This window comes from Juglans microcarpa x Juglans regia, chromosome 5D, assembly GCF_004785595.1.
Source record: "Juglans microcarpa x Juglans regia isolate MS1-56 chromosome 5D, Jm3101_v1.0, whole genome shotgun sequence".
In the NCBI taxonomy this organism is placed as follows: Eukaryota; Viridiplantae; Streptophyta; class Magnoliopsida; order Fagales; family Juglandaceae; genus Juglans; species Juglans microcarpa x Juglans regia.
In genome coordinates, this window is record NC_054602.1 from 33,359,853 (window position 1) to 33,504,031 (window position 144,179).

At 35.2% G+C, this 144,179-nt stretch overlaps 11 protein-coding genes, 3 long non-coding RNA genes and 1 pseudogene across 29 annotated transcripts in view; 4 read left to right on the forward strand and 11 right to left on the reverse strand.

Moving 5' to 3' along the window:
* The window catches only part of LOC121264027 (putative serine/threonine-protein kinase), a 5,500-nt gene extending 1,304 nt beyond the window's left edge, over positions 1-4,196 (reverse strand). The window contains exons 1-6 of one of the 5 annotated variants that reach the window (XM_041167059.1): positions 3,675-4,149; positions 3,403-3,549; positions 1,998-2,110; positions 1,707-1,917; positions 1,067-1,304; positions 74-224 (exon numbers count right to left, since the gene is read on the reverse strand). In XM_041167059.1, the coding sequence (XP_041022993.1) occupies positions 74-224; positions 1,067-1,304; positions 1,707-1,917; positions 1,998-2,110; positions 3,403-3,487 (798 nt within the window). In that variant the 5' untranslated portion in view covers positions 3,488-3,549; positions 3,675-4,149. Of the gene's footprint in view, positions 1-73; positions 225-1,066; positions 1,305-1,706; positions 1,918-1,997; positions 2,111-3,402; positions 3,560-3,661 lie in introns of all 5 variants that reach the window. The other 4 variants (XM_041167057.1, XM_041167056.1, XM_041167060.1 and 1 more) reach the window with 4 other exon arrangements.
* Positions 4,197-9,214: 5,018 nt separating this feature from the next.
* LOC121265922 lies at positions 9,215-10,311 on the reverse strand. Its single transcript, XM_041169583.1, has 3 exons — positions 10,298-10,311; positions 9,605-10,244; positions 9,215-9,460 (listed from the first exon to the last, which is right to left on the reverse strand). The coding sequence occupies exons 1-3, from the start codon at positions 10,309-10,311 to the stop codon at positions 9,215-9,217; spliced, it is 900 nt and encodes a 299-aa protein (XP_041025517.1).
* Positions 10,299-12,348, reverse strand: LOC121264029. The gene is made up of 4 exons (XM_041167063.1): positions 11,966-12,348; positions 11,787-11,862; positions 10,774-10,885; positions 10,299-10,542 (listed from the first exon to the last, which is right to left on the reverse strand). Exons 1-4 carry the CDS (start codon positions 12,051-12,053, stop codon positions 10,420-10,422), a joined length of 399 nt encoding a protein of 132 aa, XP_041022997.1. The 5' UTR covers positions 12,054-12,348; the 3' UTR covers positions 10,299-10,419.
* Positions 12,349-19,137: 6,789 nt separating this feature from the next.
* Positions 19,138-26,644, reverse strand: LOC121264031. The gene is made up of 3 exons (XR_005940442.1): positions 26,585-26,644; positions 25,540-25,656; positions 19,138-19,191 (listed from the first exon to the last, which is right to left on the reverse strand). It is a non-coding gene; the product is annotated as an uncharacterized LOC121264031 (long non-coding RNA).
* Positions 26,645-27,718: 1,074 nt separating this feature from the next.
* Positions 27,719-30,587, reverse strand: LOC121264030 (mitochondrial inner membrane protease subunit 2). Its single transcript, XM_041167064.1, has 5 exons — positions 30,172-30,587; positions 30,029-30,101; positions 28,441-28,609; positions 27,941-28,108; positions 27,719-27,748 (listed from the first exon to the last, which is right to left on the reverse strand). Exons 1-4 carry the CDS (start codon positions 30,323-30,325, stop codon positions 28,001-28,003), a joined length of 504 nt encoding a protein of 167 aa, XP_041022998.1. The 5' UTR covers positions 30,326-30,587; the 3' UTR covers positions 27,719-27,748; positions 27,941-28,000.
* A 6,426-nt stretch (positions 30,588-37,013) lies between these two features.
* LOC121264032 (methyltransferase-like protein 2) lies at positions 37,014-52,046 on the reverse strand. 9 transcript variants are annotated; one of them, XM_041167070.1, is made up of 15 exons: positions 51,866-52,046; positions 51,653-51,755; positions 51,478-51,531; positions 51,288-51,445; positions 42,952-43,010; positions 41,977-42,038; positions 40,920-41,241; positions 40,393-40,624; positions 39,789-39,928; positions 39,400-39,433; positions 38,844-38,919; positions 38,135-38,312; positions 37,953-38,042; positions 37,719-37,818; positions 37,014-37,436 (listed from the first exon to the last, which is right to left on the reverse strand). In XM_041167070.1, exons 7-15 carry the CDS (start codon positions 41,202-41,204, stop codon positions 37,294-37,296), a joined length of 1,278 nt encoding a protein of 425 aa, XP_041023004.1. In that variant the 5' UTR covers positions 41,205-41,241; positions 41,977-42,038; positions 42,952-43,010; positions 51,288-51,445; positions 51,478-51,531; positions 51,653-51,755; positions 51,866-52,046; the 3' UTR covers positions 37,014-37,293. The 9 variants fall into 9 exon arrangements, with proteins under 9 accessions (XP_041023004.1, XP_041023001.1, XP_041023002.1 ...); XM_041167067.1 differs by lacking the exon at positions 41,977-42,038 and having other exon boundaries at positions 51,288-51,422; XM_041167068.1 differs by lacking the exon at positions 41,977-42,038 and having other exon boundaries at positions 51,288-51,441.
* Positions 46,721-47,618, forward strand: LOC121264034. The gene is made up of 2 exons (XR_005940443.1): positions 46,721-47,028; positions 47,113-47,618. It is a non-coding gene; the product is annotated as an uncharacterized LOC121264034 (long non-coding RNA).
* A 16,865-nt stretch (positions 52,047-68,911) lies between the features above and the next one.
* Positions 68,912-70,197, reverse strand: LOC121264035 (chlorophyll a-b binding protein CP29.1, chloroplastic-like). The gene is made up of 2 exons (XM_041167075.1): positions 69,537-70,197; positions 68,912-69,391 (listed from the first exon to the last, which is right to left on the reverse strand). The coding sequence occupies exons 1-2, from the start codon at positions 70,029-70,031 to the stop codon at positions 69,032-69,034; spliced, it is 855 nt and encodes a 284-aa protein (XP_041023009.1). The 5' UTR covers positions 70,032-70,197; the 3' UTR covers positions 68,912-69,031.
* Positions 70,198-73,819: 3,622 nt separating this feature from the next.
* On the forward strand, positions 73,820-75,509 carry LOC121265923 (annotated as a pseudogene).
* A 2,256-nt stretch (positions 75,510-77,765) lies between these two features.
* On the reverse strand, positions 77,766-81,941 carry LOC121264036 (E3 ubiquitin-protein ligase AIRP2-like). The gene is made up of 5 exons (XM_041167076.1): positions 81,511-81,941; positions 80,328-80,478; positions 80,109-80,175; positions 79,767-80,001; positions 77,766-78,239 (listed from the first exon to the last, which is right to left on the reverse strand). Exons 1-5 carry the CDS (start codon positions 81,573-81,575, stop codon positions 78,029-78,031), a joined length of 729 nt encoding a protein of 242 aa, XP_041023010.1. The 5' UTR covers positions 81,576-81,941; the 3' UTR covers positions 77,766-78,028.
* Positions 81,942-84,531: 2,590 nt separating this feature from the next.
* Positions 84,532-91,663, reverse strand: LOC121264037 (protein root UVB sensitive 5). Of its 3 annotated transcripts, none has more exons than XM_041167078.1 (15): positions 91,312-91,663; positions 91,102-91,161; positions 90,558-90,709; positions 90,247-90,347; positions 89,335-89,393; positions 89,050-89,096; positions 88,890-88,968; positions 88,722-88,794; positions 88,362-88,451; positions 87,517-87,576; positions 87,287-87,400; positions 85,654-85,714; positions 85,444-85,562; positions 85,269-85,343; positions 84,532-85,181 (listed from the first exon to the last, which is right to left on the reverse strand). In XM_041167078.1, exons 1-15 carry the CDS (start codon positions 91,470-91,472, stop codon positions 84,951-84,953), a joined length of 1,482 nt encoding a protein of 493 aa, XP_041023012.1. In that variant the 5' UTR covers positions 91,473-91,663; the 3' UTR covers positions 84,532-84,950. The 3 variants fall into 3 exon arrangements, with proteins under 3 accessions (XP_041023012.1, XP_041023011.1, XP_041023013.1); XM_041167077.1 differs by having other exon boundaries at positions 85,251-85,343; positions 91,312-91,662; XM_041167079.1 differs by lacking the exon at positions 87,517-87,576 and having other exon boundaries at positions 85,251-85,343.
* A 1,067-nt stretch (positions 91,664-92,730) lies between these two features.
* Positions 92,731-97,496, reverse strand: LOC121266298 (vacuolar cation/proton exchanger 3). The gene is made up of 11 exons (XM_041170079.1): positions 97,107-97,496; positions 96,517-96,584; positions 96,330-96,358; positions 95,803-95,999; positions 95,461-95,676; positions 94,594-94,722; positions 94,272-94,388; positions 94,099-94,152; positions 93,892-94,008; positions 93,290-93,380; positions 92,731-93,193 (listed from the first exon to the last, which is right to left on the reverse strand). Exons 1-11 carry the CDS (start codon positions 97,377-97,379, stop codon positions 93,132-93,134), a joined length of 1,353 nt encoding a protein of 450 aa, XP_041026013.1. The 5' UTR covers positions 97,380-97,496; the 3' UTR covers positions 92,731-93,131.
* A 2,278-nt stretch (positions 97,497-99,774) lies between these two features.
* LOC121264106 lies at positions 99,775-100,641 on the forward strand. Of its 2 annotated transcripts, none has more exons than XR_005940456.1 (2): positions 99,775-99,990; positions 100,341-100,641. It is a non-coding gene; the product is annotated as an uncharacterized LOC121264106 (long non-coding RNA). The 2 variants fall into 2 exon arrangements; XR_005940455.1 differs by having other exon boundaries at positions 99,775-99,972.
* A 24,306-nt stretch (positions 100,642-124,947) lies between these two features.
* LOC121266438 (GDSL esterase/lipase CPRD49-like) lies at positions 124,948-127,575 on the forward strand. Its single transcript, XM_041170252.1, has 6 exons — positions 124,948-125,301; positions 125,492-125,569; positions 126,215-126,355; positions 126,646-126,722; positions 126,849-126,995; positions 127,135-127,575. The coding sequence occupies exons 1-6, from the start codon at positions 125,191-125,193 to the stop codon at positions 127,352-127,354; spliced, it is 774 nt and encodes a 257-aa protein (XP_041026186.1). The 5' UTR covers positions 124,948-125,190; the 3' UTR covers positions 127,355-127,575.
* Positions 127,576-139,442: 11,867 nt separating this feature from the next.
* LOC121265313 (LIMR family protein At5g01460) overlaps positions 139,443-144,179 on the reverse strand; it is an 8,779-nt gene continuing 4,042 nt past the window's right edge. Inside the window, exons 3-14 of the mRNA XM_041168893.1 lie at positions 143,215-143,327; positions 142,939-143,049; positions 142,347-142,445; positions 142,093-142,215; positions 141,749-141,811; positions 141,606-141,670; positions 140,931-141,040; positions 140,741-140,855; positions 140,570-140,635; positions 140,125-140,235; positions 139,970-140,036; positions 139,443-139,865 (exon numbers count right to left, since the gene is read on the reverse strand). Coding sequence (XP_041024827.1) covers positions 139,818-139,865; positions 139,970-140,036; positions 140,125-140,235; positions 140,570-140,635; positions 140,741-140,855; positions 140,931-141,040; positions 141,606-141,670; positions 141,749-141,811; positions 142,093-142,215; positions 142,347-142,445; positions 142,939-143,049; positions 143,215-143,327 — 1,091 coding nt within the window. The 3' untranslated portion in view covers positions 139,443-139,817. The remainder of the gene's footprint in view (positions 139,866-139,969; positions 140,037-140,124; positions 140,236-140,569; positions 140,636-140,740; positions 140,856-140,930; positions 141,041-141,605; positions 141,671-141,748; positions 141,812-142,092; positions 142,216-142,346; positions 142,446-142,938; positions 143,050-143,214; positions 143,328-144,179) is intronic.

A 144,179-nucleotide genomic window follows, 5' to 3' on the forward strand; every position in this document is an offset into this window, starting at 1 on the left:
CATTGGGTACGAAAGTCACTCATCCAAAAGAAATGAAAACAAAAAAACTGGTAATATAAGTTTAGAAAGATACCCATTCCACCAGAACCAGTAACTCCTCCCCAAATGCTGCCTTATTGCTGCTTCTACCACTAACTATTTCCAGCAAAAGCACCCCGAGACTGTATACATCAGCCTTCCTTGTGAGTTGCCCTAAAAGTGCATACTCTGGGGCCAGATATCCGCTACATATGCATAGGATTGTTAGTGAGATGCAAAGAGGGAGCAATAATGAACTACAACACATTACAGTTGGCATATCACACGGGCAACTCTCCTGTTCTCCCACTACCTTAAAACAACTTCATGTCCAATGGAACCCTCTCAATCTATGACTACTATACGATTTGGATCCATTCCTGTTATTAAATTAGTATCTCTGACTCCCCATCTCTTTTCATTCACCGGTTAATTACATTCTTGCCAGTAGAGTTTTCTTTGTAGTAAATTCAGGCAGTCTTTTAAATTTAATTTTATGAGTTCTGTTATTATCTTGCCGGAAAAGGTGGTGTACCCCCCATGTTGACCACAATACAAATTGGAAAAGCACCAGTATTCAAAGATATGATGTATACAACAACAGATTAAACAGCGCAAGTAATGAACTATCTCTTTTGAATAAGACCAATCATGAGCATGGTTGTCAAATTCAGTGTTGCATGTGCATGGAACAATTTCTTGAGAATCCCATCAAACTCATGAATTTGAGAATTTGAAGTGAAACAAATGACTAAAAATGCTTTCTCCTAATACGTGGAAATTTATGAATGATTTCTGCTAAAAGCACATAAATGGGACTGTACCTATAACCTTTGCCTTCCAACTTTGTTTACAATGGAGGATTCATTTGCCCCAGACGCAAGTTAAAGCAGCTGATTTATGAAGCTTTACAACAAAATCGAATGCGATGTTTGGACATACTTAACTATCTGAGTACTTCACTAAAATCCAGAGTCTAACAGGTTCCTAAATAAATAACCATGCAACTCACACAGTAAAATAAAATTCAGCACAAAGTAATGCTTACATGGTTCCTGCCACTCGAGTACTAAGATGAGTGACATTGTCTGGAAAAAGCTTTGCCAGCCCAAAATCTCCTATTTTCGGATTAAAGTTTCCATCAAGAAGTATATTGCTAGCTTTAATATCTCTGTGGACAATATGTGGTTCAGTTTCCTCATGCAGAAATGCAAGACCAGAAGCTGTACCCCGGCATATAGCAGCTCTTGTTCGCCAATCCAAAGCAATATGTTTACTTTTTGAACCTGAAATAATTTTTTCTGGACATTAGCAAAACCCTGAAGAGAGACTAAACCTTACCCCCAATACATCTGAGGAGTTAATTCATCATCTGAAGAAATCCAATAGGTTGATCCAGTTCTTTTACAGATAAACGGGTAAAAAATTCCATCTAGAGTAATACATATAATCAGTCTGGTGCTTCAAATCCAATTGTTTAATTCAATTAATTCAGTATTACCTTCCATAGCATTCCCACCCATGCACTCAAAAATGCATCTAGCAATCAAATGAGATGGGCAAACTTTCATAAGTGGTACGAGTTGATAAAGATCAGGCTAACAAGTCATCAAACATCTAATTGTACATAATTTCAAAAATGTTTAAATTCATCCAATAAACATGAACTCTGAAGATCTGATAGTTACCTAGCAAAGCACTTGCAAGGCTGTTATTTTCCAGATACTCATATACCAATATCCGATGATTGTCCTCAACACAGCACCCAATGAGTTCAACAAGGTGTGGATGTCGTATATTTGATATCATATTAATCTCCGTCAAAAATTCATGAGTTCCTTGTTTAGATTCCGTCGAGAGAGATTTAATTGCAACTTGAGTACCATCTCTTAAAACCCCCTGCAATTAAATAAAAGGAAAGTTGTGTAAGAATCCACCAAATAGAGAGGGGAGGGAAAGGAAGAGTTAGTTAATCTCACTCTATAGACAACTCCATAACCTCCTCCACCAATTTTGCTTGAAGGATGGAAATTTGCAGTTGCTGATCTCAACGAGTTATAAGAAAAGCACTTTACATCGCTGGTAAGAATTCCTAACCATGCACAAAAACAGCAAGCAAAAGACACGTTAAACCATGTGGGGTGAATTTCTTATGTGTCCATATATTAAATGGAAAAGTGAGGAAAACCATTAAACAGCATCCAGTTTATAACATGTTTCTTTCCCCAAATATAAGTAGGGTAAAAAGGAAGACAGAATGTCTGTAAAGGTGCATTTTTGGCTAGCCTGATACATATTCACATAATTTTCAAACTTTCTTAACTGGTTTAGATGGTATCTTGAGTGAATAGTGTATAATATGCTCAAAAGTGTCTAATTCCAGATGCGCTTATCATTCTGCAAGCAATTTATTAATTCACGTCACGACCTTCTGGTTTGGTTATCAAAATTCAGGACTAAGAAAAGTTTCATTCCACAATATTGGCGCTGGAAGTGATCCAAGATATCAGGAGATTTGTGATTTAGGCTAATTCTGGCTTGACTCAAATCTGAAAGAGAACCAGTTATCCAAATCCATAAACACGTTCAAACAATTTGGGCTCAAACATATTAAAAAGCGTTGATTTGAAGATAGAAGAAATCATTTATATACATCTTGAAATAAGCCCTTTTTTGAATCAAAGCAATCAAAAGTTGAAATAACTTCCCAAAGGAGTTCAAGAAATAGCGGAAGGGGACAGGGCCATCTGGGATGTGTTAGAGAGGTATAAGGACACTGCCGAATCAGCATTTGAATCAACTTTAGATGGAAAATTTTAGCTTCACAGAACTTTATTCTAGCGTTTGATATATACAATGAGATGCAGCATCAAAACTTTCCTGAGGTTGGTTTGGATGGGCAGATGAGATAGTTTTGTACGGATGAGAGGGTTATGGACATCCAAACAGTTAGATTTCATCTCTATTTCATCTATAAATTTTTAAACTCATCTCAAACATTTCTGACATGAACAGTAAAACTATTTATCAAATCCCAAAAAGACAAAACTATCTCATCTCATTTCACTATCCAAACATATATTTTTTTACAAACTATCTCATCTCATCTAAACTCAAAAATCTTACTACTATTTAACTCAAAAAATCTTACTATTATTCAAAATATCTTATCACATCTCATCTTTAACTGTCTATCCAAACATGTCTGACAGAACCTTTATGCATCAGCTTGATAAGAGAACCGGAGTCCAAACTGGAAATATGATCATGGATTCTTGATGGATAGCGACCATTAAATTAAAACGGTCTATGCCGCAGAATCAGAAAACTTCTAATAGGGGATACAGAACCGAGATGTAATCAATGAAATGAATTCAATCGTACCTAGTTTCGTACCTTCTACCTGTGTCTGGTTTCCACCATGCTTTCCTTTACAGCCGCAGAAGGCACCAAACCATCCACAACTCATTGCTAAACACTTGGGGGAGTTCTTACACACCTAAATTCTTCATCATATCTCCTTTTCAATTCCTAATTCATCCTAAAGTAGATTCAGAAAGCTAATTAATCAAAATGTAACGAAGTAAATCCTCAACCCCACCCCCACCCGAAAAGAAAATAGACATGAAAATCAAAGAATTACATAAAAATCTAACATGCACATAGGAGTGTTACCAATTCCAAAATGCCCTAGCCAAAAAGGAACTGTATGGTCTTATTCTTGTGGGTTTGTAGGAGCAGCAAACGCCAAAACCCAGGTAAATTATCAAGGAAGGTGGGTTGGATCGAAATGAGTGGGGAGGAAGGATGAAATACATTATCAAAATGTTTTGAAATATGAATACCACATTTCAAAGCCTTGATAATTAGAGAAAGGTCAAAGGTTAGAGTTATCTACCTCAAAGGTGATGGTGACCTTTTTGTGCATTATTTTTCCTTGTCGTGCACTTCGGCTTTAGCCTTTTCCATGTGAGGAGATAGACATCAACCCCTTGTTCACATGTACAAGAAGTTGGGTGACTTTCAGCGTTTATATTAGCCCAAAAAACAAAAGAAAAAGAATCTATGGTTAATATATTTCTTAAGAAAACGGCTTCTGGGTCTGCAATCACTCAGTTCGTCGGCTATTTGCCCAAAAAACAAAAGAAAAAGACTTTATGTTTCTTAAGAAAACGGCTATTGCGTCTGCAATCACTCATTCCGTCGGCGAAGAGAGTTGAAATATTGGATTGCGTGGACTTCTGTTCATGGTCGGCATTTTACTGTATTTTGAATTTTCTTTCTTTGTAAATCGTTAAGCGAATTTTGTTTTGACTTTCCGTGTTTCAGTCCGTAATTCGCTCCGTCCCAATCACTCTGAGCTTCCGACAATTGTAGTTGCAGTTGACGTTTAGACCTGTACTTGTAATGTTGTATACACGTCCGATGTTTTAACGTGTGGTACGAGGTGGCAATAGAAAATTACATGGACAAATTTTTTTCTCAATCACATTCACAATTTCTATATAATTTTAAATATAATAAATTCTTTTATTATTTTTAAATCCATCAAATCAAAAGTAAAAATTAAATTAAAATTTAAAATAATAATATTTTATTATATAATTGTAAACAAATTATTATAGAGTAACAATTCCATCATTTCTCCTTTTTAAATAGGATTTGGCTTACCTCCATTACATTTTTAATAGAATATCCTGTTAAAATTTTGAAAAATAATAGTTACAATTGTAAATATACAAGCGACATGTAATCATTTTAAAAAAATTGAATAAATACGAGATTTACATGAAAAAAATTAATTTTTTAATAATAAATTTTTAAAAGTAAACTCTAATTTTTTTTAAAATAACTATACAATAATTATACATTTCATGACTGTATATAATATTATTCTAAAATTTAATAACAAGTGATAGATATAATTTAAACTTCTCTATAATAGTAATAATTGTAAAAGAATTTTAACTTTTGTGTAATAGCAACAGCTGTAATGGCAATAACAGATTGTTTTTTCTCCCAAATTTCTGACTCTCACGTCCATCTCTCCCAAATTTTTTTTCATGATGCGTTTGTAATATAATTTTTTTTTTTTATGAAATAGCCATATAAAAAAAATGATATTTATAATCATGCAGTAAAAATAATATTTGTAGTCATGCCATACAATTATTTTTAAAAAATTAATAAATATGAGATTTGTATGAAAAAAAATTAATTTTTTAATAATAAATCTTACTCTTTTTTAAAGTAACTGCGTGACGCTTGCACACTCTACAAATATATGTAATATTATTCATAAAAAAAAAAGAGAGAAATTTTTTCTTGTTGGGACTTTTTGCAACGTATAAGAAAAAGAGTTTAGTAGCCGGCATTCAATGACCACCGTATATGATTTTTTGCACTCTCATGCCGAAAGCACTACACACGTCGCTTTGATAAAAATCTTGTGATCGCTTGGCCATTGAATTTTAACAAGAGATGTTCTGTTTCTTCTAGAAAAGGAGGCAAGCCAGACCCCTTTAAATACTCATATTTAAAATTAAGGATGTTTTTATTAAATAACTTATCAAAATAAAATTATTTTATAAAAATATCTTCATTTTAAAATATGACGGTGTAAAGAGTTGTATATGTATTATTAATTTTACGAAATAGTTTTTTCTTTTGACTTTTGAATTTGTAAAACTTAAATAGTAATATTATCTCTAACATTATTCAAATTTTTTTTTTTTATATCTAATCATTTGAAGCTGTGTTGAGTCCTGTTTTAATTTGTATTTTAGGAGTGATTTAGATTCAGAGATAAGTTGAGATGGTTTGTGAATAGTAGAATAAAAGTTGAATTATTTATTATATTTTATGTGAAAATTTAGAAAAGTTATTTTGAGATTTGAAAAAGTTGAATTGTTTATTATATTTTATGTGAGAATTTGAAAAAGTTGTAATGATGAGATAATATGAGTTGAGGTAGATTTTGAATGCAAACGAGTTAATAAACACCAAATAAAGCAAAAGTAGTTTAAGAAATGAAACGCCCCATTTTCCTTCATATAAATATATATATATATATATATATATATATATATATATATTTCTATAGAGTATCCTTTATAAAGCCAGTCTGAGCTTGAAAATTTCTTCCAAAAAGGTGGATTTGCAATTTTCTAGAATTTTTATCTATAGAATTCAAAGAGAGATCATAGAAACAATATTATATATATATATATATATATATATCAAGCCCTAGAATGTTTATTAATATTATAAGTATCAATCTCGTTGACTAATTAGTCTCTATTATTTAAACATAGAATTTTAAGAATAATATTGATTCAAGAAAATTATAATAGAATTTTTATTTAAAGAAATTATGTTGCATATGATATAATATATTAGGGAAAGTCACTTTCATACAACCACAGAAAGCAGCCATCCAACTTGGACAGCCAAAAACAGTTTCGAGGAAAAGAAAGAAAATGGGGTAAGGTTTGGTAGTTAGGATGAGATCAATCTTCGTCACCTTATGAGATTTAACAATTGATTCATGTTGTTTTATTCAGGTGAAGACATAAGCTGTTTCATAACGATTTCGTTTGTTTTTAAGAAACTTTTCAACTCATCTCATTTAATTATTATAATTTTTTTAAATTCTCATATAAAATAAAATAAATAATTTAATATTTTTAAATTTTAAAATAAAAATAATATTTAAAAATATATTCTAACAATATTTTATTTAACTTTTTAATTTTAATCTCATCTAATCTTATATGCGAAAACAAATAAATGAAAATCGAGATGAAGAATATAAGTAGAAGACTTTAAAAGAGAGAAATTTTGAAGGCTACATCTTGATTATTTACAATAAATTGAATATAAAACATAAGTCTTTATTTATAGAGGAAGTACACAAAAACAGAATAAGATATATAATTATAAAATCCCTTCATATTATAAAAATCATATATTTGATTTGATTATGACCCAACAAGTGAAGATATGTATTTGATAATTTCATTTTCATTTTGGAAAATAATATTCAGTCTTTTCACCTGACATGAAATTGTTAGTGAATAAACTTATGATAATCAAAATAATAATGATAAATAACATTACTCCCATATTTTAACAACATTCTAGTATGATATTATGAAATGTTTGATCAATGTGGATTTTGATTCTGATGTAAATATATCATGAAAAAACAGAGCTCCAGACCATCCCAACTCATTTTCTTTTTTATTTTAGTTAGGACAAGATCGTGGCGTAATAAGGTCCTCATCATTGATTTTAGAAAAATTTAAAAAAATGTCATTATCATATCTTGAGAGAACGTGAATATATATAATGAATTTCTGATGTCCGATCCCACGGCTTTCTTTAATGCTATTTTGCCTGTTGTTATCATAACAGGCTGAGCCTCAGGCTCGGGTAAAAGAACGTTTAGTTAAAATAGGACGCCACACAACATCTTTATACTTTGAAAAAAAACTATTTTGACCTCCCAATTGTACCGCTTCATTTAATAATTTGGTAATTTTATTTATTTATTTTTATTTAATAATTAAAAAAATAATTTTAAGTGTATTAAGATTTTTTTTTAATTTTTTTAAAAATATTTAAATATATAAAAAAAATATGAAAAGAAAAATGAAAAAATAAACCAAAAACCAAAAGTGGTAAACTTGAGCAGACTACAGAGCCCGACTCTTATAATTTTTAATCATCTAATTCTTTTAGAATTATTACAAGATGCAAAAAAGATATTTTTTTATACATATATTTAAAATATATTTTTAAACTAATGTGTAGAGTACATAATCCACATTACTTAAATAGTAAATCTGATTTATAAGACTCAAATTTTAAAATTTATCTTTCAAATTAAATTATGTCATGTAAACACTTTAGTAGGTATGCTCTACACACCAACTTGAGAACTAAAATCTTTTCTATATTTAAAAGCTTTCCTACTTGATTTAAACATCGGCTGAGTAAATGAAAATTCGACTCTGTCCAACAAAATGGAGTCGGAGTTGAATTTTTTTTTTCAACTTTTCAGTAAGAGTCAGAAGTGTCGCTGGACCTCTAACTCAAACTCAAATCCAACTTCGACTTTAGGCTCCGACAGCGACTCCGATATTGTACATATATTATAAAATATATATTTATTTATATAGTTATATAACTATAACTTATATAATTAAATTCAATAATAAACTAGTTTGAGCTTATTATTATAAAATAATATACTTATACTATGATATAAATAGACTCATGATAGTTTAGTATATGTAAACATCATAGTATTACTACCGTACATAGTCAAGTATAAAAATAAGTTAGACACTAGTATTTAAGTAAGTCTAGTATAATTAGTTAATAACACATACACTAATTTACTAAAGTGTAATTAAACACTATAGTATAAGTCTTGTGTAGAAATAAATTAAGCACTAATATAGAAATAACTAATAAGTCTAGCGTAGAAATAAGTTATAAATAAGTTAGCCACTAGTATAATATAATAACATGTAATACTAAGTATAATAACATATAATCAGACACTAAAAATAATATGTAATACTATAGTATGGTAATATGTAATTAGACACTATAGTATAAGTTTCGTATAAAAATAAGCTAGATATTAATATAGAAGTAAATTAGTGAATGATTTAGTTTTAATTTTTAACTTTTTGAAAGCCCACAACAAATTCTTTTTTAAGATGAACTAAATATGAAGCTAAAAAAAGATTCAAAGAAAGCCTAAATCTGACTCCACTCCGACAAGTTGGAGTCGGATCGGAGCCTACACAAGTCAGAGTCGGATTCGGATTTAGGAGAATCTAACTCCGACTAAGTTGGTTCTCCCCTCTATTTAAAAGTATAAATACATATATGTTCAATGTCTTCAGGGTTTTGTGGCATACCTGCAAAGAGCAGAAACTAAATCTTGGGTCAACTTGGTAGATAAATGGGAAGGAGCTCTTCACTTACCAGTTTTTCAAATTCCGGATACAAGTAATCCTCTCGAATAATAGTTTAGACGAGAACATGACTCAAATATCTCTGCAACTGTTCATAACGGGTTGTTGCTAAGATATGTTGATAGTTAGCCTACCATGTACAAATAAAACATCTCCAAGCAATGACTAGCATGCACTGTCTTTTGGATTGATGATATTTTGGGTCACTTACCATGAGAGGAATTTCCTCTCTTGCTTGGCTCATGATCGTCTTCAATTTCACTCTCATCTAAACAAAATGATCGATTTTTGGCACTTGGCTCCGAACTAGCATTGCTGCTGGTAGCAAGAGGAGAGTCAACAGCACTAACTGTCATTTTTGCGGGTCTTGATCTCAGACTGTAGATAGACGAAGCAGGAATGTTTGTCGCAACTGGGCATAGGTCTAATTGGATGCTTCGTCCTATATCCTGCAAAACAACATTCCCAAAGCAAACCAGGAATTGCACTTAAAAATTAAAATCCTCCATTTGAAATCATTGAACATACGCCAATACACCTAGCTAACACGTAAGAGGTGGTATGCAATTACAAGGAGGATAGAGGTGCCATACCATATGCCTCAAAGCCATATCCAGAGACTTCTTTGAAAGTGTTCTTCCAAAGCCCGAACTGTCACTGAACAAGGACTTACTACCTTGATTATTATGTGTAAAGCGACCATCATCTTGCTTTGGTGGTGCAAGTTTCCTCATGTTTACTAATCTTTCAACCATCTTTGTTCCAATAAGCACAGGGCTATCTATCTCGCTGTCATTTCCCCTTGATCTACTATTCTCTTGAGTGGTGATTCCATTACTATAGGCACTGCCATGAGAAGCTCGCCCTCTAGAAGAAGAGCATGATTGTTTTCTCGTCTTCCCACTTGAAACAGAGTTGATAGAAGATGACCTAGCACTTGGAGCTTCCGGCTTATCCTTGGAGGCTGAAGCTGGCCTCTCTGGAAATGATGTCCTTAAGTGTGGTAGAGCCTCAGCGGAGAAACCAGCCTTCTCAGAGGGTTTCCAAGACCTAGATTTAGTTTTTAAAGAACTTCCACATGATAACAGATTTCTCGAATTTGTGGGTGCTGACTTTGGTGCTGAAGTAGATCGACCAGGAGGAGCAGATAAACTAGGTGCAATTGATGGGGTCAATGGTCCACGGTTTGGTGTGGCTGATCTTGATGTTGACTTCGAAGCTGGTAAGGAAGGTCTGGAAGTTGGTGTTAAAGACCGAGAAGTGGATCTAGAAGTTGTATTTCTCACCTTCGGAGCCACATTCTTAGTGGAACCAAAGGTGACTCGTGAAGTAGGTGTGGAGGATCTTGAGGGTTTTGTTGCAGAGGGTAATGTGGGCCGTCCCGTTGGTGTTGCGGGTCTAGGAGCAGTCAAGCACTGGATAATGAAGGCTTTTCATTATCATTGTCTAAAGAATTTTGTCCAGATGGTAAATTTGGCTGCTTTGGCGGCATAATGCTCCTTGAAGCAGCTTCTGCTGGGATCTTAGTCAGCTGCATGCCCATGAAATAAAACACAAGGAAACACAAATTTGCAGATTATAATAGAAGATGCGAAGCTATAAAAATACAAAACATTAGAGGGGACTGGGAAGATATACGCTCAAAAAATATGAAGAGCAAAGTAATGGTCTATGAGTCAAGTGTTAAAGCTGCACATTCACGGTCCTGTCAAGCCAGTTGACAAGGCCCTTAAGCATCCAGAACTAGAATCAAACCTCTTACCCTAGATTTCTGAGCAGTGGGAAGAGTATTAGGAATCTCAATCTGACTCAATACAGTTTTCTTTGAATCCTTCTCCAAAGAAGGAAAAAGTGAGGTTTCCAGCGGTATAAGCCTGAATTCAGAAGAGGGTTGTCATCAATACCACGCAAAAACAGATAATTCTCCCATAAAACGACAACATGTAACAATAAGGAATATGTCACACTCATCCCTCTCTCTCTCTCTCTCTCCCACTCAGGCGTGTGCGTGTGCACACATACATAGGAGTGCATGTGTGAGAATATACCTATGTATGCATGCAAAATCTATAATGTATCTGTTCTAATTTTCCGTCCTAGATGATCATCAACAGCAATAGCATAGGTTGAGAAGGTTATTCATTTCCACTGGGGAAAAATTAAGCATTCCACAATCCAAACCAGATGACAATAAAAGGAACTACTCAAAAACCCCGCATACGTGCAGACAGAAATGTGCATGAATAAAGCTTAAAAATAAGTAACTTAGTATCTTCTTTATGATATCATTAGCTTTAGTGGAACTTTAATCATAAAAGACTTTCAACGAGTGAGAGAAGAAAAGTAAGAAAATGCTTGAGCAACAAAGTGACCCCATACACAACAGGAATTATTATGACCAAGACTTTCCAGTGCAATCAAGAACCGCTAAAAGTTCGATTGAAATTTTGAGCATAAGATGTACACTGTATAGCATTGGCAATTCCGGTGGCCAGTGGGGTCCATCAAAAAACATCATTCCTAAAATGGAAATAGGATGCTCCAAGTTTTTTGGCTACTCAGCGAGTTCTTGAAATCAATTATTAACACATAAGTGCGTTTCTTTTAAACAGCGTGGTCTAGAATTTAGCGACATTTTGCTCACAATTTTTTTTAATCAATTTGAGAAGATATTGTAAACGGAGTCCCAATTGATGTTTAAGTCTTTGATCACGTTAAAAAAATTGCTAAACAAATATTGAAAAGAAATGTAGAGGTTTTAAGTTTAAACATCACCCGTCATGATCAGATTTGTCATTTTCCAAGTTCCAGAATTCATCGGCACGGACCTTGCGGGGCGGTGGAATTGACTCTGCAAAATGCAACATCGTCATCAACAAAAACAAAACAAAACTCCGACGTATAACTCACAAGAAGAATGCTAAAATCGATCCAGAGAGACTCAAAAAAGGGACCTAAAGAGTTGTGAGGGAGGAGTAGATTATTCTTCCGGTCCATGTCAACGAACAGTGCGAGCTCTTCTTCTTTCTCCTTCGTCATCATATGTATCCGGAAAAAGCTTCTCTCTCTCGCTCACCCTCTGTTTCCCGGTCTCTCTGGACACTTTCAAAGTACTCTCTAGAAATGAAGGCCACGAGTAGTACTAAAGCTCAGCTATATGTTTCAAAACGAACTAAGCAATCTCAAAAACGAAGACGGATCTGAAGAAAAAGCTTCAGATGCAGCAGCTGAAGGAACCCTCGCCAACACAGAGTGATTGTTGACGAAAACGGAGCAGTTGGGAGTTGAGAGTTAAGCCTTCGGGTTTTTCCACAAATGGAGAATTTGAATTGCAAGTTAACCAAAAGGAAACGGCTACAGATTTGAGGAGAGTTACGAAATTGCCATTTCAACGCAATTAAAAGAGACAGCACACTGCCCAATGAAACATCAAACTTCAAAGTACACGTCGGGATTTTCCGGGTACATTCATTCAAAATTATTATTGGATCTCTTTTTTTTTTTTTAAATAGAATTTTTAAAATGAAAAATACAACTTTTCTCTTTCATTAACGCTTTCATTTTGACAATAATGTATTTTAATTTTTTTATACATTTTTTTTACTTAATAATTAAAAAAGTAATTATTAGTATATTGATATTTTTTTTATCTTTTTTAAAAATATTTTTAAATAATAAAAAAATATGAATAAAAAATTAAAAAAAGATAAAAAGAAAATTTTAACCTAACGATCACTTAGAGCAACTACTCTACACCCAGAGTAACACCGCTATTTAAAAAATAACAATCATTATGCAACGTCAGATAAAATTAAATAAGATAAACATATATTCAGCAATAAAATAAAATAAACATATAAATACAAGTATATTCTTAAAACTGTAATCTAGAAAATATTAATAAAGTTAAAATAAGAAAAATAAATAAACTTAAAAAGTATAATAAAATAATTATAATAAACTAAATCTAAAATTAGCTAAAAACAGAAAAATCAGTTAATTTTCTTTTTTATAAAAGACTAATCTAAAATCAGAAAAATCTAAAATAATTTTCTCTTTTTCTTTTCCCAAATGGTGATTGGAGCTCTCACATAAAACCCACTCCTTCCATATCTCTTGGGCACAATATCAAGCGATCCCATCAAATTCCAAATAAAAAGGGACTACACTTGGGGAAGTCCAAGTCCAACCCAAGTTTGATGGCTAAAATAAGTACTCTTTTTGGGGCCACGATACATCTCAGCCCAAAAAGGAACAAGTTAAACGCTTGGCTGTACTTACATGTTACATGCATCTTTCTTCGGTGGGCCAGACAGGCTATACATCCATAATCCAACTCACTTGTTTCACCCATCAATCACCTTACCTTAGATGAAAAATAAAAAATAAAATAAAATAAAATATTATTAGAATATTATTTTTAATATTATTATTATCTTGAGATTTGAAAAAGTTGAATTGTTTATTATATTTTGTGTTAAGATTTGAAAAAATTGTAATTATGAGTTGAGGTGAGTTTCGAATCTAAAGTCAAAATGTTACTTGAAGTACTCTATATGTAAGATTACAAAATGACATGATAGCAATGGCACTGCGGTGATAAGACTGGTAGCACTGGGAAAGCAAAATGCATATCTAGGATACAAGTGATGATGAGATTTACCATCAACTAGCCCGACCATGGACTGTAAAGGGAAGACAATGATAAATGGTAACGCAGTTACACACGGCATTATTTAGAGGGAAGACAATGGTAAAAGGGAATGTAGCACTGTTACAAAGGTATTGTTTCTCATTCCCACATGCAAGCTTTTATCAACTCATTGGTGGGAATCAAGTCCTTTTGGCTGGTTCATAGCAGGCTGGTATTGCAGCATTCTTTTTCCCTATCAACTCATTAGGAGTGTATCTATTTTTTTATAGCAAAACCAATTGGTCATTCAAGCAACCTCTAATACCAATGTGACCAGATTTTCAGTTGGACCTATACAACATTGAGGAGTGGTTTAACTTGCCAATATTCAGACACTGATATTCAATAATAGATGAATTATTGCCCATAACATATGCTACTTCCTTCACATGTGCTTCTTTCTAACTGTTGTAATTCTGACTTGCTTGTAGATCCAAGATCAGAATCTTAGATGCCAAGATTTGTCACACAGATTTGATTAATGTTTGTAAACAGAATGCAGTAAACAAGTAATGCAGTAAACAAGTAACACAAGAATTACGTGGTTCGATCCTAGTGATCTACATCCACGGCAGCAACAGTCAAGATCTTTATTGTTGATCAAAATACAATCTTGAGATTACAAGAACACTCTCTCATTTACACCTCACAAGTTCTTGGAGCCTTTTTCACAGATTGTTCTCTCTATTTCTCTCTTGTATTTCTCAGCACACGAAAAACTTAAAACTCAAGTACAAACTGAAGCCTCTATTTATAGCATAAAGTAGTAACAAAGAAATAAGTTTCTGCTTCCTATAAACAGGTCAGTACTCAAGTCTTCCCTCATGTGCAGTCATGTGCACATGTGCTTTCCTTTTAAAATGATTGACACCTATCATAACAATTCTCCACCTTGGAAATCATTTAGAACTTCCAAGCTGCCTTTTCCCTCTTTGACTGTTGCTGCAGGTCCCCTCTAAGTGGCTTGGCAATTTTCCATATTGATCAAGTTCAGACAATGTTTGAACTTGACTGTTGGCAGGGACTTAGTCATTATGTCAGATGGATTTTCTTCTGTTGGGATCTTTTCTACTTCAATCTCTCCAGCTGAAATGATGTCCCTCACAAAGTGTAGCCTAATGTCTATATGTTTTGATCTTTCATGGTATACTTGATTTTTGGCAAGGTGAATTGTGCTCTGGTTATCACAGTGAACTGTGATATTCCCCTCATACATGCCTAATTCGTGAGATATACCCTTCAACCATATAGCTTCCTTTATTGCTTCAGTCATTGCAATATACTCTGCCTCAGTTGTTGACAAGGCAACTACTGGCTGAAGATTTGCCTTCCAGCTGATGGCACCTCCAAAGGCAGTGAACACAAAACCAGTCAAGGACTTTCTTGTGTCAATATTACCTGCGTAATCTGAATCAACAAAACCTTCTAGCTCACTTCCTCTTTTCACATTTTCACCAAATTTCAGTCCCAGACTCCTTGAACCAGAAAGGTATTGAAATACCCATTTGATAGCATGCCAGTGTGGTTTTCCTGGATTGCTCATAAACCTACTAACTAAGCTGACAGCATAGGTCAGATCTGGTCTAGAGCAAATCATGGCATACATGATGCTTCCTACCATGCTAGCATATGGTATTTTCTGCATAAATTCCTTATCTTCTTCAGTTTCTGGAGCTTGAGTGACTGAAAGTTTTGAGTGCTGCCCTATTGGGGTACTAACTGTTTTTAGCTGATCCATACCAAATCTAGTTAAAATTTTGGAAATATATGCCTTTTGAGATAGGTAGAGAAGCCTTTTACTTCTTTCCCTTACTATCTCCATTCCCAAAATTATTTTAGCAGGGCCTAGTTCTTTCATTTCAAATTCTGATTTTAGTATGCATTTTACTAAATCTATCTGAATTTTATCCTTACAAGCAATTAACATATCATCTACATAAAGCAGTAGATAAATTGGAGTTTCTTCAATTTGCTTGTAATATACACAGCTATCATAATTGCTTCTATTGAAACCAATATTAATCATATGGGAGTCAAACCTTTTATACCATTGTCTAGGAGACTGTTTAAGTCCATACAATGATTTTTTTAGTAAACACACTTGACTCTTAGTGGTTTCAGTTGTGAAGCCTTCGGGTGGTTGCATGTATATGACTTCTTCAAGTTCTCCATGCAAGAAAGCTGTCTTCACATCTAGTTGTTCTAAATGCATGTCTTGATGAGCAACAAAAGAAAGTAACAGTCTTATTGAACTGTGTTTAACCACAGGAGAAAAAATCTCATTATAATCCACACCCTCTCTCTGTGTAAACCCCTTTGCTACCAACCTAGCCTTGTACCTAGGTAGTTCAACCCCTGGTATGCCTTCTTTCCTTTTAAAGATCCATTTGGATCCAATAAGTTTCTGTTTTTCTGGTTTTGGAACCATTTCCCATGTTTGATTTTTGTTTAAAGAATCCATTTCTTCTTGCATTGCAAGCTTCCATTTTTCAGCCTCTTTACTAGCCATGGCCTCTTTAAAAGACCTTGGTTCTAACTCAATTATATCATCAGCAACAGTTAATGCAAAAGCTGTAAGTTCAGCTTGCCCATACCTTTGAGGTGGTCTTATAACTCTTCTTTCTCTGTCTCTTGCCAGATTGTAAGAGTTCTCCCCACCTTGAGTTTTATGCTCTGTGCTTATACTCTCAGCTTTTATTTTATTATCTTGATGACATGGAGATTCTATTGAGTTCTCCACCTCAAGTTGTATATGAGTATTGGTAGGTTGCTGTCCTAAATTTTCTGGTTCAGTTTTATGTCTAGCCATTTGCCCCTCGTTGAAGGTCACATCTCTACTAATGATACATTTCTGTACCCAGGTTCATCTATCCATAGCTTATAGCCTTTAATACCATCTGGGTATCCCACAAAAATGCACTTAAGTGCTCTAGGTTCTAACTTGTCAGTTTTAGTATGTGCATAGGCTACACATCCAAAAACTCTTAGATGGTCATACCTAGATGGTTTTCCAGACCACATCTCTTGTGGAGTTTTAAAGTTTAAAGCTGAGGAGGGACATCTATTTATCAAGTGAACTGCTGTGGTGGCAGCCTCAGCCCAAAATGATTTTGGTAATCTTGAGGTTGACAACATACACCTCACTTTCTCCAAAATGGTTCGGTTCATTCTTTCAGCCAAACCATTTTGTTGAGGTGTTTCCCTCACAGTTTTATGCCTAGCTATGCCCTCCCTTTTACAGAAATTATTAAAATCATTGGATAGATATTCTAGGCCATTATCTGTCCTTAACCTTTTAATTTTCCTGCCAACCTGATTTTCAACTAGAGTTTTCCATTCTTTGAACTTGGCAAAAGTATCACTTTTATTTTTCAGAACATATAACCATACCTTCCTTGAGTAATCATCAATAATGGATAAGAAATACCTTGCCCCACCATGTGAGTTGACCCTTGCTGGCCCCCAGAGATCTGAGTGAATGTAATCCAAGGTTTGCTTGGTTTGGTGTACTGCTGGTTTGAAACTAACTCTTGTTGCCTTTCCAAAAATACAATCCTCACAGAAAGGTAGTTCTCCCAACCTTTCTTCCTCGGGTAGGCCTTGTTTTTGTAGTTCTTGAAGACCCCTTTGACTAATGTGTCCCAGTCTCAAGTGCCATAGTCTAACCTTGTCTTCTTTTCTGTTTTGCACAGGTGAGGCCTCACCAATGACAGTCTTGCCTATCAGCATGTACAACCCATTTCTTATAATTCCCTTCATTACAATCAAAGCACCCTTGGAAACTCTCAGTGTTCCAGATTCTGACTTGAAAATATAGCCAGATTTGTCAAGCATTCCCAGAGAAATCAGATTTCTCTTCAGTTCAGGTATGTATCTTACTTCTTGTAGTAATCTTTCCATACCATCAAACATTTTTAGCCTAACAGTCCTAATTCCCAGAATCTTACATGTTTTATTGTTACCAAGAATTACATGTCCTTCATTCAATTCTGTGAATGTTTCAAACCATGATCTAGAGGGGCACATGTGGAATGAACATCCTGAGTCTAGGATCCATTCCTTTCCTGAGTCAACTTCTGAAACATTCAAGACCTCTGCACTATCATACCCATCCAATACCACTGCTGCATTTCCATCTTCCTTAGACTTATTTCCCACATTTTGTTGTCTTTCAGGGCAATCCCTCTTGAAGTGTCCTTCTTTATGGCATGTGAAGCATTTTAATTTCTTCCCTTTTGATTGTGATCTTTCCTTTGATCTTTCCTTTTTATTCTTCCATTTATGGTTTTGCTTTTCTGGTCTGCCCCTAACTATCAAACTTTCTCCAGTTTCAGTTTTGATCTCTGCCTCTTTGTGTAGTTCCCTCGAGTGCAATACAGATTTAACCTCTTCTAAAGACAAACTCTCTCTACCATACATCATGGTTTCTTTAAGGTTTGCATAAGAAGAATCTAAAGAACTTAAAAGTAGAATAGCTTGATCCTCATCCTCAATTTTTATGTCTATGTTTGCAAGATCCAATATGATCTTGTTAAACTCATCAAGATGTTCTTCCATAGACTTACCTGGAGTCATTTTGAAAGTATAGAGCTTGGTCTTCTTGTGGAGTCGATTTGCCAAAGATTTAGTCATGTATAAGCTTTCTAGTTTTAGCCAAACACCTGCTGCTGTGTCTTCTTTGGCAACTTCCCTCAAGACTTTGTCACCAAGGGACAAGATGATGGTGCTGTGAGCCTTCTGCAAGAGTTGCAGTTTCTCTTTTTCAGATAAAGAACTTAAGTTCTTTTCACCAAGAAGTGCATCTTGGAGGCCCTGTTGAACCAGCAGTGCTTTCATCTTTATTCTCCACAGACCAAAATCATTCTTTCCATTAAACTTTTCTACATCGAACTTGGCAGTCCCCATTGGAACCTGGGCTCTTGATACCACTTGTTGTAATTCTGACTTGCTTGTAGATCCAAGATCAGAATCTTAGATGCCAAGATTTGTCACACAGATTTGATTAATGTTTGTAAACAGAATGCAGTAAACAAGTAATGCAGTAAACAAGTAACACAAGAATTACGTGGTTCGATCCTAGTGATCTACATCCACGGCAGCAACAGTCAAGATCTTTATTGTTGATCAAAATACAATCTTGAGATTACAAGAACACTCTCTCATTTACACCTCACAAGTTCTTGGAGCCTTTTTCACAGATTGTTCTCTCTATTTCTCTCTTGTATTTCTCAGCACACGAAAAACTTAAAACTCAAGTACAAACTGAAGCCTCTATTTATAGCATAAAGTAGTAACAAAGAAATAAGTTTCTGCTTCCTATAAACAGGTCAGTACTCAAGTCTTCCCTCATGTGCAGTCATGTGCACATGTGCTTTCCTTTTAAAATGATTGACACCTATCATAACACTAACTAGTAACGATGCCAAAGTTGAAGAATGCTTACACTTTATCAAAGAGATAAGTCTTTCCATGCCTGCAGTGAAAAGACTGATACAGAAAGCAAAGGGTTAGAGCAAAACAATGAAGGGAATACACGCCAAGTTCAAACAAAGACAAGAGTCACAAGACACAAACAGCACATCGTCTCTGACAAGGGTCATTTTAATATTGTCACTACCTTAATTTGATTAATTATTTACTTAGGAGGAAAACATTAGACCCGCTATTTCAATCATATGAGTAATACTAGATACAGTCTTAGAGTGTGCAAACCACGCACACTTCCTTTGAAAAGAAGTGAGGTCCAGCATTTAAAAAAATGATTTTTTCATGTGAATTCCAGATTTAACCACTTTTTATAAAGGAAGTGTGCGAGGCTTGCACATGTTAGGATTGGAAATATCATTTCTCGAAACTAAAATCACTCCACATGTTTCTGCGTTAGCATGTTTAAAGCATGATAGTAGTCACACTGGCTTAACCCAACAAACTTCTAAACCAGGTTTGAACATTGAGTACACCATTGCAAACCTTCAGCAATCCAATCTCAAAGGTTTGAAGTTGAACACAGCAAACTATGGCATGGAATGCTAAATAAGGTAACTGGGTATCTTGCAATTCTTCATATATGAAAAAAAACAACGAAAAAAGGAAAAAAGAGTGACACTTAAGCAATATCGACACAATATTTCCAAATTAATAAACAAGTTAAACAAAATCATATTAAGGCTTCCCTCTTTCTTTCTTTAGTTTTTTTATTTTTTTTTTTTGTGTGTGTGTTTCTTAACCTCTTTTCGTTCTTGTAAGAACAATACAACCAGTCCCTCTTATCAAAGGTGACTCTACACCACGAAATCTAACTCAAGAATCACAAATATTGAAGATAAAATCTCGGGATTAACAAGAACAAACAGAAATCAACAAGAAATAATAAAAGAATAAGAGAATAAGAAATACAAACAGAGATTACGTGGTTCAGCCCTAATGGCCTACATCCACGGCAGGAATAGCCTCAGAGATCATTCTTTATTGAGCAATCTTCAAAAGCCAATGTATCTTACACAAGATCAAGCTAATACTGAGCCAAACACAAGCCACAATACAGCTTTCATTTATCCCTCAGAAACCCTAGCTTTCTCTCTATTCTGTACAAGGCTCTTGAAACGGCAGAAACCCAAAATGTCCAAAATGTTAAATCTCTCCCTTAACCCTAACACGGCACAAAGAAGCATATATACACGCATAAAAAGATTGCAACATGTGTTTTTGATCCAGCGGCTATTATTCAAGCCAAAAAGTTGCTCACATGTGAAGCACACGTTCTTTCCACTGCCTATCAATAAGTGCCGCTGCTAATCACCAAGTGTCACATCCTTTAATATACTGCATATACAATTGTTAGAGTAACATAGAGAGATGGTAAAATAATGACACAATATTCACAATTCTCCACCTTGACAATATTATACCCATCACTTCTATCCTAGTCTCATCTTGGTTGTTCCTGCAGTGTCCCTCTATTAGGGATCTTTAACAGATTTCATGTTAATCAAGTTCAGACAGTGTCTGAACTTTGTTAACGGCAGGGATTTAGTCATCATGTCTGAGGGATTTTCCTCAATTGGATTTTTTTCCACTCTAACTTCTCTAGACTCCATTACATCCCTTACAAAATGAAGCCTAACATCTATATGCTTAGTCCTTTCATGATATACTTGGTTTTTAGCCAAGTATATAGAACTTTGGTTATCACAATGTACAACAATATTTCGTTTAAAAATACCTAATTCATGTGATATACCATTTAGCCATATGGCCTCCTTTATAGCCTCTGTCAAAGTTATATACTCAGCCTCTGTTGTTGACAAAGTCACAACAGATTGCAAGTTTGACTTCCAACTAATAGCCCCCTCATATGCAGTGAAAACATATCCTGTTAAAGATTTCCTGGTATCCACATTACCAGCATAATAAGCATCAACAAAACCCTCTAATTCACAACCTTCCTTAACATTTGATCCATATTTTAGGCTCAAATTCATAGTTCTAGAAATATACCTTAATAACATTTAATGGCTTGCCAGTATGCCTTACCAGAGTTACACATAAACCTACTAACAACACTGACAGCAAAAGTAAGATCTGGTTTTGTACAGACCATGGCATACATCACACTTCCCACCATGCTAGCATAGGGAATTTGTTGCATAAATTCTATTTCTGATTCTATTTCTGGGGCCTGACTAGAGGACAACTTGAAATGTTGGCCCAAAGGTGTGCTTACAGGTTTAACATGGTCCATACCAAACCTTTTTAGAATTTTAGAGAAATAGTTTTTCTGAGATAGATACAAACATTTCCCTGACCTATCTTTTACATTATCCATTCCTAAAATTCTACTAGCTGGTCCTAGATCTTTCATGTCAAACTCAGATTTCAACATACACTTAGCTTGTTTGATTAAATCAGGGTCTTTACAAGCCACTAACATATCATCTATATATAGTAAAAGATATATTAATATTCCATTAACATCTTTATAGCAAACACAACTGTCATAACAACTTCTTTTAAAATCATTTTCAAGCATGTAATTATCAAATCTCTTATACCATTGCCTAGGATATTGTTTTAGACCATATAAAGATTTCTTAAGTAAACAAACTTGATTAGAGTTAATGTCTTTTATAAACCCCTCAGGAGGTTGCATGTAAATTACCTCTTCTAATTCTCCATGTAGCAGTTTTTACATCCAACTGTTCTAAGTGCAGATCATGATATGCAATGTAAGATAGAAGCAATCTAATGGAACTATGCTTAACCACAGGAGAGAATATCTCATTAAAATCTATTCCCTCTCTTTGAGTGAAACATTTAGCCACTAGTCTAGCATTGAACCTAGTACCTTCTACCCCTGGTATACCTTCTTTTCTTTTAAAGATCTACTTGGATCCCACTAGCCTGGCCCCATTAGGTTTGGTAACTAGTTCCCAAGTTTTGTTTTTGTTAAGAGACTCCATTTCATCATGCATAGCAAGTATCTACTTAGTGGCATCCTTGCTAGCAATAGCCTCTTTATAAGTTTTTGGTTCTTGATAAATAACCTCATCTGCAATGGTCAAAGCAAAAGCTGTAAGTTCAACTTGACCATACCTTAGAGGTAGTTTTATAACACTTTTCTTTCTGTCTCTTACTAACATGTAAGAGTCAGAACCTGATTCATCTAAGTCTTCTGAAATTGGGTCCTCAGAGTTACTGATTTGCCCAATATTAGGATCTGTTGAGGTGTTTACTCTCTCCACCTCAACATGTACATTTCCCTCAGTGTTACTAGGTCTTTGTTCCACCTCTGTCTTATGAACCCGAGCCATTTGGGATTCATTAAAGACCACATCCCTGCTTATAAAACATTTGTGTCTGCCAGGTTCATCTAACCATAGTTTATACCCTTTAACACCCTCAGGGTATCTCACAAAAATACACTTAAGTGCCCCAGGATCTAACTTTTCAGTTTTTGAGTGTGCATGAGCTGTACACCCAAAAATTCTAAGATAATCATAATTTGGTGGTTTTCCAGTCCACATTTCTTGTGGTGTTTTAAAACCTATAGCAGAAGATGGACACCTCTTAATTAAGTGAACTGCTGTGACAACAGCTTCAGCCCAGAAATTTTTAGGTAACCCAGCATTAGATAACATACATCTCACTCTCTCTAGAATGGTCCTATTCATCCTTTCTGCCAGACCATTCTGTTGAGGAGTTTCCCTCACAGTTTTGTGTCTTAGAATCCCCTCCTTTTGACAGAAAATATTAAACTCTGTTGATAGAAACTCTAGTCCATTATCAGTTCTTAGGATTTTTAGTTTTCTGTCTAACTGATTCTCTACTAAGGATTTCTATTTCTTAAAAGTTTCAAAAGTGTCACTCTTGTGTTTGATAATGTAAATCTATATCTTCCTAGAGTAGTCGTCAACGATGGAGAGGAAATAATTCCCTCCACCATGGAAAGCTACTCTAGAAGGTCTCCAAAGGTCAGAATGTACATAATCAATGGTCTGAGTAGTCATATTAGTTGCCCTTTTAAAACTAACCCTTTTAGCCTTTCCATAGACACAGTCTTCACAGAAAGGTAAATTTTCCAGGCCAGCATCAGTCAACAAGCCTTGTTTGTGTAATTCTAAAAGTCCTCTTTGACTAACATGCCCTAATCTCCTGTGCCAAAGCATAGATTTATTCTCAATGACATTCTGTACAGGGGATGCTTCCCCACAATGGTTTTTCCAACTAGAGTATAAAGGCCATTTTTAATTACCCATTTCATAATTGTGAGTGAACTTTTAGTAACTTTAAAGACCCCTGCTTCAGACTTAAAGGAATAACCTGAATTATCAAGTGTGCCAAGAGAAATCAAATTTCTCTTTAAGTCAGGTATAAATCTGACTTCCTTCAAAAGTCTCTCCATTCCATCATGTAATTTTAGTCTTATACACCCAATTCCCATGATTTTACAGGATTTATTATTCCCTAAAATTACATGTCCACCATCTAATACAGAAAAGGTTTCAAACCAGTTCCTATTGGGACACATGTGAAAAGAGCAGCCAGAATCTAGAATCCACTCCTTTTCAGACCCTACCTCAGATACATTCAGTACCTCAGCACTTTCATACCCCAGCACTTTCATACCCCTCTATCACAACTGCCACATCCTCATCCTCTTTGTTTTTATTTCTCATCTGAGTTTTTCTATCAGGACAGTCTCTTTCGAAATGTCATTCTTTGTGACATAGAAAACACTTTAATTATTTTTCTTTAGACTTAGACCTTCCTTTCTTAAATCTAATTTATTTTTCTTGCCTCTGTTTTCTTGTCCTCCCCTAACAGACAAGCCCTCACCATGTTCTCGTTTGGTATCTTCTTGATTTTGTAATTCCCTAGCATGAAGCATAGACTGCACTTCATCTAGAGATAAGGTGTCTCTACCATACATCATGGTTTCCTTAAGGTTCTGGTATGATGAGTCCAAAGAACTCAGCAAGAGGATTGCTTGATCCTCATCCTTCACCTTAATATCTATATTAGCTAGGTCTATTATAATTTTATTAAAAGTATCCAGATGTTCCCCTATTGGGATTCCAGGAGTCATTTTAAGAGTATATAACCTAGTTTTCTTGCAAAGTTTGTTAGCCAGTGATTTTTTCATATATAGGTGTTCTAGTTTTAACCAAATACCAGTAGCAGATTCCTCACTTGCTACTTCCCTCAACACTTTATCTCCTAAAGACAAAATAAGTACATTGTGGGCCTTTTGAAGAATGTCCTTCTAGACTTCTCCATTTCCTTCCTCTTTCGAGGAAGAGCCCATTTTTTCAAAGGTGAGAGCATTCTGTAAGCCCTGTTGGATTAACAGAGCTCTCATATTTAATCTCCATAATCCGAAGTCATTTAACCCTATAAATTTCTCAACATCAAATTTCGTGATCCCCATTGAACCAAGCTCTTGATACCAATTGTAAGAACAATACAACCAGAGTCCTTTTTATCAAAGGTGACTCTATACCACGAAATCCATCTCAAGAATCACAAATATTGAAGATAAAATATCAAGATTAACAAGAACAAAACAAAAATCAACAAGAAATAATAAAAGAATAAGAGAATAAGAAATACAAATAGAGATTACGTGGTTCGACCTTAATGGCCTACATCCACGGCAGGAACAGCCTCAAAGATCATTCTTTATTGAGCAATCTTCAAAAGCCAATGTATCTTACACAAGATCAAGCTAATACTGAGCCAAACACAAGCCACAATACAGCTTTCATTTATCCCTCAGAAACCCTAGCTTTCTCTCTATTCTGTACAAGGCTCTCGAAACAGCAGAAACCCAAAATGTCCAAAATGTAAAATCTCTCCCTTAACCCTAACACGGCATAAAGAAGTATATATACACGCATAAAAAGATTGTAGCACGTGTCTTTGATCCAGCAGCTATTATTCAAGCCAAAAAGTTGCTCATGTGTGAAGCACACGTTCTCTCCACTGCCTATCAATAAGTGCCGCTGCTTATCACCAAGTGTCCTATCCTTTAATATACTGCATATACAATTGTTAGAGTAATATAGAGAGATGGTAAAATAATGACACAATATTTACAGTTCCCCTAACAGATTTATAAATGAAGGGTCTTCCTTGTACCCGATATCTAATTCCCTATTGGAAAGTTAGCATGAACTCTCGATACAATAATAATAATAACAATAGTAACAACAATAATAATATGTCACACATTAACAAAACATGACGTTGCATCATTCAACATTACGCTATGATTATTCGAAAAAGAGCAAATTGATCAACACTAGGTTTGAGACATAGCAGGTAGCGAAACAAAACCTTCAAAACAGTATCATCAGAAAGGGCAATGTGTGTTTTGCAGTGCTTGCAGCTATAGAGGCTTCCTTCAAGAGTGATCACAAATAGCCTGTCACACATACAATCAATTCTTATTTTCTATTGTGAGGGGAAAAAATACACTAGCCCATAAATTGGGTCCAACCTATCAAGATATCACTAGGGACAAAAGAGGGGGATAAAAAAGATATAAGGGTTTTAAATTTCAAGAGGGAAAGGTGGGACAAAGGGATATAAGGGTTGTGAATGTCAGAGGGGGAGAAGGAGGGATCAATGAGAGCAAGTCAGACACGCCAAGAGGAGCAGTCGTATCATGGCAAAGAGCTTCAGAGCATGCCAGAAAGAAAGTAGCCCAAGGAAGGAAGCTGACACACGCAACAAATGAGTATATATATAAAGCATATAGCCAGATGAAAAGACATAGACTAATGAACGTCTTCTACTTTTCAGAGGGACCGAGCTCTCACTTAATAAGATCTTCTTCTTCAAGTAACCCCTCGAGGAAGACATCGCCCTCAACAAGAAGAGTTTCAACCTTCTCTATACAACGAGATATGATGACCCATTAGTGATTGTAAACTGATATATTATATTGAAGATTTCCTTTCCAAAACCCCCGTGGACGTAGGCATATTGCCGAATCACGTAAATCTTGATGTCATCTATTTTTACTTTCACAAGTATTTATTTTCTATTCGCCTCCATGGACGTACGAAATGCCACCGTAAAGCCGCACCGAAACACTACTGGGGGCTCCAAATAATTCACATCGTGGCACGGGGGTGTGGATTTGCCAGGCCCGCGAAACACGACATCAACATCTATTTTCCGGCAAAGCCATCCAAAGACGATCTCCGTGTTAGACAAAAGCATTAAACCAGCAAAACCCACAAGATAAAATCAAATAAAGTTCATGAAAATGAATGTAATACTACAGCACAAAAAGAAAATCAAGTAGATGGGTTATCACAATGCAGACTTTTATTTCACGTAGAGGGAAATGGCTACGAAAGAGATTACAACTTACAGAGGGAAGCACAGAAGCAATCGAACCGTATGATCGAATGGAGGACGTGTCCCCCTCCATCTCTACATGTGTACCATTTTTTATACTGTAGCATCCAAGCGAGTGAAATTGGGTTCCTCCATTCAAAAGAGGCCTTACGAATCACAACACTTGTTAATCATTTCTTCCAGTATCTTTAGCCGATTGGGCAGCACTCTATTGGAATTCTTAACGTTTTTAATGTTTGATTTTACTTGTATAATTCAGATATTACTTAATGTTGGAAACACTACATCACGTATGATGTTGTGTCTGTCGCATGATACTTTCAGAGCGGCCTAAAAGTTTAGAACTATTGTTTATTAAAAAAGAAAAAGGTTCAGAACTATCGGGGTCGGTAAGAATATAAAAAATTATTACCCAGTTGTTTTTGATTCGTTGTTTTTGCCACCGATTGATTCACATGCATTCGCTTATATATATATATATATATATATGATAGCACAGACTGATGTCAATGCTGTAGGCTCTTGTAATGCAGTGTCTGTTCCTGACCTTAACAATGTAATGGCCGAAGGCCATAGTGATGTTTTATTGAACGAAATTCGAAGTTTCAAAAAAAAAAAAAAAATTAACATCTCAAAAAATGAGTGCTATCATCACAAAGAAATGTCATAGAAATAAACTTATAAATTAATATAATTTCATATAATACGTTAGATCAAATTTATAATAAAATAGATTTACAACCTAATGTATCACATTAAGATATGTCAGTTTATGAATTTACTTTTGTGAAGTCTTTTTATGGCTAAATCCATTAGATCATCTATTAAAAAATCATCTAATAATAATAAATATGTCACATCTTACATAATAGAATAAAATTAAAATAATATGGTATATAAAATTTTTCTATATAGATATATCTCGTCAGTTTTGGCACCTATTGGTTGGGTTATGCAAAACAAACAAAAACAAAAGTAAACCCCGGACCATAGATCTTAATCATCTTGGGCCCCAGATCTGATGTGCTTCTTGCATTTGAGAATTCTCGTGAATGTTTAGGCAACGTCAACGATACAGAAATTAAAAGAGTCCAAAATTGCAAGGCGCATATACCAATAATCATTTAGAAAACAATAAACCATTTATAAAAAAAAAATGCTGCCTCGGCAAATGCCCGGGCTGAGTTTAGTATCAAAATCATCTCAATTTATATCATCTCATCAATACAATTTTTATAAATTCTCACATAAAATATAATAAAATTCAATTTTTTCAAATTTCAAAACAATAATAATATTAAAAAAATATTCTAATACTATTTTATTTAACTTTTAACTTTTAACTTTCATCTAAAATCATCTCACTATCCAAACCCCACCTAAAAAAAATGTCTCTCACACAAGATGAGACTCGGAGCTGAATAACCATTTAGAAAGAAGAAACTCTTTCTTTAGGATATCTTCTCTCAACTACACCCAATCTCTCAGGAGGCCACACGATGTGGGTCACCCTTCCTTGAACTAAAGCCAGAGGAATCTGCCAATTTAAACAAGTGCAAGTTAGCAATGCATTATGAAGGTGAAGGGAGAAGGGAGAAGGATTATGTTCGCTACATGCAGATTACAACATACAATCTAAAGCAACTAGTACAAATCATGAATTAGGAATGTACAAATTATACACTGAATTCGCATGAATGGAGTTTGGTGAAAAATGAATGTTATGTGACGAATCATCACAAGGTTCCTATTTTCATATGTGAAATCTCCACCACAAATTCAGAGTAACTCCCTGAGAAAACACGGAAACTAATATCCCAGAAAGTGAATAGATTCATGCAAACTAACAAATCGGAAAGGACAACTTACCGGGCCAAAAGATCTGGAGTCCATGCTAGAAGCTGAATTATCACCCTCTACCCAGCAATGTCCTTCTGGAATCTTCAGCACATCATAGGAATTATGAGTAGTTCCGATCCAGTCACCTGGTAAGGCAATTATTCTCTTTATGTGTTTCTCCTTGTAATTACTCGGGGAGCTGAAGAAGGTTGCAATTATAACAATATCATGATTCAGCTTTGAAATGTTGGCATCAAAAGAACTCTTAAAAAGCAATAGGACTTTTCTTTTTTTTATATAAGAAGTAAGTTTCATTGATATGAATGAAAATAAGCATAGCCCATGTACACAGGGAGTATACAGAAGAAAAAAGCAATAGGACTTGAATCATCATAATTTACATTGTTGATTGTGATCACATATTGTCAATAAAAACGTGGGAAGGAAAGCAAAATATCATATAAAGATGATGTCATGCCTAATATTGGTTTGAGCCCGACGTTAGAGTCAAACAAAAGGGAATGCAAGTTAGATGGACAAGAACTATCTAGGATGCACAAAAAAGTACAATGCAACTCATCTCCACTAGTGAATAGGCTGCTTGTCAGTGATAAATCGATCCAAGTTAAAACTTTGATCTAATGCTTGAAGCATGAGGAAACAAAATATCAGAGTTCAGAAAGGCTCATGAAAACGGGAGAAGACCCAGTAGCATTTTAGCCAATATTTAAAAATAACCAATTACCTTGATTTATTGCCGAGTCCAATTAGTGAAAACAATAAAGCCTATGCCATGGCCTGGGTTTGAATGTGGTTGGAAGCAGTCAATGAACCAGGTCATGGCAATTGAACTTGGATAGTAATTTTCAGCCACACTTGGCACAAACTCAAATTTGCATGAAATATGAGCACACTTCTAGCTGAGAAGACAAACAACCAGAAACCCAAAAATTGCTTGGTCAAACTTACTCCCCAAGCCTACCCAAAAGAAAAACTCAACCTACGCACATTTTCTCCGAACGCTCCAAATGCAAGAAATTAAAGTGTACAAAACCCAAGTTCAAATAAGTAACACAAAATTTTCCAGAGAGGAATAAAGATGTCTGCTTTTTTTGGATAAGTTGAACAAAGATAAAGATGTCTGCTTTTTTTGGATAAGTAGAACAAAGATAAAGATGTCTGCTAACTGGCATTTGGGTTTGAAAGCCATTATAATATTTGGTTAGTACGACTTTAGAAAGTAAGTTTTCACAATTTCGGGGTTTAGGGTTTTAGGGTTTAGGGTTTAGGGTTGGTCATGTAAGAATGATATCATCACATTTGCAAGGGGTGAGTGTGTGATGCAATCTGTTACAGCTTCATTTCAAAGGACCCAAATCAACAGCTATATTTTGAACTAGACCAGCCAAATCCACTTTGCTTAATCCCAAGTAAATTGCAATCTCACAGGTATACCAACTCTACTCATTCCCACGATTTAATGTCTCACTCAAATCCTTCCATCTTTTGAAAATGTCCAAAAACAAGTTCAATATTGTGCACAGTGCACATGCTTCATGTGTGCTTGGATCTAGCAGAGCAAAAGAGATATTGCAGCACCAAAGGAAAATAAAAGTACCGAAAAACTACAACATCGCCATGTGAAAACTTGTACTTTTCGAGGCAAAACTTCTCCACCAAAACATAGTCATCTGCAGCCAAAACCCATGATTAGAAACTTATGCCGGGCACCTTGTCTAATCTTTCTTTTAAGAAATGTACCTGAAAAGGTGCTGGGTTGAGGATTAAATGCAGGAGACATAGAGCCACCCCGCACAGGAACGATACTTGCATATCGATCGGAAATAGTGAGGCCCACAAGCCCAAAGGTGAAGTATTTGTTTGCAACATTCCACAAAATATTTCGAGTTCCCATATCCAAGGTACCTCAGATAAATACACATCAGGTGCAAAACCGAACCATCTGTACTAATGATCAAAATTCAAATAGTTACAAAAATTCTCTATATTGGTTCTGTCACAATGATTCAAAGCCAAAAGTGCCAAAAAGAGCTATGCAAGAAACAGAGGTCTAAAAAGACATAGATTCATACTAACAGAAGCAAAGCTACGTGTCCTAGGTTTTGCCTGTCTACTCTCACATAGTGATTGGAGAATGCTGTTCCAGGAAACTAAAACAAATTCCGTGTAAACAAAATTAAAAGAATAAAAAGAAGAAAATGCACAAGAGAATTATTGGTAAACTTACCTAGAAGAGACAATTGGAGATGTATGGACAGGAGAGAGATGCTAAGGTTTTACTGTTTGTGATTGTAGAAACACCCACAAAAGGGAGTAAAACCCCAGTATTCTTCCTCGACACTAAGGAGTACATCCTACTAGGAGTAAAACCCTAGTATTCTTTCGTTTCACTACTCGGTGAAACAGAAAAAACAAAGATCTAGTTTGACTAATTCAACGTGGGCCAAATGTGAATGATATTAGCTAAATTTGAAAATGAAAAGCCATTTGGCTAAGCCAATGCCAATGCTCCTAAAAAAATCCTTGTGCAAACATCACCCAGACCAGCAAACTAAAAACTTGATAAAAAAATCCTTCTCATCTTGATATTCTTCATCATCACAGACCAACAAACACGATCTCATCAATGGGCAAAAAAATTGCAGACCAAAGAAATACCCTAACTGTTCACAAATGTTAAAGAGAAAATGAGATGAGAGAAAGGAGAAAAGGGATGGGAGAAATGGGAAAAACAAGTGAACCTTAATGCCTGGGCTTTGTTGTGTGACCTGAGCTACGTAATTGTTCCGTTATGGGTGAGCCTCTGGAGGAAGGAGATGGAGAAAGGGGATAGTTCTTCAGCCGTGGGTGAGCAGGCAAGTGAGAACGGAAGTCTGTGATTTAAACAAGGGTAAAATAGACCTTTCACAAAGGCTGATGTGGAGGGTCTGCGGGGTGTGCTTTATAAGAGCACTCTCATTGGAATAGCCAAAGCCAAACCCAAGTTTTAGCTAATATGAGATGAATTTGACTTTGGCTATTCCATTCACATCAAATTCTCACATTAGATTATCCATTTATTTATTATATAATGATCAAATAATATGAGATGAATTTTACTTTAGTTATTCCATTCACATCAAATCTCCACATTGGATTATCCATTGTTAATTTAATTTTTTTAATTATTAATTTATTTAATTTTACCATATTTTACTATTGTACCTATTATATGTTAATTAGTAATCATATTCTAATTAATTAGTAATCATATCCAGAATTTGCATGTTTGGAGCTTTACCAACACATTGCAAAGTTCACAGATTCAAGTTGCACTGGCGCCAAGCAATTGCCCAGGCTTTGTATTTCCACAAAATACATCACATAGTGGCTGCCCAGCCACATGTATTTCCAGCATATGTGGCTAGGAAGACACTAAAATCAGAATTTTAGAGTCTACCATATAACTACATTAATGTGCATTTACAACAAATAAAAGAGGAGTACCAAACAGTTATTTCCTTTCAAAAGGTGTGGATAGAGATGTAGATGTGGATGTTGATCTATTCTTCTTTTCCTTGTAAACTTCCTTTTGAAGAGTTTGAAAATAGTTTTGCTGCATTGCATTCATGCTAGCAAGATATAATTTCATGATGTCTATATCAATCCTCTTCTTCTTAAGTGCAATTCATGACATTCGATCACTCTCAGCCTTGGTGACCGCTTCTCTCCTCTCCACCATGCACACGGTTCTATCATCGGTCATGCGACTTAAGACTTTATTAAACTCAACATCTTCACCTTCTCTAGACTTCCTCTTTCTCTCCCTCTCTTTCTCGCTCTTCTTGCCTAGAGGTCTCTCACCGATGATCTCGACAAAAGGCATTGTAATATTCTTATTTTCTATGGGACACGTTAACCATCTATGATAACAATGGGGGTTTGTCAATGTAATGGCCATTCGATTCTACCAAAGGCTAACAATTTGATCAAGGCTTACTCATTCAAGAACCATATGTCATCGGCCACTGAATATATGAATCTTATGATTTTGCCTGTTTACCAAGACTAATTAGCTCGGAGGAACCAATCTAGTCTCTGAGGGACTCTCGCCCATCATTATATTTTCCATGTTGGAATGACTCAGTTTATTTAAAAAAATGTGGCAATAGTAGGGTCTGTATACTCAATATTCAACACATGGAGATGAAATTTGTTGAGTCTGCTGATAATTGTTATTATAGTTTCCTGCAATTCTTTCACCACTTATAATGCAATAGTTCTTTCATATGGGTTGGCTGGCACTATGACTACTTGTAGGACATACTTCATGTGCTCTTCACAGGGGTTGGTTCTGGAAGTCCTACTAGGGCAACAAAAAGGTGGGTGAGTTAGGTTGAGGACATACTATAAATGTCAACGTTTCTCTCCTCAAACAATGATGATCCTTGTCTATATCCTCTGATTCTCATGTTTCTTAGAGTTGGAAGTTTGACTGTTCTTTTTTGAAATAAACGAGTATCTTTTACTTTGTTGAGAGAATCAGAGTACTTACTGATACAGATTAGCTTTTCTTTTCCAGATAAGTAGTTAACTGAACAAAATTTGTTCCAAGGATATTCTAAATTGGTTTTCTTAGAATTATTAGTCAGCAAAAAGATGAGGCTAAACTGACTGTAATTATAAGAGCAAGTTACAGCTACGCGCGCTACTGAAATAAGACATAAAGTTACATTACAATGGACATAAACAAGAGTGTAAGATAATAAAACAAACACCATAAATGCTCTGCTATCATATCGAGAAATTTATCAAAGACACATAAAATTAGAATTTTCAATTCCATCTTCTTTTCAATCCAACTAACCCTAAAACAAATATTCATCTAGGATGAACTGGTTTAAGTTTATTAGAAAGCATGGACTAAATCTTATCTATTTCTGTTCCTATGTTCTTCTATGATTGATTTATTTTTCCATTCCTTTGTATCCAATAATATTTGAGTTATGACTAACAAACAAATAGAAGACGATATCCATGCACTGCTTAGTTTCACAGTCAAGCAATGAAATCTTGCTCCAAATGAAAGTGCAACAGAAATGCTGATGTTCAATTCAGTTGTTCAATGGAGTGTAACACAAATGTCCTAGTTCAGTTGTAGTAACATTTAACTCCCATAAACGAAAGCACCGTCTAACTTGGTTTCTGATGTCATATTTTAACAGCAACACAAAAGACACAGTTTACACAGAATATACATACCATAATGATGGAATAAAATAGCATCCTACTATCTTTATAAAAGATCCACTCAAGATATCGAGAATGGTAATTCTATCATCATACTGTGTCTATTTCTACTATATTTTCTCAACTGATCTTTTTTTTTTTTTTTTTTTTTGGTTAGGCATTAGCTTTTCTGGGCTTATCTAGAAAACATTTCTAAACTGGATGATGCAAGTGAATTGAATTGAATTTACTTCAGAATTAAATAACAATATATTCATATTCTATACATAGTGATTGGAGAATGCTGTTCCAGGAAACTAAAACAAATTCTGTATAAACAAAATTAAAAGAAAAAAAAAGAATAAAATGTACAAGAGAATTATTGGTAAACTTACCTAGAAGAGACAATTGGAGATGTATGGACAGGAGAGAGATGCTAGGGTTTTACTGTTTGTGATTGTAGAAACACCCACAAAAGGGAGTAAAACCCCAGTATTCTTCCTCAACACTCGAGTAAGGAGTACATCCTAATAGGTGTAAAACCCTAGTATTCTTTCGTTTCGCTACTCGGTGAAACGGAAGAAACAAAGATCTATTTTGTAAAAAAGAAGAAAGAAAATTACCATCACCATTAAAGTTTAAGCTAGCGTGAAGTTATAATCAATTGAGACAATTATTTATTAGGTCCTAAGTTTTGAGCATAGCTTTTCTTTTCTTTTTTCTTTAATTGAATTCGGTTAAAAACTCAATGCAATTCACGTCACCTATGTCTTATTTGGCACATCATCATTCCTCTTATTTAGAAAAATAAAATCATAAAAATTTCAAAAAACTTACCACTCCTTTCTTCATTGCAATTCTTTTTTTATCGGTAAACAAGATTTTATTGACCATAAGAATAGGCAAGAGCCCAAGTATATGGGACATATACAAGAGCTACTTCATCGAGAAGTAACTGTCAAAAACAAGAAAAATATATCATCTCTAATTTTCTGAAACAAGAAACAACACACTTCACCAAGCGACTGACCAATACAACACAAAACTGAAACAAGCAAGAGCTCATTGAAAATATGCTGGACACAACACATAACAAAAGGAGAGACAGGACACATTTAATACACACCAGAGATTAACAAACAAACAAAAACTGCCCACAAAAACTAAAGAAGTCGATGATACAAATTTTCTTTTATAGATTTTATGTTTATATATACAAGCAAAAGCTATGTTTATACATATTTATCTTTTTCTGGGCTGATTATATTTTAAAAGAGTTCGATTAGAAATTAGAATGAACTTCGAAAGGTGTCTTTATGCAACCACCAAATCAGATACTATTTTTTATAATATATAGGCATGGAAAGCATAGTAAAGAAATGCTTTCAACACCCAGAGACATTAGAACTTATAAAAATCATGACAGAGAACATAATGACCAAGTTTTTCCAGAACTTGTCAAAACGTAGTATCGAGAATGGTAATTCTATCATCATACTGAACTGTCTATTTCTACTATATTTTCTCAACTGATCTTTTTTTTTATTTTTTTGTCCATAACAAGTGAATCATTAGTCTTAACTTGTGCAGTGTCAATTTCTAGGAAAGAAAACCAACACTAAAAAAACAAGCAAATCAAAAAACCTGCAATGTATGGTTTGTTTGTAGTGAATTTGCAAATGTATTAAACAGAGAGTGTGGAATAAGATGTAGGAATGAGTGTAATTTATGGTTTGTTTAGGTGTTTCAAAGAAATCAGCTTCCACCCACCACCATTGTGACATTTAATCAAACACATACCTGAGTGTTAGCCATGAAATCTGTGTGAGTAATTGGTTGCGTCGGCGTCGGACTTTCTGAGCTGCGTCGGCGTCGGATTGAGATTGCAGCGGTGCAAAGAGAGGCAGCGACGAAGAGAGGGGCACAGAGGGGCGGTGCAAATGAGAAGGAAGAGAGGGGCAGCAAGGAAAATATGGCGGTGCGATTTACAGAGGGGCACTTGCTCGGCTTCTGCGTCGGCGTCGGACTGAGGCGGTGCAACGAGAGGCAGCGAGGAAGAGAGGGGCAGAGAGGGTCGGTCTCGAAGGGAAAGGGCTGAGAGGGCATACGACTCTTTGATTCTCTGTGGGTAAGCGTATTCAAATTACCGTGTATTTTCCTATCTGGCTTCAGTTGAATAGAGGGCTGATTTAGTGAGATTCTCAGCCCGACCGCTGGGAAGCGGTTCTCTGCAGTAAAAGGTTTTTTGAGAGGGAAATAAACGGGAAAAGAGAGATGTTCTAAAAGTGATAATAAAAAAAATAATTTTAAATATAATTATAAAATGTAAAAATACCGCCTAAACGTTTTAAAAAATAATAAGATTATTATTAAAAAATATTTGATTTATTTTTGTTTTAAATATACTATAGCAAAAATTAACTTTCAAATTGCTTTGCCTAATCTAATAACTCTCAAATTTTTTTTTTTTTTTTTTTTTTTTTTTTTTTTTTTTTTTTTTTTTTTTTTTTTTTTTTTACATTTGGCTAATCTATTGAGACTGTTCTTTTCTTATGAACACAATTCTTTTAATGATTTCCCCATTTGGTACGTCTCCAATTTCAAAAAAATAAAAACATTTACTTTTTATGTAAAATTATTATCGTTTGGCAGATAATAATTTTTGTATGAAATGTCTAGACTTCTACGTAAATTGATTTAATCTAAACTATATTTTTAAAAAATTAAAGAATCGGAAATGAATGAATTAAGGTTGCGTTTAAATGTTAAACTGAGTTAAGTTGAAATGATAAAATATTATTAGAATATTATTTTTTAAATATTATTATTATTTTAAAATTTAAAAAAGTTGAATTGTTTATTATATTTTGTATTGAAATTTAAAAAAAATTGTAATGATGAGTTGAGATAAATTAAAGTGAATTGAGTAACCAAACGAAACCTCATCTTAAAATAAAAGCTCTCCTTGCTATCAACCATTTTTGTCATCAACTTATCATCACTACTGTAGAGAAATTATGGGATCCATAAAATTTTAGCTTTTTTGAGATATTTATTAGACAAAATTGATGTTTCATGAGTGTCCATTTTAACAGATCCAATTGGTTTTCAGATTTTCCTGAGGATTTATATTGCAAAGATAAGGAGGGTTTTAATATTTTGCTTTATATTTAGAAAAATGATACTGTATCACCTAAATTTCCCCTTCGATTTAACCGCTCATACATTTTATTTTATTTTTTTTAATTTTTTTTAATGGTTAAAAAAATGACTATTAGTGTATTAATATTTTTATTTTTTAAAAATGTTTAAAAAATATTTAAAAGAAAGGCAAAAAAAAAAAATATACAATTTGCATTAGAAGGCATACCAAGTGGACAAACTTGAATGGCAGTGTAGCACTACCCTTAGATTTATGTTGCAAAGGCGGCTAAGCAACAAAACAGCCACTATGCTCTCAACCTTCTCTTATGCCTGACCTAAATTTGAGGCTTCCCATAAACCAAATAATAACAAATCAAAAAAAGATAAATATCACAAAACATGCTAAAATTTTATGGATCCTACTTTTATTAACCATTCTAAAAGAACAATGCCAGTTTGAGGCCCCTATAAGTTGTTTCCACCAAAGAAGCCTCTATCCAGATGTGCTGATCATCCATTCCTATTAAAATATTTCAAGTCTTGAAAGTGAAGTGGTTCATTCCCCCAAGAAGTCCATCCAGAAGTCATTTCTCTAGCAAATAGTTCTATACATCGAGTAGGCTTGAACCCTGGAAAATACTCTGGAAGCAGCCCTAAACAGAATACAATTGAATTTACTTCAGAATTAAATAACAATATATTCATATTCTCGGTAAGCAATGGAAGAGTAATGTTATATACCGCACTTTCATGACACTAACATCCCATCATGTAAACATAATGTGCCACTTTTATCACATCATCTTTTATTTTTATTTTTTAAGAAAAACTCAAAAGTTGATTGGCAATGCCAGCTCATCAGTGACATAGAAGTGCGATATGTAGAATTTTTCCTGATTTGAATATTAATAATTCATATTCAAGAAGACAAGTACCTCCAATCGGAGGCTTCCTTGAGTAAGCTCCGGGGATGCTAATAATTATCTGATTATGTTGTACAGGTTTAAATTTAGACAGGCACTCAGAATCCATGGCCTGCAAGGATCAACAGCAAAAGTGACAGACATGAATTTTTTTTAATAAGCATATAAATATATCAAAACTAAACAACCCAGACCCAAAAGGCAACACAAAGGAATGGCAGGATCAACTGCACTATGTGGGCTCACCTCCCTATGACAGTGGCCCAATAGAAGACATTCATATGGCCTATGATGAAAGAGGTCTAAATCATTAATCAACGAGCCATCTGCTTTCACCTACAAGACTCGAGCAAAGCCATAATATTGGCATAATAATTCACATATTCACTCAAGTTATATTCCCAGGGGTGGAGACAGACAAAGATCACCTTCAACCAATAAAAAGTGGCCACATGCGTAACTCCCCAGGCAGGAAATAGCTCTTTCTCAACAAAACCACGCAGTTTCTCCCTATTGGTCACCCACAAAGCCACAAGTGCTCCATCTGCATGCGTAAGTTGCTTGATAGGAAGAGACAGAAAATAACGGTTCGGCAAAGTTGGGTACCTATAATGGCAAGGAAACCACAAAATGGATATAGCGATTATGCACATTCCTTAGAACCCTGTTTAACTCAGAATTTATAAAACTTGATAGAGAAAAATAGCAGCTCTAGGCTTTGCATCTCATACCATATTAACACATACCTATAATCACTATCAACTTTTATAACTGAATCCCATCCAAGCCTCAACGTGTGAGGATTAGAAAGCCAAAAAATTTCCATCAGCCATCTATACTCCATTTTGATTGCATAGATGGATCTAACAAAAGTTAAAGATGAGAGTTTTTTCTCCACTTAGATCTGTTGATCAAACAATTCCTTGCATTCTCATAGTTTTCCCTTCAAAATAATGCAATTGGCAATGCTAAGTATCTCTACATAAATTATCTCTATGCTACGTTAAGAGAAGTGCTGTTTTTGAAGAGTCTTAATCCAATGAGTGCATTTACAGGATACTCATAGATGAATTTCCAGAAACTTGCCGATTTTGTAAAGCTAGGGAGCATGTATACAAGCTCAAAGATCTGAAATACCTTGATTTCTGACGGGCACTTCCATTTTCCCATGGTGGATCGACCACTATAAGATTGAAGCCACAACAAGACTCAGCTGCATAAAAGATTAAACATCCTCTAAAATTTAGTAAGTATAATTGGCAAGACTTTACTGATTTAATTACCAAAAGACTGATAAAATCTATTGGAAAGACCAAACTTAGATTATAATGTATAGTGATAAGATGCTAATAACTAAGCTAAACAGGTGGTAATGGTAGCTAAGAGGTCCAAAAGGACACGATAACATGCTGAGGATGTTCCCACCAACCAACAAATTCCACACATGACTTTCAACTCAAGTAACCATTGAACTTTTGCAATTTATCAATTGGGCAAAAAGAATAGAATTAGAAAAATAGGAAGACGTGTTTCCAGAACAAAGAAGATACGGGTTGAGAAGGGGAAGTTAGCAGGAGAGATAAATAGATGGCAATACAAACAATTATCTTGGAGCTGTTAGCCACAGTTCTAAGCCGCTTACACGTTTAAAACATACTTGACAAAATAATTAACTACTTATCGCAATCATTACCAGGAATCAGGCTGTGAATCTGCTCGAGATCAGACTTCCACATGACAGAAAACAAAACATATAAAGACATGTAAGACACTTGAAATGAATCTAAGCACTTAGCAACTAGTAGGAAAGAAACTAAGAGCAAGTTTGCTCGTTGAAACAACACTATATTCATTGTAAGTGAAGATGAGAAACTGTTTAAAGTGCATCTTTGGCTGAAAATGAAAAAGAATTTCATGAAACTAGGTGAAAAAAGGTCAACACTACAAAAGAGATACTTTTTCATCTTTCCTCAGGGAATAAAAGCTGCAAATGCAAACATAGACATTCCAAAGGCCAACAGAACATAAAATAATTTAGGGAGTATTCCATGTGATAAAAAAAAGAGTAATAAGTTAAAATACCATGTAGAAGCAACTCTTTCGAGGTATTACAAATCGACTGCTCAGAAATTCTGCCTCCACATCATGACCCGTCTCATTCAGAACTAAGTTATTAAAGAGAGGGTGCACTTTTTGTTCACTATATTGCATTATCATTGACCCTGAAAATTAAGAATAGAGCATGAGTTGGCAGAGATTCGGTAAAGAGCTTCACGAGTGCAACGGAGCAGAAGATTAAAAATCTAGCCTGTCAATTTCAAAGAGAGGCAGTGCCATAAATTTATGGCCCTTAAGCACTAATGTTCTAGTTCACATTCTTCGTAACAAAACCACAACTTAACAAAATAAAGGCAATTGAATAAATTCTAATAGTTACGCCTACCAGTTAATACCTATCTGGAAGTTACATAACCAGAAATGGGCTATCTTATAATCAACTGTAAAAAAATTTGTACCCTAATCACTTATCGCTCTTATTATTAGATTGCTAAGAAAATCAAGACAAATAAAAAGAAATATATATCTTATTGTCCTGTTTTCTATTATACAGAAGCAAAATCTATATTAGAGAGGAGGAAATGGAGTTAAGTACAAATAATACAACATTTCATGATTAAGAAACCACCTTTGTCAACATTCAGCTTCTCATACTGATGGAAATCAAGAATAATCTCATAGAAAGGAGCATGCCAGTCCTGTCCCAGTTTAACAAAAGATTGTTGTGGAACACTGGGCGATACCAAGTCCCCACATTCTTGCAAAGACTCGGAATCACTCCGCATATTGCTCATTAGCTCCAAAAGAGCGGTAGCTCTCAGCAAGCATTTGTGTGCCTTCAGTAAGAAAGGCCTTGCTTCCTGCAACCACATGCACAGCCAAAGTCACAACCCACAATCACCACCACAACCCTCTAGAAGCACTAACCTACTACTACTTCATCAACTACTCAAGCATGTGTATCTATACGTATACAAAATACGGCATACAATTTCGCATCTTCAACATGCTCATGGTCTCCAAACTCAAAAAGCTAGTCTCAACTAAATCACTATTCATAAAAAAAAAAACTAAACCACATTCATAATAGCAATTGCAATAAAATTTCCCTACTAACACTTCCACCAGAACCAAACAACAAGAGTCAATACTTACCTGGTGTCGTTGTTCGGCAGCCTTTTCTCTATCATTGAGAGAGTGTGGTTTCTTCCCCTTCCGCTTTCGCTTTCTAGAACTAGAAGATGAAACCCGAGATTCTTGAGCCAAGGGCTTGGATTCAAAGAAACGAGGATAGTATGCAGAAGGGGAAACCTGGAAGTGGGTGTAGGAGCAGTTCATGACACGAACCGGGTCAATGAAAACTGCGTTTGAGTTTTCGAACTGGTAGATACCAGAATTCAAAAACGGAGAAAGCCCGTCACCCATTTTCGGGTGCTCCATTGATTCGCTGGTCTCTATAAACAGGTAGAATTTTCTTCTGTCTGATAAAAAACAGAACAATATAAGATATATATTTCCTTTTATTTGTCTCAACTTTCTTAGCAATCTAATGATAAGAGGGATAAATGATTAGGGTACAAATTTTTTTACAGTCAATTATAAGATGCCCATTTCTGGTTATGTAACTTACAGATAGGTGTTATCTGATAGGCATAACTATTATAACTTATTCAATTGCCTTTATTTTTTTAAGTTGTGGTTTTGTTACGAAGAATGTGAACTAGCACATTAGTGCTTAAAGGCCATAAATTTATGGCACTGCCTCTGTTTGAAATTTACTCCTATAAGGTGGGGTTAACATAAAAACACAAACCTTTCATATAGTTACTGCAGAACAGGGCAGGCCTTGGGAGGACTTCAACTTAGACTTTCCTTCACTTTCTATTTTATTTTCAAAGGTTTTCTTTCTTTGTAAAAAAATTTTCTTTCTTTTATTTTGAAAAGTTTATAGAATCTTTCATAACTTGGATTTTGCTTTGATACCACCCTGTAACGCCCATCCTTGTGATGAGACTTTTAGAAATAGTTTTAGAAAATAAGACGGGAATTACTAAACTTTTTAAAATTTTCCATTTCCTCCCTAGGATATAAAAGATTCCATAATTAAAAGATAAACATGCTTTGTAAATTTAAATAAGAGTTTATAGCAGAATTCTTTAAATTAAAATAGTCATTTTACAAAACATGATTTTGTACATTTATTAAAACTTGCCTAGGTTTCTGTCACATTTTCCTTGGGCAATGTCCGTCCTAATGCTTCGTCCTCATTTCGTTCTTAGGTGGGGCACGCATAAAAACAAAATGAGTCGAATACTCAGTAAGCATTACTTCATACTGTAAAAATATACTAACATAGATTTTCATTCATGTATTTATCATTCCTCTACATATTTTATATTAAACATTTCTTTACTTTGAAAATATTACAAGGTGGATTTTCATTACTCAAAAACATTTCTCACCTTGTACATTCTTTCCTAAAGCAACTAAATCATTTCATACATTCAATTAATTGTTATCACTTTCCTTTAGCCAGTACACACTATTACGCCCCGTGTGTTGGGCTTAGCAGTCTTTTGGACCCTATTCCACTCATGGCCGCGGGTTGGGAATCCCTCAACCAAGAGAGTAGCACTGGGTGCACTACCAGTACTACTTACCCGGCATTGCAATATGCCCTCATTTAGTACCATAATTCATTCAGACATGGTTGTTACGTAACTTCATACATTAAAACATCAATTCATTTCTTGTCCTTTCATTCATTCCTTCCAGTACTTTTCTTTTCATTCTTTTCATTAATCAGTCCGTTTCATTTTATAAAACAATATCATTTCATAACATAAAGCATAAAACCTCATCATTTCATTTCATGGAACATAAATACAATAAGTATTATATATAAAATCTATTTCACATGCATACAACTATTTTTGGGATGCATAAAAAGGGGGCTTCCAAAGAAGGTCATTACATACATATACTTTAAAACATTAATACCTTAGCATACTTTCGCAAAACATCATTTCATTTCATAGAAAACATTTATGTTTCTTTCATTGCATAAAAAGAAACAATTTTCTTATAAAAGCATTTCATTTCATTTGCATAAAGAGAAACAATTCATTTTCATTTTCATAACATTTAGAAAACTCTAGAAGAGTATGATTATGAACATAATACTTACCTGGACTTCATGCCATTTTCATTTCATGCAGTCCATTCATGTGCATGTCAGATGAGAACCTACATGCATTCATAACTTTACATCATTTCCTTTTCATTTACATTTTTTTTTTACAAGTATTTCCTTTGGCAACCTACATGCATTCATAACTTTTTTTTTATAAGTAAACAAGTATTATTAATTAAAAATGGGCACCAACTGCCAGTTACAGAAATTATGCCCTATCTACATAGGCGCATTAGAGGCTAAAAAATCATGAAGATTCATGCCATTGAAGTCCACAGCAATTACCCAAGTACAAAGAGTCCTAAAAAAGAAAATTTTAAGCTCTGCCATAGATCTCTCTGTCTTCAAATGTCCGCTCATTGCGCTCCTGCCACAAGCATCACATGATACAAATCGGAATCATTTTCCAAACCGCTTTGATCTGTTGTACCCCTCGAATGGAGATCCAGCACGCCAACATCTCCACCACAAATTCTGGCATCACCCAGGCTAGATCCATTCTTTGAAATACCTCATGCCAAAGAGACCTAGCAACCTCACAATGTAAAAGTAGATGATTCACAGACTCTCCCCCACGTTTACACATGCAACACCAATCTTGTAGATTTGTATAGTCTATTGTATTCATGGCGTCCGAATATTCAGCATGAAGATGGTTTGTGGTGGACTCCTGCAGGGAGAGAGGTTGTATAGTTTGTTGTATACAACAGACTATACAACAGACTTTACATCATTTCCTTTTCATTTACATTTTTTTTTACAAATATTTCCTTTTCATGTACATAAGAACATTAAACTTAGAACTTGCATAATAAAACTACTCTTAACTCTTAGTGTCTTTCCTTCCACGTGATCTAATCCTTGAATTCATTCTTTACAATTTCCTTCACTTAGACTAGTCATCGTCCAAGTAATCACCATCAACTATTTACTTGCATACTTCTTCATGGCCTTCTAATTGTACAAACTTACACCTCTAGGTATTCATAATATCCATTTCATTTCACTTATACAAGCCACCATTCAGTCCTTGAACTATAATCATTTTCATAAATCCTAAGCCTAAACTATGAACTTAAAAGCCTAACTTCATTTCTAACTAATAAAGTGAGCTCTCATGCTTTACTTTAACCTCCAAACCAACACTCAACAAGCCTTACAAATTAGTCTCACTTCATCATTAGATCCAAACTACAAATACAATATCATTCCTCATACAATACCCTTCCTCCATACATACACAACCCAATCCAACATCAACTCAAGTTCTCTTTCACTTCCTCACATACAAACATATAACACAATCCAAAACAAGTGTACATATACAATCCACCAAACATACACATGTACCATAACCCCTCTATCACCTAAGATCAACATACAATCCATTTAAGTATCCACTTGTTCTTACAAACTCCATCCATACATAATACATTCAAAGTACACAAATTTGTCTAACACATTTAACTAATCAATTTACACAAGTACCCTACCCTTTTTATCACCTAAGATCAACATACAATTCATTTAAAGCATTCATTTGGTTTTACAAGATTCATCCTTACACAATACGTTCAGAGTACACAAATCTGTCCATACTAGAATCATCAACATATATACAGGATTTCCAAGCTTCACTAGTCAATTCAATACATGACATACTTCAATACTTGGCACCAATTCACAGCATTCCACTTCAAACTTCCATACACATAATCTAATTTATAAAGTTACTAACATGCTTTGTTGCTCAACAATACACTAGGATTATTAGTGGCCTACAAAGTACAAGTTGGGACTACCCAAGTTGACCACGGGATTAAAGAAAAGGAAAGACTTAAGAGCTGACTTACTATAACTATAAAAAAAAAAAAAAGGAGCTGACTTACTGAGCAAAATCCCCAAAAACAAAATTAGGAAAGAGGAATCATATTCTCATTTGAACAGCCCCAAACTTAAGCGATTATCCTTGATTCATGTCTCCATCTTAATCAACTTCTTTCACATAAACAGCCACTTGACCTCAAGACCAATATAATCATATACCAAGTCCACATAACAAAATCTGGAAACTAACAGAGGTGTTGAGGGAAGCTGGAAGAGAAAAGCTCACAGCAAAGGACGATGGTACCTCAACAGCACCACCAGCCTCGGTCGTATAGGGAGGCACTCCAACAACCCAGTCGTGAAGGTGTCAGAGGGAGAGGTAGCTCTGATGTATTGGCCTGCCCGAGAGTTGTAGGTCTGCAAAAGTCATGTAGTGGTGTTGTTTCTGTATATGCTCAGAGTATGGTGGAAGATGGCAGGACGATGTCGGTCTGACTAAGGAAAAGGAATAGTCTGTTTTGTATGAGATGAAGAGACAAACGAATGGGAGGTTTTTTTCAAGGAAGGCCAATGGGCTTCAGCGGAAAGTAAATGGACTTCAGTAGAATTCTAAAGGGAAGGAAATAATGGGTCTGGGCCTAGGCGTCGGGACCCAGCCCATGGCCCAACAAGGCCCTAACCCACATGCAGGCCCCGTGTGGAGGAGACGGAAGGGGAGTGATGCAGCAGGCCCATTGGCGCACGGGGATCAGCCACCATCGCCGACGACGAGCCAAGGGTCTTTCTAGAAGGTGGTGGAGCCACCGACGGGCGTTTCTTTGCCGCCAGCGAGCACCCAAGGTGTTTTCTCAGGATAGAAGGGTGCGTCTAGCACCAGTATCGTCCCGCTTGTCGCCGAGGTGCCGGGACCAGTACAAACAGGGTCGACGGAGGCAACTGGTGCCTCAACTGTTGCTACCTCGCCGTTAATAGTGCCAGTGGCAATTTCTATAGACAAGGGGGTGGCGAGCTTCAATGAGGCCATGGGTGAAGTGACTATCGCAAGGGGGTATCCACAGACTGAGTTGCCTGAGGCTTTTGCCTCTTTGATTGGTAGTCTTGTGTCAGACAACTTACCATCCCAAGGGGGTATCCATAGATTGAATCGACAAAGGCTTCAACCTCTTTTATGGGTATTCTTGCATCAGAAAATTTATCGGATAGTGGAGGAGAGGGCCATCAGGGTAGCTACATGGAGATGGGCAACAATCTTGGTCTGATCCTGGCACCCAGTCATGGCCCAAATTTCTCTGCCAACCCGAGAATGGAGGAGGTAGCTGGAGGGGTGTTGTATGACTCGAACCTGCAATTGATACCCTATGATGGAGTGTGCAATGACAGGGGAACTGATGAACCAACCCCACTATGCACAATATCTCACAGTCTAAACTTAGAGAGGTGTATATCAGAGTGGGTGTTTAAGAAAGTTGAGGAGTTACAAACTATTCTTGGGATTTCTTGTGTTGCCTTCGAAGAGCAGTTTAGAGCCCTCCTTATAGCTATTGAAGATACTCGTTTGAAGTCAGCCACAAAGAGAGATAGTGAACTCAAAAAGCTCAAATGTACCATTAATTATGCAGCAAATGGGAGGAGTGGTGGAAAGGATAGATTGCAAGGGAGGGGTGCTCTTTTTGTTAATGAAACCTAAGATCCTTTCTTGGAATGTGTGGGGGCTTAATGAACGCAACAAGCGCCTTCGCATAAAATATTTGTTGCGGTCGTAGAAGGTTGATGTTTTGTGTTTCCAAGAAACCAAGTTGCATGTTATTGATAGAAAAATCATTCGTCATTTGTGGGGGTGCCCTTTTATGGGCTGGTCTTATTTGGCTTCTAGGGGAGCTTCAGGTGGCGTTCTTCTGATGTGGGACGAGAGTGGTGGAGGCAGTTGATGTATTGGAAATTTCTCGATCACTAGCTTATTTAAAAATGTTGAAGATGGGTGGGAGTGGGCTTTTGTAGGCACCTAAGGGCCAAACATGGATGGAGATAGGAGAAGACTTTGGGAGGAGTTGGCGGGCCTATACTATTTATGGGATGTGCTGTGGCGCATGGATGGGGATTTCAATATTACCCACTTTCCCAGTGAGCGATCGGGTCGCTATCGGAACTCCTCAGCCATGGAGGAGTTCTCTGAGTTCATATTTGATTTGAACCTCATGGACCTTCCCCTTGTTGGGGGTGAGTTCACATGGTCAAATAGCCGGGGTTGGTCCAGATTAGACAGATTTCTTGTCTCCCCTTCGTGGGAGGCTCACTTTCCGGAGTTTGGTAAAAAATGATTACCCCGAGTATGCTCAAACCATTTTCCTATCTTGTTAGATTGTGAAGGTGTTCATGGGAGATGCCAGTATTTCAAGTTTGAAAATATGTGACTAACAGCTAAGGGTTTCTCAGAGAAGGTCCATTCTTGGTGATCTTCTTATCAGTTCACAGGTACTCCCAGTTTCATTCTTGCAGGTAAGCTAAAGGCTCTGAAGCAAGACCTAAAAAAGTGGAACTTGGAAGTCTTTGGCAGCATTGATGACCAGAAGACTACCCTCATGGAGGAGCTACAGGAGTTAGAAGGGAGGGAAGTATCAGGAGATACCTCGGAGGAAGCATTATTGAGGAAGAGTTCAGTTGTGACAGAACTGGAAAGGGTGTTGTTGAAGGAGGAGACCTCGTGGCGCCAAAAATCCAGGGCACTTTGGTTAAGGGAAGGTGATAAATGTACAAATTTTTTCCACAAAATGGCTAATTCACATAGGCGTAGCAATGTTATTGAGACGCTCCACTCAAGTGCTCTCCCCCCCCCCCCCCCCCCCCCCCCCCCCCCCCCCCCCCCCCCCCCCCCCCCCCCCCCCGGCGAGAAATAGAAGACCATATTGTACCTTATTATGAGAACCTCCTCATGGAATTGGCTTGCTGGAGGCCAAAGCTTGATGGTTTGTTGTTTGAGTCTATTGACCCGCGGAGTGCGAGTTGGTTGGAAAGACCTTTTGATGAAACTAAAATTCATAAGGTCATTTGCGGCATGGCGAAGGATAAAGCACCGGGTCGGATGGCTTTTCAATGGGATTCTTTCAAAATTGTTGGGATATTGTGAAATGTGATGTTATGCAGGTTTTCTTTGAATTCCACTCTTTCAAGAAATTTGAGAAATGTCTCAATGCGACGTTCATTGCCCTCATACCAAAGAAACAGGGGGCTACAGCAGTTGAGGATTTCCACCCCATAAGTCTTGTGAGTGGTGTGTACAAGATCATTTCGAAAGTTCTCGCAAATAAACTAAGCCAGCCTAAAAATGCATTTGTTTGGGGAAGACAAATTCTTGATTCGGTCCTTATTGCCAATAAGTGCTTGGATCATAGGCTACGAGAGGGAGTTCCGGGTATTCTATGCAAGCTTGACATGAAAAAGGCTTATGACCATGTGAATTGGGATTTTCTTTTATATTTGCTTGGGAGGTGTGGCTTTGGTGATAGGTGGACTTCATTGATTCGACATTGTATCTTTACTGCTCGATTCTCGGTATCAATTAATGGCACCTCTACTGGTTTTTTTAACAGTTCTTGTGGTTTGAGGCAAGGGGACCCATTGTCTCCTCTACTTTTTGTTATCGTCATGGAGGCACGTGGTCGGATGGTGAAGGCTGCTATGGGTGGTGGTTTGTTATCTGGATTTTCGGTGGGTAAGGGTACTAATGGCTTTATCTTAATCTCACATCTCCTATTTGCAGATAATACTCTCCTTTTTTGTGAAGCGGACCACGGCCAGATTCAAAACTTATGAGCACTTTTGTTATGCTTTGAAGCCGTTTCGGGGCTTAAAGTAAACCTTGGTAAGTCCGAGATGGTTGCAGTGGATGTGGTGCCTGGTCTCAATAGCCTAGTGAGCCTATTGGATTGTAAAGTGTCATCCTTGTCTATTAAATATTTGGGCCTACCCTTGGGAGAAACCTTTAAGGCTAGTGAGATTTGGGATAGGGTTGTGGAGAAAGAAGAGAAAAGGTTGGCTAGTTGGAAACGGTTATATTTATCGTAAGAGGGTCGACTCACCTTAATTAAGAGCACGTTATCTAACCTCCACACCTATTTTTCATCTCTATTTCCTTTGCCTGCAGGGGTGGCAAATAGGATTGAGAAATTATTTCAGGCATTTTGGTAGGGGGAATGGGGGAGGAACCGAAAAGCCATCTTGTTAAGTGGAAGAAAGTTTGTTCCCCAATTTCGAATGGTGGCTTAGGAGTGTGCAACTTGAAGATTTTCAATAAAGCTTTTATTGGAGAAATGGTTATGAAGGTACCACGTGGAGGGGGATTCACTGTGGAAGGAAATCATAGATGCTAGACACAGAAGTACTTGGGGGGGTTGGTGCTCCAACGAAGTGAGGAGGAGTATGGCGTGGGCTTATGGAAATTTATTAGGAGGGGATGGCAGAGTTTAGAAAACCGCACCCATTTTGTGGCTGGACAGGGCACCAGAACAAGTTTTGGCAAGATATTTGGTGTGGAGATTGCGCTCTTGATAGGGCGTTTCCAGATCTCTTTCGTTTTGCAACTAACAGGGATGCCTCCGTGAAGGATCTGAGGGTCGGTCTCTTCTCATGGTTCCCACCAGTGGAATGTCCTATTTAATAGGGATATTCATGATTGGGAACTGCACACTGTTTCAGAATTTTTTAGGTTGATATACTCCACGGGAAACAATACGGCACAGGGGGATAGGATGCAATGAAGGTCCAAATGCAGCAGGAAGTTTACAGTCCGGGATTATGACAAAATTTTGGTATCACAACGTAATGTTCCATTCCCTTGGAAGAATATTTGGAGATCTCGTGTGCCTTCTAAAGTAGCTTTCTTCGTTTGAACTGCTGCTTTTGAGAAGATTTTGACCACAGACAACTTGAGAAAGAGGGGATTCATTGTGATAGATTGGTACTACTTGTGTAAAAAAAAGGAGAATCTGTGGATCACTTATTATTGCATTATGAGGTAACAAGGGTATTGCGGGATGAGATCTTCATAAGAGTTGACGTCGCTTGGGTAATGCCTCTAAGGGTGGTTGATTTACTGGCTGGTTGGACGGAGATTCAAGGCTGTCATCAAGTGGCAACAGTTTGGAAGATGATTCCACTGTGTTATGTGGTGAATTTGGGTGAAACGGAATGAGCGTTGCTTTGAAGATAGGGAGCGCACGATGGCGGAGCTTCAGAATTTTTTTATACACACTATTGCTTTGGTTTTCTGCTATTGTACTTAATGGGAACAATGCTCATGATTTTTTGTCCTTAATTTATCATTCCTAGAATGTATTTAGGTGTTCTTTTGTATACTTCCTGTGTACACGGGTTATGCCTATTTCATTCGTATCAATGAAATTTACCTCTTACTTATCAAAAAACAAAACATACGACAAACCAACACAATCACAAAGCTTTACAAGCTCCATTCATAACTTCATAAGATCCCAACCTTCACAGATACTTTACTCAATCAATAAGCCTCTTAGAAATACATACATATTTCCAAATTACCATCCAACACAAGCACACATACTCCATAACAAGTTCCTAATCAATACATCACTTCCTCATAGTTTATCACAACCAACATATTTAATACACCAGAGTGTCCTTATACAATTTTTATGCTACTTAATAGCATTCATAAATCTCCAAAATGTTACCATCTTGCAACTATACATCATATATCTCACACAACATAAAATGCAAGAAAACCAGTTTGAACACAATCTGTCCAGCCACTTGAACCAACATACAATTGGTCTTTCCAGCTTCATACACACACCAAAAATAATCCTAATCAACATATCACTTCAACATGTAGTATCAATTTACATTATTCCACTCCACCCTTCCATATACACAACTCAATTTATAAAACATGCTAGCATACTTGCTGCCCATGTACATTAATCCAACACAATTACAATTCACAAAGATTTATAAGCTTCATTCATGGCTCCAAACAATCCTAACCTTCACAATTACTATGTTCAATCAATAAGCTTCTTAACAATACATACAACACACATACTCAATCCAAGTTCCAATTAAACTCCACATAGAACAAACCAACACAACCCCATACTTCACAATCTCCATGCTTCACTAACAACTCCATTTCAATCCCAACCACACCTCACTTCTTCTCAGTCTATCACAACCAAAACCAAACATCAATCAACCAAAACCAAGCATAAATATGCAATTACAACTAGTTTTAAATACTTAAACACCACTTATAAGCATTACATGGAAACAATCTCAATTGAAGCTAAAATCTGTCCATACGGTTTCTACATCAACACAAACACTACTGCAATGGTTTATAAACTCCACCGATGGCTCCATACAACCCCAATAAAATATATGTAATTTTCCTCTGCCCACGCATTAAAATACAACACCAACTCGACTACATAAACATAGTAATCCATGAGATAACGGAATAAATATTGTACCGGATTAAGGGCTGAGGCAGGCGTGCACTAGTGTTTCACGGCTGCGAAGAGAGGGAAACGTGCAGCTTGGCAGTGGCTCGAGGTGTTGCTGAGGTGGTGCTTCACGGTTTCTGCCGTCATTCTTGTGGTACACGGCTGGAAGAGGTGTGGCGGCCTCCCTTGGCCATGTAGGACGGAAAGAAGCACTTACCGACGGCAGAGGAGCTCGACGACGGCCTGGTGGCACACAGCGGCGCAGAGATGGCTACCGAGAGAGAGAGAGAGAGAGAGAGAGAGAACAGAGGGAGTGAGATGCGGAGGGGGGAAAAGGCTGTCGGAGGGAGAGATGGAGAGAGAGAAGCTGAGATGGGGAGGGAGGAACTCACGGTGGTGGCCGCTGGGCACGGAGGAGCTAGGAGCTTCTCCGGCGGCGTTAAAGAGAGCTCATCCACGGTACTGTCGCTCGGATTTCGTTCTCGGCGCCTGATGCTACAGTTCACGGCGGCTGAGACGTGGGCTGTGCTGCGGCGGAGGAGAACGGAAGTCGAGAGAGAGAGAGGCGGAGAGAGAGAGAGAGAGAGGCGGAGGAGAGGACTTACCGGTGGCTCGCGGAGGTTGAACTACGGCGGCTGTTTCCCACGGTGGCTGAGCTGGGCTTTTCGTGTGGTGGCTTGCAGCGGTTCACGGGGAAGGGGGAGAAGCCGAGAGAGTGTGTTTTTGTTTGGAACGAGGAGAGAAAGAGACAGATCAGAGCATTGGCAATATTACCAATTCCAAATTTTAACTGTTTTGCCCAAAATTTTTAAAGATACCTGGCTTGCTTTTAATATTAAAATTCAAAATTTTGAAAATTTTAAAAATCTTTTATCTTATAATTATAATTTTTTAAAATTTTATATAAAATAAAATAAATAATTTAATTTTTAAAAATTTTAAAATAAAAATAAATTAAAAAATATATTCTAACAATATTTTATTCAATTTTTTAACTTTAATCTTAACTCATCTTATTTCATCTCATCTATGAAAACAAATGAGACCAATTTATAGTCATTTTAAAGTTAAAATATTAATATAATATTATATATTTTAATAATATTTAAAAAAAATTAATATTTTAAGAGATTAATCTAATTTTGACTAGCCATCCTAAAGTCAAAATAGTAATATAATATTATATATTTTAATAATATTTAAAAAAATTCTTATATTGTAAATACACTTGTATTGATATTAACATTTAATATTTTGTAAATAAACTTGCATTTAATATTTAATATTTTGTATTAATATTAAGATTTAATAATAAAAGAGAGATGTAGTTGGATAGAAAAATCATAAAATATTAATTTGGTCCTTCTAGAGTGACTCTCCAAATATAACTAAGGACTCTAAATTACTGTAGCTCAAAGTTTCACAAATATCCTTTTAGCTAGAGCAATGCAGGAGTTTTAACTCAAAAAAGCTAAAATTTGGATTTAAACTCGGCAATGGCTAGTGCTCTCAGGAAAGAGGGAGAGAGTGGAACCGACAATGAGAGGGAAAGAGAATGGGGGATTATGGTTTTGTAAAAACTCAATCCTACTCGTTCTTAACTTTGATTCGAGGGTAAAAATTAGGGCAGGTTTGGAGCCTTAAATGAGATATAAAATTTTCATATGATCTCATTTCATTTCATCACATCTTATTCTTAGAATACTCCACTATTATTCATTATTTTATTATTACTTTTTATTATTTTTCACTATTATTCACTACTATTTAATATTCTATCATTATTTTTTATTACATTTTTTAGTATAATTTATAGACTATCTGAGATCACCTCACTACCCAAACACAACCTAAATATAGAGAAAATGAAAATAAATTAAATAAAAGAAGTAAAAAAATGAAAATAAAATAGAATGTGACTATATTTAAAATTTAACTTTATTTTATTGATTTAAAAATAATATTTTTCATCATAAAATAAAATGATGAATTCTAATAAATATATTTTAGGAGAAATAAAATCATTTAAATAAGTAGAATTTTAACATAAAATCAAATGATGATGATAAAAAATCTTGTGATACAGAATTAGAAGATAATGAAAAATCAGTTCATGTATGTTATTACTTAAATAAAGATAATTGTATATGTAACAAAATTATTAATGTTCTTTTAAAATATCAAGATATTATCTTAGAATTAATAGGCAAGATTAGTGATCCACAAAAAATAAAAGATTATTTGATAAAATCAAAACACACTTTTGATACAAAAAATTATATAGACAACTTCGGGGTCTCAACCACCCTACAATTTTTTAGAAATAGTTAATAGATTTAAGACATAAAAACAAAAGATTACGTTACAAGATTTACAGCAAGAAATTAATGAAATAAAATAATAAGTTAAGGATTTGAAAACATCTAATTTCAAATTAAAAGTCTCAAATGAACAAATATTATAAGAAATTATATTATTAAAAATAGCTAAAAATAATAATACCATAATCTAGAAAAATAAGAAAATTCATGGACAATAATCGTCGACGAAGAAACAAATAATTTTATTAACACTCTTGATAGGATAAATTTTTAAAAATGATATACTGAAATAACGATCTTCATTAATCAAAACTTTTCTTTCACAACAGTTGTATTATTAGATATTGAAGCATATTTGAACTTCATCCAATAATGATTAATAACTTCCAAATACTTTGAAAAAAACAAACGAAACCTTATTCTAAGCTAACGATACAAAATTAAGTATAAATTATAAATTATTAAACGAACATATTTATAATAATAGAATTTGTTTTAAAACTACATTTATTCTGGTAAAAAATATTTACACTAAGGTAATATTAGGAAATTCATTATTTACTTTATTATATCATTTTTCTGTAACATATGAATGAATTTTCACTAATATATTAGGATAAGAAAATTCAATTTAACTTCCTAATTCTACCTTTTTCAAAAGAAATAAATTCCTTGAAAAATACCTCATTAATCAAAAAAATTAATTTTTTGACATAACACAAAGTTAGTATGAAAGAAAAACAAATAAATTTTCTTAAACAATAATTCAAATATAAAAGAATTGAAGAAGAATTGGCAGACCCATTATTGGTTCAAAAAATTCATAATTTTAAGACAATAATAGATAAAGAAATATGCTCTAATGTGCCCAATACTTTTCGGAATAGAAAAAAATATATAGTTAAATTACATATGACAGAGAGTTTATGGAGAAAAATATCCCTATTAAAGCCAAGCCAATACAAATAAATAATAAATTTTTAGAACGTTGTAAAAATAAAATTAGTGATTTATTAATAAAAAGATTAATAAGAAGAAGAAATCACTATAGAGTTATGTTGTTTTTTATATTTAAAAGCAGGTAGAATTAGAGCAGAGAGTTCCTAGAATAGTCATTAATTATAAACTATTAAATAAATTATTACAATGGATTCGTTATATGATTCATAATAAAATATATATATATATATATTATTTTCTCTTTATAATGCCATAGCATTTTCAAAAATTGATATAAAAAGTGATTTTTGATAAATTCAAATTGTTAAAAAAGATCGTTACAAAACTTTTTTTACAGTCATATTCGAACATGAATTCTTCGACGGATCAGCTACTGTTCACGACTGAGCCGTAGCACACCTTAGTTGTCCTTTTTTATTTATTTATTTAATCTAACGCTCGTTCTACCCAAATACTTAATGCATTTCGAATTCTAGGCTCATCCCGCGTCTGCACACCTGCGTCGCCCAGCACCACCCCGCGACGGCCATCACTGGGTCCAGCGCCACCTTGCGCCGCCCATCCCTCTGTCCTGCGCCGCCCCTCATTCCTCCTCCGTCGCCCCTCGAATTTACACATCCTGCGTCGCCCTAGCACCCGCGTCGCGTCGCCTGCCCAGCACCATCCCGCAATGGCCATCCCCGCAACGGCTGATATATACCAAGAATTTTTCTATTCCTAAACTATAGGTACTGGAGCTTTTGATTATTATTATTTTTCCTTTATTTTGGATGCTAAAATCTTTTGGCCGTTCGATATTAAATATTTGTTCGATTACTGTTAGTTTTGTGAAAGGGTCTCTATTTTTCCTTTTTTATTGATTTTTTTTTTATTGTTCTTAAGTTTAGTAATTTTGTTTAGTTTTTGAAAACAGTCTGAGTAATGATTTTGACCTTTTTTCTTTGAAACTGCATTCACTGATGGTTCTTAACTCACGGAGCTTTATGTACCCGAAATTGTTGATAATCTCAGATATACCTTATTAAGAGTTTTCAGACATTTGAGTTGCTGGGGATGACATAGGCGAAGCAATTAGGAATGGCTCAATAACTCTATGGTGTTTTCAGGCCTAACTCCTACTTATTTTTTTTTTTAAAAAAATTAACAGTTAGATTTGAATTGAGGGTATAGAGTGAAAGATACCAGTAGTTTTGGGTCCAAAATTGGAACTTATGTAGTAAGGTGTAAAATGAAAAGGAGCGGTAATTTGTGGTGGGTAGAAGGCATATTTTTCCGAAAAATATCTATATATATAAACCTATATCATTCGGCATTTGCCATTTTCAAATTTGTATGCAAAATATAATATGTGTAGTTGAATGAATGGATTTTTTTCAATAGCGTGGCCATACTTCATACTTGCCTCTAGGGAACATTTTTTGTATTTTTGTTCAAGTATAAGCTTTGATTGGGGCCTTATCTAGACTTGTGTCTAGTTACTTGCCAATAATACACTCATCATCTCTGTTGCTCACTTGTGAAAGGTTTAGTTATATTAGACGTGTGACATCTTGATGCTATGGTGTAGTTTGTGGATATGCTATGTTTTAAGGATTTTTGTACCTTTCCGAGAGGTTGTGGTGTAGTTTATGGAGAAAGAATGTTTTAAGAATTTTTGAACCTTCTAGTTTCTTTTCTTCCTTAAGATGTTAAAGTTTACTGTATTTTAGTTTTTTTCTTGGACTACTTTGTAATATTTAGTTATGGGATTTGTTTCTAGAGCAATTATGTCTACTTGTTATGCGCAGATTGGTGTAATGGAGTATTTTGACTATTAAAGTTTCATCATTACAATGTTTGTGTTCCTTTTCTGATGATGTTATGATGGTATTCTTCCAACTCCTAGCTATTTTTGCTGCTTTATCTTTAGCCAAATTTTTCTCATTATGGCTTTCAATATATTTACTCTACCATTTTTCAGATTTGGTTTCAACCCAGTATTTTGAGTGGCTAATATTTCGGATGGAGGATTTCGACAAGATTGGAAGCGAAGACAAGTGGACAGTTTGTAAGGATGTTGCAATGAAGCTGGTGGTATATCTTGTGTTACTATAATTTGTCAAGATTACTTTCACTAGTTGGCTGTGTTTACTAGTTTGTCAAGATTACTAGTTTGTCAGTTTGATGTGGAGCATAAGCAAAGAACATAGTTGCTATGTTTATCCGATCAGATCTTGGTCGTAATTGTGGACAACTATTTTAGAGTGTAATTTTGGTATGCTCGGCTATAATTGTGGACAGATCTTTGTTGTAGTTGTAGACAAATATTGTCAAGTGTAATGTTGTGGATTGTAATTCTAGAAATATTTTGGTGGTTAGTTTATTTTTTGTGGTTAGTGTCTTTTTTGGTAGAGTTTGGTTCTAATTTTGGACAAATTACCCTATGATTTTGGACATATTACCATATAATTTTGGACAGATATTGTTATCATTACAATCACAATCAACAGAGTGCAATGTAAACAATTACATTATGAACATGTTTTTGTAAGTAACATTCAAAGTTACATTCCAAAATGTCTTACAAATATTGCAACATTACAACATTTCAAAAAGACATTAACTGGATGAACATTACAAATGACCTAATATCTATATCTTAGCACTGACCGACATACATTATTGTTTTTTGAATATAAAATAATTACAGCACAAATCACAACAAAATAATATCAGGTTCATCTTGACTTTCTTTGCCTTTCATATTGCTTGATTCTTATGCAACTTTCCAATCATGCAAAGGATATACAGCCAGAATATCTTGAGTCCTAAGAAATTCGTAATTTTTTGGCTGTTGCTCTCGTAACTCTGTAAAAAGAAACAAAAAATTAATTAATTTTTCTTGTTGGAGCTACTCATGTCAGTCATGTAAAAAACATGAATTTGTACCTATAGAAACAGCTGATTATCTGACATGCCATAACATGACATTTTTGTCATATTTGGTCAATCATTCAGATATTGTTGTAACCAAGATAGAATGAGGTCAACAAGGTTCCAAAGTGATAATTGATGATGCAATGCATACTCAATTGGGGCTATGAGCAAAGACGTGCTTTATTAAAAAAAAAAAAAAAAAAACTGGCATACATGCTTCATTTGCAAAGCTATTGCTTATAGGTAAGTTTCATGGCAAAGCACAAATTAATAGGCTGCAAGTAAAAGATAGAAGCAATCAAAATATGATCATATAAATCTAAGAACGGCTTTTGTAAAATAAAGACCAATGACTGCACCAATGGATGAATCTTTTCATTGTCAGGTACTATTTAAGATCTTAGGTTTTTTAATGGAAGTTCCATCCTCACAACCTTAGCTCATCATAAAATTTCTTCTGCACTCCTTGGATTATCAATAGCAGCATAAGGTTGTTGGTGAGAGAACTAATGGTCAAGCTGGTAGATTTAAACAGATATATATATATATATATATATATAAATATATATAAATATAAATATATCTCCCATAATAGTTAAAAAAAAAAATGTTCCTACTCTTCTTTAAGCATGTTAACTTTAGTTGTCTTTATTTTATTATTGTTAACTAACAGTCAAGCTCCATTCAAACTTTTATTCACTAGCATCATTCCCCAAGCTTCCTACTTAAGAAACAGCATCAATCTTATTTCTCTTGTTGACTTTAAATGTCATGATATATTTATCATGCAGGATCTTATTGTCAAAGAAATAGGCAATTGAAAGAACCCTCGATAAAATGTCAAACATGTATAAATGCGGCAAAAAGAAAAAATTAAATGTTGGTGAAATACACAATAATATAATAAAAATTATAATTAAAATAAAATTAAAACGAAGCTAGTTTGGACTGAAGTACGGAAATATCGCTCTCTTTAAGAAGATTCAAGCTCTCTGCAGTATACAAAGTCTCAAATTAACCGGTGCAGCAGAACTCCTCTTGACTTGACTCCTCTAAAATACAACAGCCCAACTGATCATCGTATGACTCAAGCCTACTCTGCACAAGTGGTTGAGCCCAAAGCTCTACTCAAAAGAACACCTTTTATTTTATCTAGAAATACTCTCAAAAATATATATTCACTAAACTTATTTTTATCTCTCTTTCTCTAAAGTATATCACTAAAACCAAACTAATAGCAAGACTACACAAATATATAAACTGGACAAAAAACGACTCCAGACATCGTAGACATAACGGGAAAAAACAATCAAAGCCAACTTAAAATATGCTCTTAAAAGACCCTACGGCCTTCAAAGCCAACGTTCTTCCCAGAGAAAATAAACAGCAACTGAACAATAAAGAGAAATAAAAGCTTTAGAATGTTAAAGAAATTAATCTTCCAACGTCTAAGGCATAAAACCACTTGAAATAAAAAAAACGGTTTGAAGTTTGAACACTTAAAAAGACCAAAACTCTTCCCAAACGGCAATTTAATGACCAGCCCCATTAAACACAACGTAAAAGACCAAAAAGCAAAGGCGAGCAATCAGTAAGAAATAAATATTATTTATTAAAAATACTAACACTAAATGTGAGGGAGAGCAATAAAAGACCTGTGCATGAGCCATATAGAACTTCAACCGATTCATCTCACTGGCAATTCTCTCCAAAAGCATGCTCTGAGTCTCTCTGAGGTTTGTCCCATTCTCAACATGTTGTGTGGAAATCCCATTACTTGCAGAATTCTTCTCTGCCAAATCTGCATCTCCATTTGACCAATCAGCAGGCATACTCGGTAGTTCTTTTATTAGTTTTTCGACCTGCACATTAGACCATTGTATTGTACAAAAATAAACAGGGATCCAGATCTGCAATACGCCAAGAATCAGATCCAAGGCTTCTAAAGGCAATTGAACCAAAATTGTAAATTGAACCTTAAAAACACACAGTTACACTTCATAAAATTGTTTAGCTCACTGAAACCAATAAAAGACTGCAAAGATTTCCGCTCTATTTGAATTCTACACGGTGTGTCATTGAGTTTGCAAGAACCAAAACTGTGCAGAAATTCCAATTATGTCAAACTCAATCATAGTGCCTTCATTATCCAAATGTTTTATTGTGTGATCTATGTAATTTTAAATCTAATTCCACATACATTAGTAAATTAAGCAACCATAGAATGAACTCCAAACTAAAGCAGCCACTTAATAAGTCACAAATGTTATCCCTAAATCAGGCATTGCTAACCTGTTACAAATACGAAAATCAAATCTTATGCTGATCTGTTCTAAATCCGACTAAGCTCAAATAAGATCCACATACAAACACGCAGTCGTACCTTCGACACCACTTTAAATGTGTCAAGCAAAAGCTCCAGGGTCTCTCTTGCAGATGCGGCCTCCGACCTCTAATTCAACCCATTTCTGAGAGCCACGAGCGAGCGATCCATGGAACCCCTGTACTGCTCAATCTTTTCTCAAAGCTCGACCAGTGGGGCCCATATTTGCACCACCAAAGCATCAACATCCACGAGTTTGGTACTGAGGTTAACGAAGTCGGCGTAGTCGCGGTTAATCAGGTCGATGAGCTCGTGGTTGAGGGAGGCGAGATGGGCATCGAGTTCGGATTGGAGCGTATCAAAGGGAACGAAGGTTCGGAGCTCGGAGATGTAGGATTCGGAGTCGAAGTTCGCGGAGAGGAAGAGAGAGGGCTTGAACCAAAGTGGGTGAGAATCGAGAGGGTCGGAGAAAAAGTCCGTGGCGGATCTCGGCGGTGTTGCTGCCGGGATCGGATCCGCCATTCTGAAATCGACCTTCCTTGTTGTGTTTGGCTCGCGTCGTGGTGGGGAGGGCTCTGATCGGTGGTTTGTTACTTGGCTTGATTGCGCTGAAATCGAAGACGACGGAGGAGGTGCGAAATGAGAAGATCCTCGAACAAGAATTAGGGCTAAGAGGAGAGACGATTTCATCTACGTGTGAGGGATGAGAGCCTGCAAGTGTGCGTGTAAGTCAACCTGGTCCAGTGCGTTTAGTGAATCCGGTCCACATCTCAGGTGTGTTGCGGTTACTGTCAATAGTAGGCTGATATAAAGATTTTTCCTTCGGACATTATGAATGAAATGTTATGTCGTTAGGATTAAAAAATAGTCTCAATGAATTTTAAAATATTATGAATGACATATTTACTCCATTCACTCACTTCTCCATAGTTTACATAAATGACGTATTAATCTTCTCTTAATCTATTGAACAACATTAGAAACATTTGAATACTTTGTTCAAATTATTAAACAAAATGAATTAGTTGTTTCATCACCTAAAATAAATTTATTCCAAAATAAAATTAGATTTATTGGACGTGATATCTATCAAGGAACAATTACACCTATTAGCAGAGCAATAGAATTTATTAATAAATTTATTGATAAAATTATAGATAAACAACAATTACAAAGGTTTCTTAGAAGCCTTAATTATGTTGCAGACTTTTGTCAATCTCTCGGTCTATTATGTAAACTTTTATTTAAAATATTAAAAAAGAATACACCTCCATGAACAGATGAACATACAAGTACTATAAAATAAATTAAATCTCATGTTAAACAACTCCCATGCCTAGAACTTCCTTCTCCTTATGCCTTCAAAGTTGTTGTAACGGATATATAACCCCCTGTTCTCCAATAAAGTCAGTTTTAGAATTTTCGGGAATTGATACGCTACTAAACTTTGATTTAAAAATTTTTTATTTTTAAAAAAGCACTATATATGAAAAATCTCATAAATAAATAAATTCAATCTTTATTAAATAATTAAAATCCAAAAGAGAGTCTGTAGAAACCCTTATGTAAAATCAATAAAGTCTCATGTGCTTATCAAAATAACTTATTAAACTAAAAATCATAAAGTTGAGCATAAGATAAACTATCTAGGCTTCTGCCTCGCCTCCCTAGGTCAAGTCCTGTCCTACAGCTCCATCCTCATAAAAATTATCACTGGGGGAGGTTAAAACATAAAAACATAAAAAAAAAAAAGTTGAATACTCAATAAACAACACATCATATAGTAAACATAATTAATATAAGAGTTTTTGAAAAATATGCATGCTCATAAATACATACATAAATAACATGAACCTGCTCTATATATGAAATACATTAACTTGTCTTTCACTCGCCGTAGGCCGATACCCACTGTTGACCCTCGTAAGTTAGGATTAGCAAATCCAAGTAGATTTCGACTTGGCCCGTGATCGCGGATTGTAAAATCCATGCATAAGGAAGACACACTGGCTGCGCTATCAACATATACAACCTACAATAAAATATGCCCATAACATATAGTATCGTCTTCATATCATAACATAGGCCATTATGTATCTTATCATTCATACTTCATTATAATCATACTTGCATACTTGTTGCATCATATATTTCAAATGAAATCACATTTTTTCATAAAATGTCATGATACATGTTTCCTCATATAAAATCATGATTTTTATAAATATTTTAATACATAAATCTTTACATAAAATCATGTATGGCTTTTCATATATCATGCATAAATCTTCACATCATGTATTATGCAACTAACATGAAACTTATGCATAAATCATGTCTTGGGTACATAAAAAGTAACTTCTAATGGATGGCGTACATGCATGATACTTTTATAAAGATATGTCTTTTATCGTTCATACGTGCAACGGTATGATCATGCTACAGGGACGAAGCTGATTATCTATAAAATTCATGTAAAATTTTAATTTATCACGTACTTTAGAATTAAAAGCCCGACACTCTAAAATAATCTCAACTTTCCTAAAATCTAAGATTCTCCAAATCCTAAAATGTCGTCACCCCGAATACTTTGATCTCCACATAATTATTTCTTTAAAAATTTACGATCAATCCTAAGATCACATAAACTCTATAAATCTACGTACATGTATTATAACTCCAAACTTGATGAATAATTTGCATAATAGGCCTGTATAACAGGGACCCATAGCACGTACCCTTTCATATAACATCCTCAGTCTGTAACGTACATAAACCTCTAATATAATTCAGACCAAATAAAACATAAATCTATACTGAGCAAGAGACAGATAGAGCGAGAAGGAGAGAAAGGAAAACTAATGTAGATTAAGAGAGCTTTTACGTAGGGAGAGAAACCGAAGGCTAATTTCTTAGCAATAGTGGCTATGAAGCATCGTTCTATCTAGTCTACGAAGAGAGGGCCATACGACGGTGATGGGTGGCTTGAAGTAGGGCCTCACGAGGTCTGTTCTGGCGATTGCCGATCTTGTGTGTGTGGTGTAACACAAGAGACGGTGGCAGTGATCGACTCAACGTGGAGGTTGGCAGGTTCTCGATGAGGTGGTCACCTGTGTTGTCTCTGGAGTGGGTGGCAGCTTCTGTTGTTGGTAGTAGAGGCGCAATGGCTGGTTTTAGATACTCTGTTTTTGTGTTATAAAATAGGGGCTTGCGTTGGTTGTGTGTGGAGGAAGGGGCTCATGGTTCTTTATGGTGCACATGGGTTGGGTCATAGCTAGGCTTCGTCTTGGTGGTTCTCGGTGCAGCTGCGTGGTAGTGGTGTGGAGGAGGTGGCTAATACAGAGGCTCTCGGTGGTGGTGATGTGGGTGCAGGAAGGTTAGGTTGGGTGCATGGCTCTAGTTTGAGGGGAGGAGGTGGTAGCAATTGAGTGGAAGCCGTGAGGGTTGCTAGTAGGCTAGATGTGATCTGCATGATTTTGGGGACACTACAATGAGGCTTGAAGAAGAATGAGATTTACATATAAATTGCATGGGCTGAGCATATATATATATATATCTATATATATATATAGTCGGTTTAAGAGTTTTAATGTGAAGATGATTTGTAGAATCGTAAGAGAGTTTTATTTGGGCATGAATTCTAGTAGAAGGTGGATACTTACATGACTTAGAGTTTGAGAAGACAGTCGATTAAAGAGTTTTAACGTGAAGATTACTTATAGAGTTGTATTCCTATTAGAAAATAATTTCATTGGGCCTAACCGGTTTGGGTTGATTTCATAAGCTAAAAATTCAATAATTTCAATTGGGTTGCTAAAATATCGGCCCATTATTTTTTTCTAAAATTTTCAACTAATTTTAACGACCTTAAAAATAATTTTTGGCCTTTGTGCCTAACTAAATCCCAAGAAATAATAATTCCCAGTTTAGAGCATCCACATTGACTTGTCCAAATGGGAAAGTTAGCTAAAATTTACATAATTGATGTAAAAAAAAACCTCACATTGGATTGACCAAATCTAAAATAAGATAGACTTCTGCTATAGTGGTTGGTTAAAGATGGAGAGTTACAATTGATTCACCAAATATTAAAATATTAATTTCTCACTTTAAGTAAATATTAAAATATTAGTTTCTCACTCCAAGTAAACATTAAAATATTAGTTTCTCACTCCAAGCAAAAATATTGTTTGGTTTGTAATTAAGAAATTTAAATAGAATTTTAGATGAGTTTAATCAAATATTTTTTGTTATTAGCATTAAATGACTTTTGAAAATATCATTTTTTTAATATTATTTTCATTAGAATATAATAATAATAATTATTATTATTAAATTGATAGAATTATAAAATGTGATACAAATAAATTAAATAAAAAATTATTAATTTAATAATATTTTATTATTATATAAAGAGTGAATGACTAATCCAATGTGGGAATTGAATTTAAATAGAATAGGCAAATGCAAAAAAGTGTGATATTGACTAAATTTTAAAGATGCATTTGGCTAAGCCAATGATAATGCTCTTATCCAATATGGTCCATAAAAATTCAATAACTTCAAAAATCTTAATAGCTCGTAGGCTATTCCAATACGGCCCATTAAACCTATTTTAGGCCCATTAAATTTTTTCCTATTTCATCCCTAATAATATTGGGTTGGGTCGTTACGGGATGCCTCTGACTGTTCGTTTAGATTAAGAGAATGTTTTATCTCATATCATCTCATCATTATAACTTTCTCAAATTTATCCACAAAATATAATAAACAATTCAACATTTTCAAATCTCCAAATAATAATAATATTAAAAAAATAATATTCTAACAATATTTTATTCAACGTTCAAGTTTCATTTAAAACCATCTCATCTCATCTCATTATCCAAACCAGCCGAAAATTGAGAAATCCTAAAACAAAGATTATCTTATAATCCTAAAAAAAAACTACTCGTTTTCACTCAGGATGTTGGAATCATGCTCAGAAGAATTGTAGTACTATTAAGAATGAAATTTTAGCTATTGTATTATGTATTTCAAAATTTCAAGATGATCTGTTAAATCAAAAGTTTTTACTTAGAATTGATTGCAAGTCAGCCAAAGAAGTTTTGATTAAAGATTTGAAAAACTTGGTTTCTAAACAAATATTTGCTCGATGACAATCTATATTAAGTATTTTTTATTTTGATATTGAACATATTAAATGAGAGTATAATTATTTTCCTGGTTTTCTTTCCCATGGGGTTTAAAGAAGCGAGTATAGTCTCCTAGCTACTCGACCTCTCTCAAGGAGGAGTGTGGGTCTAGCTCTTAGCTGCCCAACCACTTACCTTTCCGTGATGAGTAAACAGGCGGGTTCAGCCTCAGACTACCTAACCTCTCTCACGACGAAACACGGGTCTAACCCCATGGTTGCCAGACATCTTACCTTCCCCTGGAGAGTCAACAGGCGGGCCTAGCCTCAGGCTACCTAACCTCCCTCATGCGAAGTGCAGGTCTAGCCCCCTGGTTGCTCGACATATTACCTCTCTATGGGGCTCAAAGGGGCGAATCTAGTCTCTAGGCTGATCAACCACTCTCACGGAGGAGCGCAAGTCCAGTCATTGGCTGCTCGACTACTTATCTTCCTGTGATGAGTCAACAGGCGGGTCCAACCTCAGATTGCCCAACCTCCCTCTCGGCAAAGCGCGGGTCCAGACCCTGGCTGCCCGACATCTTATCTCCCCTTGGGGCTTAAAGATGTGAGTCTAGTCTCCAAGATGCTCGACCTCTCTCACATAGGAGCGAGCGCAAGTCCAGCCATTGGCTGCCCAACTACTTACCTTCTCGTGATGAGTCAACAGGCGGGTCTAGCCTCAGATTGTCTGACCTCCCTCACGGCGAAGCAAGGGTCTAGCCCTCTGGCTGCCTAACATCTTACCTCCCCGTGAGGCTTAAAGAGGCGAGTCTAGTCTCTAGGCTACTTGACCTCTCAAATAGAGGAGTGCGGGTCCAGTATTTGGTTGCCTGACCAAAGTTTTAAATTTCATACCGTACCAGCCGGTACGGCCGAAATTTTTCGTTTCGGCCGTCCGGCCGGTATAGGTACTATACCTGTTCCGTACCGGCCAAAATACCGGCCGTACCGGCCGGTACCGGTCATACCGGCCTCAATTTCGGCCTGTACCGGCCTATATTTCGGCCTGTGTTTTTTTTTTTTTTTTCATTTTTTCAAACTACAAACTTATTTTTTAACCCTCAATTCAGACTAGACTATTTATAATTTATATATATATGTATTTGTATATAATTTATTTATATATAGACTATTATTTTAGAATATAATTTTTATATATATTTATATATATAATTTATTTATAGATCGACTATCCCGAAACGCTATCCCGAAACGGTATCGGTACCGAAATATTTCGTTCCAGTGCCTTGACCGGTACGATGTCCGGTACGGTATTCAAAACATTGTGCCTGACTACTTACCTTCCCGTGATGAGTCAACATGCGGGTCCAACCTTAAATTGCTACCTCTCTCATGACAAAGCACACATCCAGCCCTCTGGTTGCCTGACATCTTACCTTCCCATGGAGAGTCAACGGGCGGGTCCAACATCAGGCTGCCCGACCTTCCTCACAGTGAAGCGCAAGTTCGGCCCTCTGGCTACCCGACATCTTACCTCCCCATGGGGCTTAAAAAGGCGAGTCTAGTTTCCAGGCTACTCGACCTCTCTCACGAAAGAGCGCGGGCCTAGCCCTTAGCTGCCCGACTACTTACCTTTTCGTAGATAGTAAACAGGCGGGTTCAGTCTTAGACTGCTCGACCTCCCTCACAGCAAGGTGTGGTTTGATCATTTCATATACCAAACTGCGCGACCTCCCTCACGGCGGGTCCACCTAGGTTTGGTTATTTCACATTTGAAGTTTGCATTGTTTATGTTAACTGACTCAGTATATTTTAGAATGGTTATGCACCCCATCCTCGAAAGAAAGACGAGTCGCGACCTCTCTCATGGCGGAGCGCGGGTCTAGTCTTTCAATTACCTGACATTACTCTTGGAATAACATCTCCACCAGCAAATGTCGAGTGTTTACACTCTTGCCATAGCCGCTACCAGCGAGTTACCTTTGGGAACGAGTCGACGGGCTCAACAACTACCTAAGGTGGACTTAGGGATCGATGGACTCCCTGGCCACCTAGTGCAGATTACTACAAACAAACTCTAGCATTAATAATAATTCACATTGGAAGGAAAAAATCCACTAACACCATCAAACAAAAACGCCGGAAGAATAAATGTTGTTCGATAACGATAAATATTCATACAAAACGAACAAGCCTACTTACCTTCCCCATGAGCGTCAATAGGAGGGAAAGGTCATGGACTAACCGACCTCCCTCACGGCAAAGCGCGGGTCCAGCCTCTCGGCTGACAGACTACTTACCCTCCCTATTAGAGTCAACAGGCGGGTCCAGCCTTTTGATTGCTCGACATCCCTCAAGGCGAGGCGCGAGTCCAGTCTCTAGGTTGCATGACTACTCTACATTCCCGTTGGGGGTCAACATACGAGTTTATTCTTAAGGGCAACCCCGACCTACCTCACCACAAAGAGCAAGTCTAGCCTTTCGATTGCCTGACTTACCATCATCTTCATAATGAGTTGACAAGTGGGAAAGATTAGGGACCGCCCGGCCTCCTAGGCGCTTGAATTGGCGGGCAAGTCACTTGACTGCCCAACCTTTCTCATGCGCATAAAAGAAGAGTTCTGCGCCCGCACCTAATGCAGTCGAGCCAGTCTCCCACTTATCTTGTCAAGAAGAGCTTTGCGCTTGCACCTAACACCGTTGAGCCCATCTCTCGTCTAGTCTCGTGCTCGAAAATCTTCATCGCTTAACGCAAGTGAAATGGATAACTAGGGACCCATTCTCGTAATTTATTTCTCTACGGACTTTAGCGGATTATGTTGATTGCATATTTTATCTTTAAAGATTCTCAAGATCTTTCTTTGGAGCACATTACCCTTAAGAATTGCGGGCAACTAGAAGAGATAAAATATCATAGGCCAAAAGTAGTTTTCCAAGCCCAGCCCAAGGTGGGGGGTCTCATCAGGAAGGAAGAAATAGAGAAGGAAGGAGGGGACAAGCTGATGAATGAAAATGGTGTTTGGAGGAAAAGAAGAGATGTGACATAAAGGAAGAAAGGGCAGAGGATAAAAGGGAAAGGACCAGATGACTTCAAGGGGGCTTCTCCCAGACTGCTATTTCGACTTCTCCTTTAGCTTCTTCAACCTCACGATCAGGGCACCAACAATAGAGATCTCACTAGACAATAGATTTTTGATCTCTATTGTACAACGAGAATGAGAGGTTGTAAAACAATCATATTATAGTGGATTCTTCTCTTCCCAAACCCTCGTGGATATATGCATTATGCCGAACAACATAAATTTGTGTGTTCGTCTCTTTTATTTTCTCTATATTTATTTCTTGTTCATTGCCATGAATGTATGCACGAACACCGTACAGCTACACCAAACCATCATCGGGGGCTTCACACTATACAAATCAACGCTTGAACTATCACTAATGGGCCGAAAATGACTCTTTCTCCCATTCTGACCTATTGTTTGATTTTTAGACATTAATAGTATATACAAATTTAATCTGACTACCACCATATAATGTCTATTGACATTTTAGTCATTATTTATTCATGAATTGAAATTCCTTTAGATTCTTAAAATGTTTTATCCAAATTTAATTTTGATAAGATGAATTCTTAAATAAGAAGTGATACAACTACAAATAAATTCTCTAAAAACAAATCTATAAATTGACATTAATTCATATAATACGTTAGATTTATTTTATAATAAAAATAATTTTATAATCTAATATACATATCAAATCATATTAATTTATAGATATATTTTTATAAAATCTCTTAATAGCAAAAGCATTTCTATTTTCTCGAACTCGAGGTAACCAAACGGTCGAAAGGTGTAGTCTCCCTTAAGATGTACCTGTTAATATCATGTCCATGTTTATGGACTATGATATTGAGATCCACCTGTTTATATTATTTTTAATAGGGGCGCGCGCGCACAACACTTGCACATCTTGATAATAAAAGGCACTCAACAGGCTGCTTAGCCTAGTAATTGTCATACATATTTTTACAAGGAAAGTACAGACTATAACTCAGCCAAGTAAAATGCTGGTGATAAACCAAAGGAATTACAGAGAGAAAGGTGCTTGATTAAGAGGTGAAGTTGTCAATAATGGTGGTGTGGAGAGGGTCACTCAAATGGGTTGCCCAGTTGTTGAGAGGGCCTTTTCCGGTGACGGCAGCTTGGACGGCAAAGCCAAGGAAGCCAACCATGGCGAGGCGGGCGTGCTTGATTTCTGCCAATTGGAGGGTGGCCTTCTTCTCTGGGTCGGAGGCCAAGCCTAGAGGGTCAAAGAACTTCCCGCCGGGGTAAAGCCTCTTCTCCGGGTCCAGCTCTGCGTTCCTTTGGAACTCGATGTATCCAATTACCAGAACCTCAATCCATATCAACGTGGTGATGGAGAATGGAAGGGGTTGGCCAAGGTAAGAAGAACCTTCGATCAGCTCCACCTGAATTAGTACAAGCACCGATTTATACATTATTTTAGATCAATGTGATTGAGTTTCAAGCCATGCATTGCGCGCAACTGAAACAGAAAAAAACTTTTCTATGAAGATTGGGAGAGTTCCACATTAAGATTGGATTTGAACGTACCTTTCCGGCGTCTTGCCAGGTAACGCCGGTGAGCGACTCAACAGCGAGTGCACCGAGTGTGGCCAACATGGCCCACCTTCCATGGATGAGCTCGCACTCACGGAACCTCTGCAAGCCGAACACTTCGCTGTAGGGCTGGAACGGGGTCGACTTCACGTCCGCGGCCTCGAATCGGGTGCCGATCACGTCGCCGGCCAGATTCTTAGCCAGGTTCTGGTCCAACGAGTCCAAGTCGAACTGCAAGTACTCGGCGGGCTTGCCCAGTCCGAACGGGTCGAAACCGTAATCACCAACCAAGCTCCCGTCCAGCCATTCCGGAGCTTTGGCTCCCGGATACCAGAGAGGACGATCGGTAGTGGGCTTTACCGATTTCTTGGGCGGGCTTTTCTTACCTCCGAATCCAAATCGGGCTTGGAATCTGCCGGAGTTGGAGTAAACTTCTGGCAGACGTGTTCCAATGAAGGAGGAAGTAGCAGCAGCAGTGGTTGCAGCCATGGCGGTGGGGCTGAAGAGTGGCAGGAAGTTCGAGAATGGGTGATTTTAATTGTTGAAACCAATGGATTATATTTGGTGAAGGAGACGAATGGATTATCTGAGGTCTTGTGGATAACCAGAGCTGAGGATTTTGGGTCATTGGATGGAGAAGCGTATCCATCTGACGGGCGTGAGGCTATAGGCCTTATCTCTGCCTTATCTCTGCCTTATCTCGGAGTGGTCTAGTGGGGTCCGGCCACTGACCCCTTTGCTCGTCCACGAAATTGGACGTCCTCTGAGTTCTCTTTTGTGGTTGAGGTTGCGAGAAAATCCCGAAAGAGATTTTTTTTTTTTTTTTATTCATCATAAAAAAACAACTTGAAATATTATCGACCCTACTGATTTAAAAAATATTAGTAAACGAGTAATTTTACATGTAATCATAAAATATATAAATATTATATAATTATTTAAAAAAAAAAATTTATTATAAAAAAATTAATTTATTTCATATAAATCTTATATTTATTTATTTTTTTAAATTAATTATATGATACTTACACACTTATAATTATAACTATCATTTTTTTTGATAAATATATATAAAAACGAATTTGGCTATTTTCTAAATCTGTGTTTAGCTGTGCAATGAAGCCAAATTTCCGATCCGACCCGACAAATTTTTTTTTTTTTTTTTTGGGGAATATTTTCAAAGTTATGGGCTGACGTCATACCCGATTATTTATTTGCATTATCAAAATTATATGTTAAATGATGTCGTTAAATTTTGATTAAAATAAAAAATAAATATAAAAATAAAATTGGAAGCGGGTGGGGTCGAAAATATAGATTTTTTTGGCCTGACCATTTCGGCTCGGAAATATTTCTTCCTGACTCAAAATAATTTCAGGTTGGTCAGAAGTAAGACTTTTCAACGGTTAGGATCGGGTGAAAAATAGTTACAAATCTCTAGTAAAAGTAATCATATTTAAAAAATATGTGCATCTTACTGCTTACATACAAAAAATAGAAGCAACTAAACTTTACTTTGTTTATCAACTTCTTTTGGTGACACCAAAATAGTTAGTAGATGCGAACTTTGGATTAGTGGAGAAATGGATTCAGTTTGGTATGCATGATTCATGTCGTTTCATGCAGCTCTCTAGATAAACTGATGATCCATGCAGTAGTTTAGAATAGATCAATGTCTCTTGTTGCATTTGTTTTCCGTGGTAGCAATTGGAATTGTGCCAATTTCCCTTTGCACATATAAACTCAATTCATGGCTTGATTTGATCAATACATTTATTTCACTGCCCCTTGATATACATCTAGCTCATGACTTGATAAAATGATTATGATTATGGTTAGCATAGTTCGGGTGGTGAGAATATTTTAATACTATTTATTATTTTATTATTACTATTCATTATTATTTAATATTTTATTATTATTATTTTTTTTCACCTACTATTCACAGAATATCTGAGAATACCTTACTATCCAAACGCATAATTTTCAGTAATCCAGTGAAAAAAAATCACACATACAATGACAAGGGGATGTACTTAAGCGAAAGATATAGGACTTGGGAGTCTATATTTTACATTCAGTAGATATTATATATTTTAAATGAAATTGCAAGGATTATTGTTTTCTAAAACACTACTAATATTTATGTTTTTTCATAAATATTTATGCATTTTTAATTTTACCCTTTTAATTCATAATACTTACGGTTACAGCATTCTTTTCATATTCCATCAAATAAATGAGAATTTTGCAATATAATTTTAAGAATTTTGCTACTTGCAAGTTTAATATGTTAGAGCACTATTTTTGTTATAATTGTAATTCTAGGGCAATAATATATTAAATAAAGAAGTACCAAGTCTATACTAAAATTTTATACAAAAGTAATTTATGAATTAATATAGTTTCATACAAAATATTTGATTTATTTTATAATAATAAAAGTATACAATTTGCTCACATTAAAATATGATAATTTATAATCTTCAAATTTTTTTGTAGATTCAAGAATTTTAATAAAGAAATGAATTTTACAGTCTTAAGATATGCAAGTCTCGAATATTCTTTTTAAAAAAATTGGATAAATGTAAAATTTTCATATAAAAATTATTTTCTTAATTATAAATCTCATTTTTTTTTAAAATATACATTATTTAGATATTCGAATCTAGCATTACTATTCTTATAAAAAACTCTTGCGTTTCAGGTCGGTGCGGTGACGTTAAGGTCGAAGTGTCAATGCCCGAGCAGTTCAACGTCACAGGGTCCCCCAAATAGCCACGTGTCAGATTTCTGGAGCTTAAATAAATATCTCCATTGTCACATTCCAAACACACAAATTTCGCGCCTCTTTGATGGAAACCGGCTGCAGTGCGGTTGACCATCCTAGGAAAAGTTTACTGGCTGTTCCGGTTGCTTTACTGAGTGAGTGGGTTGATTTTGAGTTGAAATAAATTGAGATAATTTGTGAATTATAAAATAAAAATTGAATTATTTATTATATTTTATATAAAATTTTATAAAAATTATTTTGATATTTAAAAAATTTGAATTATTTATTATATTTTATATAAAATTTTAAAAAAATTATAATAATAAAATGAAATGATTTGAAGTAGTTTTGAATTAAACGAGGATTTAATTTCTCTCGTTCGTACATCCCGTGCTTACTGCTTTCTTTCTTTCCCGGTGTTTCCTTCGCTTCTTAGTTCTCGCTCTGATTCTCTGTTTCATTTCGTATTTTTCTCGTTGCTCGTGGAAGAGTCTCCGCCTCTTAGCTCCTTTCCTCAAAGGTACCTCTGTCTTTGCAGATCCTTTCCGCCGTTTTTTTCCGTCCTGAGTGGCTAAGTCTCCGTTTGGTTGCTGAGAAGATTTTATATATCAACGGCGTGTGTATTTTATTTTTTACTAAACCTTCAAAACAAAGCACAGCATAAATCTTCGGGCTTAAAAAGAAACCAAAAAGAAAGATAGGTATTGACAGATTGTTAATAGAATATTTATACTCATGCCCATTTTTCCTTTTTTTGGTAGAATCTTATGATCGAGACTCTCTCTTTATATGCTTGCGTTTTTGTAACTTGATTTTCTTCTGTGTGCGTGCCGTCTGTTTTGGATGACTATTTGTCAGGATCATGCAGAGCTTCTTGTAACGAGTTGATTGATTTTTCCCCTTTGGAGTTTTGTTTGATTCGAAGTTGGTGCAATATTCACATCGGAGAGAAAAAAAAGATAGCAAAGGATTTAAGTTTGTTTTGTTAAGGAAGTGTACTTACCTACAACATTTGTTAAGTGTAAGTTTAAACCAAACTTTTCTCAAAAAAAAAAAAAAAAAAAAAAAAAAAAAAAAAAAAAAAAAAAAAAAAAGGGGTTCGAACCAAATTGCTTCAAGTCATTAAAAGTAGGGTATGTGGACTAATCTGTCCAAAGGCAAACCACATTATTTTATTGTTTCACTTTTTTTAAGCACTAACATTGGTGTAGGCAAATGTAAATGCAAACCAAGATTTAGCTAACAACCCCACTAAATTGTTTACATTGGAAGAGGCAAATGCATTTTTTTTGCTTACGCTCTACAGTAAATCTACATATTTGGAAGGTTACTGTTCTCCATCTATTTGAATGGAATAGGCAGAAGGCAAAACATGTGATTTTAGCCAAATTTTTCCTTTGTCTTTGTCTATACCAATGCTAATGCTCTTTAGAGGTTAAATATATGTGTCTAGGTATGGTGCATTGACTTGTATTGTTGGAACACTGTTACACTGGCATGGCTGCTTCAACCAAGCTTTTGCTTCTTCTCTCATTGTTGTTCAGCCATTGCCTTCACCCTTTTGTAACATTTGAAGGCGGTGTCACAGTTAACTATGTATTGAATTACTCCATTACGATGCTATTATTTATACAGGAGATTGAAACGATGAAGAGTAAGGGGGTTGCTAATTACTCAAATGAAGCTTTGAAGCCTGTGGAGGAAAGGTTAGTTCTTCCATGCATTGTTTTAGGCTTTAGGCTTAAGATATGCTCTTAAGTAAATTTATTTTAGGATACTGGTTTCACAACCAATCTGCTATGTTATCAGGTTTATCGATTTCTGATGTCACATACTTAATGGTGCATACAGCGTATACAGGAATATTGTAGTGATGTATCATGTATATTCAATTTTTCAGGAAGGTTGGGAAGCGAAAATCCATGACAAAGGCTGACAAGAGTGTCAAACAGAAGAAGCAGAGAAATGCTAAGAAAGACCCAAATAAACCTAAATGACCTGCCAGTGCTTTCTTTGTGTTCCTGTTTGTATCTCTCCTCTGTTGCTTTCTCTAGAAAATTTTCTTGATTTTTGGGAGAGGTGAGTTTGAAAATCAATCTGATACATATCATGTCAATATAATAGTGAGGAGTTTAGGAAGGACTTCAAGAAAGAGCACCCTGATGTTAAAGCTGTGTCCGCTGTAAGATTTTATTTTATATTTGACATTATAAGATTTGCCTTGCTTCTGTATGATAATGCAATTCTTTTCCCCTAAAAGCCAACTGATTCATTCCTTGTTTGCTTTAATTAAAGGTTGGGAGAGCTGGAGGACAGAAGTGGAAATCCATGTCTGATGCTGTAAGAACTCTTATTATTATTTTTTTTATCTATTTGGTAGTAATGACAAAATACCAATATTTTGGGGATTTTCCGTCCTTTGAAGCTGTTTTCCTCTACTTAATAGCCGAACTGTCTGAAAAGCTCTTGCAAGATATAAACCATGTATGAAAACATTTGATTTACTTCTTGATACGAAACCTCTTTGAAAGTCATTGTTAATTGCCTGAAGCATTATTGACTTGACATATTCCAAACGATCCATGGTGGTTTTAGCCCTTCAATCCATTGAGGGAGAGATGGGTGTTCTAGTGAGGTTGATAATGGAATATGGATTTAGTTAAGGTCATTCGGCTATAAGCACATGGTCTTCTGGTGAAAGGACAGTTTTTAGATTAGAGCATTTAGTGGTGGAGAGATGGTCCTTTTGTTGAAAAAAACTTTGTGATGTTGTTTTTGGATTCGACCGTGTGTTTTTTTACTTGAGCTTTATTGCCTGGTTTGGAAGGAAAAAGCTCAATATGAAGCCAAGGCTGCAAAGAGGAAGTCCGAGTACGAGAAGCTTATGAAAGCAGCATACAACAAGAAGCAGGTGAATACATTATTATATCTTATTCTTATTTTAGTTTTCTAATCTTGGTAATTTGGAAGGTTTGTTTACTACTGCATCTTTCATGTTTATGTTGATATATAAGGAGAGCACGACAGATGATGGTGATGTGGAGCCAGACTGGTCAGAATCTGAAGTGAATGATGAAGAGGATGGAGCTAGTGCAGAATTTCTTAATATGCTTTTAGTTCTGTGTTGTCTTGCCTGTAATTCTTTGTGTTGCCTGCCATGTGATTGGGAACCCTCGGGAAGTGAACTGAAGTGAGGAAGAAGACTCAGTTAAGACTTATTATAATATGTTGGATGTTGGTGGGCCATATGTTTACATGGGCCGGTAGGTTTAATTCAGACAGTGTGGGTTATTATAATATGGGCTTGTCCTTAGTTCAGTTAAATTGTTATTAGCTGTAATAGTGGGGCCCATTATCGTATCCAAGGGCACCGTTGTCATTTACTTGCATTTCAGTTATGCTTTTTTGTTTTGTTATTAGTACCGATGGAATGTTCTTATCATGTTTGTTGTGTCTAATGCTTCTTGATTTATTGTAGTCAAAACTCGATTGACAGCATCGTCCTTGTTTTCTTTAACCTGTTACGATCGGTAACTCTTTCGTTGAACATAAGCTGGATTCCTGCGAAATTATTCAGAACGGTTAAAGTTAAAAGTGCATTGGGTTCGAATTGGCTGGAGAGATATGACCTGATTGTGAAGGGAAATTGCAAGTAGCATGGAGAAAAGAAAAAAATGTGGACCTAGTCACCTACTAGATAATAAGGACTACAATGGGAACTTTAGCTTAAACTAGTTAGGTGACTCATGCATAAAATAAAGTAGACATATAAATTTTTACATGGAAGGCATATATGTGGTTTAGGCTTTGTTTGGATGTTAAGAATATTTTAGATTATCTGTAAATAATAGTGAATAGTTTGTGAATAATAATAAACTATTTGTGAATAGTAATAAAGTAGTCTAAAAACAATTGTGTTCCCTAACACCCTTAGACTCCAGTTTAAGTTTCATAGTGGTTTTGTTTATCTTTTGACAAGTTTGGTTATGGTTGCAATATGCTCTTACATGTCTAAGGTTCAAACTTAACCTCTAAGCTAAGATATTTTTTCTTTAAATTACTCAAAATGTAGTTACGAAAACTCTTTGTTGAAACCTTATGCACTCCCAGAATTAGTCGTGATGTTGTTCCGGACACCCGGTATCAATAATTTTTTTTTATAGATCTAGCAAAAACATAGGCCTCGTTTGTTTTCACAAAATTTCTCAACTCATTTCATCTAATCATTATAATTTTTTTAAAATTTCATATAAAATAAAATAAACAATTCAACCTTTTCAAATTTCAAAATAAAAATAATATTAAAAAAATATTCTAATAATATTTTATTTAAATTTTAATTTTCATCTCAATTCATCTTATGAAAACAAACGAGGCCTTACCAACATATTGTGCATCAACGCTCAGGAGGCTGTGCTGTTGTGCCACGTTTGCTTTTGAATTTTCTGAATTTCCCAGTTTGACCAATAAGAGCATCTTCAATGGATTACTCAAAGTTAAATGATATTTTTCTATGAATGTAAGATAAATTTTTTATTATTCCATTTACATAAATTTTTACATTGGAATATCTATTTTTTTATTATATAACAATAAAATAATATAAGATAAATTTAATTTTGATTATTCACATCAATTTCCACATTACATTATCTATTTATTCATTATATAATAATTAGTAACTAATAATTTCAAAATTATAGAAAAATTTTAATTATTAATTTATTTAATTTTATCATATTTTACTATTCTACCTATTATATAATAATTAATAATCATATTCCAATTAAATTAATATATCACTAACTCAAAGTAATATATCAATTGTGATAAAATATGTGATAGAAAAAAAGGAAGAGAAATAATTGATAAAATATATATTTGATATCATGTACAGTAACCTTCAAATTTGAAAAAACTTTTGAAAGTCACTATAGCTAAATTCCATTTAGCTAATCCATTGTGAACATATTTTGGTCTATAATAGTTAAATACTCAATTAATTTAATTTTTAACTAATCCGTGCTATTAGTAAGAGTAATTTGTAGAAATACGGTTGTATATGCTTGACGTTGTACTTTCTTATAAAGTATTAATAAAAGAACAAGAAAAGAAAGAAAAGAAAAAGGAGGGGGAGTGGTACTTTAAGCAGTTTTTGGTCTTTGGGTGGGTGTCCTATTTCTGCCACATCACAGCGTGCACATGTTTCCGAGGTTCCCCGCCAGATCGAGTGACCACCAGCCGTGGAATGTGCCCTTCGAAATGGCAGTGTGGAACTCAACACATTTGGAAGACATGGATATAATAAGCCATATACAAAACCGGAGCGGCGGTTTGGCAGAACCTTCTTTTAGGCTTACAGGCACAAGCAGAACACTTTCAAAGGGAGAGCAAAATCACTAATAAACTCTTTCTAAAAATATTAAAAAAAAAAAAATGATCTCCATATCTTAAGTGCACAGCCAGAGTATTATAATCACTCAAAATTATAATATACTGCACAAAGTTTGAGCCATGTCAACCTTTCTATGATGTACTGCAAACTATAAAATATAATGCATATCAACAAAAGTAAAAAAATCAAATAATTTACTTTTGAGGTATGCTGAAAGCAATTTACCTTATCAGCCATCTTGCAGGAGACATGAATTATGTACAATTCACAAAATGTTATGTACAAGTTTTTTCACCAGCCCGGCCAGCATCTAGTCTGTTAACGGCGATAAGGGTCGTATGAATCAAATCTGGGCTCCAGAACAATGACAGGCAACTTATCGATGTACATAAAAAGTCTCTTCACGTTCTCCCTGGAGATAGTGAACAAATCGACGATTTCATTGTTACTGATGTAGATCCAAAGGTCATCTGTGTCGACCCTTTTGAGACTATCCCGGCAAAAGGGGCATGACTGAGATCGTATACGCCTAAGCAACCACGAAGCAACAAAACATGATGAACAACTTAAAAAGTGTAGTTACTACCAGTAGAGATAAAATCTTGACCACACATTTTATATGGGTGGGGGATGCAGTGAAGTCTTTCTAGTTGTGCACTTATACAGGTAAGAAATGACCAAACATGAAGATACAATTCACTCCAGGCCCTAAATCTAGTGGCACTATCACGTTTGAAAGCAATCAACACAAGCGGCAGATTCAGTGTATGGGCACAGACAATATCACAACCAGCAATGAATACATCAATATCGCTAAAGAAAGAATAGTTTCAAGTTTTGCTGATTTAGATGAAACCTAAAGTTGGATCCTTGACATAGAGAGAATCTATCTCCTGTTCTTTTCCAGTTGATATTTTGATGATTAGATTGTCCATCACTTTGGCTAGAATGCAAAAGATAAGACCTATATATGCATCTCTAAAAACAGTGCACTACCGCAACAAAATAAAAAAACCTATCTAAAAATCTCACAGAAATATGTTTTCTAATACAGGAAAGACAATATATGCATAACTTTGTGATCTGTTATTTAACAGAAATAGACTTTTTGACTTGTTAATGAAATGAGGTTCGGGTTTTTATTGTATGAATCTAACATAAAGCAAACACTTAGCTTTTGATAAGTTCTAACATAGCATAAATGAATAAATTTAGCACTTGGAAGTTTGTGTAAAAGATCAGGCCAAGATTACAGTCTACTGATACTGTCTTTGGTTGGCAGTGTATTCCAGAATGAGCAGGCTTTTCTGAACGCCTGCCTAGGTTCTAAGGATCTTAATTATGAGAAAATGTGTTCCTCAAGCTGATAGCATAATGTCTTTCAGGGAAAGAAGTATTTAACAGCTCCTACAAATGCGATCTACCATGATTTCTGAGATGAGTCCTGGAAGGGGCTAAAATCCTCCCATAAATGCATTCTGAACAAGTTCAATCATTAAACAGGACAAAATATGGTGCATCTGATTAACGAGTTTGATAAAAAGAACCTGGCAAACCGTTAAGGATAAAGTACATTCTGCAACACAAAGACCTTAACAATGATGGCAAAGAACATGGTAAATCTACAGGGGAAAGTTGCAATTGAATGAGATAGTGAGTTTTGTGGTAAACAAATCTGGAATTCACAAGCTCTGACATGTGTGTGTGTGTGTGAGCATGTGAATCAGTGAGAGACCGAGAGAAGCCTCTCTCTTAAAAATCGTTTGTCCCTCAAGAAAATCCTCTATGATAAAGACCATGGATATGCGCACTCCCTCCACAAAATGTGTCACAGTTAGTATGCAACAACAAAAGGCCACGAGCCTTAGGTACTCAATTGCATCAATTGAAAGATATTCACCCCCCCCCCCCCCCCCCGGCTCGCCCCGCCCGCCCGATCCCATCTAATAAACAAGTACACGATCTTTATTACTTTCATTGGACAACCAAGTGCAGATGATAGATTGCAGACACATATGATAAAAATAGCCAGAAAATTGTGTAACAGTTAGCATACCAATTTTGGTAGCACTTTATACACATTGAATGGTTGCAAATAGGCAATACAACCTTGCCGTTCATCTCCATGCAAATTCCACATTCTTCTTCTCTCTCTAAATCAATTTCAGAGAGCTTTCCTTTGTCCGTCTCATATTTTCTCTTGTATTTGGCAGCACAAATTTCTCTCTGCTTCCTGTCTTCCACATCAGTGATTCCTCTTTGAAGTTGCATTAAAGAGGGAAATATTACACCTGTTCTTGAAGAAAAAAATGCTAAGAATTTGGATTCCTACACGGTTGGAATTAAAAAAAAAAAAAAATCCAGGAAGCTGACAGAAGATTTCTTTGGAACCTATTACCATAGAACTCTTTTAGAGTGGCTTTCCTCTCATGAATATACATGGTGGTCTTCCCATCTTCATATACCTGTGGCAAACCCAAACTATAACAACCTTCACAAAATAAAGGAGCCTACTGCTCAATTAGATTTTAAATAGAAATTACGGCAATCAAAGAAAGAGACTGAAAACCAAAATACCAATTAATAGATCTGAAAGAACGATACAAAATAAATTTACCTTGTATATGAGAACTCTAAGCAATCCCAAGGCACCAGCAAGGTGACAATCAGTCCACTGAACAAGAAAGAGGAAGAAATGAGCAGCAGGACAGTAGGATAATCTCATCTGAAGACATGCACCATCGTATTCCATTGGATAATCAGAAGCCCTGCATCAACATGACATACTTTAACTATTAAAAACCATCATTTCTAACAAAACCTGCCGAATATACCCGATGGATTGAGTTATTTCTTTCTGTTCAGGAAAAAAAAGGACTAATGAGAATATATCAAAAGCAGAAGATTTATGAAATGCAATCAAAGCAATGCAAGAGCCTAACAAAATAGAAATTATGCAATGGGTTCAGAGATGTTCAAATATTGGTTTCAATGAGAATATAGCACTTAGTCTGCAGTCAACCACTTTCTTAAAAAATATAAAAGGCTTAAAATCTCAGCTTTACAGTGAGAATTGAAAATGGAGCTACACAAGCTTTGATTGTTTGTGTCTGACAGTGCACACAGTTACAGATCTAAAAAAGGATAGTCACTTCCGGTCACTCCTCAGGTTTTTGCATTGCCTTCAAACCCACCGCTCCAATCGAACACATTTAAATATATACGTGTACATGTTCCGGGGGAATCACGGTTTCACACGGTCAAACACAACAAAATACCACACGCACAAAAAATAAAATAAAAAAACTGTAAAACCGGTGGCAAAAGTCACCTTTGAAATTCAGCAAGGAAAAGAAAAGGCTAAATTCCAAACATAAGTGCCGGAACTCGATAACAGTAATCCAAGATAACCACTTAGAGCCCATCGAAAAGAGAATCAATAACGGTAGTTAGAATGAACCACAATTTTCTCCAAATTGGTCATAAACATATTGCACATACAACCGTCATAATTCAATTCTAAAAGCCATTCCTTCATGGGTTTTTTCATAACATTCTTTTCTTAAAAATATATTCCAATTAAGCTGCGAAAAAAATGAAAAAGAGAGTGACCCAAAAACACAGAGGAAGTGAATAAACAGCAGAAACTTGTTTCGCAGCTAAATCATGGAGAGAGAAAATTTTCAACAATAAAATTCTCATAATCACAGAGAGAATCCCGAAAATTCGTTTCATAAACTAAAACCCACCAACAAAAGAAAAAAGTGAAAGTGAAATAAAAAGGCAAAAGAGAGATTTACAGGGTATTGGCAAACTGAATATCAGCTTCGAGGGCCTTAAGGGAATCCTTGAAAGACTTGCGCATTTTTCTCCGATTAAACTCATCCACCGACGGCTCACCCAATAATCCTAACACACTCCACCACCCATTCACTCCCACCTCAACGGCTGTAAACCACCAATACCCACAAAACCAAAATACACTCAAATCAACCTACTCGCAATACTTAAATCAACGGCCCAATAGCTTCTGTTTTTCTTTTTTTTTTTTTTTAACCCTTTTCTCTCAGATAACAATATTTCGGGCTTAACAGCCTCGCGTCGTCCCAGAAATTCTTGCACTTTCGAGTGGTTTCGGAGGCAGGGAGAGAGAGGGATGTGGCTTTGGCTTTGGCTTTGGCTTGGAACACACGTAATAGTAATATAATATATTTATCTCTAAATGTATATACACATCTCTACTATTTATTAATGTGAGGCAGCCGGTGGCTTCCTTAAATGACCAAATTGCTCATCATCAAACCTCGAATTCCTAACATTATCACTTCCAAGGAAGGATATATCCACTCTCCCATACATAATTGGACACTTCTGGGTTGCGCTGAGGTGTCGTTTCGTGGTGAATGTTTCATGGGTGTGCGTGCCTCAGCGGGTGATGAGAGTGGGGGATAGAAAATCTGGTTTTGTATGAACAGAAACAAATAACGGGAGAAGGTGGCGGCATCATCTACTGACACGAGTAGAGCATGCATAAGTTAGTCTAACCGTTACCGGTGGATCCCACAGTTGGTGGTTAGGTCCTTGAAGGTTCTAGCATAGATTGGTCTCCGACAGGAAACCCAGCTGTACTGTCTAACCAATTGGAAATTGTATGGTACAAACAAGAAGTAGATCTGTAGATGTATTACATCATATGTTTCCATTTTAATAATTTTTTTTAAGGTTGGTTACCTTGAAATTATGTTGCCCAATTGGTTAGATTAGTAAAGGTTGAATTTGTCAATTATTATTGGGCCTCAGCTGAAATTATTTAATGCTTTTGGTGTATGGTTGGGACAAAGGACAATGTTTTGTTGCTTATGGATAACTATGAGCTACCTACTCAATCAAGTTAAAAAGAAGGTCTAATCCAATCATGTCTTTTGCATTATTTTTTTCTCCTCATGTAGTTGGGAGCTTGCAACCCCAAGGGACGTTCAATTACTTATTTATTGATTCATTCTAGATGCATGATTGGAGTTGTCGGTAATTTGCTTTGAGCATAATACATCTGTTAATATTGTGGACGAGTTTTGTTTCAAATCAGTAACTATTCACATTTTATACTTATAACTTTTTATAACGTATGAAAGTATTTTTTATAGAGTGTGAGGTGGTGAATAATAACATATGAATTTTTTTTTTTTTTTTATTGTGAAAACTATTTGGATTTAAGAAAGATTTTTGATTCAATAAGTTAGATTCAAACCCAAACATTTTTTAGAAAGTAAGAATTGCTAATGACATCAACATCCTCAAGAAATTTAGAACTTTAGAGTTCTACATATCTTGATCATTCATTTGAAAAGTAAAATAAAGGATTGGAAATTAATAAGCCAACAATCGGCTAACAAAATATAATAACTGAATAAAATTTTAAAACAGCGTTCAAATCTATAATCTAAATTGACTAGTCGCGATAAATTAACTAATTCAACTTCGTCGTCTCTGAATATGAGATTCGTAAGTTCACATTGCATTGAATGTTCAATGCCCCCATGACATTATTACATCGGCTTTGATATAAATAATATTGTTTAAAAAAGGTTCAATTGGCATCTAAGATAATACTCCGAAAATATTAGTTAAATTGTAATTACAGTTCATTGATCAAATCATTACAAAAACTTAGTCCATCTAATAAGAAATTAATATAGAAATTGACACTTTTAAGACACGTGTATCATATTCATTCACCCCCATCATATTTCTCCAACTTAGAGGTACGAAACCAAAAAAAAAAAAAAACAAAAAAAAAAAAAATCAGAATAACACTTTGTAAAAATAAATAGAGCCACCCTCCACCCTAAGACCAAAGTTAGATGGTGGGCCCACCCTAAGATCAATCAACTACCTTATTAGTCTACCACCCCATCCTAAATCATGAGAGGGTGATTCCTCTTTTGAAAAAAATAAACATTGCATACAATTATTTAAGGAAATATCATTTCACAACAATAAATACCTGAAGTTTCTAGGGATTTGAAGATTCTGCTTATGAAATAACACGCCGGGTGTTACTTTTTAGGCGCCGACAATGTGGAAAACCCTGCTACTTTCTAGGACTTTATGTTCATTTTAAGGATCACCGCCAAGTTTTTATGGGGCCTCCGCTTTCCTACTTTAGTGCTATAACACTGGGCTGTTACAAATTTAAGATACATATAATATCAGTTGAGGTCAATTTGTTAAAGATAAAAACGGCCCAATTGGGCTCTCATATACTCATAAAACATTTAAAGAAATAAGAAACAAAAAATTGCAAAAGCATAAGAAATAAAAAAATTGAAATGAGTAAAAAATAAATTAATATTAAATTAGAAAACTGAAAAATCTTGAAAAAGATAATAACATTTGGAAAATATAAAATATTATTTTTTCTAAATTTTGAACTGAGTTGAGAGTTAAATAAAATATTATTAAATATTATTCTTAAATATTATTATTATTTTGAGATTTGAAAAATTAAATTATTTATTATATTTTGTGTAAAAATTTAAAAAAATTGTAATGATAAGATGGATGAATTAAGATGATTTTGAGATCCAAACTCACCCGTAATGAATGGGATGACCCTTGTGAGTGATCATCACGGATGGGCTTTGGAGTCTGGACACCCACCTCTTCGGGCGACCCAGAAGAAGCAATCGCAAGCGATGGAAAGAGGTGGGTGGCCCAAATGTAAGTAGTAACTGTAACTCCCATAATTTTTCCCGAGAGAAGAGGCTTAAAAGAACAGAAGCGGTACCGTGCTGGGATAGATCATGACCCAGAACCAGAGAAACCAAAACTTACATCAATTAAAGAGGAAATAAATTTCCAGTCAAATCGAGACCGCCATTGGCAATCCCTAATAGAACTGTGTGGACATGGTTCAGATAAAAAGACTGTAAAAGATTCCATTTCAACTAGTACCGGTGGCCAACTTCGACAACCATAACCATCCTCCCAGCATATTTCCTCAGAGATTAGCAGTCATGGTATTCATGTCACAGTAGCTTTCCTAGCCAAATTTCTCTAATAACTCCTCCATTCCTTTATTTTTGGATAAAATTGGCACAAGGGTCTGGTCGTCTTCGTCAATAACATCAATTTGATGCATGCCACATCATGTCCATTTAATCGGAGAGTGAAAAATCGCATAACAGTGTAGAAGATCGAACCCCACAATCAGACATTTTGATAGCCTTAACTTGAACAATTAAATGGGTGCCACTTCATCGATGGCAATTTCCTTAGGGACCCTCATATTTATTTGATGTGTATCCCAACCAGCTTTATTTAACTGTTGGATGAAATTCTCAAATCTATCTTCCATCTGCACTATGCTTTGAGCAAGCAGATGGAAGACATCATCTGAACTGTCCCAGTTCTCATGTAGCCAATAAGCCTGCCACACACTACGCAAGACAGAAACACTTGTAGCTCCTACCTGCAGTGAAATGTAGAGAGTTTGACCAAGCTGAGCCAGTATATCCTGACAAATAATTTACATGCATACCTTGAACGAGACAAAGACCTCAAATTCTCCTTGCTTTTGGTTCACCGCGAGAATGTATTGCTCCTTTTCATATAATTTCAAAAGTGTTTTTACCTGTTGCATTATAAATGACTAGTTAACATCTCTACTCAATGCAATAAAAGACAGCGTTACAATGTAATAAAAGATAGTAGAAGAGTAATCAAGGCAATACCATGGAAAGAGATTTCTCGCCACCAACCATCTCCTCCAAGGACACGCCAAATGTAATTAATGGCTTCATGAATCTTTGCCATGATAAAATATTTTCTTCCTTGTTGCACGCAACACATCCTGAAATCAACCTATCATAAAGATTGGTCATTTTTTATAAAGTCAATAAAATGTATGTTGAGCAAAGGACTAAAAATATTTTAAATTTTACCCGGCACAGTAGAGTGCAAAACATGTGATTTTACCAGCAGACGAGCACGCTTCAGATTTATCTGTTAAGGAAGCAAAACAGAGAAAACAGCCTACTAATCAAACGGATCTTCTGCTTTCCAATTTGAAGGTTAATTTGGCAAAATTTGACTTGGTTCCAATATATGTTGCCAAGTGTCCTTTTTACCTATGAAATAACTCAGCCTTCATTTGGGGCCACTTTCAAGGCCAAGGCAATTGAGATAGGGTTATTGAGAAGATTGAGCGTCTGTTGGTTGGCTGGAAGAGGATGTATATGTCCAAGGCATTCTTTCTAATTTGCCTACACGTTCCATGTCTCTTTTTCTGCTATCTTCTAGTGTGGCTAAATGCCTAGAGAAGTAGAAATGAGACTTTCTCTAGGGTGGGTAAGGTAGAGGTCAAATTTCATCTTGTTAAATTGGACAATGTATGCTATCTAATCTTAGGAATGGCTTGGGAGTTTAAACCTACACTAATTTGATGATGCACTCTTGGGGAAGTGGCTTTGGCGCCATCAAAATGAGTGATAAAGTTTTGTTGAGAGCGATAGTAGATTCCAAATAGGGATGTGCGTTGGGTGGGTGATGGTTAATGAGATCCATGGGCCTCATGGGGGTGGGATTACTGAAGAAAAGATTTAGGAAAGTTTTCTAACCATTCTCAACTTGAGGCGAGAGAAGAAGCTAGGATTAGATCCTGGCATGATATGTAGTGTGGAAATATAGCTATCAATAAAGCTTTTCCGGATATGTACAGTGTTATAAGTGCTAAGGATACTTCTATGTGGTGGACCATTGGGAGATATCTAGTAATTTCTCTCACTAGAATATAAGCTTTACTAGAGGGGCTCATGAGTGGGAGGTAGATGCCTTCACTGAATTCTTTAACAAGTTGTATTCCACTAGTTGAAGATGAGGGATGTTCAATGTTCATTCCTTCTACAACGTCCTTATTCCTCATGATAAAACCCATTTCCTTGAAAAGTATCTAGCAGACTAAGGTCCCTTCTAGAGCTGCATTTTTTTGTGCAAGCCTCTCTTGGAAAAACTCTCACCACAAATCCAAGGAAAAGGCACATCATTGTGATTGATTGGTGTTGTATTTGTAAGAAGTAGTGGCGAATCCATTCATCATTGTTTACATCACTGCAAGATTGCCAGTGCTGTGGAGTGAATTTTTCAATTGGGTTGGTTTGGCATGGGTCATAGTGGGAAGACAAGTGGATCTTTTCTACTCTTAGAGTGGGTTAAGTGGCATCCCACAAGTTGCAACAGTATGAAAGATGGTTCCTACTTGTCTCATTTGGTGCATTAAATGAAAAGGAACAATTGAAACTTTGAAGAACATTAACGCACGTTGGAGGAGCAAAAAACTTTCTTTTTCAATACTCTCTTCCATTGGGCAGCTTCTATAGACTTTAATGTGCTCAACTTTCATGATTTTCTTGTATTTGTTTTAGATAAGTGTCTCTGTATATTTTGTGTAATAGAGTTGCACTTTTGTGCTTCTTAATAAAGTTTTATTACTTGTCAAAAAAAAAGAAAAAAGAATGAGATAATCCAAGTTAAGTTTTATTTTTAGAAGATTAGGAACCAAATATAGAACATTCTTACTGTGCTAAATAGTAGAACTGAAAGCGATTGATAACGTAGCCAAAGGTGCAGAAGCCGCATGCTCATCCATGTCAATGCCAACACAGGATATGATCTGAAAAGTCCAGGTGCATCCTGCATTCAGGATTCTAAAATCAATTAAATGCATCAAATCAAAAAGTTCGTTAGTTTATGTTAAATTGAAATTGCTACCAAGGAAATTCATGAGCATCTTGAAATATATAATGTACCAGGAACAGTATGCCCAGGCCAAGACCAAGAAGCTGAGCTGCTACTTCCCAAACTTCTTCCTAATTAATTGATCAATCAAGAGAAAAACATTCTCTTTTCAGTAAGAACTTAAATATTTATGAAAAGGTGGGAATTTATTTTTATATTCCAACCCAAATGGATATTATTTTCCTCTGTGTGCGCACTGATCTGGCTTTCAGGTAGTAAATGAACAAAAAAATAAAAAATAAAAAATTCATTTGGTATCAAGCGAAGGCTTATACTTTCTCCCCCAAAACAGAACCTGCAAACGCTTATTAATTGAAAACGAAAGGAGATGTCAATTTTCAAAACCTCACTTCCTACACAACAATAGCTGATGCTAATGTTTCCATCTTCCTGATATATGAATAAAACACTTGTGGTTCAAGAACATGTCTGGGGTAGTTTAGAAAATGGTTACAGCTCTGCATTGCATGCCTCATTATAAATATTGATGGTCCATAGCATGCCTACATATGTCAACTAACAGGAAGGAGTTTCCTAAATAGTAGGGATTGCTTATTCTATGTTTAGTCAAAGGGAATCAGGGACCAGAGGAAGGATTTGGCTGAAAGAGAAACATATATATTCTTTAAATAGTGATCCTGGATTACTTATATTGCCTCAATACATAATTTGGCGGGAACACAGAAAATCTTCACTAATGAATAAGAAAGCCAAGCTATATAATTTAAATGATAATATCAACAGCAGCAAAAAACCTCATCATCAACGCAGTTAGCAGCAAAACTACATAGTTTATAGCTAATAAATATGATAAAATGAATGACAACAAAAATAAGCTTCGTTAATAAAAGAATACCTTTGCTGCTACCTCTCCCAGATTTCCTGAGATTGCAAAATGGTTTTGTATTACACGAAATGATGGATCTTTTAGACCTCTAGCCACAGCCTGTTTCAATCTCAAGTAGATCAGTAATAATCAATTCATTCACCAGATAACTATGCTACACTTCCACAATAATTTGGAGATATTTTTAAGTACATTGATATGGAGAAGTTTTATTTTTTTTTATAAGCAAAACATTGATATGGAGAAGTTAAAGATTAAGTTTTTCTGAAACATTATTTTAGGCGAAAAAAGTGATTACTAAAGAATATTACATACTTGGGTTGAGATTGTAGTCATCAGAATAAACAAGTGAAATAAAAAGGAGAATACCTTTGCAAGATTTCCAAGAGATGCCAATGGTAAGAAATAGGTTGGATATAATTGGGTACTTAGATCAAAGATGCTGCATGATGAATTAAAATAGAAAATGAGTGATCTTGTTAAATAGAATCTGAAAATGAGGTAACCTACATCTAAAGGGAAACTTGTTACACAAACCTTCCTGCACTACCAATGAAGTCAGCGTACATGCGCCATTGTTTTGGATCATCATCAAACAGATTTCCAAACCGCCCACCTGGAAAAGATAGTGAGAGTCACTGATAAAATTCAGCACAACAAACTTCTCAATCTTCTAGCTATCTTTACTATTTCAGACCAATGAATAAGCGTCCAACAGCCCCAATGCCATCCTTTGACACCCATCTGTAGAAACCATCATATAAATTGCAGTTTAATCCAATAAAAGAGTCTTTGATACAGAAAAAAAGTCCATGCACGCAGACAGCCACACAGAACACATTTTTGTGCATTTGAAGTAAACACACACGCACTTGCGTGCGCGCGCACACACACGCACTTGCGTGCGCGCGCACACACAATTGAAGTTTAAACAAAAGAAATTACAAAAACGCAATAAAAAATCAATGAATTTAAAATTCACCTGATGGCAGCAGCCGAAGCGGCAGCAGTAGTCCCTGAGAAAGAGGCAACACCGACCGCCTGCAAGGAAGTGCATAGAACAATTTTTGTCAGAGGCAAAAATAAATTTGAATATTCAAATGATCTTCTCCTCACTCCTATTAAAATAGGAATTATAAATGTAATGACAAGCATGATCCATGAATATGATATTTATATTCCATAATTATTATGAAAAAATATTTTATCTCAATGGACTGTTTCTAATTCACCAGCTCTTTTTTTAGGAGTAGGTTAATTTTAAATTAAGAAAAAAAGGATATGTAAACTACAGTAAAAATTTTATACTCTCAATTATTCTAAATCTTCTCAAATACTTCAAACAAACAAATACCTCAAATCAAGAAGTTAGAATTCATCGATGAGATGACCAAGTTATCATTGAAAAATAAATACTATCCATTTTAAACTAAGATTTTATGAAGCAAGGAGTAGATAAATAAATAAAAATTTCAATTATTATTCATTACAATTTAGATAATACAAATTTTAACCTTTAGAGAAAGTAAAGACATGTAATTACACTACAAAGAATCCGCTACTTTGATATAATTCGAAAAGAGTAACCTCCATGAAAATTCATAAGCTTTAAACATCATTTCAGTCAAAGCAAACTCCTTACCAAATAATTTTTTTTTTTTAATAAGTAAAATAAGTATCATTAACAAGAATGGGCAACAACTGCCAATTACAAAGTAGTATACCAAATAAAAATCTAACTACACCAGAAACTTCAACAAAACAAGAAGAAATATAAGATCAGCTAAAGGAAGATTCTCAAACAGCCTGACACGATTAAGAACAGTTTTAAGGTTTCTTTCTTCCTAATAGACATACCCAAGCAAAAGTAATGACCTGAGTTAGACTGACATGCCTTAAGTAGACTTGATGTGACTAAAGCGTGACAGATCCAGGCAGTCACATTGGTAGGGAATTGTAACAACATGTACTCCAAGTAATCATCTGAGACCGATCCTGCATGAAATGAAAAGGAGGAAAGCAGACCTTCTCATCAATCACAAATTCTCTGACAACATTTGCCATTCAAAAGACAAAACTCTTCTTTCTCAAAATCGAGATTATTCTCTGATGAGTCACTAATAGGTGGCTCAAAGAGGAAAAAAAATACTTAGAACTGGAAAAAAAAAAAGTGAGAAACAAATAAAGAATGCTCGTGATCAGAACCTGGGAAACCCGCAGGTAAAATAAAATCTTTAATGCTGTCTGGAAGCCATGATATTCTAGTGTCAGCAGTATGCGAGTCCTGGAACCTATTTGTCCTCGAGCTATGCTCCTCAAGAAATGTTCGTAATCCATATTCTTCATCTAACATGTACCTGCTTGTGATGCCACGATTCAAAGAGAGACAAACAAATCACAGCCTAAGGGTTACAAATGTATGACCGATGCGAAATATCACGAGTTTCTTTTCAAACAAGAAGGTGAAAAGTATTCCAGCATTGACCAGAAAACCTCCCGGCCGCATCATTCAAGAATCATTTAAAAACAGGAGGGCATTTCTCATCAACAATTACATTTTCATTTCCATTATCACACTCTTTTTTTAATGAATTATACTAGCACACAAAATAGATATGGTAAACGACCATGAGCTATGATCTTTTTTTTTTTTTTTTTAAATTTTAATAAGTAACATTAGCTATGATCTAGAAAATTTAATAAATTCAAAGATGAGCCAGAACAAAGGTAGAACTGTTTTAGGAAAGACCTCTTAGAAGTGCCATTGCCATATCTCTCTACCACGATCACCTCCTGCCCGCCTTGAACCCTAAAATCCAAAAAAGAAAACCTGGTTATAAAAATCAGTGAAAAACACAAACACAAACTGAACTGAGCCTATAACCATCAGTTTTTAACAACCAGTTTCATACTTGAGGTAAGCTTCTTAATTTTAACAAAAAAGAATTGATAATCTTACTGGCTATGATCAGCCCCGTCTTGTTCTTCATCTTCTCCACCGCGAAGGTTGGGTTGCGAAGAAAAGCATAGAATTTGAGAGCGACGATGTCTTGCTCTCCGAATCTTTCTGGAAGACTCAAAGGCGTGTATGGGAGATGAGGGAAGCAGAGTGCAAGACATATCGATCAAAAACCGAATAAATAAGGGTTTGGGGGTAATCGGCTAAGTGAGTATAGGAGAATGCGGCAGGCAGGGGCTTTGGGTTTTTCACTCTTCTTTTTCCTGTTTTTCTTTTGGCTCCCTCGCTTCGCGCACCGGGGGAGAGAAGCAAAGAAAAGCCAAGCAAAAAGAAAGCCAAGCAAAAAGAAAGCCAGGTGTCACCTATCTTGGCCCTGTGGTTCCGCTTATAGCTATCGTTTAGCTTTGAGACAGTTGGAACTTGGGGTGAAGTGGCCATGGCCCAACTAACGACAAACATGATATACACGTCATGTGGTCTTATAAATTAATGAAATATTTTAACTATAAAAAAAATTTCATAAAAATAAATTCTGACATAATTTGATATAGAATAATTCTATATATAATTGTAAAGTACGTAAACGTCGCGTAATCGTTTTGAAAAAAAATAAAATTTATTATTAAAAAATTAATTTTTTTATGTAAGTCTTATATTTTATTTACTTTTTTTAAAATAATTACGTGACAGTTGCACAATTTACGATTATAAATATATTTTCTCTTTGAGATAATATGTTAGACTATAGATCTATTTTTATTATAAAATAAATTTAACATATGATATGACTGTAACATTTTTATAAATTTATTTTTATAAAAACTCTTTATATATGTAATACTTCTATACCAAATTGAGGCAAATGGGCTCTCTTAAAAAATACCAAATAATCTACAATGCACCAAGTGGGTTGCATGCCTCGTTAAGAAGCCTTCAGGAGAGACCATTATTCGGATAGATGTGCAAGCAGCAAGACCCCAAAATATGTCTGCAGCATGCAATTGGACTCTTTTTAAGGCCCTATCATGAGGCTCGATCATTAATGAACAAAGCTGTTTCACTTGAATTTGAGAGGACTTGTAGTTCACTTGAGTTTCTCCATTACCATGACTATCACGAACAAGAGGCCTAGAAATACGTCCAACGTACAAGACTAACCATGTATTTGTTTTAACTCATGATCATATTCCTGAAAATCAAGCAGGTTATATGTTGCCATGCATCTAACACAACTCTTAATTAAACGAAGTTGCCATGGTAGATGCATGGCACTGAAATTTAGAACTTGACTGAAGCCGCTCTATGATTAACTCCAATCTGACATGCATGCATTATCGTTGAATGTTAGTCATTGCATGGAAAGCTAAACCTTGCTGGAACATACCGTTGAAATGCAAAATTGAATTGCAAACCAAAACAAAAACAAAAACAATTACCATCAATTTATTGATTCTTATTGCAGTACAAAGAGTACTAATTAAAGCAAATATTCCAACCCTTGTGCCATGTGAAATATAACTCAAATTAAGTGCAAAAAATTATAAGATATACAAGACAATATTATATATAATATATATATATATATATATATATATATTTATAGGCGTTCGTCATCAAGTTTTCGATGGTATCATATAAAATCCATCTCAACTTTAGGCCAAGCATGCATGAAGACGTACGGCTTCCATCCACAACCAAAAAACTTGAATGTTGCTTGATTTCCGACTGATGATTTCAATCAAGATCAGCGAATGCAAGTCGATCGTTCCGTTGAATGTTGAAGATCCAATGCATGGATCAATCCTTATCTAGGACCTTTGTTAAGCTCTGAAGGCTGCTTCTGTTGTCATCTTAATTCCTGAGTTGATTATATTTGCTTGGTCTGGAGGTAAAAAACTCAAGACTTAGATGTTTGATATATCTTGGACATAATGTTGTATATATATATCTCATTAAAAACAAAGTGGCAAGTACTTACTAAATGGTGTTTTGGATACGAAGAAGCATGCTCCAATAACAATGTAGCATAAGAGGAGAACCAATCCTTTGATGTAGTGAGAAGTCCCATCCTATGAAATTGAGAGTGAAGGATTTCAATATCATCATCAGTCTCTATATGAGTGAGCGGCGAACGGACATTTATATATATGGGCTTGTTTGGAGAGTGAGATTAGATGAAAATTTGGTGGATAATAGTAAAATAGTTTGTGAATAGTAGTGAGATAAACGTTTGAGTTAAATATTTTTTGGGTTTTGGCCGAAAGGAGGGAGAAAAAGTTGAATAAAAAATATTATAAAGTTAAAATATTATAATAATATATATAATAGTTTTATAATGTTATCTTTGTTTGGAGATTGAAAATGTTAAAATTGTTTTTTATTTTTTGTTTGAAAGTTTGAAAAAGTTGTAATATTGATTAGTTTAAAAATTTTGTATTTAAATTATATTTGAGATCAATAAGATGTGATGAGATGAAATGAGATCAGATGAGAATTTTGTGTCTCATTTAAGGCCCCTAACCTCCCTTAATAGAGGCCAAAACTTCTGTACGTACTAATTAGGCTATATAATATTCTTACCTGTAAAGTGAAGGCCGTAGCAATTATTGATAGAGCAAGAGAGCATGTCTCAAGAATATTGAAATCAAGATCCATCTTAATTCCCATAATCCAAGCTACAACCACGCATAATGGAACCTGAAATATTAATTAGGCCATTCATGTACTTTTAGTATAAAGTTTATTTTCAAAACTTGGCAAATTAATAAAGCTTTTTCAAATTCTCACCACAAACATTGCAATTTGAGCTGCAGACCCTAAAGCAACACCTAAAGTTATATCCTGCAATGTTATAATATACCCATTAAAAAAAAATAAATTAAATCCTGCAAACATTATATATATAATTAATGTCAAGACAGGAAAGCGCTAGAACCACATATATAATTGCTAGTACTCACCAACTTGTTCTTAAAAGCAAATATGACTGCTCCTGCATGCTCTGCTGCATTTCCAACAATTGGTAACAAGATTATGCTAAGGAAGCTGACAGACAAACCCCAAGAATCTGATGCATCCTGAAATCAAGGGATTGGAGTAGTGATCATGAGTATCAATGGTATAAGCTAAACAAATTGTAGAGACCTTTTTGTCTGATCTAAATGGATCTCCTGATCATGAAAATGATATGTCAAGTACATTCATGAAATTGTTTCATACTTAGATAGTGTTCAATTAACCACACTGTGCCATGACAGCATCATGTTTAAGTTTAGTACTTGCCTCAATTGTAGCCACGACATACTCAGACAACAAAGCTATGATTAAGGTCATCCCAACCAACCAAGTAAATCCACTCCAGAATCCTATCACAGCCGTCTCTTCCACAGCATCACCATCCTCTTCTGATTCCTGTATATATAGGTGTTGCACCATTATTATTGCATTTATAAGTTAGCATACTATATATATATATATATATATATATATATATATATATATATATATATATATATCTGGTACCAAGAACGACAAAAGATAGATTAATTATATAGTTATATTATGATTAATGACCGGCATTATTAAATATTTTAGTCATAAAAATATTTCACAAAAGTTAATTCACAAACAGACGTGGTTTTATGTAGTACTACATCAGATTATAAAGTTATTTTTATTATAAAATAAATCTAATATATTATATGAAAATACGTGATCAATTAATTGTAAGTTTTCTTTTATAAAATCTTTTTATGCAGTTAATACTTCTATTCTTATACTGTGATGGATATGATCATGAGCTTAAGAAAACTATCTCTAGTGCTCCACCCCCACCCGCTTTTTACTAGCTACCTCCAAATCAGCTTCATGTTAATACAACCCAAACTAAATAAAATATTACTTCACAAGTTTTTTAGGTAGTACTGTTCAATAAATCAAATCTATTTTGTAAGAAAATAATTTTACAATTTAACCTTATGTCAAATCACGTTTAATTTATAAAATAATTTGTATAGATCACCCAACGTACGTGCATGCATTTTAAAGATCATCAGTTCTACTATTGCAAGAAAATATGGCTACAAATACAATCAGCTAGCATTCATGTGAATTAAGGATATAAGTAATTATATATATATATATATATACCTCCTGGGCTTCGAACAATTGGCGGTGTGTCCACAATTGAAAGACAATGTATGCAGCGTATGCAATTAGCATAACAATGCTACTGGCTCTTGACAATTGGAGGGCTGACTCGGCTGAATTCAAAGCATCGGATTCCCCTGAATACCGAAACAACATCGGCAATAAGTGGCACAACAGTGCCAACAGCAGCAGAAGAGAGTTCACGTCTGCTTGTCTCTGTCAAAAACATTATATATATATATATATAGACATCAATTTAGCACAAAAAATTTAGCCATTTAAAGAACAATAATATATATTTTTATATATGGTCGTTTCATTAATATGTACGTAATAACTCACTCTGTCGTATTTTTGTTCTTTACTAAGGTTGGCAATGCCACCACAAAAAAGAGATGTCCCAAGAACCAGAAGAAGGTTAGAAAGAACGGACCCCAAGAGGGAATACTTGACCACGCTTATTTTTCGGTCTTTTAGAGCAAGTATTGCTATAATGAGCTCCGTTGCATTCCCGCAGGTTGCATTCAGGAGTCCTCCCACTGCAAAATCACAGAATCAAAGTAATTATATATTTAACCTCTTTAATTCAACTTGTTTGTGCATGCAGGGACAAAATTCAAATCAAGCTCGATCGATCTCTGGAAAATCATGATCTATCAAGATCAAAATGACCTCATATATTTGAGGTTTTTCTTTTAGCGTTTACAACAAATTATAATCACCCATTTCAATACGTGGGTGTGTGTGTGTGTATATTAATATATATGCACGCATATATGTGGATTACTATCATGTGTATGTGAGGATACCAACCACGTACTGAGAGAGAGAGAGAGAGAGTGAGAGAGAGAGAGAGAGCAGGCTTATACCTGTGGGACCTGTGTAGTAAGCAATTTGTCTGCAATTTTTGAGAAAAAAGAAATAGAGAAAAACAAGAATCAGCTCGACCCCAAAGACAAATGCTTTTGTTGATAATGAACACTGAAAAATAAAAATTAAGTATATAAAAGTTGAATATTTGATTTTTTTTTTCCTCATATGAATAATTGGTCTTACTCCGTGAGGAAGCTGACACGTTCAGCAAGTGGTACCAGTCCAAATAAACTCAAAGCGAAGACCCATGGCTGTAATTTGCAATATAATTAATCAGAACGTACGGCTATGGTTGCAGAATAGAAAATGATTAAGCACACTGCAAGTAAATTATTCCCAGGCCTGTTGTTCTTTACAATAGTTTACTCGATCCTTTTGACATGACCGCTAATCAATTATCATTTCTTTTAGGAAAACAGATTTAATCCATTCGTTTTACAACTTATTTAAAAGGGTTGTTTGTAGTCATGATCAGAAATCGCTAGCTGCAATATCACAACAATAAAAAGGAACCATCTAGGACTCGTTCATTAAAATCTCGAAATTATACCATATATCTCAATCTAATATTTTGTTAAGCATATATAATAGATACTGGTGCAATTTTGATAATTGTTAATAAGGGCATTCGCCATGATCCTGTAACTCTAAACCGATATTGAAAAGTATTGAAATTATTTAGTCCCTCAACCATGCACTATTGTAATGATGGGGATTTATATATATATATATATATATATATATATATATATATATATATAGCTGTAACTTACTCTTCCGAAAGCGTAAGAATCTGCGAGAATGGCAAGCGGGATGGCCGGAAAGAGAACAAAAAGCTTAGTCCCAAGAATAACCTCTTGAAGGTTAGCCAACAACTGTCTAAGGCATGCATAAGGAACTCTGGAGACAAGAGTGAGGTCGGACTTTTTGCGGAGGGAAGAGGATGACATGTTGTGTGCAGTCCGGCCGTGCCTCATCTCCTTGCTCAAGCTCTTGACGTTGCCGTTTTCCAACAGCCATGGTTCTTGGCGAGAGTTTGAAGCCATGTTTTTTCTCACACAAAAAGAACCAAACTGTACTTATTACGTTTCTTGGTAAGATATTTCCGTATCTATAATCGTTATGGGGGAGTGAGCGAGCGCTCCTACTGTTATAAATAGGCGCTGCTGGTTAGAGATTCATGATTTTATTCTGCATGCATGGCAGGTAAGCTATGCTAGAAACTCACTGCATCTTCCTCGAAGCTGCTTCATTTTTGTACCAAACAGTGCCTAAATTTTCTTTCTGGGGGTCATGTCACGTGTTATGACATATAATTAAGGACTTCTAATGCTAATTAATTAGGTTGAGGATGTAATTAAGGCCATTTTTACTCTCTACATATATTGACAGCTCAAGTAATTATTAATTTCTCCTATCATGTCATATAAATCTTTTATTTTATGGCTGGCCTGTCTTATGTTCTTTCTATATATGTATAGATGACATGTGTTTTACATGCATTCACAGTACCGCGTAATTCTACATAACTTAGAAGTTTAAAACATTACAACATATATAAATAAAGCAAACTCTCTGATTTAATTTATATGAGATTATTATAATGATTCTAAATTGCAACAATTTTCAAACTATTCTTCTTATGCACAAATGTGCATTTGTATGTATATAAATATTTTAGTCATAAAAAGATTTCACAAAAATAAATTTACAGATTGACTAGTCTTGATTGGTGTGTCAAGTTGTAATATTGATTTATTTTACTGTAAAAAAAACTTAACGTATCAAATGAAACTAGATCGTTTATAAATTTAATTTTGTAGTTGTAGCACTTAATATATATATATTATATTGATCATCGTCATTCGAACATGTAATACTATATCTATTAATGTCATCAACACAAAGTCCATAGTATATATAATATTACTATATTCATTATAGGAGATCTAACTGAGTGGTGCATATAGCATCTTTTTTAACTAATTAAAATGTGATCGATTATGAAATGTAACCAATTAAAGCATTAATGTCGTCGGCTAGCTAGCTGGAAAATTTTCAACTTAATTTTAAGTATATAATTCTGTGCATGCACCCGCTACGTTCTACATGCTAATAATTAATTGAGAAATACTATAAGGAAGTCTTATACCACACATCACCATCTAATTAATAATATGTGATTTGTCATTTTTATCATTCTATTTAAATACATATATTTAAACATTAAGATCAATATAAAAAAATAAAAAAATCACATGTTAATTAATTCAAATTATGCAGTGATATAAAACTTCTATATAGAATTTCTCTAATTAATTAATTTAGATAGCGATGAAGTGTTTTTTTTTTTTTCCCAATGCATGCGCAGTCAAATACTTTAAATGCCAAAATAGTCGACGGTTTACAACTTAGAAGTGTAAAAACTTCGGTTTCTGGAGACATTAATAACATTCCTCCACGAGGCCCCATCTTCGCATTAATGAACACACAAGTCCAAAGCTAGCTAGCTCTAAATTACTCAGATGATCAGCTGCCTGCATGCACCCCATGTTTCACGGAGTGTCGACGCATCATATATACATGTATCATTCTCCAAATTAAGGAGGATTCTGTACCGTACGGTATCCACTTTTGTGATGTTCACACTCTTGAGATACTGTGATCTAGAAATTTTGATCTTCAAGAAAACAGCAGAAACGAGAAGAAAAAACTGAAATGATCAGTACTGTACCGCGTGACGCAAAAGCTGAACCCAAGAGAGTTCTGATGCTAATTCTTAATTACTACCTACTGCATGGAGCCAAGAAAAACTTGGAAACCACGCGTACATGAACTTCTTCTATTTTGTTGGCTTCGCATATATGCATGTCGTTAACTTGTAAGCTATTTTGATCCACAAAAACATCATCTTACGGTATACCTCGATGATTGTCCGGTCTCAAGGATCTCTAAGTTTATACGTTAGCTTTTATAACGTATGCATTATTTGTATATCACTGTCACTTTCCTTGCGGTGATGAGAATCGCGCGTGCACGATCAAGACATGCATTTACAGAGCGCTAGCTATCGCAATTTCTTGTGGCTGGCTAGCTCTCGAAGATATACAGTCCTAGGAGAGAGCTAGATTCAACTCACGACCTCCGTACTGTCATATGCATGGGGAACCTTCGTGGAAACTTCGCGGGTCCATACAAAAACCAGACGGTTATCCCTATATGACATGTACTTCTCCATTAATGTTGATCGAAGAAACTCCAAAAGGACAAAATTGCTGGCATTATTGTTTAGGAGGTAGGAAATTAATGATCATGTGTCCAAAGAAATTAATTAACTTGCAGTCATGAGCCACCTTATATATATATATCATCACCTTCCGGTTACAATAATTAATTATTAGCCCAATATTGTTTGAAAGGCATATTAATTATTGTTTTCCCCCAAGTAAATTAATTGTGACATGAAAACATACACTAAGTTCCAAGGTAAGGAAGATAGAAAGAAGCTTCGTCATAATAGAACTGTAGAAGTAGATCATACAGCATTGGGTGTCTATAAATATAATTGCCACTCCAAATTTCGTTATGGATGTGAATTTGGCAAACAGAAGTCTTTTGAGCTTTCCACGCTCATGAAAGGTTGGTGCTTATATACGGGTAAGGTATAAACTACTTGATATTTGATGATCCTTTCAAGGTTATATTTTTTTATTTTTAAATAATTACATATGAATGATTTAGTACCAATTAGTATATACCTATTTGGTACGCGCATGCAATATATGCTGGCCCCATCCCCTGGCCTTTTTTCGAGTTGATCTCTTGGTTAGGCCGATAGTCTTTGGAATTAATATGTTGATTACGTTTCCACATTTTTTGGTCAATTTGAAAATCAACGCAAGTAGCTAGTGTTGGAGATATTTTCTTCTTGTGTTTCCTGTCTGCTAGTTGTTATATATCAAGAAGGATCGATCTCCCTTCTCAACATGCAATCATATAATTAACAGGTATATGCTTGTCACCATGCATTGCATCAATCATGGGCATGCAACGCCATAGCTAGCTAGGTAGTAATTCTTTTTCATTTACTTGGCCTTTTGAATTTTGAAAGTTGAAATACCCATGTTTAATTCGCCTAATCAAAGGTCTGCCCAAATGCCATATCCATATTGATTAATATTGATCTTCAATGGGTTTCAGGTTACACCATGACAATTAGTTTACAACGTCGTCCATTAATCTGGCCGACTTTCGGTGCAATTTTGTTGGTTTTCATCAATTTGTTTAGTAATAAGGATACGTTGGTCATAAGCGATTTTAATTCTGAGCTTCTGTGTCATCAAGACATTATGGGAGTTAGCTAGCTAGGCCGGCATGAGATAGCAGTAAGATCGGGAAGATATAAAGCTCCTTCATGTATATCTCAGTACATTATTACTCGAGTGATCCAAAACCAACCCACATGGATGATGGATATACAGCCCCATCCCAATCTGGCTAGATTGACATCTAGCTGGCCATGACCATATTTCAACTTCCCACATGCATGTATGTGTACGTACGCATGGAGCTTCCGCGAAGCTTCGTATTTTCGGCAATTTCCGGACTATTCTGTACGGATGATTGACGTATACGTATCATAACTTTTATATATATAAAATATAATTGACAAGCAAACAATAATTGCTAGTAGTACTCATGTTTTGCAAGGCATTAGTGTTTTGTAGTGCTTTTTTTTTTTGATGTAGTGTTTTAAGTACTCTTGTTCGTCCTATATATATTAATGTTGTCGACTATTCAAACTTTGAAACCGGACGACCCTTGTGACAGTACGAAATTAATATATATGTGGTGTCCGTGGCTTGGGGAAATATATATAGATGCATGCCGGCCTATAGTTTGTCTGATAATTGCAACCACTTCGAGCATGCATGGTGCAGAAGAGGGGATTGTGGACTCCACAACTTCTCCGGGCAGCTACCCGGGTCACTTGCTCGGGACTGTGGGGCTCATAGCTCTCTCTCATGCAGTCCTCTCCGAACTGCCGACAATATTCCAGAGCAGGGGATATTTATTCGAGGTGGCTGATTCTACATGCTATTGGCAACTGTGATTTCCCCGAACTTTCATGCAAGTTGAGAGCTGAACGGAATCTATTGCGCATGGCAACCGCTAGTATCCCTTACGATATTTTTGTCTCCAGCATTGGGGTGTTGATATTTAATTCTACCAGAACCACTTGTTTGCTATGACATTATTAATTGTTACTACATATTTTTAAAAAAATCTTGGATATAGTGTTATGCATTTAAAAGTTTTTAGATGATTTATTAAATTAAAAGTTTTATTTAGAATTGATTTGCGAATGAAAATTTTTATTAAAATGTGAAAAACTTGACTTTTAAACAAATATTTTTTAGATGACAAATTATATTAAGTATTTTCTATATTGAGCATATTAAATGAGAGTTTAATTATCTTCCTGATTTTCTTTTCTAAGAATTTTTATAAGGAAAATCACGTCATATCTCATCAAAATCTTGAATAAAATCCAAATCTTCATATGTTAGGCCACCATCTCTTACTTATTATTCACCGTGTCCTTCTACAACTTCAAAATCCTATGCGGTACTATTATCATTACCGCCAGTATGTAACACCATCCTACAATCAATTCTCACCATTATCTTCTACAAGATTACCAACCTATTCAAAACTTGCAGTATCTTAATTCTTCCACTCATTCTCAAATCATAAACCCTCCACCCATATCACTCCCCTCAACTTCGTCTATTATTATTAAACCACACTGACATCCAGTTTCTCCAACAGAATTCGAGATCGAACATTTCACTGAATCTTAACAACACTCAACGATTTTCTTCTTCTCGACTAGCATTATATTCCTCAAAATATTAAGAAGACTCAACATTTTTATGAATTCATATTAGTAGACATAGATTCGATTATTATATTTGAGATCCCATGCAGTCTAAAAATCCAACCTTCTCCCCCCTTCATCTGCTATCATTGCCTTTTACAAAATCACGATTAAACAAATTCTTACTACAGAGCAATGGAGAAAAAACTCTTATTAGCTAAAAAGATTTACCCCGATATCCCTTTGTATTTTGATTATTATGATTACCAACATGTATCGATGAAAACTTTTCTGAAATAAAAAAAGAAATCTACTTCATCTATATATGGTTTCTTCATTTTGATAAATTACAGGCAATAAAAACACTCTTGCTATGTTTTTTACTATGGTGAAAATATTATGAACCATAATTTCTCTTCTTCCTATCCCACTCTAAGAGAATTTTAAAATTTTCTCATCTCAAAATGATTATCCTTTTACATTGGAACATTTTCCTACTCTTTTTTTATTTTTTCTAAAGACAAAATTAAATTGGATCATGAATGAGAATATATTATTAGCCCACATCACTCTTCCCATAATGTCAAGTTCTTAATTAGCTCGTCAAGTTTACATCAAATGGTGGGAAAAGTATAATTATAATCATATTGTAAAGATGTCCACTCAAATTACTAAAGCTCTTGAAGTTCTAGTTTAGCGCAGCAGATTCCAAGCCCAATTAGCATCAATAACAAACAAAAACGAATTAAAGAAACTAGCAGAAGCAATATGACAAGTCTCCAACAATGATGATGAGGAAGATCCGCACAACAGGTTCTCCATCATAGTAGATCGGATTATCTCCAACCGAACAGGCCTCCCTTTCGTAGGCCTTTTCTCTCCAGCCAGTTCATCTAATTCAAGAAGCCCAAGATCTATTTGATCTAGATCTTTCAAATTATAATTCTCAGACTGCATCATAAAGAAGATGTGAACTCTTCAATTATCCAAGACAATTTTCATTAATATTCCAACAAATGAAATGAGACAAGAGAATCTCATCAATTATTATCATTGTCCAACCGATGCTACAAGATAAATAACTTTCAGCTAAATAAATTATCATTATTAAGTTTTACTATTTTAGTCAATGCACCAAGACAAATGGTCTCGTCAATTATCATTTCAGCTGACGTATCAATTATCACATTACTGTACATTTATATTGCTTGGGTGTCTATAAAAGGAGAATTGAGGGCTGTAGGAGGGCATTGTAATTTCTTCTTCATGTCTTTCGCTAGACTGCCCTCATTCAATCCTCAATTCTCTTTTAATAGACATCCAAATAGTAAAAATGTATAGTAATATGATAATTGATGTGTCAGCTAAAATTTCTTTCACTCGTCAGCTGAAATGATAATTGATGGGGCTGTTTGTCTTGGTGCATTAGTTGAAACAGTAAAAGTTAATAATGATAATTTCTTTAGCCGAAAGTTGTTTGTCTTCTTGCGTTGGCTAGAAAGGAATAATAATTGATGAGATTCTCTTGTCTAGTTGCGTCTGCTGAAATAATAAAAGTTGTGTTGATAATTGAATAGTTTACATTTTCTTTATGATGCAATCTGAGAATTAGAATATAAAAGATCTAGGTCAAATGGATCTTAGACTTCTTGAATTATATGAACAGGCTGGAGAGAAGAGGCCTGTAAGGGGAAGGCCTGTTGGGTTAGGGATAATTTGGTCTACTGTGATGGACAGATCTCTTGTGCTGGAGATAATCTGGCCTAAGACTGTCCTAATGGTGGATCTTCCTCATCATCATTGTTAGAAACTTGTCACATTGGTTATGCTAGTTTCATCAATTCCTTTTTGTTTGTCATTGATGCTAATTGGGCTTGAAATCTACTGTGCTGAACTAGAATTTCAGGAGTTTTATTAGTTTGGGAGAACATCTTTACAATATGATTGTAATTATACTTTTTCTACCATTTGATGGAAACTTGACGAGCTAAGAACTTACATTGTGGGAAGAATGATGTGGGCTAATAACATATTCCCATTTCATGATCTAATTTAATTTTATCTTTAAAAAAAATAAAAGAAGAGAAGGACAATGTTTCAATGCAGGAGGATAATTAATTTGAGATGAGAAAATTTTAAAAATATCTTAGAATATGATAGGAAGAAGAGAGGTTTATGGTCCATAATATTCCTACCACAGTAAAAATCATTGCGAGAATGTTTTTATCTCATGTAATTTGTCAAAAGGGAGAAACCATGAATGTCGTAGATTTTTGTTTCGTTTCAAAAAAGCTTTTGTCCATGCCTGTTGTTAATCATAATAATCAAAATACGAAGGGTCATATGGCTGAGAAAATCTTGTTAGCAAATAAGGATTTTTTTCTCTATTGCTCTTGAATAAGAACTTGCTTAATGGTGACTTTGTGAAAGATAGTGATAGGAGGTAAAATGGGAGAAGGTTGGACTTGTAAACTGCATGGGATCTTAGAGATAATAATCAAATATGTGTCTACGAATTCATAAAAATGTTGTGTCTGTTTAATAAATTGAGGAATATAATGCTAGTTAGGAAGAAGAAAAGCACTGAGTAATTGTTAAGGTTCAATGAAATGTTGAATCTCAGATTCTATTGGAAAAACTGGATGCTAGTGTGGTTTAATAATAATGGAGGAAGCCGAGGACTGTTATAATGGTGGAGGGTTTATGATTTGAGAATGAGTGAAAGAAGAAGATATTGCTTTTGAATAGGTTGGTAAATCTTGTAGAAGATAATGGTGAGAATTGATTGTAGGATGTTCTTACCAGTGGTAATGATCCTAATACTTTGTAGGGTTTTGAAGTTGCAGAAGAACACAATGAATGATAAAGAGGAGATGGTGGCCTAGCAGATGAAGATTTGGACTTTATTCAAAAATTTGATAATGACCTGATTTTTCTGGTAAGAATTCTCGAGAAAAAAAATCAGGAAGAGAATTAGGTCTCATTTGGTTACACAGATGAAATGAAATGACATGAAAAATCTGTGAATAGTAGTGATATAATTTGAGAATAGTAGTGAAATTGTTTGAGTTAAGATGTTTAATGGAGTTTTAGGAAATAAGAGAAAAAATTGAATAAAAATATTATGAAGTTAAAATATCGTTAGAATATAATTTTTAATATAATTTTTGTTTTGGAATTGAAAAAGTTGATTTTTTTTTTTATATTTTGTTTAGAAGTTTGGAAAAATTGTAATTATTAGATAATGATTAGATGAAAAAGTTGAGAAATTGAAAATTTGAAATTGAAAAATATTTGTGTTTGGATGTTGAGATGAGATGAGATGGGTTGAGATCATCTGTGAAACCAAACGGGGCCTTATACACTCATTTAATATGCTCAATATAAAAATACTTAATATAACTTGTCATCTAGCAAATATTTGTTTAGATATCAAGTTCTTCACATCTTTAATCAAAATCTTATTGGCTGATTTGCAATAATTCTAAATAAAAACTTTTTGTTTAATAAACTATCTTGAAATTTTGAAATACATAATACAATAGCCAAGATTTCTTTTTTAATAATACTATAATTTTTTTTAGTAGGATTCTAACATCTGGAATGAAAATGAATATTCTGTTCAAGATTATATGATAATTTTTGTTTTAATATTCATTCATAATCAAGGTGAGAGACATCTGTTTCAACAATGTTAAAAGTATGAGAAATGAGTCCTAAGCAAGGGAGTTGTTTAACATTAGACTTAATTTCTTTTATAATACTTGTATGCTTTTCTGTCCACGAAAGTGGATTCTTTTTTTATCTTTTAAATAAAGATTTACATAATAGTATAAGAGATTGGTAAAAATCAGAAATATAATTAAGACTTCCTAAAAATCTTTGTAATTGTTGCTTATCCTTAATTTCATCTAGAAATATTTCAGCAAATTCTATTATTCTACTAATAGGTGTGATAGTTTATTGGTAAATATTATGCCCTAGAAATCTAATTTTGTTTTGAAATGATTTTATTTTGGGTGATGAAACTACTAATTCATTTTTTTAATCATCTGAACAAAAATATTTAAATATTTTCAGTGTTGTTCAATAGATGAAGAAAAAATTACTACATCATCTATATAAACTATTGAGAAATGAGTGAAAGGGGTAAACATTTCATTCATAATATTTTGAAACTCACTAGGAGCATTTTTAATCCAAATGGCATAACGTTCCTTTCTTAATGTCCGAATAGGACTATAAAAGTTGTTTCATAACAATTCTTTTCATCAATTTGGATTTACCAAAAATTCATTTTTTATATCAAATTTTGAGAATATAGTAGTATTATAAAGTCGAGAGAATAAATATTATTTGATTAGAAATCAAATAACGAATCTATTGTAATACTTTATTTAATGATTTATAATTAATTATCAATTGAGGAATTCATTGTTTTAATTCTTCTTGTCTTTTTTTTTTTTAACATAAAAGACAACATAACTCCATAGTGAGTTAAGTTTCCCAATTAATTATTTCGTTAATAAGTCACTAATTTCTTTTTTGTAGAATCCTAAGAGTCTATTATTCATTTGAATAGGTCTTGCTTTAGGTGAGATATTTTTTTCAATTAATTTTTTGTCATATGGGTAATTCAATTATGATTTTTGCTACTTATCATCTCCACACACCACATTTATTTTTATTTATTTATTTATTAATTTTTTTAGTTTTATTCTTCTTAAACTAATTGAGTTCTTCTACTCATTATCCATACACCACACATTTGGTAAGAGATAAAAATTAAAAAATTATGTGTGGTGTGTGGTGTGAGGATAATGAGTAGAATTTTTCTTCAATTACATGTTGTTTTCTATTCCAAAAAGTATTTGGCAAACTAAAGCATATTTTTTTTTTCTATTATTGTCTTGAAATTATTTACATTTTGAATCAATAATGGATTTGTCAATTGTTCTTCAATTCTTTTATATTTTAATTCTTATTTTAGAAAATTTATTTATTTTTTTTCCATATTGATTTTATGTTTTGTTAGATAATTGATTTCTTTGGTTAATGAAGTATTTTTTTAGATAATTTATTTCATTTGAAAAAGGTGAAAATAAAAGTCTACATTGAATTTCTTGTCCTAATATATTAGTGGAAATTCCTTTATCTATTATAGAAAAAAGATATAAGAAAGTAAAAACTGTATTTTCCAATATTACCTTGGTATTAATATTGTTGACTAAAATAAAGGTGGTTTTAAAATAAACTCCATTGTTACAAATATGTACATGTCATAATTCATAATTTATATTAAATTTTGTGTCGTTGGCTTGAGATAAGATCTCTTTTATTTTTTCGAAATATTTAAAAAGTATTAGTCCTTGGAAGTAGCTTAAGTCTGCTCTAGTATCTAGTAATACAGCTGTGGTGAAAGAGAATTCTTGAAATTATTACTTTAATATATCATTTTTAAAAATTTATTCTATCTAAGATATTAAGAAAATTTTCTATTTTTTCTCGGAGGACAATTGTCGAGAAGGTTTTTCCTTTCTCTAGATTAGGGCTAGTGATTTTTTATTATCAATTTTTAATAATAAAATTTCTTATAATAATTGTTCATTAAAAACTTCCAATTTAAGGTTAGAAGTCTTTAAATGTTTTACTTCTTGTTTTGTTTTATTAATTTCTTGTTGTAAGTCTTGTAATGTAATTTTTTATTTTTCTGTTTTGAATCTACTAACTATTTCTGAAAAATTAAAGAGTTGAGATACCAAAGTTGTATATGTAATTTTTGTTTCAAAAGTATCTTTTAATTTTGTATAGTAATCTTTTTTCTTTTTTGGATAACTGATATTATCTATTAATACTAAGATGATATTTTCATGTTTTGATAAAAAAAATTAATAATTTTATTACATATACAATTAACCTTATTTAAAAAATAACATTTGTGAGCAGTTTCTTCGTCATCTTCCGATTCTATATTAAAAGATTGATCTAAAATACTCGAATCTTTTAATTGATAAATTTATTCAGAAGAAGTATTTTCTTCCTCACTCAATGATGTTATAAAAAGGTTTAATAAATTTTCTTTAGCGTTTCAGGTATATCTAATTTATTAATTTGTTACTTGACTCTACAATTGGATTTAAAATGGCCTATTTTTTCATATTTATAACAAACAATCTGTTTTTTCTTTTATTATATATATATATATTTATACTTTTTGCAGGTTTATTATAGATTTGTTTGTCTTTTATCTTTTTATAGGGTAGTTTATATTTTCATTTTTTGTGAGAATAGTTTTTATAATTTCCTTTTTCTTTTTTATTTTTCATAGAAGGAAGTAATAATGGAGCATAACCAAATTGTTCACAAAAGATCTCTAACTCTCTTTACGAAATTTCTTTTATTTATCAATTTAATCGTAGATCATTACACATAGTTAAATTAGTTCTATTTGTAATAGTTATAATATCACCATAAGTAGGATTAATAAAATCAATTATCCCATTAGGTTTTACTAATGACTCTCATACCTTTTGGGCGAAGTAATATAGAAGTCTTGCTATGAAATTTTCTTTCCAGTATGGTTGTTGACAATAATTTCTAATCATAATTTTGGTTAGAAATACATATCTTACCAACTAAAATTAGATAATTGAGGGCATTTAAGATTGATTAACAAATCACTAGTTTTTTCTTTGAATTGGATAGGGTCACCAACAGAGTGTTTAGTCAATACAAAAATTAAAGTATTAAAAGTGTCTTCTAATGGTTAGCCATCTTCTGTTTTGATAATCTCCATTCTTTCATTTTGTCTATATTGATTTAATATTATATTTTTATCTTTTATTGAAATATAGTAATCTCACCAACCTTTTAGTTGGCCGGTAAATTCTGTGACAAAAATATGTGCTATGTGCTACTTGATGATATGTTATTTCATTGCTTTTATAAATATTAGCAACCATAATCATTTTTTGAAGTTAGTCTCGGATGCTAATTTCGAGTGATGGAAACATGATATTTAGAATCTTTAACAGAATAATTATTAACATGATCTCCTCTACTTTTGTTAACTTGGATATCTAGATTTTTAAATTAGTTTTTAGTATTACTTATTTCAGAATCAAATAATAAGATTGGTGAGTCTATTTTGTTAACACATTAATATGTGATTGTTTATTATAAGTGGAAGAAATATTAGTAATATTTAGTTTTTCTAATTTATTTGAGATTTTTTCTATTAAATAATTTTTATTTTTTGAGAAAATAGTTTTTAAATGAGATGAAATTTTATGAGGAATAAATAAAGGGATTTCCTTTGTTTCTCTAATTGTGGGATTAATAGAAGAAATTTGGATTTTGATTCTTTCTAATCGTTTACTCGTAGTTAGTAAATATAAATTAGTGTACTTGTTTTGTTGAATAATATTATTAGCATGTTTAGTATCTATAATTGAATTATGTTTCTTTAACGGTGAAGTTAGAATTTGAGTATCTCTTTAGCTATATTTAATAGCTTCAAAGTTAGGTTACTCTTCATAAACTATTGATCACTGCTTAATCCATTGGTTATTAGTTCTATTAATAGTAGATAATTGGTTTGATTTGTAGATTTTAATCCATGTACAAAATAATATATTTACCTGTCCTTCATCTAAAAATTCATAATATTTCTTTTCGATATAATCTCTTTCTATTTTTGAAAAAGTTGAGAAGAATGTCAATATGTTTTGTTTATTTTCTTTTTTCATAAAAGTTTGTTTAAGATATTTTTTATTAATCTTAAAATCTTCTTTATTAAGAGTATTTATATGGGTATCATCCCTAACTATTTGTGAATATACTAGAGAAGAGGGATCTCTAGGTTGATCATAAGCATGTGAGGTAGAAGGTATATTATTATTTACAACATAAATAGGTGTATTTATAATGTTTCCAAGAATAACTCATTGAATTTGGGTATCTAAATTCTAGGACTTATTCTGAGAAATTGAGGTAAATACAGACCTAGATGTATGTAATTAAAAAATGCAAGTACAGACTAATGGGAAAATGAACTTTTAAAAGATTGAAAAGATATTTAGACTGATCCATTTAATTTTTTATCTATGTAATCTAGATCATTTGTAGCATTATTCTCTAATTTGGGTAATGGTGTTATATTATCCAGTTTCCATTCATTAGGGAGACTAATATGATTCAAATTAATTTGTTTATGAATCTGTATACTAGAGTTTGGTGTGCTAGATTGTAATAATAATGTGAAACTTTTAAGACTAGTAATAAGGGCATGTGGTTCTAATGTAATTTTCATGTGTTAATAATGGATGATGTAAACTACAATTAAAGAATGTGATCCTTATATCATGTGGTAACACCACTAGTTTTAACATTTAACAATAATGCATGCAAGATATTAGCATTAAACAATGAAAGAGAATAATTAAGATAACAGTTAAAATAAATAGGGCCTTGATACAAACTGGATTCTACCATACCAAGTAATGAGTCATAAAACTTATAATGTGTCCATCTCTTAAGCAAAGTAATACTGAAGCATTTAGTCCACTTCTTGTAAGGTGTTTAACGATAATTTGTACTAATCCAATATGTATAAAAGAATATTTTTGCTCAATATGATGCTTAATAGCTTCCTCGGTTAACAACTGTAATGACTCATATTCATTATTCAAATTAATAGTTTTCTCTATAGTTTTGATTGAATAATTGCTAAGAAATGATAAGTAACGCTAGATACAGTCATATGTTGTACAAGCACCGCGCACTCCTCTTGAAAAAGAGTAATACCTATTATTAAAAAATTAATTTTTTTATGTGGGTTTCAAATCTATTCACTTTTTTTCAAAAGGAGTGTGCGACACTTGCATGCTCTATAACTGCAAACATCATTCTCTTCTTTCAATATCTATTATATTATAATCTTCATGATTAATATAATATGATAGTACAGGTATACATATTGAAGATCTAGCTGAATTTAATTTGAACAAGGAATTCATTGATCTAGAGATTAGACAAAGATATCTATTTCAAGGGGAATATGTAAATTAGATCTTGAGGGAATACCATTAGAACCACCCTAAAGCTTCCTAGTATTGACATAATGACTAACATAATTTCCTTGACTTACCAACAGAAGACTCTAATAAACACTATTCGTGCTTTCTAGAATATTTTATCAAAAATCTATTCATAAGAATTTCTTACTCTCCATCTCTCTTTTTTAGCAAGAGTTCTGCTAATGATGTTGCAACAACAAGAGTTATGCTATCATTCTTTTGAGATTAGAAACTACAAAAGGACACAAAGAGAACATGTAAATTAAAGTATTCAAGTAAGATCAATGAAGTTTAACATAATTTGAATTACCAATTCCATGGATCTAATTGCGTAATTAATGCGAGTTAAGTTAAATTCATTATATTTTAGTGGAACGGAGATTACAAATACTCGATCTACTAGTACTCTCACAAGCTATATATACTCACTAATTCTCACAAATATTACAAAAATTGTTAGAAATATTATATTAGAATACGTAGTGGAAGCGATATTACCTAGTTGGTAAATCGTAGATCTAGTGTGGTTGTTCCACAGATTCTCCATCGTCGTCATTGTTCATCCGTAATCCTCTTGGCGATGGTGGAGTGTGCTACGTGGTAATACCAGAATAACACTCACTAATTCTACCGTTTAGATACCAGGACTAGAGAGAACTATTTGAGAAAGAGATCGTTCTTGATTCAAGTAAGTCATCCAAAGGGGGAGAGGTTATGTAAATAACTACTCTAAGCATAACCCCGGCTAGCCATTAAGGGTCAGCCATCAAGTTTCATAAAGTGATTTAAAAGCTACTTCATAACCTCCAAGAGAATGTAAAGGGATGCCCACTATGGGTACGTGCCCCTTTCATACAAAAACAATCATCCCAAATCTCATGATTACTCCAAAATACACCCAAAAAGTGCCAAAGGACATTATTTTTTTAATAAATAAACATTATTAAAATTTACACATGATACGTCGTAAGTATTTATTTGACAAGAAAAAAATATTCCCCCAACGTTAAAAACATACATGGATAATAAACCAGGTCGTCGAAGCAGGCCGAAGGTAAATTGTAACCTTTACCAAACATAAAATTTGGATTTTCTTCACTTTGATCAGTACTTTCACCCATTTTAAAAGATAAATTCACATTTGCCTTAGTACTATCGGAATGACATGATTAACATTCTCGATCAATTTCTCCATTTTCTTCTAATTTCAAATATCCCACTTTGCTAATTTTCCTACAGTCCCTCGTGCATGCTAGATCCCCACATTCCCAAGTTGAAAAATTAACACCTAATGAAAAGACCCTTGCCACACCATATCAGTCTCTAAATTAATTCCATCTTCCCAATGATCAAGTGATCACACCTTAGTTTTAAATACCAATGACATGAAGGAGCAAGTTTAGTACGTACTGGGAGGCTAATTTTTTGGTGGATCAAAAGTCATGTATCTCATGAATCTCCATAAAGTGATTCGCAATAGTAAGAAGATGTGACTCATGCATGCCATCATGTCTACCGGCTTTGTCCCATTATGCTCTTTGGTAGGGCAGGGATCAATCTACGTCTCAAGTATATGAATCTCAAAATAATTATCTTTGTCCATATATATAGATATGGCTGCTATCCGCCCATATATATATATATATATATACCTTCGCCGGCTCTCACCCCAACCCAAAAATCACATGACCCATCTAGAGCTGATACCAGAATCTTTCGATGGACACGGATATGAGACCCACAATTGCGGTCGTGGGTATTTGTGACCACAAAACTGAAACATGGTGGTCAATCCCAATGACGACAGACTTGAGAGTTTGAGACCCATGTGGCATAGCGCTGGGTCTAGTGACCACAGAGTGTGCAAGTGGGTCTAGGATTGAGCTATAGTCGTTTCCAAAAACTGATAATTAAAAATTAGACATGACGCACCAATAAAGAAGTTCTCACTAAAAGTAAAATTTCTTTCATGTCATTTCTTCTCTATAATAATGATTACTGTCAACTTTCTCGAACACAAATATTTTAGTTTCATCAACTCATGCATTTTAGCTTTGATACTAATGAATTCATAAAGGTTATTGAGTTTTAGATTAAGTTTAAGAACTAATAAACTATCGCTCTTGTTGGGTAGAATTGCTTTGATACACTAGGTAAAGAACAATGCTTCTTCTCTCCACCAAAATATAGTCTGAAATGGTATTTCATCACTAACATAAATATCTGTGAAGGGTCTCTAAGCGCATGCACTGAAGTCAATAACTCAAAGATGAAGGCTACACGAATTTTTTCCTCACTGGCATTTTCATAAACACCTAGAGTATATAGTATAATTTATATATTATATAATTATAATATAATTTTTTTTCTCACTAAATCACGACAACCGTAATAACATTTCCTCAATAGTAAATACACATTATATAGTATAATTAAAATATTATATACTATATATAATATAATAATTATAGTATAAATGTAAATTCAAAAGAATCAAAACCCTAAAATTCAAATAAAAGGAGTTGGAACTTGGACTTATCGTTACTAGTCGGAGCTGATGACGGCAGGACGAGAAAGGATATGGGACTAAAGGGAGAAAAGATGAAGGGAGAGCAAAACAACACTGTTCCAATGGAACGAAATTGTTTTGTTATTAAAAAAAAAAAACAACTGTAAAACGACATCGTTTCACATATTTTTTTTAAAAAAAGTCAGAGTTTGTAGTCGAATAAGGGCTTCGAACTCCAACTCCGACTCTGTATAAATTATCGGAGCATTTTCTAACTCCGACTCCGTTGGAGGCGTAGGCTGAGCGGAGGTCAGCCGGAATCGGAGGTTTTGGAATTTTGCATAGCCCTATGTGGGTCTAGGGTGGAGACGTTCAGCACATGGCCTAGAGAAGAAGAAAAAAGAGAAGGAGAAGGAGAATGAAATGAGATGGTAGACAGGAGAGCTAAAGAAATGGGTGTAGGTGTAACGCCCCAAAAGAAATTTGATGGAAATAATTTCTTTTATTTAGATATTGGATATACCATGAGAACCTAAGAGAAATTTCATGGGTTCAAAACTAGCTAGGTTTTGGCTTATTAGCGTAGTCGAATTATGATATGCTAATGAAACGTAATGCCTTTTAGATTTTTTAAGCACTCAAGATCATACTTAGACAAAATGGATTGTATCGTTAGATTCGTATAAATTTTTAGGATTTTATGGTATAATAAAAAGTTTCATGATTTACGAGTGCCAAATGGGCCAATAAGAGAGCGCCATGTGGCGTCTAGCACACCACGTCATCAACTAGCTGACCCCTGGCCAAGTAGGATGTCCAAGTTAGCCTAGGAACACTAGAAAATCTCATAGACACATGGCACCATAACCACCTTCCATTTGGGCCTCATTTTATACAGGTCAATCTTAGTATATATGTGTAAGGAGATTGAGTGTGAAACAATTTAACCCATGCTCCTCTTACAAACCCATATCTCTTTTACACACATCATGCCCCTCCACTCATGACTAGCTGCTTCTTTTACAAGCCCATACCTCTTTTACACACCATGCCCCTCCACTTATACCCTTGTACCGCTCATGACCAGCCTCCATTGGATTTGACTTTGAAAGTCTAAAATTGAGACACCCAAAGCCCCACACCAATCAGGTTGCTTTTCACTTAAGCTAGTCCCAATTGCAAGCAACCTAGACCCACTCCTTTGTACCACCTACACTGGCCATGCCCTACCCAAGGGGCAGGTTTTCCAGCCCTCAAAACCCCTCTTACACTCAAGCAAGAACAACCCCCATAGTTGAGATCCAAAATCCCAAATCGAGAGGCTTGGTTTTAGCAAAAGAACCTTCTAGCTCCTAACTCTCGGTTTGCAAAGAATGTGGAGGGTTTGGTTTGATATCTCAAGCTAAATATGACTATTTGAAAGAGAAGAAGAAGAGAAGGAAGTTGGACAACTTCTCTTAGAGACTTTCAATTTGCAAATTAGAAGGTAAGAAGAAAACCATCACATATTTATATTCAAGTTTTATATGTCTTTTTTGGTTGTTGGGATGTCATATTAATATTAGCATTTGACTACTTAATATCTTAAACTATTAATTTTTGTTAATATTTAATTTAATTTTATGAAAATATTAATTTTCTTATATATTATAGTTTGGATATTGATAATAAAATATTTTATTATGAATCCAGTTATAATTGTGAATTATTTATATAATTATCCTTATATTATATATAAAGTTATATTAATTGGGTTAAAAAATAAATATACGGATAAACTCAACCTATTTATATGAAACGGGTTAAATGTGTTGTATCCAAGTTAACTCAATAAAAGATAATTATTATGTGTATTAAGCGTATCGTATTGTGTCATCCGTTATTTATATAGGTCATGCTAAGATTTTAGGATCTGACTCATTTAATTAAATGGGTTGTATTCATTTTATGTAATATAATACTCATGACTTGTTACGACATGAAAATGACCCACAAATACAAACTGTCACCCCAAATCTAGATCAGAATCTCTTTTTAGAATGATGGATCTAGTCCCATGGCTTGAGTTGTGGTAACCTTTAGTATGGCTTCTTTTGCAAAGTGTATCAATCCCATTATAATTGATCTCAAAAGAAGGGCAAAATTTTTCCAAATGTCTAATGAGCAATTGTAAGAAGAAAATTTCTATTTATCATCTTTTTTACTACCATACTCTCAATATCTCCTTTTAACATGATGGATCTAGTTCCATGGCTTGAGCTGTGGATCGTGGTGACATTTAGTATGGTTGCTTTTACTTTGGCTAATAAAGGGTGCAAAGTGTATCAATCCCATTATAATTTATCTCAAAAGCATGGCACAGATCACTAAATGTCCAATGAGTAAATAGTTAGAAGAAAAAATCTAATTGTCGTAATTTTTTCTATTATATTCTAAATATCCCTTAGTGTGTTATTAAATGATTGGTCTACATGTTAAACATAACAAATAGTCTCCAATCATTTAATACTACATCATTAAATGATGATGATGATAAAAGAATGGTGGATAGTTTTACTTTTGTTAGCATAAGACGAAGTTTTTCTTTTTTCAAAAAATGTAATGCAAACAAATACAATTGAAGTTAAATATATAACTCAAACGAAACCGGAAATACTGCAGTTTGGAATATCAAAACTTTCCATGGGATCTTCTACTTCAAAATAGAGGGAGAAAAAAAATATTATATCAATATCTAGGGGGAATTGGCAAGAGAAAAATAAGAGTAAACTTTGAGCTTAGAGTCTAGAAAAGAACTATTTTGTGGTTAAAAGACCATGGGGCTAATCTAGACCACATTCAACTCAATTAATTGTAATTTTTCTACTGTGATCTTTATATTGTCTCCTAAACAGTAGTATGTCTGGGCTTGATGCAACTTACACGAGAACTAATCTACTTTACTTCAAAACCAACATTCTCACAACCAGTGGAGAGGGACCCATCCTCCTTCCAAATTCTAAATCTCCAACTCATTTTAAAAGTAGTTAGGACAACTTGACCCATTCTTCTACAATTAAGAAGCATATAAGTATCAGAAAGATTGTCAGTTTCAATCTCTACGTACAACATATGAGCATAAAATGCGTCGTATAGTGTGAGCATAGAATGTGTCATTATGCCATTGATCTGTTTAATCTATCATCGTTATCTTTGTGCTTATAAGATTTGAAAGGATAGGAGAGAGTCATTACCAAGCTTACTTATAATTTAACATCTACAAGCAAGTAAGAAAAAATATATGAAACCTATTTCTTCTTCCATTTGGTTTTGGAGAAGGGCACGGGCAGAGGACATGAAACTTCTTTTTTTCCTTGTGAGATTTTCTGTTTATGAGGAAATAGTTGAGCAGCAATAAAGAGCACATTTTTTCCAAGTACTAAGACAAGACAAATCCTCTCGCTTTTATCTAAAGATAGACATTACTTCATTACTTTCCACCAGATGTATAAGTAAATAAAGTTCAACCTGCTAATCTCAATGCCGAAGAGTCAATGTTGTGAACGTACTTTAATATCCACAACATACTTTAACATCGTACTAATGCTCACCATTATTTCTACAAAATCTAGTCCTTGAAGTAATGAACTAATCTAGAGAAAATTTGGGAAGGAATCCTCACTAGAAGAGCCATAAAGTATCCAACATTATAAGATTTATAGTATCAATTATCAACTACCAACACTCCAAAACATAGATCAACAATGTCATTATATACATGCCAAACAACAAGGACCTCATCCATATGTCAACAACATTAATATTGCCAGTTTCCGCCCCAAGAGTAACTGCAACATCACACAGACAATCTTGGGGAATTCTAAGTTTCCAATGACCATAGTCCATGGAACTCCTAGCTTAGGGTGGTGGATTTCCTCCAAGTAAAGATGGATTTTGTTCTTATTTGCTTAAAATATCTTGTTTCTCTCGATGTATTTCTTGTACTTTGAACTATTCATTGCAAGAAAATATACTCTCAAAAAAAGTTTAATAGAGTGACCAAGTCTGAAAGAAGCTAGCAAATCAAAAGCCTACAATAGGATATCACTAGCATAATTAGGTCCCAATCTGGGTCAGTGATTGGAAATGTGTCTCCCCATGTATATGAAAGAATTCAGAATGGGTTACTAATGAAGCAGAAATCTCGCACTAAACACAAAATATTGGGTCTTGACATGTATTAATAATCCCTACTTGCACAACTATGTCAGAGACAACCATTGACATAATAGATAGATATTTGTATAGTAGTTGCAAATAAACAACAAAGCAAGAATTACTTCACACAACAAAGTCAAGATGCAAACATAAATCACTATCAGCAGGACTACATGTATTGATGCAAAAGTGTACTAGGAATGAAGAAACAATCACAAACTTGTATAATACCAACAACGACAAGCAATAGACTTGTTAAGTACGTGTTCCACGAGTCTTTGGACTCGACTTTGGTGTTTGGGAGTCGTGGGGTCTTTTGACCTGTGCACCCCATTTCGTTTCACCGCGAGTCTTTGGACTCATCTTTGGTATTTGAAGTATCACAGAGTCGTCTAACCTGCGCGCCCTTTTAGTTTTCGAACACGCCTGTAAGGAGGGAAATCATCTCCTGTATTTATTATTCTTCAATGTAAAAAATAAAAACAAGAAAAACAAAGGGAGAAAAAGGAATTTTTCCACAGTCCACCAAAGCTCTCTACCTACAACAAATAAAGATGGCGGCCCAGAGTGCCTAATGCACTTTTGATGCCTAAGTCAGTGATATGTTGAAAGAGTTATCACTCAGAACTTTGAGAATGTGTTCCTTTTTTCCCCCTTGGTGTCACCTTCTTATCATGTATATATAGGCATGGTAGATTACCGATAAGTAACGGTGATAGGTTTGACCCTCTAGTTGTTCTTATCAACTTGTATCTTTGATATGATAGTCATCTCGGAGATATTGGGTATATCTCAATTGTTTGGTTTGATCGTCCTACCCATCATACTTGGTGGTTACAGAATGGAGTCGAATTTTTTCTAAGACCTAGATGACTACTTCATCCTGCTCTTGGTCTCGTATCAGTTGGGCCTCTATACTGACCACCGGTTGGGCCTCTAGAATAGGCTCATTTCCTACTAAGGACTATAAGGACTCTCCAGTTATCCTGCTAATTCCCTTTGCATGGGTGCGAGGGGAATTAAATGATTGATGGTGCTACCCCGCTTGTCAGTTGACCTTCCCGTATCTTGGGTTATAATGTCGCTGCTAGTCTGTTCACCCCCCATCTAGATGTGTAATTGTCCACGTGTCATCTGTTTCTTCGTAGGGACGTGGTGGTTATTAAATGGGTAACGGACTAATGCCCCCTTTGGGCGGGAATCTAACAAACACCTCGCTTGATGATTATTTCTTAAGGGCCTTAGCAATTTCAAAAGTCACCCACTTTCACGACACGTGTCTCCAATTTTCGGCAAATACCCCTTTCCGTTACATCATCAGATCGTGTAATGATGTTGTTGTCAACCTCCCTTTGATTTCTTTACTCAATCACGTAATCGTCGTTCATTTACTCCTTCATAATTATCTTTTTACTTTTCTTTCCTCTTCTTTCTTTTTTCTTCTTCCTTCTTTCTTTTACATTCGCGTTCTTCTCTCTTCGTATTTTCTTGAAAATCTCATATATTTCTTTGTCCTTGCTGTGAAACCCTAGCTTCATTCAATTCATATTGGCCCAACAAGGTTCTTCTCGACCCACTGTTCGTGGTTCCCTCTCTTCTGCTCCAAAATCCTTTACTTAGAGGGATGTCCCTTACATTGAGGGCATCGACTGACACTCGATTCTCATCTTTAGAGACCTCACTAAGTTGAGGAACTCTTATGGGGTTCCAGACTTCGTGGTTCTTGAGCTTTCTCACTAAGGTGCCATCAACGCAGAAGGTTTCGCAGAGAAAATGGCCTTGTCGGTCTGTGCTTTCGTCCATGGCCTAAGACTCCTCTTTTGGTGCGACATTTTTAATTTCTTGAAGTTGGCGCTCGCCCAACTTCATTCCCTCGCTTAGAAGGTCCTCATTTGTAGTTGCACCGTTTGGCAGATGGTTTTGGAGCCTGCCCGAGAGGACTACCCAGATTTAATTGCCTGGGAGTTCTTTACTGTTTATTTGATTGGGGACTCTACGGGCAACATTTACAGCTTCAAAACGTGTTCTGGACGCTTGGCGCAATTTGATTCCCACTATTCCAATGGTAAACAATGACAGAAGAAATTATTGTTTATTTCTGATCAAGGTTGGGAGTTCATTGGACATGAAGCATTAAAGAGTGAATTTCTAGTTTCCGCCAACTGGGGTAGAGTTCTTGATGAAAAAGTGGTGGTGGCCATGCTGTTGGAGTGGGAAGAAGCTCGCATTGACATGGTTCTCGCCTGGGATCAGGAAAATGAGGATGCCATTTGGACTGAGGTCTTCTTAACTTCAACCAATATTGATCGTTTTTTGGTTATGTCTGACTGCTTGTGTGTGAGTGCATGGTCTTTCATTTTTTACCAAGACGGTAGCTTCTCCCAAGGAGAGGCCCCTACTCACCTAAGAAAGCTAGTAAATATTCTTGCCCAACAGGCGTAGCCGTTCAGGAAGAAGATGATTCTCTCCCCCAAGGGAGCCTTCTGGCCTCCAGTCCGCCCTTGGCCCAAAGTGGTGCCAGGGTGGATACAAAGGCTTCTGTTAGCATCGATGAACATACCTCATCGACCTCGCTTTCCACTATTAGACAATCACCGACATGTGGGCTTGCCTTGGTCTTGATAACCTTAACGACTTGATGGGAAAAACGTTTACTGACTTGGCCACCGCCTTTGACTTTGACCTCCCTACTTGGGACTTCAACTCAGCTCACTCACCTTCTTTCGAGCTTCGCACGATCCCTTCTCCCAACTCATTATAGGGCAGAGCGGAGGGAGACATTGATATCTGTGTCGTCTTCTCTTTGGGTCTCTTTACTTCGATGCCTCCAGGAATTTCTTCACTGGTGGTCGACGAGGGAGCGGGCCGAGAGGAGGAACAACTGGCCCCCTACCCCCCTTGGGTGAAGGGGAGAGGGAACCCACTCCAAGCTCTCTCTCAACTACCGCTTCTGGGGTCGAGACTCCACCACTGATTTGGACACGAACGGGGAACGAGTTTCTATCCCTTCTCCCTCTTGAGGAGGGCGCTCCCGCCAAGGAAGATGGAGGCTATGAGAGGCCTATTCTCCCCAATTCTATTATGGTGGAACCTATTCGGACCTCTAAGGGGCCTGATCGTGTCCTTGGGGGTGGGGTCTCTTCTGTTCCCATCATGCCGAGGTCCCAAAGGGAGAGGCACCGGGCCCCCTCTTGCCTCTTAGGGGCAAGTCTATTAGAGACATGATCGACCGGCTAAGGAACTTCCTTTCTTCAGTATGATTTGCTCTCTTTTTTCTTCCTATGTTTTTTTTTTTTTTTTTACACTATTGTATTTGGCTACCTAATTTTTGTAGGGCATGGAAGACTTAGCCGCCTGAATTGTGGCAAATCGGACTGACTTAGAAGAGGAGGTTTGGTTGAGGCACATGTTCCTTTTTTTGGTGAGGAGGGAGTTTGAGAAGTGGAAATCCGAGAAGGTCGAGTTGGAGATCCTCCTTGAGCAAGCTGATGGTTATGCATACTTACTAGAGGCTGAGGTGGATATTCTTCATGAGGAGGCATGAAGACTTCGAAGTGAGCGCATGCGAACTAGGGAGGCTAACACCTATAACGGTTTTGAACTAACACTGCTGAGGGCGGAGCGGGATTCTGCTCGAGCCCAGTTGTTTGGTCTTTGAGAGGAACATGATTCCTCCCAAAGAGAATTAGTGATTGGTAAATAGCGTTGCATTAATATTTTAGAAGTTGTGATGACCATCGAAGAGAGCTAGGGGTGTGTTGGCCTCGAGCTATTTGAAACGTAGGGGGCCTTGGAGGATCTCTCTTAGAGGCTTGGGACGATGAAGAAGGACCGGGAGTGGGTAGATGAGAACTAGAAGAAACTAAATGAGAACTTGTTGCATCTCGATGCAAAGGTCAAGAAGCGGGACCAACAAGTGTCGGAGCTGGAATCGACGTTGGTCCTCGAATGAGGAACTTGTTCGTCTCCTCCCCCAACTCATGGTGGCTAGGGCAGTTTGCGATCGGGCTTTTGGTTATGGATATGGAGCTGGGGTGGCACAGCTTAGGTCCTTCTTGTTGGCGAATCCTCAGACCAACTTGAATCGGTTGAACTTTTAAGTGCTTAGGCCTGATCCAACCTCCTGCCAATTCATTGACGCCTTGGGGCACGACACCATGCCCAGTGCCGTTTTTAGTGCAACTTCCAAGTCCTCAACTCCTGCTGCTCCTCCCTCATAAGACTCTTTGCCATTTCATTCTTTTATTCATATATATTTCTACCTCAAACTATGTTCGGACCTCTGTTTACTAGTTTTTTTGGGTACTTGTTTTCTTTGTTGTAGTTTGCTTTGTATTTGCTTCCACTTTTGTTTGGGTCGCTGGAGAGATGCTTCATAATTTCAATGACTCGATAAGTCGACCACTTTGTCCATTGCGAGTCTTTGGACTCAGCTTTGGCGTTTGGGGGTCATAGGGTCTTTAGACCTGCGCGCCCATTCGTTCCACCACGAGCCATTGGACTCATTTTTGGTGTTTGGAGGGTCACATGTTCTCTTGACCTGTGCGCCCTTTTTGTTTCACCTCGAGTCTTTGGACTCATCTTTGGTATTTGGAGGATCGCAGGGTCATGTGACCTGCGCACCCTTTTCATCACCGCAAGTCTTTAGACTCATCTTTGGTGTTTGGAGGGTTGCAGGATTTTTTGACCTGCGTGTCCTTTTCATTTCACCACCAGTCTTTGGACTAATCCTTGGTGTTTGGGGGTCACGGGGTCTTTTGACCTGCATGCCCATTTTGTTTCACTGCGAGTCTTTGAACTCATATTTGGTGTTTGGAAGGTCACAAGATCATCTTACCTACGCACCTTTTTAGTTTCCAAACACACCTATAAGAAGGGAAATAATATCCTTTATTAATTATTCTTCACTGTAAAAAAAAAAAAAAAAAAAAAGGGAGAAAAAAGACGTTCCATGGTCCATCAAAGCTCTCTACTTGCAACAAATAAAGATGGCGGCCCAGGATGCCTGATGCACCTCTGATGCCTAAGTCAGTGATATGTAGAAAGAGTTATCACCCAAAACTTTGATGATGTGTTCCTTTTTTCCCCTTGTTGTCGCCTTCTTATCATGTATATATAGGCATGGTAGATTACCGATAAGTCAGTGATAGGTTTGACTCTCTAGTTGTTCTTATCAACTTGTATCTTTGATATAATAATCATTCCGGAGATATTGGATTTATCCCAACTGTTTGGTTTGATTGTCCTACCCATCATACTTGGTGGTTATAGAATGGAGTCGTATTGGTCTCTAAGACCTAGACGACTACTTCATTATGCCCTTGGTCTTGTATCAGTTAGGCTTCTATACTGACCACCATTTGGGTCTCTAGACTATGCCCATTTCCTACTAAGGACTATAAGAACTCTCTAAGACTCACCTACCCAATTCAATGCATCTCCCCCGCCTTCTGCATATGAATGGTGTTGAACCAAAAATTCCATAAAAACAAATGTCCTAACCTAGGGTAAATTGGCATTTAAATTGTGAGACAAAGTAAGAAGTTGAATAAGTTAAACTTCTATAGACAGATGCTAGAGACACAAAAGGATCCCACAAACTGACATGACATAGTGCTAGTGTGCCACATCAGTCTTTTTTTTTTTCATTGTGTCCCTCCCTTCCTCTCTTCCCCCTCTCCTCTCCCCTCCTCCTGCCTTCCCCGCTCCCTTTCCCAAACCCTCGAGCCCAGTGCCACCACAACCCTTCACTGACATCGCCCTTTACCACAGCTCAGCCATCTTCCTCGCTCCTCACCAACATCTCCCCCTTCCTCACCCCTCATCGGCAAGTCCGCAATATCTCTTTCTCTCTTTGGGCTCTGGGAAAAGAACGGATGGGTGAGGGGGTGGGGGGAGGGGGACGTTGGCTGGGGCTAGGGGAGTTGAAAAAAAAAACAAAAAAACTTAACTAGCATGCCACTTTGGTACTGTGCCATGTCAATTTGTGAGATTTCTTTGTCTCTCTAGTATTTTTTTATTGTTAAGTCCACCATGTGAATTCATCTTCCATATTAAAGCAGCAACAAAATAAATAAATTACCAATACCTCTTGCCATAAATGTGAAATAAGCGCTAGGAATATAGTTCCTTTTCAAGGTTGAGTTGTGTAGATACCTATACGAAAGTGAAACACTTTCCAACTCTCAGAGAAGAAAATAAAATGTCATTCTTGATAGAATTAGCACAAACAAAACAAACTCCATTTGACTAATCAATCCAAATTAATATAATAAAGAATACGTTTTACCGAATAGTTTTATTTAAAAGTATTTATTATATATATTGTCTATTTGGTATAATTTAATTTAAAAGATAAATTTTAAAATTTAAATATTACAAATCAAATTATATAATATAAATGATGTTGGGTGTAAAACCTTTTAAACATCCATCCTCAGTGTAGCTTTCGTAGGTTTCTTTCGTATCATCATTTGGTAGGGACCCACTAAATAACAACTAGAAATTCTCCACTCATGGTAGGAAATCATCACAAAATCTATTAAATATTTCTTATAATCTTTTTAAAGTTCTTATAAAATAAAAAAAATAATTATCTAAAATTTGAAATTCGATTTAATTAAAAGACTCAAGATTTAAAAAAATAAAAAATTAATTTAATCATTCTTTTAACTACTGTCTCTAATGTAATATTAAATAACAAAAAAAAAATATTTAAAAAAGTATAAATAGCATTTTACATATTTTTAAGAAATAAGAAAAACGAAATTATTTAAAAAGTTATAATATTGTTAGGAGGCATATTAATCGTAAACCGTAAAATAGTTATTCCGGTAATCTGTATCATCATTTATTCTCTAATATTTTGTTTTAAATTTTCTTATAAAATATATATTATTTTTTTAATTTTGATTCACGTTACTGGAACAGCCGGACGTGACGATTGGTCCGTAACATACGGAATAGTCTAGTATGGTCAAACAACAACTGAACGAAGAACATTTTTTTTACTGGATTCTTGTTTTGTTCGGCTAAAACGGATCAAACGATCATGATTGGCCAGTTTCATGAGATCAAGGTATATACATGAACCATCGTTTCTGTCGCCGATTTGATTGAGAAGAGCAGTATCTGTGTCCGTCTCCGTGCCTCTGCGTGTTATTCAGAGAGGGAGAGAGAGAGAGAGAATCAGAATGGTTGGACCAATGAGACCGCAGTTTGTGCTGTTCGGTTCTTCCATTGTTGAATTCAGTTGCAGCAACGAAGGATGGGGTGCTGTTCTTGCCGACATATACGCTCGCAAGGTACTTCTTCATGATCTTCTTTCTAATCCCTCTGTTTTTTTTCCCAATTTCTTTCTGGGATTATGGAATAGAGCCAGAAACCTTAATATGAAATCCTAGCGCAGAGATTGTAGCCCAATAAATTGTTCTGTTAACCCTGTTCAATCTCTTGTTGTCATAACTGTTGATTATGATCTTCCTATGGGTATAGGCAGACATATTGCTGCGAGGATACGCTGGCTGGACTTCGAGGCATGCTCTACGGATTTTGGATCAAGTTTTTCCACTGGTATTTCTTAATTTTCTGTCACATCTTAATCACACCACGACTAATAATTTTCTTGCAAACAGACTATTCATATAGCAGATTCCTTACCTATAAGATTGTGGATTGGCATTGTCAGTCTTATTTGCTCCTAAAAAGTGCAAATGCTATCACCCAATTGACGTAGCTTGATCCGTAAAAAGAATTACAAAAATTATGTTACAAACCAAAAGCTATTCATGTAAAATAAATCTGAAGAACCACGTCAAGTTTTGTCAATTTCTTATCTTGTGTGCAATGAAGTTCTGGTCCAAAAAATGAACCCTGTTATTTGGATGAGAGACCAAGGTGAGTCCAAGAAATGGTGAGTTTTAGCCTTTAAGCTATTATTCAAACAAAATTGGTGTACAATGTGATCGATTGTTTGTCTGTTTCATCGTCCAAAAAATGAACTTTGTTATTTGGATGAGAGACCGAGGTGAGTCCAAGAAATGGTGCGTTTTAGCCTTTAACCATTATTCTAACAAAATTGGTGTGCAATGTGATCAATTGTTTGTCGTTTCATCTTTTTCATGTTGTCATGTAAGTGGCGGCATTGTTGCTTGAAAAATGTAGATTTCATGCCTCAGTTTTTGCTTAATGCTTATCTTCTGTGGTTTTTAAATCCAGGATGCCGCTCTACAACCTTCATTGGTTATAGTCTACTTTGGTGGTAACGATTCGATGCACCCTCACCCATCTGGCTTTGGCACTCATGTACCACTTCCTGAATATATTGAAAATATGAGGAAGATAGCAACGCATCTGAAGGTAGGTAATCTTTCAGCCTAGAGTTTGGCACTTCTTCTTTTTGACTCCTAGAGTTAGCATTTTTGAATGTGTATAAAACGCATGATTTAATTTGAGAAATAGGTCCTCCATGTCTTTCCCACTGATTTTCCATCTCTTCTGCTGAAAATGTGGTAGCCTGCACAGGTTAAAATAAGCAGGTAAGATAGTATCATTATAAACTACAACAACTTATGGTGTAGAAACCTTGGCACTCATCTCAAGCAGTGGTTAATTAATTTGGTGCATAACACTGATCTTTTTGTTTCCAGAAACTGTCAGAGAAGACTCGCATTATCTTTCTCAGTGCTCCTCCTGTCAGTAAGGAAAAAATCAGCGAAATATATAGGTGCTTATAGCGATAATCTTGTATTGTGTGTTAGTTTCATGTAAACACTTTCAGTTTTAATAGCATATTGTAAGCTGGAAACAATTTTTTTTTTCTGATGGCATATACTTAATTGAAACGTACTAGTGATACATTAGCAGAGCTGCGAACAATTGAGTCTTGCCGAATATATTCAGAAGCCTGTTTGGCGCTGTGCCAAGAGATGGATGTGAAAGGTATTGATCTTTGGACTGCACTTCAGAAAAAGGACGGTTGGGAAACTGATTGCCTTACGTAAGTTTGCTTACATGTGTCATAGATTGAGTTTTTTATTTGTATTTTTAGTGCAATTTCTATCAATTATTAAACCCCAATACTCAAAAAAATGCTTATTGAAATCTACTGAAAGCCAGTCCTGAATATCCCTCTGCAGGGATGGAATACATTTATCAGCTGAGGGGAGCAAGATAGTTGTGGAAGAGATAATGAATGTCCTTAGAGAGGCCGACTGGGAACCAAGTCTACACTGGAAGTCAATGCCAACTGAATTTGAACAGGTTTTATCCATTCCTCAACTGAGTCCTGATTTCAAGACCGTGGTTAGTATCTTTAAGGCTAGCTATTGCAGATACAGTCAGTGGGATAGGTTCTAATATGTATTATTCCATTTTTTTTTTCATGTCAAATATTTGGCAGCAATTTGAAACTTTGAGGTTGATGATGTTGAAATTAGAATTATAGGGAATAAATTCACGGCAACCTTGAGTTCAAATTATGAAAATACATATCTAGCCAAAAATAATTCCCATAAATGTTTGTAATTTCTACTTGTTCTATTTGGTTCATGTATAAGTAAACCTGTCTCTCTTTTTTCAACCTGTGTTTGTTGTGCAAAATGGAAAATTGTTCTTTGACCCTTGACACCACCAAAGAAACAATTAAGTGATGGTAAATGCTAAAAGGATAACTTCTTGGAGGTGTCAATTTATTCCTTTGGGAATTTATAGGATTTTAAAACGAAATCAAAGGTTTATCTAATTATGTCCTAATATATTTGAATCCCCAATAAAAAAAAAAGGAAAAAAAAAATTGTTCATGCCCCTTATGTTTTGACCAATCACCTACTCGAGATTAAATACTTTTTTTTTAATAAAAATAATAATCTCATATACTAATACCATCTGTGGATTAGGTCCATCAAGTAAGAATTGTATCTATTCTTCCTTCTAACTGCCATCTTTAAATGTTTGCGTTTTAGTGATCAATGGACTTGAATCTATCAATGCATCCCTACTCACGCCTACTTAGGAGTGTAAATTTAAACTAGAAAACCGAAAAACCGGTCCGGACCATACCGAACCGGTTGGACCGGTTTTGAACCGGTCCAGTCTAGAACCAGTTCTTGAATTATGCAAACTAGCCGGAACCAGTCCGGTTTCGGTTCTATGATTTTCAGGACCGGACTGGACCGGATTGGACCGGTTGAGAGAAAAAAATATAAAAATTAATATTTTATATATAAGTTTTATATATAATATATAATTATATGTGAAATTTTTATATATAATATATATAATTATATATCATATATGAAATAATTTCATATTATAATTTATAAATTATAACATAAAATATTAATCTTAAATATGAACATTTGTAATTTGTTTGATTATATCATATGTTATTAATATAATTATATATAAGATAATGTTATTATAATTTATAAAATAAAAGTTTAATCTTAAAGATGAAAATGTAATTGATCATATGTTTTAAACATAATATATATATATATATATATTAAATTATATTATATAGAGTCTAATATATTATATAGCTATACTAATATATCAATTTATAACTAATACTAATTTTTTTACTAAAATAGATTTTTTTATTAAAACATATGTTTTTAGTATTGCAGATTTTGTAATATGAACAAATTTGTAGAACAGATTTTTTGAAGCAGTTTTTTTTATTAAAACAGATTTTTTTTTTAATTTTTTTTATAAGTAAAAAAATATTATATATCAAAGGAGAAACCAAGTACACAAAATGTATATAAGAAAACACCTTACCCAAAAAGCCCCTAATGACTCAAAAAGCCCGTGAAATAAATAACCCAAAATACACTAGACCGATCCCCAACCCTTGTCTCTCGTAGACCTAAAACTCTACCCGAACACCCAACCCCAAACCCTTGATTCCCATCTTCATAATGTCCTCCCTTTAGACTTCCTTCTAGTTGAGCTACTATCCTTAGCGTCGTAGTTAATTGCCCAAGAAAGATGCTGTAACTCTCTGCTTTTCTTGAAACTTTTGGTTTCAAGTGTGTAATCGGAAAACCGGACCTGAAACCAGTAAAACCAGATATACCGGTTTAGTAGGGTAACCGGTGCGTAATCAGTTTTGAAAAATATAAAACCGGTACATACCAATTCGGTTCTAAATTTTGTCCAAAGCTGGACCGAACCGGACCGGTTACACCCCTACGCCTACTCTATAATGCTCAATGGAATCCCCCATAATTCATTAAACCATCCAGAGGTCTACGCCAAGGCCACCCCTTATATTTTCTCCTCTTCATCTTAGGTTCCGAAACTCTTTCCAAACTTCTCTTACAAGAGGAACAACAAGGTAACTTTTGAGGAGTTGAAATCTACGGAGATGGACACCAATCACCTCCTTTTCACTGATGATCCGATTCTCTTTAGCCATGCAACTGAGCGTGAAGCTAACACAATAGCCAACACTTTGCAACTTATGAGACATGGTTAGGCAAAATATTAACAAAGGGAAATCCAGAATTAACTTCAGTAAAACACTCAAATCCCTCTCGCGCAATCGCAATCTCTAATCAACTTGCTTTAAAACAACCTAATGAGATGGGATGACCACCAGATAGACAGCAATTCAGTTGTTCAAAGAGACCAATTCACACACCCAAGACCACTCCTCCAAACATAATGGACAAAGCTTCAATCTGCTAACATTTATGAAAGGCATAAGCTTCTCCTATAAAAGATGCATGGAAGATGTTGGTCACCAGAGTGAGGACAGTGCATACCATACACAATTATAGGGGAGATGATGTTGTATTGTGCCCTCTGTGCAAAGTCTCCAACAAAACATTCGAGCACCTTTTGTTGGATTGCCAGTATGCCAAGGCCCAAGATCCTATGGCAGGAGTCCTAATGGCCTCTCAACTTTCAACCCCTCGAATGTCATATTGAATTGGATCAAGGGTATTCTTAACCCTCATCTTTCTCTTAACATTCCTCCCAAAGAAAATCTTTTCTCCTTTGTACAATAACTGTGGACATGAATGGCTTATTTGCAACAATGTTTATTATGGGCTAGCTGAACGATGTCAAAATGAATATTGACATTTCGACAAACATTCCAGGTTAGAAACAAGAGTGATAGAAACTTCCACCCCAAAATTAGCACAAATGAATTTTGATGTAGTAGTTAGGAGCATCTTCCTCATGGCAGTAGCCACATGCCATGATGCTAAAGGCACTCCCCTCTTTGCATGGGCATCCAAATAGGAGAGAGATAAACCATCGGTGGGTGAAGCACAATCAGCCTTGCTAGTAGTCAAGAAAGCTTGAGCATCGGGCTTGCGTAACTTCTTAATAGAGGGCGACTCTCTTAGGTCCTGTTTGGAACTTGAGTTTAGTCTAATTTTAAATTAAGTCTAACAACCAAACACCCAACTCTTAGATTAGTAAACTCATCTCAACTCAAAACTTCTTTACACGTGGGACCCATAACTTTTTTCAACTTAACACCTCTTTACACGTGAGACTCAACCTTTTTCCACTTCCTATAAATACATCTAAACTTATCTTAATATCCAAACACATATAAACTCATCTTAGGTGGGCCTTATTGATATTTCTTGAGTGATTCTTTCCAAGTTGGTGTACCTCTGTTAATGCTCAAAGATTATTTCCTTTCTTCATTTCTTTCCTTTGTTGTTAGTTGTACAGAATAGACTAAAATCTCTGTAATTATTTAGGTAGTTACTACTTTCCTAAGTTAGTCTATCGGGATTCTTAACTTCAAGATCTTACCATGTACAGTGGCTATTTATGCCAACATTGAGAAGAGCAATACAAGTTTTTCAAGGAAATCTTATTTTTGACTTGGTATCAAAGCCAGATTTCGATCAGTGCTGAACTCTCATATTTTTTTTTCTCTTTTGCACCATTTCGAATGACAAAACTGAATCAACACAATTATTCATGTTCAATCCGAAAACTTTGGTTCACAACCTGCATCATTCTTACTGAAGTTAACTACGATGTATGGTCCCAAATCATGGAGATGCAAATTGCAGGACGTGAGAAGCTTGAATATATTATGGGCAAAACACCACTTCCATAGGATACTGATGCTTCCTATGCAAAGCGATATGTTGAAAATCAAAAGGTCAAGGGGTGGTTGCTAACCTCTATGTCGCCAAATATTATGAAGCGCTATATTCAACTACGTACCGCATATGAAATCTGGAGTGCTCTTGCCAAAGCTTTCTATGATGGATCAGATGAATCACAACTTTTTGCACTAAATCAGAGAGCTTTTTCTACCAAACAGACTGGTCGCCCTCTATCAATCTATTATGGTGATCTTGTGGAAATTTTCCAAGAACTGGATCATCGTGAAAGATCCTGATGATGTTATTGCCTATGAAAAATTAGTTGAAAGACTGCATGTACACATTTTCTTGAATGGATTGGATGCAGAATTTGAACAAGTCCAAGGAGAGATTCTCAGGAAGGACCCGATATTGGATCTTGAAGAATCCTATGCTTACATACGTCGTGACTCTGTTCGCAGAACCACACTAAATGGTGAAGTTGATCGTGTTGAGTCATCTGCAATGGTGGCACATCGAGCTAAGCCTAAACCAGATCGATCAACGGGTCCTACCACTGATCAAAATTGGTCATCGGGATCTCAGAATCATAGCTATGAGATTGGAACAGCAAAATCAGAACGCATTTGTACTCATTGTGGTGGAACTGGGCATACTAAGTCACGATGTTATGAACTTATTGGGTATCCAGAATGGTGGGATCCTGCCAAGGCACCCCGCAAATGGAACTCTAAACCAAATCATCATGCCTCAGTTGCAGTCGCAGAACCTTCCACCACCAACACCATGAGGATGCCTCAGCTTTAATTGCTACATCTGGTAATGTTCTTCATACTTCTGCTCCTAGTAGTAGTAGTGAATGGATAATTGATTTTGGGGTTACTGATCACATGACCTTTGACAATCATCATATTCAATCTATGAAACCATCTGAACAGCATATAGTATCCACAGCAAATGGTACTCCCTCTCCTGTTATTGGAGAAGGTTATATTACATTCACTGAAAATCTGAGTCTCGATTCTGTACTATTTGTTCCAACCCTCAATCATAATTTATTGTCAGTTGCTCAAATAACTCTCACTTTGCATTGTTTTGTGATTTTTTGGCCTAACCTCTATGTTTTTAAGGACATATGAACTCATAAGACAATTGGTTATGTTACTAGAAGGGGAAAGCTCTATTACCTTAATTTAATGCCAGTAAGTTCTCATTAGTTAGCTCAAGCTTTCTTAGTGAATAAATCTGCAGATTCTGAAATTTGGCTGTGGCATAGATGTTTGGGTTACGCATCCTTTGGATATTTAAAGAAATTGTTTCCAAAACTCTTTACTCAATCATCTGTTTCAGAATTTAAGTGTGATGTGTGTGAATTGGCTAAAAGCCACCGTGTTCCATTTCCCATAAGTATGAACAAAAGTCCAGCACCTTTTATGATTATTCACTCTGATGTCTGGGGTCCAGCAAATACCCCCTCTTTTAGTGATAAACGGTGGTCTGTTTCTTTTATTGATGATCACACCCGTATGACTTGGATTTGCTTAATGAAATCAAAAAGTGAAGTTAGTTCATTGTTCAAACAATTTCATAAAATGATAGCCACTCAGTATCAATCTAAAATACAAGTCCTCTGTAGTGACAATAGTGGAGAATTTGTTAATCAAGATTTGAAACAATATCTGGATGATCACGGCATTACTCATCAAACTACTTGTCCTTACACCTCTTAGCAAAATGGGGTTGCAGAGCGAAAGAACCACCACCTTCTTGAAGTTGTTCGTGCTTCCCTATTTGAAGCTCATATGCCGACTAGTTACTAGGGTGAAGCCATCACAACTGCAGCTTATCTTATCAACCAAATACCCTTGAGTGCATTACAATTTCAGACCCCCTTGAGTGTTCTTCATGAAGATGTGAGTTCCCCTACAGTGCCAAATCTGTCACATAGAGTTTTTGGGTGTGTAGCCTTTGTTCATCTTCATAAATCATTGAGAAATAAATTGGAACCTCGAGCTCTTAAATGTGTTTTTGTTGGTTATGCTCAACATCAGAAAGGTTATCGCTGCTATCATCCTCCCTCTCGCAAACTGTATATCACTCTTGATGTTGTATTTCACGAGGACAACATGTATTATTCTACTCCCGAGTCGTCAATTCAGGGGGAGAACAGAATTGAATTGTAGACCCTTAATCATCATTTGGACACCTTGGATATTATAAATGGTGAAAAATTGGATGAAAGAATTAAGTGTCCAAGTGGTGAGTATTTGGATTACAGCAATGAATATCTAGATAACACAAATGAGCATAATAATTTACAAGATGAAATGAGTCAAGACCAAATGGAAATGGTGCAACTAGTAACTCAGCCAACTACTTCCCTCCTTCATAATGTACCAGTTGATCAATTGCTTCCTGAGTTCGAGTCCATGTCTGAACCTCAGGTAACTTCTAAAATCCACCTAAAGGTACTACCCCCATCGAACCACAAGAGGAAAACCTAGAGTGAACTATGAACCCCTTCTTAATTCTAAGTCTCAGTATCCCATGAGTAATTTTGTGTCTTACCATAGATTGTCAAAGGAAAGTAAAGCATTTGTGAATCAATTATCTACTATATCTATTCCTAGTAGTGTGCAGGAGGCCTTGAAAGATCCTAAGTGGAGAGAAGCTATGAATGAAGAAATGAGGTCCCTCCAAAAGAATTCAACATGGGAAGTTGTCAACTTACCTGTAGGAAAGACACCAGTCGGATGCAGGTGGGTATTTACCATTAAATACAACGTCGATGGTACCATTGAAAGGTTCAAAGTAAGACTTGTCTCCAAAGGATATACTCAAACCTATGGGATTGATTACATGGAGATATGGCCAAGATCAATATTGTTCGTATTCTACTATCTCTGGCCGTGAATCTTGGCTAGCCCTTATACCAGTTTGATGTAAAAAATATATTTTTGCACGGAGATCTCCAAGAAGAAGTATATATAGAATTACCTCCTTGATGTATTATGCAAACCAAAGGAAGCAAACAAGTATGTAAACTGAGGAGGTCCCTATACAGTTTGAAGCAATCCCCGAGGGCGTGGTTTGGAAGGTTCACCAACTTTATGAAGTCTATTGGATACAAGCAAAGCAACTCAAATCATACTCTCTTCTTGAAATTTGACAAAGAAACAATCACAGCTCTTATTGCATACGTCGATAATATGATAGTAATTGGGAATGATCCTGAAGAGAAGAAAGCATTGCAAAGTCATCTTGCCTGAGAATTTGAAATGAAAGATCTCGACTACTTAAAATACTTCCTTGGAATTGAACTGTCAAGATCAAAGAAATGAATTTTTTTGTCTCAACAAAAATATGCTTTGGATTTGTTGAAGGAAATTGGTATGACAGCATGTAGTCCAGTCAGTACTCCCATAGAAGAAAATTTGAAATTAGGTACACATCCAGATCAGGTCCATGCTAAGTGTGGTATCTTGCCCATACCAGACCTGATTTAGCTTATGTGCTAAATGTGGTTAGTCAATTCATGCACTCTCCAAGTGAAGAACATATGAATGTTGTCACCTGTATCTTGCGCTACTTGAAATCATCTCCAGGAAAGGGAATTTTGTTTAAAAAGGGAGGCAACTTGAATATTGAAGGTTATACTGATGCTGATTGGGCTGGGTCAATAGAAGATTGACGATCTACATCTAGATACTTTACATTTGTAGGTGGAAATTTAGTTACTTGGAGAAGTAAGAAACAAGAAGTGGTGGGTAGATCGTCGGCCGAAGCTGAGTATAGGGGAATGGCCAAGGCAGTATGTGAATTATTATGGATCAAGAATCTAATGCAAGAGCTACACATTGAGCAAACAAGTCCTATGAAATTATACTATGATAGCAAGGCAACATGTGATATTGCCCACAACCCAGTCCAACATGATCGAGCTAAACACGTTGAGGTTGATAGACACTTTATCAAGGAAAAGCTGGAAGCAAGACTTATTGAAGTTCCTCATATTCGGTCTCAAGACCAGCTCGCTGATGTGCTGACCAAGGCAGTGTCCAACCAAGCTTTTAACAACTGTCTCGACAAGTTGGGCATGAGTGATATCTATGCACCAACTTGAGGGGGAGTGTTGACATTTCTTGAGTGATTCTTTCCAAGTTGGTGTACCTCTGTTAATGCTCAAAGATTATTTCCTTTCTTCATTTCTTTCCTTTGTTGTTAGTTGTACAGAATAGACTAGAATCTTTGTAATTATTTAGGTAGTTATTGCTTTCCTAGATTAGTATATCACGATCCTTAACTTCAGGATCTTACCATGTACAATAGCTATTTATGCCAACAATGAGAAGAGCAATACAAGTTTTTCAAGGAAATCTTATTTCTGACTGGCCTCATAAACTCATTCAATCATCTCAACTCATTATTATTCATAAAAAACTCAACTCATCTCAACATCCAAGCGGAACCTTAATGTTATCATATCTATCAATTACAACCATCTAACAACATACTAAGCGCTGGTTTGGATTCAAAGATGAGATGAGATAGTTTTAGATGAAAGATGAAAGTTGAAAAAAATATTGTTAGAATATTATTTTTTAACATTATTACTGTTTTGAAATTTGAAAAAGTTGAATCTTTTATTATATTTTGTTTGAAAATTTGAGAAAATTATAATGATGAGATGATATAAAACACTTTTCGAATCCAAACGGAACATAATTATCCCAACATAAAATTCATTGTAGCCAATCTCAGCTACACATGCTTAGTTCAAAAGCTCATAGAAGTGGCAAATTTTGTCATGCACAACCTCGCCAGTTGAGCCACTTCTAGAGATATTTCCATTTCGAGTCTCCCCTAGCATGTCTGCACCACTCCTTAACTTTTTGACCCACCCACACTAATTCTATTGTACTCTTGTTCTTTTAATTTTTTTAAAAAATTTTAAAATTAAACATATGGTTTAAAAACAACCTAACATCGAGGGCCATTCGGGCATTCACAACCTAGAAACTCCACCAACCCATAATTTATGCAATTATCATATGGGTGGCAATATGTGACACGACCCGTTAACCCAACACGAACACGACATGATAAAAGCGGGTTAGAGTTTAGCCTTAACGGGTTCGGGTCAAAACGGATTGATCCATTAAGACATGATTGCTTAATGGGTCACTAACGGGTCAACCCGTTATAACCCGTTAAGAAAATTAAATTTACCTTTATACCCTTGACCTAAAATTCAAAAGAACCCTAAACCTGTTACCTAACCCATGCCGCCCCCTCACTTTTCTAACTTTTCTTTTTCTCACATTGCGCCTCCCCTTTCCGTCTTCAACCCATGGCCTCGCAGCGACTCCCTCTCCCCTCAATTATCATCTCACGCCGCCCCTCATCATTTCTAACTCTTAAGTCTTAAGTTTCTAACTTCTCACGCCGCCCCCCTCTTTGACTTCAACCTAGTACCCCGTCGCCCACAACTCCGCCATGCTCACGATGCCACTCTTAGCCTCTTCAACTCACTCGTCGCCCACACAGACTCAGAGCCCGTCGCCCATTCAGTTCTCTTCATGCCGTCCGTCACCCACATAGACTCAGAGTCACGGACTCACGCCACCCGTTGCCCACGCTCATTGCCCACACCGCGTTGCCCACTGTAAGTCAATCGAACCGAGATTTCTACTCTACCTTTACCTAGTGTTTGGTTGTCGAGAAAAAAGAAAAAAAGATGGGATCCTAATGCGATTTCTTCTCTGCTTGTGTAAATTAGTTTGTCTATGTTAGAGTACCCTAATCATCTGGATTTATAACTCGGTGGCTAGTCTTTGATTTTGAATTTGTGTAAATTTGATTCTGGTAAATTAGTTTGCCTGTGTTAGATACTTAGATCCTTCAATTTATTTCTTTTTGTCTTTTTATCTTTATAAATTTTAACAGATTTTTACCTCTACTCTAAACCTGAGTACTTCTGATTCAAATCTGTTGGACTACAAATTTCTCCTAAAATTTTGTTTTTTTTTTATTCTACTCTTTTTGTTGTTGTTGGTTATATAGTTCTTCTTTTCCATTTATTTTTTTCCATAAAAAATTTAACAGGTCTTCATAGATTATGCGAAGAGTTGTAGATAGTTGACTATAGATTTGAGAAATTTTTGCTTCGAATCTGTTGTACTGTATATTTTGAATTTTTTTTGTTTATATTTTGAATGTGACAGATGTAGACATTTCATTTAGATCAATGTACTTTAGCTTCAGATGCGGCCTTTATTTGTTGCTTATCTTTGTAAACTCTAGCCTATGTGGACATTTTATTGTAGATTTGAGAAATTTTGATTCACATGTGTTATTGTATAAAGTTTGATTCTTTTTTATTTTTGTTGTTGTGCAGATCAGAATTTAAATTGGACGAGTTAACCGAAAATGTAATGGAGTTGGAAAACAACAAGGGCAAGGAGAACGCTTCGCTTCCTTCTTCAAGTTCTAAATTTTTTTAGATATGTATTTTTATTATATTTGAGATTGTAACATTAATATATTTACAATGTGTGTTTTGTTTGTTATATTTGGGATATAATTTTAATATATTATGACAATGTGTGTGGAACATATTTGTTTTTATTATAATTTTAGATTTTTAGTTAATTTTTTATTTTTTATAAATATTGTTTATATTTATATAAAATTAATCAGGTCAAACTGGTCAGGTCGGGTCAGGTCATGAGCTACGGTAAAGTCAAAGTCAAAGACAAATATGACTTGATATTGTAGCATGGTCATAATTTTATATAATTATATAGATTGTTGGATTGTGAAAATAAAAATAAAAATAAAAATGATTGTCGAGATTGTTGGAGATTATGAAAATAAAAATAAAAAAGTATTCAAATTTTTTTAAAAAAAATGCATTAAAAATATATTAAAAAATAAAAATAAAATTTGTGTTTTATTATTATAGAAAGTGAAATGACTAATCTAATATGGAATTGTAATGACTAATCATTGCTAATCCAACAATGATGCTCTTATGTTCTAGGAAATTAGTAGGAATCTATCCAACAGATGTTATTTGTGCACGGAAGGAACGCTGAACTTCACGGACGACGGCAAAGATAAAAACTCATTTATCAAATAAATAAATAAAAAAACAAAAGCAAATCTTATTAAGAAATATAATCTCTGGTTTAAAAACATTAAATATTTTTCTTTCCATCCAAAGGTCCTTTAAACCATTAAAAAGAGTTCACTCAAATTTTTTTAATCTTTATAATTTGTCTAGATTTTATCATAAAAACAAAACTAACTTGTTTTAATGAGTAAAAATAGCTTTCAAAACACCCAAAACAAATTACATTTAAATAAACTTTTTATCCAAGCATACTTGTTCATTTGACCTCGACTCTCACAAAATTTAATACAAAACTTATTCTAAAAATCTTTACCTAGGCAATTTTTCATTCTAAGTTCTAACTATTTTACCTTTCACAAAAAAATAAATAAATAAATAAATAATCTAAAAACTTGAGAACTTTTCAGACTCGTGAGTTCAAGGCGAGGAAGGTAAAGAGATCCACGTGACCCAATCCCACATAGCGGAGAACCCAATTCCGTTTTCCCTCCAATCAGTGAGTAAACTCCCGGGACTGAAATCCAATAGAGGCAACCGCAACACCCCATACCCCATCCCCCACAACCTTTATTTTTTATTTTTTGTTTATTAAGGAAAATGCTAGTTATGTACATGTTCAATTTCTCCCCCTCCTAAGGTACACAGTTCGTGTTAATAAATAGACAAATGGACCCAAACGATAAAGGACAGGAACCAAGCATATATCAATTTTGATCAAACTTAAAGAGTAATGCTACTGTGTAGAAGTATTGTGCAGTCGCATTGAAAAATAGTAAAATTTACTACTAAAATTTTTTTTTTCATGTCCCATATTCATTCATTTTTTTTCAAAATAATTGCGCGACACTTGCACATTCACAACTGCAACTATCATTTCTCAACTTACAATAGTGGGAGCTTTCTGAAAAAACAAACTAAATGAAGGAGACTAATTTAGTATCTAAAATACGAAAATAAAAGGTAAAACCGTAAGAGTAAGCATTGTCAAAAACCACGAATCTGCTCATAAAAACACTGAAAATGAATATTTAAATAAATAAAAAAACGGGAGGATCCGAAAGTCAACTTGGGCATGGTACCTAGAAATAAGATAATACAGTAGAACACAACTCCTAGGTCACAGACTCATGGGACCAATGCAAGAGAAGATAAACAGACCGATACCCACGTTGGGAGACAATAAACAGAAAAATATGAGCGGAAAAGGGATGGCCAATACGACTTTTAAAGCTTAATGGCTATATTACATCAAGGGAAGTTCTCAAAACCTAGTTCCCACAGGTTCAAAATATTCTCACTTGCATGCCCAAGCCAAAGTATGACACAAGTTAAACAAAGGAATAATACATACAAAAGGGGGGAACAAAGAAGAAACAATAGCAATATTAGCAGCACTCACCATGCCGCTCTTGCTGCAGTAACCCAATTCAACTCGGATGATATCTGCCTACTTCACTGACCTTTCAAATCTGACCTTTCAGCATAGAACAGCAATAGGCCATACAAATCCAACATGAAATCACTCCAAAAGAGAGAATAAAATTTAAGACTCCTGACGCCGACAGGTGGGTGCAAGCTCTTCTAGGCAAAACACACATTATGTAGAAAGTTGGAACCTGCCACTGCGTTTTCTTCTTCTCCATCCCTAAAATTTTGAAGGAAACGTGTAAGATTCTCTCAGGTTCAGGCAAGGAATTACACATGCTTTCCAGAACAATGAAATCAAGAGGTTCAGCACAGGAAGCTTACAAAGGCAGCATAATACACAAAGGTCAATCCCGCAAGAGCAACAAATGCAATTTGAAAGACATTGTATCTGCAATGCAACAATTAGCATTCCAAACGAAACAGTAGCATGCATGCCAAATCTGAATTATCAGTGCATAAACACCATTATAACTCACTTGTACAAATATTTAATTCCACGAAGTGATTCCAGCGTGTGGCCAAAGATTTCTTGTGCTGCAGTTGCTTGAGCATAGTATGCAAATGCAGTGGAGCAGAACTGAATCACACTGAAATAGGATAAACCAAAATTAAACTGATTTTCCATGTAATGGTGCTAACATGACTGCTTATGGCCATTTTAGTTGATTAATTATTTCTTCAAAGATGCTTCTCACCATGGCAACTAGATTCATAGGATAAGAAAATGCAGATTCAGCACTGTTATACCGTTAAAAGCAAAGCAAGACATTTAACAGTTTTGTGGAAAAATGATTCATAAGACCAGCATTAAATAAAATTCCTAGCTCAAAACAATCATGACCTGCTCCCACATTAGAACTAATTAGTAAGAGTTCTACTTTAAACGTGCAAGTAAGAAATGAAACTATTGGAGATACTAACCTGATGGAGCAAAGAAGAATAAGACCAACATTAAACAGAAAAGAGTTCATAAGTGTGGCTCCCCACCTGTGAACAGATTAATTATATTAACGAGCAAACACTGAAATGACAGCATACAGTGACAGGCAAATAAAAAAAAAACCAAAATGCTAATTCTACAAAATCCATTACTTCATGGGGTGGATTGTAATGAAAACTAATCTCAGACCAAGCATCATTGCCCCCGCAATAACGGCAAGGAGAAGGTAAAAGCAGAAGAATGCAAATGCTGCAGTACCCAGAAGACCTGACGAAGTAGCAGAGAATGAATATTAGAACAAAATGTAAAAGGAGAATGGTATTTACAAAATTCCAAATTTACCCCAGATATCGTCCAGCTTGATGAAAACCTCATTCAGAAAAGCAGAAAGAGGAGGGTTAATCAACAGATATATGACAATATGTGCAACCCAAGCCACTGAAACAATCAACCTGATACACAAGCAATGAGAATCCTTAGGAAGACTAAGACTTGTCGTCGTCCAAATCATAATACTGAATGTGCATAAAAAAATAATGCATGATGGTACCAAAATAAGTAAATAAAGAATAAGCATCTATATCAAATCAGTAAAAACATCTAAAATCCACTACAGATATATGACAATATGTGCAACCCAAGCCACTGAAACAATCAACCTGATACACAAGCAATGAGAATCCTTAGGAAGACTAGAGTTGTCATCGTCCAAATCATAATTCTGAATGTGTCAAAAAATAATGCATGGTAGTACCAAAATAAGCAAATAAAGAATAAGCATCTATATCAAATCAGAAAAAACATCTAAAATCCACTTCATCTAAATTGAGGCCATAAGACCAAAGATCACATGAACATTTATATAAACATTGCGCAAAACATGAAAGGTAGCTAGTTCATAATTACATGCAAAAAGCGGTGACATAATGTTTTCCCCTAAATACAATCAGCAGTTCCTCAAGTAGAAAAGAAACCATGGTATTTATCCAAATAAAAAAGTCTAATATGAATACTTACCCTAAAATTCCCAGCACAAGTTTAGCCAAGTACCCAAGAACAGTCAAAGCCCAAGAAGTCTCAGCCTGCATAGAAGCAAGCCATAAGTTACTGACAGGAAGAGGAAATCAAAAGCAAAAGGTCGCATAATTAATAACCATTACCTTTTCTCCTTGAGGATACATCTCTTCAAGGAGCTTCACATCTTCTTCCAACTGGAGCAACTCCTGCAGATTTCCAAGCACAATATATATATGTATAACAGTTCCCAAAGGAGTAAAGAAATCCATCCAAAGTTTAGGGAAAGTTTGTTTGCCCCACCACAACTAGAATAACATGAAAATTTTTTATTTTTATATGTAACTAGAGCAACATGCATAAGCCTCATAAATGAAGTCTCAGGATTCTCAAGATATTCAAGCATGATATGTGGTATTGGGTGCATATATATGAACCTGATGCCAAGTGTGAAAACTAAATTTAATAAATGCCAAAGGTTTAGATCTACCTTTTCTACTGCCTTGACATTTTTACGCCACTTTCGGCCCTTAGAACCACTTCTTTCTTCTTGCTGGAGGGAGTCAGCTGCTTTCTTCAATTCTCTCGCTTTTTTACCTAGTTCAGTGGCTTCCTACTCATATATCAACAGGAACTATTTATGAGCAATCCCAATGTGAATCATTATGGCAGCACTCAACAAACCAAAAATAAATAAAAAATAGGCATGTCAATTTTTCTATATGAGACACTATCAAGAAGCACCTTGATATACTGTGAGCGAGTGATAACAGCCTTTGGGCGCTTGATGAATGAAAATATAAGTCCCAACGGCAGACAAGCAATACCAACACCACCAAATATCTGAATATAACAAGAGGAATAGTAAATGTTAACTATTGGTAAGTATAGAAAAGATAGAAAATGAAATGATCTTACTTTGAAACAAGCTGAATTTGATCAAATGCAACATTTTGTCCATAGGGACCATTAATAAGGTGACAAAACTTGCAGAAACAGCATCAGATCCTTATTTAGATACTTACATGTGAGTAAACATCACAACTCACCACTCAGCTAATTACAATGTATTCAGTGTCAACTCTTTTTTTTTTTATAAGTATCAATTCATGGGTTTCAAAGAAAAATGTAATCCAGTAACATTGGAGCAAATCTCGAAGGACTGAAAAAAGGAGAAATCTCAAACAGAAAGGACTTCGATTTGCTTTAAGCAGTGTCAACTTTTAAAACTACATCTATGACTAACTACAAGAAAATGCTTCAACATATAGGGAAGAGTTCAAAATATTCAAGAATGAACCTTTTCTTGATAAGTGATTTTCAAGAAGGAACTTACAGCGAAAAGTACAGATCCAACAATGGTAGCAAGGGCGACAACATATTCTGGAAAGGTAGTGCGCATAGTCCAAGTTTTCTCCGAAGAAGCACTTGCAGTATACGCAGAGCACTATAAAGAGTGAAACAATAAAAGAACAACAAATGCACCAGAATGAGAAAGAGAGTAATGCCGTATGCTAGCGTCAAAAGCTTCAAAAGAACCATCAGAAAAATTAGTATCTCAAAAGAATAGAACTGATCAAATAAATAGGAAACTGGTCAGAAGAAGCAGTACCTGGTGTGTGCCTCCAATACACTGTTGACTACTAGAGAATTCCCACGTAGTAGGGAAGGAAGTTGTGGAAGAAGAAAGGTGCATAACAGTGAAGTCCACCTTTCCAATCAGTCCTGCATAGTATACAATTGGCAGTTAGATGGGGTTCAGAGATAGCCACACAGACCTTGTGTGTGTGAGAGAGAGAAAAAGGGGGGGGGGGGGGGGGGGGGGGGAGGGAGATAAAACAAACTACTCTTGCAAATCAACACAAGAAGTAATTATGTGAGAACCTCGAATCAGACAAAGCTATGTTGCCAAAATTTTATATCAAATCCAAGAAAACATCCCAAGAAGGGGAGAGAGTGAATACAAGCTGAGGATGATAAATTTTGTAAACAAAAAAAACTCCGTTTAAACTAACATACAATATTTCCAAGAAATCATTCATCAATGCCTTTCACATATAACCTTATAGGCAAATCTTGTTTACAAAGAGAATATATTATAAGATGGCTAAATTAAATTTCCCGATCATGTCAATGGAATGTTCAGTAGTTACAGAAAGAATTCTAAAAGAACAATAATCTCTGGTTTAAAATTGGATCCATCACTACAGTTACCGTTATATTTTTTTTTTTTTTTATAAGTAATTACCATTAATTTCTAAGCTCAACATTAGTTAATGGTCAGATCTATCTTACAAAGACTAGCTCATCTGTGATAAAATATGTATGGAGTAATAACCAATCTATTTTGCTAGAATTGTGGAGACATGCTCCTAAATATATATGAACCCAACACTCAAACTCGATTTAAATTCTTTTCTTTTAAAAGTAAGAATCAAGTTTTCTTGTAATATACAATCTTTCGGCCCCGAAGCGAAGTACAACCTGAGTCGTCTTCCCAGAGAGCTCCACGCCCAGAGAGAGACCCCAAAGAGAAACCATCACGTCGGGAGGGACGAGCTCGATCCTCCCTTTCCT

Coding starts and splice junctions, on each gene's coding strand:
- LOC121265922 (XM_041169583.1), bottom strand. Junction 9,461..9,604: donor ATATGGCTTTGAGGCATATG/GTATGGCACCTC, acceptor GTTGTTTTGCAG/GATATAGGACGAAGCATCCA.
- LOC121264029 (XM_041167063.1), bottom strand. CDS start 12,053: ATGATGACGAAGGAGAAAGAAGAAGAGCTCGCACTGTTCGTTGACATG. Junction 11,863..11,965: donor CCTCCCTCACAACTCTTTAG/GTCCCTTTTTTG, acceptor TGCATTTTGCAG/AGTCAATTCCACCGCCCCGC. Junction 10,543..10,773: donor CCACTGCTCAGAAATCTAGG/GTAAGAGGTTTG, acceptor ATGGGCATGCAG/CTGACTAAGATCCCAGCAGA.
- LOC121264030 (XM_041167064.1), bottom strand. CDS start 30,325: ATGGGAACTCGAAATATTTTGTGGAATGTTGCAAACAAATACTTCACC. Junction 30,102..30,171: donor TCAACCCAGCACCTTTTCAG/GTACATTTCTTA, acceptor TTTTGGCTGCAG/ATGACTATGTTTTGGTGGAG. Junction 28,610..30,028: donor GGCGATGTTGTAGTTTTTCG/GTACTTTTATTT, acceptor AACCTTCTTCAG/CTCCCCGAGTAATTACAAGG.
- LOC121264032 (XM_041167067.1), bottom strand. Junction 39,929..40,392: donor GAAGCTGAATGTTGACAAAG/GTGGTTTCTTAA, acceptor CTTAATTTTCAG/GGTCAATGATAATGCAATAT. Junction 37,437..37,718: donor AAGGAAGCCTCCGATTGGAG/GTACTTGTCTTC, acceptor TATTCTGTTTAG/GGCTGCTTCCAGAGTATTTT.
- LOC121264035 (XM_041167075.1), bottom strand. CDS start 70,031: ATGGCTGCAACCACTGCTGCTGCTACTTCCTCCTTCATTGGAACACGT. Junction 69,392..69,536: donor CCTGGCAAGACGCCGGAAAG/GTACGTTCAAAT, acceptor GTACTAATTCAG/GTGGAGCTGATCGAAGGTTC.
- LOC121264036 (XM_041167076.1), bottom strand. CDS start 81,575: ATGCGCAAGTCTTTCAAGGATTCCCTTAAGGCCCTCGAAGCTGATATT. Junction 80,176..80,327: donor TTAGAGTTCTCATATACAAG/GTAAATTTATTT, acceptor GGTTTGCCACAG/GTATATGAAGATGGGAAGAC. Junction 78,240..79,766: donor ATAAAGTGCTACCAAAATTG/GTATGCTAACTG, acceptor GTGGTTGCTTAG/GCGTATACGATCTCAGTCAT.
- LOC121264037 (XM_041167077.1), bottom strand. CDS start 91,472: ATGTCTTGCACTCTGCTTCCCTCATCTCCCATACACGCCTTTGAGTCT. Junction 88,452..88,721: donor CTCTTGGAAATCTTGCAAAG/GTATTCTCCTTT, acceptor AGATTGAAACAG/GCTGTGGCTAGAGGTCTAAA. Junction 87,577..88,361: donor TGGGAGAGGTAGCAGCAAAG/GTATTCTTTTAT, acceptor TCAATTAATTAG/GAAGAAGTTTGGGAAGTAGC.
- LOC121266298 (XM_041170079.1), bottom strand. CDS start 97,379: ATGGCTTCAAACTCTCGCCAAGAACCATGGCTGTTGGAAAACGGCAAC. Junction 96,585..97,106: donor ATTCTTACGCTTTCGGAAGA/GTAAGTTACAGC, acceptor TGCAAATTACAG/CCATGGGTCTTCGCTTTGAG. Junction 94,009..94,098: donor CTCAAATTGCAATGTTTGTG/GTGAGAATTTGA, acceptor TTAATATTTCAG/GTTCCATTATGCGTGGTTGT.
- LOC121266438 (XM_041170252.1), top strand. CDS start 125,191: ATGGTTGGACCAATGAGACCGCAGTTTGTGCTGTTCGGTTCTTCCATT. Junction 125,570..126,214: donor TGGATCAAGTTTTTCCACTG/GTATTTCTTAAT, acceptor TTTTAAATCCAG/GATGCCGCTCTACAACCTTC. Junction 126,723..126,848: donor AAAATCAGCGAAATATATAG/GTGCTTATAGCG, acceptor GAAACGTACTAG/TGATACATTAGCAGAGCTGC.